Below are 144179 nucleotides of genomic sequence, written 5' to 3' on the forward strand. Positions count from 1 at the left end.
CCGATATCACCCGGGAGGTGTCGAATATTTTGCGTAACTCCCGGGTGAATGCTGTAGCGTCGGAGCACGCCGGCGACTGACTCTCCCACTCGGCCGTGGCCCAGGACAGGGCACGGCCCGTCAACAGGGTGATGATGTAGGCCACTCGGGAGTGCTCGGTGGGGAAGGACAGGGGCTGCAGGCTGAAGATCAGTGAACACTGAGTCAGGAACTCTCTGCAGCCCTCTGGACGTCCATCATAGCGTTCGGGAGGAGGTAGTCGGGGTTCCCGCGTGGTCACCGGCGGTAGAGGAGGCATAGCTGCTGCTGCTGCTGCCGCTGGTGGAGTGGGGTTGGCCTGAGCGGCCACCAGGCTAGTCACGGCGATGGTCAGCTTTTCGATCTCCGCAAACATCGCCAGCTGGTTCCGCTCCTGCTGGGCTACCATAGCCCCCTGGGTATTCAGCACCGTGCGAATCTGCTCTACATCTGCTGGGTCCATAATGGTCGGTTGTTCTGTTACGATGGGGTAATGTGTTTGGACCCAGGCGCAGAGTAGAACAGAGTGGACGGAAGCAGGAGTATAATAAATAATAACGGTACTCTTTATTTTGAGTAAACGGAACAAATAATAACCGCACAGTAAGCGAATAAACAAAAGAGGAGAAAACAAGTCTCCGATAAACGTTTTAAATAATAACAGGAACAAGGCAGAGCAATGTACTTACAATCGTCAACTATACTTATTTCCTAATCCGGCGAGGAACAATAAGGCTAAGAAGAATCGTATACATATAACAAACGCAACATGAAGTGAACAACCGACAACCAGAGGGGAAACAGAGGGATCTAAATAGCCACAGCCAAACAACACACACCAGGTACAAATCAGTTAATTAGGACAGACAAATGCATACATAAAACACCAGAGGGCGCCAAAGGGTCGCTCCACAATAAGGTCGCTTCCCCAACCCTTACACAATGACAATAAAGACCATTCATTACCTGCTAATATTATACTGTCTGGCCACACTCATACAGTAGAGTAAAGATAACACACTTCAGAGGGGTGATTACAATACGTGAGCTTAGAATTATAAGGTTCTATCTCCGTTTAGGGTAGTTCAGAGATATTAAGCGTCAAAGTTTTGACATTCCATTATGTTTTGTGAGATAGAACCTTTGTATTTTATGAATTACTAACTAAAACATTTCAACATTTAAAAAAATATTTATGTAAAAAACTAAATTTTGACAAAAATGGAGATAGAACCTTATAATTCTAACGTCACGAATACCTGCCAACCTAAGAGTTTGAGGTTGTTGGCTCTGAGGTAACTTGACTCTTATTTAAAATGCATGACAGTGGGCGTAATGCAAGATCTACCAGGACTCGACATTAACAGTTTGTTAATCCTAGAACATTCTGGGAACTTCCCACTGAAAACATTTTCAAGAACATTAGGGCATAATGTTCTAGCAATGTTGTCACTTAACATTTTAAGAAGGTTATCACACAACATTTTAAAAATGTTTTTAGAGAACATTATCCTAAAACATTCTGGGAACTTCCCACTGAAAACGTTTTCAAGAACATTAGGGCATAATGTTCTAGCAATGTTGTCACTTAACATTCTAAGAAGGTTATCACACAACATTTAAAAAATGTTTTTAGAGAACATTATCCTAAAACATGCTGGGAACTTCCCACTGAAAACGTTTTCAAGAACATTAGGGCATAATGTTCTAGCAATGTTGTCACTTAACATTTTAAGAAGGTTATTGTTGTGTCCTGCCCTTTAAGACGGAATCACGTGTTAGACTAGGGAGGAAGTTGAAGTGTATGCTGGGTAGTTGGCTGCCATACGCATTCATGCTGAGAAGTTATGTTGAGTAGTTTGCTGCTATACTCATGCTGAAAAGAATAAAGCTGCGTTTGATGGACCACGTTCTCTATCGACTATTATTACTTACAAGTCCAGTCCGGACATCACAATTGGCGACGAGTAATCGGAGTTACTAGTTTTTACAATGGCTGTAAACGTGCCGTTTCCCTGTTTTTTCCTGCCTGCGCCTGGTGAGCCCACCATTCCATTCAAGACATGGCGGAAAATTTTTGAGAACTATTTGCTGGTCATCAATGCTAGCGGTAATGCTTGGCCTGCTGCACGGCGTAGAGCCGTCTTACTACACTGCCTGGGCACCGAGGGACAGCGTCTCTTCTACTCGCTCCCGAACACAGGTGCAGATTACGACACTGTACAGTTTTATATACTGTACATGGCTGGCCCAGTGTTGTTGTCTGTCCTTTATGTTGTGTTGTGTTGTTATGTGTGGTTTTTAGTGGAGTGGCGTGGCAAAATGAATTTCCCCACGGGGATAAATAAAGTATTTATCTATCTATCTATCTATCTATCTATCTATCTATCTACTGCAATGACTGCGTTGGAGGAGTACTTTGTGCCCAAGACAAACACTGTTGCTGAACGCCATGCTTTCCGTAAGAGAGTACAGATGCAGAATGAAACGGTCCTTCAGTATGTGATTGCACTACGTGAACTTGCAGCTACGTGCGACTATGGCGATCGTGCGGATGAGGCGATCCGTGATCAGCTAGTTGAACATCTACACAACCCGCGGATCCGTGAAAGACTTTTGATGGACAATAAACTTACACTGGAAAGGGCCATGACAACTGCTACACAGATTGAGGCTGCTACGGAGCAAGCTAAGGCCTTCTGTGAGCCGCGGGCTGCATCTGTGCAGGCGGTGCAGCACACTCCACAACAGTGGGGTAAGCGTACAAAGCCTAGGGAGGCTTCACAGCGGAAAACATGTTACCGCTGTGGATCAGATGGACATTTAGCTAATGCAACTAACTGCCCAGCTGCATCAGTTACATGCAGACAATGCAACAGAGTGGGTCACTTTGCCAAGGTGTGTCGCAGTACACAGACACACACCAAGGAGGTACGTGAGGTTGATCTCCCTGAATTTACAGTGTTATATACTGAACATTCTGCACGTAATAGTGATAAGATCACATGCACTGTGGAGATTATTTCAGAACACTCACAGTCCAGTAAAGTGGAATTGCTGGTTGACACTGGTTCATCTGTCTCTATACTGCCACAGAGCATCTACGCACAGTACTTTAAAAACATTCCACTTACTGAACCGACTGCCAGGCTGGTGTCTTACTCTAAAACCAGCATTCCAGTGCTGGGGTGCATGTCTGCTGATGTTTCTCTCCATGGCCGCACTGCTCCAGGTACCTTCTTCATTGTGGAGAGGGGGACCTCACTGATGGGGAGGGACCTAATGACTGTGTTAAGTGTGCATATTGCAAACAACAAAGTGGTGCCTCCTAATGACTCTGCATCTCTGCCTACTCCTGTGCTCCAGTGCACTACTGCATCTGCTCCCGCTGCTGTAGGGTGTGCAGAAAACTTTGTGCACCGCGTGAAGGTCGATTCCTCTGTCACACCGGTACGCCAAAAGCTGCGCCGGCTACCGCTGTCTGTCAGAGACGCAGTTTCTGATGAACTGAAGCGCTTACTCGCTGCTGGAGTGATCGAACCTGTCGACGCCTCTGCTTGGGTGTCCCCCATTGTCGTCATACAAAAGAAGACTGGAAAAATAAGGATGTGTGTCGACCTGCGTGAGCCCAATAAGGCGGTCATTATTGACGCCTTTCCACTGCCTCATATGGATGAGCTCCTTTCCAGCCTGAAAGGCTCCACCATCTTCTCATCCATTGACCTGGCTAACGCCTACTACCAGGTGCCTCTTGCTGAGGAGTCACGCGACCTAACGGCATTCATCACCCATGATGGACTGTATCGGTTCTGCCGTGTGCCATATGGACTGGCATCAGCGCCAGCTGCCTTTCAGAAGATGATGAGCATCATTCTCGCTGACCTGCCGGGTGTGGAGTACTACATTGATGATGTCATCATACATGGCAGTGACAGGCACACACATGACGAGGCTCTTAAAGTTACCCTGCAACGTCTGAAATCTGCTGGCTTGCAGCTTAATAACGACAAATGCCGTTTCCGTGAGCCCAGTCTACCATTCCTGGGTCACACTGTCTCTGCTGATGGTCTGCTTCCAGACACTGTACGCATACAGGCCATCGCTGAGGCTCCAGCACCCACTGACGCTACTACACTGCGTTCCTTCCTCGGCTTGCTCTCCTGGTACTCTAAGTTCCTGCCCAACCATGCCACTGTGGTGGAACCTATGCGAGCATGCCTGAGACAGACGGACAGTGCATTTCAGTGGACTGACGAAGCACAAGCCAGTTATGAAAGGGTCAAGCAACTGCTGGTAAAGAGCCAAGCCCTAGCATTGTTTGATCCTGCACTGCACACTATCATATCTACAGATGCATCTGACTACGGGTTGGGTGCTGTGATGTCACAAGTGGGCCCTGACAACGTTGAGAGAACTGTTGCGTTTGCATCTCGAACTCTCTCTGCTGCTGAGCGCAAATATGCTGTTGTGGAAAAGGAAGCCCTGGCCTGCGTCTGGGCTGTGGAGCGGTGGCGCACTTACTTGTAGGGACGCCGTTTCACTCTGAAGACGGACCACCAAGCGCTCACGACACTGATGACTATGATTATGTCGGTCGCGCTGGTCTACGTGTTGCAAGATGGTCTGCCCGTCTCATGTCCTACAACTACGATGTCACCTACCGTCCAGGCTCTGACAACGCACCTGCCGACTGCATGTCTCGCTTACCTCTGCCTGCTGCATCTGCTCCGGCTGACGACGACACGGAGTACGTTGCTCTTCTCACCTCTACTAGTGAGTCTCTCTCTGCTGCTGACCTGGACTCTGCCTGTGCCTCATGTCCCGAGCTCACAATGCTCCGCGTCATCATCTCAAGTGGTTGGCCTCCTTCCTCTAAAGGTCTCGACCCTGTCTTGCTACCATACTACCCACTCCGCCATGAACTGTCTGTGAAGGACAGCTTCATATTTCGAGGCTCCAGAGTGCTTGTCCCTGACGCTCTCCGCCCTGCACTGATCTCCATTGCTCACGAGTCCCACCAAGGAGTGGTGCGGACCAAACAGAGACTTCGTGAACTGTACTGGTGGCCTAAAATGGATGATCAGGTGCTCAGTGCTATCCGTGCCTGCCACTTGTGCCAGTCAAATGACAAGACAGCAAAGCCACGTCCAGGTCCACTGCAACCTGTACCACTTCCTGATGGGCCATGGCAAAAGGTTGCCATGGATATAGTCGGCCCATTCGAAACAGCTGCTCCAGACTGCAGATACGCTGTTACAATGACTGACTACTTTAGTAAATGGCCTGAGGTAGCCTTCACCCGAGACATCACTACTAACACTGTGCTTGCCTTTATGTCATCTGTGTTCAGCCGGCATGGGAACCCGCTGAACATTGTCACTGACAACGGTGTGCAGTTTACGTCTGCATCATTCACATCCTTCCTGAAAGACAGACAAATCTCACACAGCCGATCTTCTCTCTACTACCCTGCTGCTAATGGGGCCATAGAAAGGTTCAATCGGGTGCTGAAACAAACCATCCAGCTGGCCATTCAGCAACATCAGCCTTGGAAACCAGCTGTGGTAGACTTTCTCCAGGTCTACCGTGCCACTCCTCATGCCACTACTGGTTCATCTCCTTTTGAACTGCTCCACGGTCGGCCCATGCGAACCAAGCTGACTCTGTTACCTCCTGCTCCTGAGTGTACTCCGGCGACGATGAACATTCGCCACAGAGTCAGTGAACGACAGCGCAAGATGAAGGCCTACACTGATGCCAAACGTGGTGCACGTCCTCCTGCTTTTCAAAAAGGGGACAAAGTGCGGGTTAAGAATCCTCTGCATGTGATGAAAGGTCACAGAAGGTACAGTGATCCTCTCACCATAAGCAAGAAGGTGGGGGACAGCACATACATTCTGAGTGATGGAAAGACTTGGAATGCCTCTCATCTCACTGCTTTCCCAGACACTGCCGCAACCACAGACGGAGACACTGTAGAGCCTGTGGTTGATCATTCACCCAGGCCTAGACGTAATATCCAGAGGTCTGGATGGCTAAAGGACTATGTCTCTTGAATAGCCTAATAATGGGTCACTGACAGTTGTTGAATTGTATTCCTGTTGTATGGGGATTGTTGCACTTATACTGTTTGCACTACTTTGGTCTATTGTTATTGTATTAGACTGTCATTACCTAGATTAATAATATTTAAGTTTCCTTATGTGATATTGATTGGGTAATGTGATATTGTTTTGTTTATACATGCTGAATCTACCATTTCATTTTTTTGCTTGCCTTGTTGTTAGTACAAGTAACTCTTTTCCAGAAAGGGGGAAATGTTGTGTCCTGCCCTTTAAGACGGAATCACGTGTTAGACTAGGGAGGAAGTTGAAGTGTATGCTGGGTAGTTGGCTGCCATACGCATTCATGCTGAGAAGTTATGTTGAGTAGTTTGCTGCTATACTCATGCTGAAAAGAATAAAGCTGCGTTTGATGGACCACGTTCTCTATCGACTATTATTACTTACAAGTCCAGTCCGGACATCACAGTTATCACACATTTAAAAAATGTTTTTAGAGAACGTTATCCTAGAACATTCTGGGAACTTAAAGAAAACTTCCCGCTGAAAACATTACGAGAACATTCTAGATAACATTCTTTGAACATTTTTAGAACCAAAAATGGCTAGCTGGGAATGTTCTTCCTTTGTTATCGTGTAACATTGTGGGAACATTTTATAAAAGAACATTCTATAATCTGTTACCTAAACAATGTCCCCAAAACATCCTTGGAATGTTGCAGGTAAAACGTTCTTCCTTTGTTTACATATCACATTACAGGAACATTCTAGAAAAAACGTTTTGTGATCTGAGGCATCAATAACATCCTGAAAACATTATCGAATGTTGCTTTGAAAATGTCCTTCCTTTGTTATCATGTAACATTGTGGGAACATTTTATAAAATAACATTCTATAATCTGTTACCTAAACAATGTCCCCGAAACATCCTTGGAATGTTGCAGGTAAAACGTTCTTCCTTTGTTTACATATCACATTACAGGAACATTCTAGAAAAAACGTTTTGTGATCTGAGGCATCAATAACATCCTGAAAACATTATCCGAATGTTGCTTTGAAAATGTCCATTCTTTGTTATCATGTAACATTGTGGGAACATTTTATAAAAGAACATTCTATAATCTGTTACCTAAACAATGTCCCCAAAACATCCTCAGAATGTTGCACCTAAAACGTTCTTACTTTGTTAACATTTAACGTTATAGGAACATTATTTGAAATGGTAAACATCCTTAAAATGCTCTTTGAATATTAGATGAAAACGTTTTCTTTAAAACATTAGCAGAACTTGTAGGGAATGTTAGCCAATGTTGTGGGAACATTCCCTGCTAGCTGGGTTAAACCTTAGAATGTCTGGTTTGAACCTTAGAATGTCTGGTTTGAATCTTAGAATGTCTGGTTTAAACCTTAGAATGTCTGGTTTAAACCTTAGAATGTCTGGTTTAAATCTTAGAATGTCTGGTTTAAACCTTAGAATGTCTGGTTTAAACCTTAGAATGTCTGGTTTAAACCTTAGAATGTCTGGTTTGAACCTTAGAATGTCTGGTTTGAACATTAGAATGTCTGGTTTGAACCTTAGAATGTCTGGTTTAAACCTTAGAATGTCTGGTTTAAACCTTGGCATGTCTGGTTTAAACCTTAGAATGTCTGGTTTGAATCTTAGAATGTCTGGTTTGAACCTTAGAATGTCTGGTTTGAACCTTAGAATGTCTGGTTTGAATCTTAGAATGTCTGGTTTGAATCTTAGAATGTCTGGTTTGAATCTTAGAATGTCTGGTTTAAACCTTAGAATGTCTGGTTTAAATCTTTGAATGTCTGGTTTAAACCTTAGAATGTCTGGTTTGAACCTTAGAATGTCTGGTTTGAATCTTAGAATGTCTGGTTTAAACCTTAGAATGTCTGGTTTGAATCTTAGAATGTCTGGTTTAAACCTTAGAATGTCTGGTTTGAACATTAGAATGTCTGGTTTAAATCTTAGAATGTCTGGTTTGAATCTTAGAATGTCTGGTTTAAATCTTAGAATGTCTGGTTTGAATCTTAGAATGTCTGGTTTAAATCTTAGAATGTCTGGTTTAAACCTTAGAATGTCTGGTTTGAACCTTAGAATGTCTGGTTTGAACCTTAGAATGTCTGGTTTGAATCTTAGAATGTCTGGTTTAAACCTTAGAATGTCTGGTTTAAACCTTAGAATGTCTGGTTTAAATCTTAGAATGTCTGGTTTAAACCTTAGAATGTCTGGTTTGAACCTTAGAATGTCTGGTTTGAATCTTAGAATGTCTGGTTTAAACCTTAGAATGTCTGGTTTGAATCTTAGAATGTCTGGTTTAAACCTTAGAATGTCTGGTTTAAACCTTAGAATGTCTGGTTTAAACCTTAGAATGTCTGGTTTAAATCTTAGAATGTCTGGTTTAAACCTTAGAATGTCTGGTTTAAACCTTAGAATGTCTGGTTTAAACCTTAGAATGTCTGGTTTGAACCTTAGAATGTCTGGTTTGAACATTAGAATGTCTGGTTTGAACCTTAGAATGTCTGGTTTAAACCTTAGAATGTCTGGTTTAAACCTTAGAATGTCTGGTTTAAACCTTAGAATGTCTGGTTTGAATCTTAGAATGTCTGGTTTGAACCTTAGAATGTCTGGTTTGAACCTTAGAATGTCTGGTTTGAATCTTAGAATGTCTGGTTTGAATCTTAGAATGTCTGGTTTGAATCTTAGAATGTCTGGTTTAAACCTTAGAATGTCTGGTTTAAATCTTTGAATGTCTGGTTTAAACCTTAGAATGTCTGGTTTGAACCTTAGAATGTCTGGTTTGAATCTTAGAATGTCTGGTTTAAACCTTAGAATGTCTGGTTTGAATCTTAGAATGTCTGGTTTAAACCTTAGAATGTCTGGTTTGAACATTAGAATGTCTGGTTTAAATCTTAGAATGTCCTGTTTGAATCTTAGAATGTCTGGTTTAAATCTTAGAATGTCTGGTTTGAATCTTAGAATGTCTGGTTTAAATCTTAGAATGTCTGGTTTGAACCTTAGAATGTCTGGTTTGAATCTTAGAATGTCTGGTTTAAACCTTAGAATGTCTGGTTTGAATCTTAGAATGTCTGGTTTAAACCTTAGAATGTCTGGTTTAAACCTTAGAATGTCTGGTTTAAATCTTAGAATGTCTGGTTTAAACCTTAGAATGTCTGGTTTGAATCTTAGAATGTCTGGTTTAAACCTTAGAATGTCTGGTTTAAATCTTATAATGTCTGGTTTAAACCTTAGAATGTCTGGTTTAAATCTTAGAATGTCTGGTTTAAACCTTAGAATGTCTGGTTTAAACCTTAGAATGTCTGGTTTAAATCTTAAAATGTCTGGTTTAAACCTTAGAATGTCTGGTTTAAACCTTAGAATGTCTGGTTTAAATCTTAGAATGTCTGGTTTAAACCTTAGAATGTCTGGTTTAAATCTTAGAATGTCTGGTTTAAACCTTAGAATGTCTGGTTTAAACCTTAGAATGGCTGGTTTAAACCTTAGAATGTCTGGTTTAAACCTTAGAATGTCTGGTTTGAACATTAGAATGTCTGGTTTGAACCTTAGAATGTCTGGTTTAAATCTTAGAATGTCTGGTTTAAACCTTAGAATGTCTGGTTTAAACCATAGAATGTCTGGTTTAAATCTTAGAATGTCTGGTTTAAACCTTAGAATGTCTGGTTTAAACCTTAGAATGTCTGGTTTAAACCTTAGAATGTCTGGTTTGAACCTTAGAATGTCTGGTTTGAACCTTAGAATGTCTGGTTTAAATCTTAGAATGTCTGGTTTAAACCTTAGAATGTCTGGTTTAAACCTTAGAATGTCTGGTTTAAATCTTATAATGTCTGGTTTAAACCTTAGAATGTCTGGTTTAAACCTTAGAATGTCTGGTTTGAATCTTAGAATGTCTGGTTTAAACCTTAGAATGTCTGGTTTAAACCTTAGAATTTCTGGTTTAAATCTTAGAATGTCTGGTTTAAACCTTAGAATGTCTGGTTTGAACCTTAGAATGTCTGGTTTGAATCTTAGAATGTCTGGTTTAAACCTTAGAATGTCTGGTTTGAACCTTAGAATGTCTGGTTTAAACCTTAGAATGTCTGGTTTGAATCTTAGAATGTCTGGTTTAAATCTTAGAATGTCTGGTTTGAATCTTAGAATGTCTGGTTTAAATCTTAGAATGTCTGGTTTAAACCTTAGAATGTCTGGTTTAAATCTTAGAATGTCTGGTTTAAACCTTAGAATGTCTGGTTTAAACCTTAGAATGTCTGGTTTAAATCTTAGAATGTCTGGTTTAAACCTTAGAATGTCTGGTTTAAATCTTAGAATGTCTGGTTTAAACCTTAGAATGTCTGGTTTAAACCTTAGAATGTCTGGTTTGAATCTTAGAATGTCTGGTTTAAACCTTAGAATGTCTGGTTTAAACCTTAGAATGTCTGGTTTAAATCTTAGAATGTCTGGTTTAAACCTTAGAATGTCTGGTTTGAACCTTAGAATGTCTGGTTTGAATCTTAGAATGTCTGGTTTAAACCTTAGAATGTCTGGTTTGAATCTTAGAATGTCTGGTTTTAACCTTAGAATGTCTGGTTTAAACCTTAGAATGTCTGGTTTAAACCTTAGAATGTCTGGTTTAAACCTTAGAATGTCTGGTTTAAATCTTAGAATGTCTGGTTTAAATCTTAGAATGTCTGGTTCAAACCTTAGAATGTCTGGTTTAAACCTTAGAATGTCTGGTTTGAACCTTAGAATGTCTGGTTTAAACCTTATAATGTCTTGTTTAAATCTTAGAATGTCTGGTTTAAACCTTAGAATGTCTGGTTTAAACCTTAGAATGTCTGGTTTGAACCTTAGAATGTCTGGTTTGAACATTAGAATGTCTGGTTTAAATCTTAGAATGTCTGGTTTGAATCTTAGAATGTCTGGTTTAAATCTTAGAATGTCTGGTTTGAACCTTAGAATGTCTGGTTTAAATCTTAGAATGTCTGGTTTAAACCTTAGAATGTCTGGTTTGAACCTTAGAATGTCTGGTTTGAACCTTAGAATGTCTGGTTTGAATCTTAGAATGTCTGGTTTAAACCTTAGAATGTCTGGTTTGAATCTTAGAATGTCTGGTTTAAACCTTAGAATGTCTGGTTTAAACCTTAGAATGTCTGGTTTAAATCTTAGAATGTCTGGTTTAAACCTTAGAATGTCTGGTTTGAACCTTAGAATGTCTGGTTTGAATCTTAGAATGTCTGGTTTAAACCTTAGAATGTCTGGTTTGAATCTTAGAATGTCTGGTTTAAACCTTAGAATGTCTGGTTTAAACCTTAGAATGTCTGGTTTAAATCTTAGAATGTCTGGTTTAAACCTTAGAATGTCTGGTTTGAATCTTAGAATGTCTGGTTTAAACCTTAGAATGTCTGGTTTAAATCTTAGAATGTCTGGTTTAAACCTTAGAATGTCTGGTTTAAACCTTAGAATGTCTGGTTTAAATCTTAGAATGTCTGGTTTAAACCTTAGAATGTCTGGTTTAAATCTTAGAATGTCTGGTTTAAACCTTAGAATGTCTGGTTTAAACCTTAGAATGTCTGGTTTGAATCTTAGAATGTCTGGTTTAAACCTTAGAATGTCTGGTTTAAACCTTAGAATGTCTGGTTTAAATCTTAGAATGTCTGGTTTAAACCTTAGAATGTCTGGTTTGAACCTTAGAATGTCTGGTTTGAATCTTAGAATGTCTGGTTTAAACCTTAGAATGTCTGGTTTGAATCTTAGAATGTCTGGTTTAAACCTTAGAATGTCTGGTTTAAACCTTAGAATGTCTGGTTTAAATCTTAGAATGTCTGGTTTAAACCTTAGAATGTCTGGTTTAAATCTTAGAATGTCTGGTTTAAACCTTAGAATGTCTGCTTTAAACCTTAGAATGTCTGGTTTAAATCTTAGAATGTCTGGTTTAAACCTTAGAATGTCTGGTTTAAACCTTAGAATGTCTGGTTTAAATCTTAGAATGTCTGGTTTAAACCTTAGAATGTCTGGTTTAAATCTTAGAATGTCTGGTTTAAACCTTAGAATGTCTGGTTTAAACCTTAGAATGTCTGGTTTAAACCTTAGAATGTCTGGTTTGAACCTTAGAATGTCTGGTTTGAACATTAGAATGTCTGGTTTGAACCTTAGAATGTCTGGTTTAAATCTTAGAATGTCTGGTTTAAACCTTAGAATGTCTGGTTTAAACCTTAGAATGTCTGGTTTAAATCTTAGATTGTCTGGTTTAAACCTTAGAATGTCTGGTTTGAACCTTAGAATGTCTGGTTTGAATCTTAGAATGTCTGGTTTAAACCTTAGAATGTCTGGTTTGAACCTTAGAATGTCTGGTTTAAACCTTAGAATGTCTGGTTTAAATCTTAGAATGTCTGGTTTAAACCTTAGAATGTCTGGTTTAAACCTTAGAATGTCTGGTTTGAACCTTAGAATGTCTGGTTTAAATCTTAGAATGTCTGGTTTAAATCTTAGAATGTCTGGTTTGAATCTTAGAATGTCTGGTTTAAATCTTAGAATGTCTGGTTTAAACCTTAGAATGTCTGGTTTTAATCTTAGAATGTCTGGTTTAAACCTTAGAATGTCTGGTTTGAACATTAGAATGTCTGGTTTAAATCTTAGAATGTCTGGTTTGAATCTTAGAATGTCTGGTTTGAATCTTAGAATGTCTGGTTTAAACCTTAGAATGTCTGGTTTAAACCTTAGAATGTCTGGTTTAAACCTTAGAATGTCTGGTTTAAACCTTAGAATGTCTGGTTTAAATCTTAGAATGTCTGGTTTAAACCTTAGAATGTCTGGTTTAAACCTTAGAATGTCTGGTTTGAACCTTAGAATGTCTGGTTTAAACCTTATAATGTCTTGTTTAAATCTTAGAATGTCTGGTTTAAACCTTAGAATGTCTGGTTTAAACCTTAGAATGTCTGGTTTGAATCTTAGAATGTCTGGTTTGAACCTTAGAATGTCTGGTTTGAACCTTAGAATGTCTGGTTTGAATCTTAGAATGTCTGGTTTGAATCTTAGAATGTCTGGTTTGAATCTTAGAATGTCTGGTTTAAACCTTAGAATGTCTGGTTTAAATCTTAGAATGTCTGTTTTAAACCTTAGAATGTCTGGTTTGAACCTTAGAATGTCTGGTTTGAATCTTAGAATGTCTGGTTTAAACCTTAGAATGTCTGGTTTGAATCTTAGAATGTCTGGTTTAAACCTTAGAATGTCTGGTTTGAATCTTAGATTGTCTGGTTTAAATCTTAGAATGTCTGGTTTGAACCTTAGAATGTCTGGTTTAAACCTTAGAATGTCTGGTTTAAATCTTAGAATGTCTGGTTTAAACCTTAGAATGTCTGGGTTAAACCTTAGAATGTCTGGTTTAAATCTTAGAATGTCTGGTTTAAACCTTAGAATGTCTGGTTTGAATCTTAGAATGTCTGGTTTAAACCTTAGAATGTCTTGTTTAAATCTTAGAATGTCTGGTTTAAACCTTAGAATGTCTGGTTTAAACCTTAGAATGTCTGGTTTAAATCTTAGAATGTCTGGTTTAAACCTTAGAATGTCTGGTTTAAATCTTAGAATGTCTGGTTTAAACCTTAGAATGTCTGGTTTAAACCTTAGAATGTCTGGTTTGAATCTTAGAATGTCTGGTTTAAACCTTAGAATGTCTGGTTTAAACCTTAGAATGTCTGGTTTAAATCTTAGAATGTCTGGTTTAAACCTTAGAATGTCTGGTTTGAACCTTAGAATGTCTGGTTTGAATCTTAGAATGTCTGGTTTAAACCTTAGTGTTATGAAGGCCCACAATTTAGAGCCAGTTAGTTTCCCCAAATCAGCCCTATTTTTGCCCCTGTTATTTCCTTAATTATTTTCCATACTATTCATGTACGTTTTCATGAAGGTGTATGTATTGTTATTGTAATTGTATAAGTTCTGTCTTGGATTTGTTCAGTGTTGTGCAAGCGCCAGATTAGTGGGCGTGGTTTTGATTGGCGTACGTGACTTGATGTATGTCCGGTTGGTATATATAGCTACGGAAGTGGTCTGTGCGTTAGAGTGACATGAGAAGGAGAAGGAGAAGGAGCCCGAGGTGGAGATAGAGTACATCACAGAGGAACCAGAGATCTTCGACCCCAACTTCATCTTCTTCAAGAGGATCTTCGAGGCCTTCAAGCTGACAGACGACGTGAAGAAGAGTTCGGAGTTTTTAGTGAGTTAACAGCGCTAGCCCAGTTTAGCTGTGTCACCGTTAGCCAGCCTTGCTAGCCGCCGGCTGCTAACGTTGGCGCATAGCGAGACCCAAGCCGGACAGAGCCGTCGCCTCCGAGGTGGATTGCGACCGACCGCTGACACCACCGGAGCTGACCGTGGACCACCGGACCTGAGCCATCCACACCTCGTCGTTTGCTACGAAGACGCCCCTTTCCCTTCAAATTGCAACGTCACTCCCCCCCCCTTGTCTGCTGCCTTCCTCGAGTCACATGCGAGCTCCAACCAGGCCTCAACGCGCTCATTTCAGTCCGGGACTCTAAGCCTTTTCAGGCCAGGTACTGTGTGTGAGTGAGTGAGTGAGTGTGTGTGTGGCCGGCGGGGAGGGAGTATATTGGGATGTATATATAATTTGTATAAATAAATGTGTTTGTTCATATTCGATACATTGCTGTGTGTTTAGTTGTCTGTTAGCTAATGCTAATGCTAATGCTAATGCTAATGCTAGTAATGCTAGTCTAAAGGGTTGCTGGCGCCCCCTGCCTCTATCCTCCTACACTGCCGATTTAGCTCAGAGTTAGTTAGATAACCAGCCCTTCCTAAAATTCTACAGTCCTTTAGCTACTCCCTGGTTACATTTGGTCCTTCGAGCCGGATAGGTTGTGTAGTGATAGCATGGCTGAGCGCAGCCAACCAGACAAGACAGTTACCCCCCCTTCTCCGCCCCCTGAGCCAGAGCCACGACCACAGAGAGTCCCGCGGTTGCCTCAGAGGTTACAAGAGTATGAGCTTGAGCTCGAAAGCTCACTGAGTGGTAGTGAGGAGCGCACTCCACGGGATACAGTGGTCGGAGAGGCCGAGGTGTCCGCCGGCGCGCGGGTGGCTAGCACCGAGACAGCCATCAAAGAGCACCAGCCTGAGGATGAGATGGCAGAACAGCAGGGTTTTGCCGTAGAAACGGAAGAGCAGGAAGGAGAGGCCCGGTCTGACAGCGCCTGCGGGCGGAAGAGGGAGGGCCTCAGCCTTAACGATCTGCCTCCCAGTACGGCGCGCTCGAGACCTAGCTCCTGCCGTTCAGTGGCTTCCTCCCGGTCCAGGGTTTCCGTGGGCAGTTCTGCCTCTGGGGCGGATAGCATGCACTCCAGAGGGAGTAGTGCCGCGCTGTTAGAATGTATGCGCCAACAGGCCGAGATGGCGTTAGAGCGGGAACGCCTCCAGTTCGAGCGTGAACGCCTCCAGATGGAAGGAGCGGAACGTGCGGCGGAGAGACAGCGCCAGGAGGCGTTAGAGAGGGAACGCATCCAGTTCGAGCGCGAGCGCCTCCAGATGGAGAGAGAGCAACTGCACGCGGAGAAGATGGAGGAAGTGATGCAGACCATGCGCGACGTGTGCATCAGCAGAGCTCCGTCGGCCCGTAGCTCCAGAGCATCATCCGCACGGCCCTCTCGAGTGCCATCTCCTGAACCCCCCGCCGATGGCTCCATGACCCCCGCCATGACTGTCCAACTACAGGCCCAGCTGACCACCTTGAAGGAAGAGGACCAGGGACCCGACCGCTACGCGGCCCAGAGGGAGCCAGCGTCGCTGCCCGGGAGGGGAGCCATTCCCCAAGAGCGTAGCACACCCCTAGGTCCTCCAGTGAACCAAAAGGACACCCAGACCGTCACTCCAGCCCCGATCATCCACTACAGGATGTTTCCCCAGGTGGAGGGACCCAAGTTCCCCTTCTTCAAGGACGAGGACAGGAGCCAGTATGTGGAACTACGCATCTGCCTAGACACGCTCTTGGACGACTCCTGCTCAGAGTCCTACAAATATGCGATTCTCCTTCAGCATGTGAGGAACCCCAGAGCCCACAATATGGTTCTGGCCCATGCATCCGCACCGACACCTTACACCAGAGCGCTCGCCGACTTGGATGCCCGCTACGGTCGTCCCTGGAACCACGCCCTTGCTGAACTGCAAGCCCTCGAACAGCAGGCCCCCATCAAGGATGAACGGGCGCTGGATGACTTCGCGCTCCGCGTGCACACCTTGGTTGGAATGCTGAAGACGCAGGGCCCAGCTGGCGCCAGCGAGATCAACAGCACCTCCAACGTAGAGCGGCTGCTCCGCAAGATCCCACGCTTCCGGCAGGAGAGGTTCCGGCGACAGCAGCGCGTTCGTAACCCCGGGAAGTTGGGTCTGAGCATGGCTGCCTTCGCGGAGTTCCTACTGGAGGAAGTGCATGACACCAACGTAGACGCCATGGGTTACGCTGAGCCGAAGAAGGAGAGGGAGAAGGGAGACCGCTGGGACAGGCCGAGCTCGACCAGAGGACGCCCAGTAGGAGTGCTGCACACGGAGGAGGAGCCTCGGAGAGAGAGGAAAGCCCGACCTGAGGGAAAGGATTCCTCTCAACCCCCTCAAAAGGGACGGAGAGGTCCACCGCCATGTCCGTACTGCACCAGCGAGCACTGGTTCAATGAGTGCAGTGACTTCAACAACCTGAGTACCGAGGCCAAGCAGAGGTGGCTCGAGGAGAACAAGAGGTGCTGGAACTGTGGGCGCGACCATCTGGCTAAGAACTGCACCTTGAGGAGAAAGTGCAACCGCTGTGAGGAGGTCCACCTCAACATCCTACACGAGGTCTCCCTCGCCAGGTCCACGGAGGGCACCAGAAGCCCTAGGTCCGGTAGCGCACCGGAAGAGGAAACACCTGTCTACTATCTAGACCCAACCCAGAGCAGCGGCTCCAAGGTCCTACTGAAGGTGGTGAAGGTCCGACTTCACCACAACAACGCTGTGTACGACACGTACGCCGTTCTAGACGACGGGTCGGAACGGACCATCCTTCTCCAGGAGGCAGTGCGCCAGTTGGGGCTCCAAGGGACTGAGGAGAAGCTGACTCTGCGCACGATACGTCGCGACCTTAAAGAGGTCACCGGGGCGAGAATCAACTTCTCTATCTCCCCGGCGGGGCGGCCGTCGGACAGATATCGGCTTCAGAATGTCTTCACCGCAGACCAGCTAGCGCTCTCCCGCTACGACTACCCCCTGGAGAGATTACGCGCAAGATATTCCCACCTACGGCGAGTAGACCTACATCCGATAGAAGGAGCGGAGCCAACCCTTCTCATCGGCTCGGACAACGCTGCACTGATCGTGTCGCTCCGTCCTCCGCTGAGAGGACCACGAGGCTGCCCGATGGCTGTTAAGACTGCGCTTGGGTGGGCCCTCCAAGGCGCTACCGAGTGGAGAGATAGAGACGGGAGAGCTACGTCATCCCTCCATGTCCGAACCGAAGAAGTGCAGACCATCAACTGCCTTCACACCAGTGTGGACTCCATGAATGCGGCGCTACTAGACAACGTCCAGAAGCTGTGGACGCTAGACGTTGCGCCCTACAAGAATGAGAAGCTCTACGTACGGTCAAAGGAGGACGTCTACGCCATAGACCTCCTTAAAGCAAAGACAGTGCGTATCGAAGTCCAGGGCGTGAAGAGATACGTCACACCACTACTCCGAAGAGAACCCATGCCAGAGTTTCGAGTATCCCCTCGAACCGTCCTACAGTGTCTGACCAGCACTGAGAAGCGTATGAGGAAGGACGAGGTCCTTGCTGCTTCTTACAGAGCGGAGATGAAGAAACTGACGGAGTCCGGTCTGGTGAAGAAGCTTGAGCCAGCCGAGGCGAACCAGAGTGCCGAGTCTTGGTACCTCCCGCACCACAATGTTCACCACAACGGGAAGAACCGAGTGGTCTTCAACTGTAGCTACCAGGTGGGGAAGCGCAACCTCAACCACTATCTTCTCCCTGGTCCAACCTTGACCCCAGCCCTCTTGGGAGTTCTGGTGCGATTCCGTCAGCAGCCGATCGCAGTCAGTGGTGACATTAAGCGAATGTTTCACCAGGTCAGGATGTTGGAGGAAGACAAGCCACTCATGAGGTTTCTCTGGAGAGAGGACCCGAGCGACCCCGACCCCTCTATCTACCAGTGGGAGGTGCTACCCTTCGGGACAACCTGCAGCCCCTGTTGCGCCACCTATGCGCTACAGACTCACGCCGCGCAGGAGACGGCACCTCCTGGAGTGTTTGACGCCGTCCATAAGAGCTTTTACGTGGACAACTGCCTCCACAGTTCGAAGACAGCCACGGAAGCCCGTCAGCTAGTCCAGGACCTGCGTGCTCATCTCCAGGAGGGTGGATTTGAGATCTGCCAGTGGGCCAGCAACGACCCGCAAGTCATCAGAGACCTCCCGAAGGAGGCCACCTCGACCAGCAGCGAGGCTTGGGTCTCTCACTCACCAGATGATGCTCAGGAGATGACGCTCGGACTTATCTGGCAGTTCCAGACCGACACTCTACGCTATCGCAATAAGCCTGCCAAGCCCCAACGCGTCACGATGAGAACGATATACAGCACTCTAGCGAGCCAGTACGACCCACTGGGATATATCGCTCCCTTCACGACGATGGCCAAGGTGCTTGTCCGGGAGCTGTGGGCCCAAGAACGAGGATGGGACGATCCTCTGCCTCGACACCTAGAAGAGAAGTGGAAGGCCTGGGAGCAGGAACTTCCCACTCTCCAGCACATCAAGCTGCAGCGGAGCTACTTCCCTCCCTCCACGGACCTAGAGAGGAGTGTCATCACGCTACATGTATTCTGCGACGCCTCGGAGATGGCGTACGGGTCCGTGGCATACGTCAGAGCGGCAGAGCTTGGAGGTGAAGTCCACGTCTCGTTTGTCCTGGCACGTTCCCGAGTGGCGCCGAAAAAGCAACAGTCCATCCCAAGACTGGAGCTGTGTGCTGCCCTGAACGGCGCGCAACTGGGAAGGTTCCTGCTCGACGAGCTCCAGCTACCTCTGATGAGCGTCACCATGTGGTCAGACTCAACTACCGTCCTCCAGTGGTTGAAGTCCAGCTCATGTCGGTATAAGGTGTTCGTGGGCACCCGAGTCGCAGAGATTCTGGAGTTGACTGAGGTGAACTGCTGGCGTTATGTAGACACCAAGAGGAACCCTGCTGACGTCATCACGAGAGGGGCAACTCTCCAGGATCTGGCTGAGCCCCACCTGTATCACACGGGACCAGACTTCCTACAGGAGCGGGAGTCAGAGTGGCCAGCCACGCCGGCGTTAGCAGAAGACAGAGAGGACAAAGAGCTGCGTAAGACGTTGTTCTGCGGAGCCACCCAGGTCGTAGACCCTGAGACTACTCCGGGAGAGGAGTGTGAGACGCTCGAAGAGCTGCAGAAGAGGATGTTCTGCTCCAAGGCCGGTCTACCCCTAGATACTACGCTCAGCGCCGAAGATTACACCGCGGCGGAGCTCCTGGTGCTGCAGAGTGCCCAACAGGATGCCTTCTCCCGAGAGCTGGAGTGTCTCGAGAAAGGGAAGCCGATCCCCTCGGACAGTAGACTCCGCGGCTTAGCTCCAGAGCTCGACGGTGTTCTCATTCGCGTGGGTGGCAGACTGCGCCGCGCTCAAGATCTAGACCTAGACACGAAGCATCCCATCGTGCTTCCCACTAAGCATCAGGTCACCAGATTGGTCATCAAGCACCATGATGACAAAGTGCAGCACGCGGGTGGAGAGCGTGTCTTCGCGGAGGTACGACGGAGATTCTGGATACTCCATGGACGGGAGGCGGTACGGAGATATCAAAGGTCCTGCTCGGACTGCCAGAGGTGGCGAGCCACGCCGCCGCAGCCCATGATGTCCGATCTGCCCGAGGACCGGCTGCGACTGAGACAGGCTCCGTTCCACTCTACTGGGGTCGACTGTTTCGGGCCACTCCTAGTCCGAAACCGGCGAGCCTCCGAAAAGCGGTGGGGCATCATCTACACGTGCCTGACGACGAGAGCAATGCACCTTGAAGTTCTGCACCAGCTCACAAGCGACAGCTTCCTCATGTCCTTCAAGAGGTTCACCTCCAGGCGAGGGACCCCTAAGACCCTCCGGTCGGACAGAGGCACCAACTTCGTCGGTGGTGAGGCCGAGCTGAGGGCGAGCTACGCTGCGATGACTGAGGAGGCCCGTGACAGACTCGCCTCCCAGCAAGTGAAGTTTGAGTTCAACCCCCCAAATGCTCCACACTTCGGGGGAGCCTGGGAGCGGGAGATTCGCTCAGTAAAGAACGTCCTACGTACCATTCTCGGACAGAAGGTGCCTACCGATGAGGTGCTCGAGACTGTACTAGCAGAGATTGAGGGCATCTTGAACTCCCGGCCCCTAGGCTATACCTCCAGTGATGTAGCAGATCTGGATCCCATTACGCCCAACTTCTTGCTGATGGGGCGGCGAGACTCTGCACTGCCTCAGGTAGTCTACGACCCTGCAGAGCTCACCGGAAGAAGATGGTGGAGGCACAGCCAGGTGCTCGCGGACCAGTTTTGGAGGCAGTTCATACTGCACTACCTGCCGACCCTGCAAGTCAGGCAGAAGTGGACGAGGGAGAGAGACAACTTGTCCGAAGGTGCCGTGGTACTGGTGATCGACCAGTCCCTTCCACGCGCCGCCTGGCAGACAGGCAGAGTGACCAAGGTCCTGCCGGGTCCGGATGGAAGGGTGCGGACGGCCATCGTGGACGTTGGTGGTCGCACGTACACCCGACCTGTGGCACGCCTGATTGAGCTCCCTCAAATTACAAAGGACACTATCACCTCATACCTCACGCTGCTAGAGCAGCCTAGCCAGTGTGCCTTCCATAGTTAAATGAAACCGAGGGTTTCATGGGGCGGCTGTTATGAAGGCCCACAATTTAGAGCCAGTTAGTTTCCCCAAATCAGCCCTATTTTTGCCCCTGTTATTTCCTTAATTATTTTCCATACTATTCATGTACGTTTTCATGAAGGTGTATGTATTGTTATTGTAATTGTATAAGTTCTGTCTTGGATTTGTTCAGTGTTGTGCAAGCGCCAGATTAGTGGGCGTGGTTTTGATTGGCGTACGTGACTTGATGTATGTCCGGTTGGTATATATAGCTACGGAAGTGGTCTGTGCGTTAGAGTGACATGAGAAGGAGAAGGAGAAGGAGCCCGAGGTGGAGATAGAGTACATCACAGAGGAACCAGAGATCTTCGACCCCAACTTCATCTTCTTCAAGAGGATCTTCGAGGCCTTCAAGCTGACAGACGACGTGAAGAAGAGTTCGGAGTTTTTAGTGAGTTAACAGCGCTAGCCCAGTTTAGCTGTGTCACCGTTAGCCAGCCTTGCTAGCCGCCGGCTGCTAACGTTGGCGCATAGCGAGACCCAAGCCGGACAGAGCCGTCGCCTCCGAGGTGGATTGCGACCGACCGCTGACACCACCGGAGCTGACCGTGGACCACCGGACCTGAGCCATCCACACCTCGTCGTTTGCTACGAAGACGCCCCTTTCCCTTCAAATTGCAACGTCACTCCCCCCCCCTTGTCTGCTGCCTTCCTCGAGTCACATGCGAGCTCCAACCAGGCCTCAACGCGCTCATTTCAGTCCGGGACTCTAAGCCTTTTCAGGCCAGGTACTGTGTGTGAGTGAGTGAGTGAGTGTGTGTGTGGCCGGCGGGGAGGGAGTATATTGGGATGTATATATAATTTGTATAAATAAATGTGTTTGTTCATATTCGATACATTGCTGTGTGTTTAGTTGTCTGTTAGCTAATGCTAATGCTAATGCTAATGCTAATGCTAGTAATGCTAGTCTAAAGGGTTGCTGGCGCCCCCTGCCTCTATCCTCCTACACTGCCGATTTAGCTCAGAGTTAGTTAGATAACCAGCCCTTCCTAAAATTCTACAGTCCTTTAGCTACTCCCTGGTTACACTTAGAATGTCTGGTTTGAATCTTAGAATGTCTGGTTTAAACCTTAGAATGTCTGGTTTAAACCTTAGAATGTCTGGTTTAAATCTTAGAATGTCTGGTTTAAACCTTAGAATGTCTGGTTTGAATCTTAGAATGTCTGGTTTAAACCTTAGAATGTCTGGTTTAAATCTTAGAATGTCTGGTTTAAACCTTAGAATGTCTGGTTTAAATCTTAGAATGTCTGGTTTAAACCTTAGAATGTCTGCTTTAAACCTTAGAATGTCTGGTTTAAATCTTAGAATGTCTGGTTTAAACCTTAGAATGTCTGGTTTAAACCTTAGAATGTCTGGTTTAAATCTTAGAATGTCTGGTTTAAACCTTAGAATGTCTGGTTTAAATCTTAGAATGTCTGGTTTAAACCTTAGAATGTCTGGTTTAAACCTTAGAATGTCTGGTTTAAACCTTAGAATGTCTGGTTTGAACCTTAGAATGTCTGGTTTGAACATTAGAATGTCTGGTTTGAACCTTAGAATGTCTGGTTTAAATCTTAGAATGTCTGGTTTAAACCTTAGAATGTCTGGTTTAAACCTTAGAATGTCTGGTTTAAATCTTAGATTGTCTGGTTTAAACCTTAGAATGTCTGGTTTGAACCTTAGAATGTCTGGTTTGAATCTTAGAATGTCTGGTTTAAACCTTAGAATGTCTGGTTTGAACCTTAGAATGTCTGGTTTAAATCTTAGAATGTCTGGTTTAAACCTTAGAATGTCTGGTTTAAACCTTAGAATGTCTGGTTTGAACCTTAGAATGTCTGGTTTGAACATTAGAATGTCTGGTTTAAATCTTAGAATGTCTGGTTTAAATCTTAGAATGTCTGGTTTGAATCTTAGAATGTCTGGTTTAAATCTTAGAATGTCTGGTTTAAACCTTAGAATGTCTGGTTTTAATCTTAGAATGTCTGGTTTAAACCTTAGAATGTCTGGTTTGAACATTAGAATGTCTGGTCTAAATCTTAGAATGTCTGGTTTGAATCTTAGAATGTCTGGTTTGAATCTTAGAATGTCTGGTTTAAACCTTAGAATGTCTGGTTTAAACCTTAGAATGTCTGGTTTAAACCTTAGAATGTCTGGTTTAAACCTTAGAATGTCTGGTTTAAATCTTAAAATGTCTGGTTTAAACCTTAGAATGTCTGGTTTAAACCTTAGAATGTCTGGTTTGAACCTTAGAATGTCTGGTTTAAACCTTAGAATGTCTGGTTTAAACCTTAGAATGTCTGGTTTGAATCTTAGAATGTCTGGTTTGAACCTTAGAATGTCTGGTTTGAACCTTAGAATGTCTGGTTTGAATCTTAGAATGTCTGGTTTGAATCTTAGAATGTCTGGTTTGAATCTTAGAATGTCTGGTTTAAACCTTAGAATGTCTGGTTTAAATCTTAGAATGTCTGTTTTAAACCTTAGAATGTCTGGTTTGAACCTTAGAATGTCTGGTTTGAATCTTAGAATGTCTGGTTTAAACCTTAGAATGTCTGGTTTGAATCTTAGAATGTCTGGTTTAAACCTTAGAATGTCTGGTTTGAATCTTAGATTGTCTGGTTTAAATCTTAGAATGTCTGGTTTGAACCTTAGAATGTCTGGTTTAAACCTTAGAATGTCTGGTTTAAATCTTAGAATGTCTGGTTTAAACCTTAGAATGTCTGGGTTAAACCTTAGAATGTCTGGTTTAAATCTTAGAATGTCTGGTTTAAACCTTAGAATGTCTGGTTTGAATCTTAGAATGTCTGGTTTAAACCTTGAACCTTAGAATGTCTGGTTTAAATCTTAGAATGTCTGGTTTAAACCTTAGAATGTCTGGTTTAAATCTTAGAATGTCTGGTTTAAACCTTAGAATGTCTGGTTTAAACCTTAGAATGTCTGGTTTAAACCTTAGAATGTCTGGTTTAAACCTTAGAATGTCTGGTGTGAATCTTAGAATGTCTGGTTTGAACCTTAGAATGTCTGGTTTGAACCTTAGAATGTCTGGTTTGAATCTTAGAATGTCTGGTTTGAATCTTAGAATGTCTGGTTTGAATCTTAGAATGTCTGGTTTGAATCTTAGAATGTCTGGTTTGAATCTTAGAATGTCTGGTTTAAACCTTAGAATGTCTGGTTTAAATCTTAGAATGTCTGTTTTAAACCTTAGAATGTCTGGTTTGAACCTTAGAATGTCTGGTTTGAACCTTAGAATGTCTGGTTTAAACCGTAGAATGTCTGGTTTAAATCTTAGAATGTCTGGTTTAAACCTTAGAATGTCTGGGTTAAACCATAGAATGTCTGGTTTAAATCTTAGAATGTCTGGTTTAAACCTTAGAATGTCTGGTTTGAATCTTAGAATGTCTGGTTTAAACCTTAGAATGTCTTGTTTAAATCTTAGAATGTCTGGTTTAAACCTTAGAATGTCTGGTTTAAATCTTAGAATGTCTGGTTTAAACCTTAGAATGTCTGGTTTAAACCTTAGAATGTCTGGTTTAAATCTTAGAATGTCTGGTTTAAACCTTAGAATGTCTGGTTTAAATCTTAGAATGTCTGGTTTAAACCTTAGAATGTCTGGTTTGAACCTTAGAATGTCTGGTTTGAACATTAGAATGTCTGGTTTGAACCTTAGAATGTCTGGTTTAAACCTTAGAATGTCTGGTTTAAACCTTAGAATGTCTGGTTTGAATCTTAGAATGTCTGGTTTGAACCTTAGAATGTCTGGTTTAAATCTTAGAATGTCTGGTTTAAACCTTAGAATGTCTGGTTTGAACCTTAGAATGTCTGGTTTGAATCTTAGAATGTCTGGTTTAAACCTTAGAATGTCTGGTTTGGACATTAGAATGTCTGGTTTGAACCTTAGAATGTCTGGTTTAAACCTTAGAATGTCTGGTTTAAACCTTAGAATGTCTGGTTTGAATCTTAGAATGTCTGGTTTGAACCTTAGAATGTCTGGTTTAAATCTTAGAATGTCTGGTTTAAACCTTAGAATGTCTGGTTTGAACCTTAGAATGTCTGGTTTGAATCTTAGAATGTCTGGTTTAAACCTTAGAATGTCTGGTTTGAACCTTAGAATGTCTGGTTTAAACCTTAGAATGTCTGGTTTAAATCTTAGAATGTCTGGTTTAAACCTTAGAATGTCTGGTTTAAACCTTAGAATGTCTGGTTTAAACCTTAGAATGTCTGGTTTGAACCTTAGAATGTCTGGTTTGAACATTAGAATGTCTGGTTTAAATCTTAGAATGTCTGGTTTGAATCTTAGAATGTCTGGTTTAAATCTTAGAATGTCTGGTTTGAATCTTAGAATGTCTGGTTTAAATCTTAGAATGTCTGGTTTAAACCTTAGAATGTCTGGTTTGAACCTTAGAATGTCTGGTTTGAACCTTAGAATGTCTGGTTTGAATCTTAGAATGTCTGGTTTAAACCTTAGAATGTCTGGTTTGAATCTTAGAATGTCTGGTTTAAACCTTAGAATGTCTGGTTTAAACCTTAGAATGTCTGGTTTAAATCTTAGAATGTCTGGTTTAAACCTTAGAATGTCTGGTTTGAATCTTAGAATGTCTGGTTTAAACCTTAGAATGTCTGGTTTAAATCTTAGAATATCTGGTTTAAACCTTAGAATGTCTGGTTTAAACCTTAGAATGTCTGGTTTAAACCTTAGAATGTCTGGTTTAAATCTTAGAATGTCTGGTTTAAACCTTAGAATGTCTGGTTTAAATCTTAGAATGTCTGGTTTAAACCTTAGAATGTCTGGTTTAAATCTTAGAATGTCTGGTTTAAACCTTAGAATGTCTGGTTTAAACCTTAGAATGTCTGGTTTGAATCTTAGAATGTCTGGTTTAAACCTTAGAATGTCTGGTTTAAACCTTAGAATGTCTGGTTTGAACCTTAGAATGTCTGGTTTGAACCTTAGAATGTCTGGTTTGAACATTAGAATGTCTGGTTTGAACCTTAGAATGTCTGGTTTAAACCTTAGAATGTCTGGTTTAAACCTTAGAATGTCTGGTTTGAATCTTAGAATGTCTGGTTTGAACCTTAGAATCTCTGGTTTGAATCTTAGAATGTCTGGTTTGAATCTTAGAATGTCTGGTTTGAATCTTAGAATGTCTGGTTTAAACCTTAGAATGTCTGGTTTAAATCTTCGAATGTCTGTTTTAAACCTTAGAATGTCTGGTTTGAACCTTAGAATGTCTGGTTTGAATCTTAGAATGTCTGGTTTAAACCTTAGAATGTCTGGTTTGAATCTTAGAATGTCTGGTTTAAACCTTAGAATGTCTGGTTTGAACCTTAGAATGTCTGGTTTGAATCTTAGAATGTCTGGTTTAAACCTTAGAATGTCTGGTTTAAATCTTAGAATGTCTGGTTTAAACCTTAGAATGTCTGGTTTGAACATTAGAATGTCTGGTTTAAATCTTAGAATGTCTGGTTTGAATCTTAGAATGTCTGGTTTAAATCTTAGAATGTCTGGTTTGAATCTTAGAATGTCTGGTTTAAATCTTAGAATGTCTGGTTTAAACCTTAGAATGTCTGGTTTGAACCTTAGAATGTCTGGTTTGAACCTTAGAATGTCTGGTTTGAATCTTAGAATGTCTGGTTTAAACCTTAGAATGTCTGGTTTGAATCTTAGAATGTCTGGTTTAAATCTTAGAATGTCTGGTTTAAACCTTAGAATGTCTGGTTTAAATCTTAGAATGTCTGGTGTAAACCTTAGAATGTCTGGTTTGAACCTTAGAATGTCTGGTTTGAATCTTAGAATGTCTGGTTTAAACCTTAGAATGTCTGGTTTGAATCTTAGAATGTCTGGTTTAAACCTTAGAATGTCTGGTTTAAACCTTAGAATGTCTGGTTTAAATCTTAGAATGTCTGGTTTAAACCTTAGAATGTCTGGTTTGAATCTTAGAATGTCTGGTTTAAACCTTAGAATGTCTGGTTTAAATCTTAGAATGTCTGGTTTAAACCTTAGAATGTCTGGTTTAAATCTTAGAATGTCTGGTTTAAACCTTAGAATGTCTGGTTTAAACCTTAGAATGTCTGGTTTAAACCTTAGAATGTCTGGTTTAAATCGTAGAATGTCTGGTTTAAACCTTAGAATGTCTGGTTTAAATCTTAGAATGTCTGGTTTAAACCTTAGAATGTCTGGTTTAAACCTTAGAATGTCTGGTTTAAACCTTAGAATGTCTGGTTTGAATCTTAGAATGTCTGGTTTAAACCTTAGAATGTCTGGTTTGAACATTAGAATGTCTGGTTTAAATCTTAGAATGTCTGGTTTGAATCTTAGAATGTCTGGTTTAAATCTTAGAATGTCTGGTTTAAACCTTAGAATGTCTGGTTTAAACCTTAGAATGTCTGGTTTGAATCTTAGAATGTCTGGTTTGAACCTTAGAATGTCTGGTTTAAATCTTAGAATGTCTGGTTTAAACCTTAGAATGTCTGGTTTAAACCTTAGAATGTCTGGTTTGAATCTTAGAATGTCTGGTTTGAACCTTAGAATCTCTGGTTTAAACCTTAGAATGTCTGGTTTAAATCTTAGAATGTCTGGTTTAAACCTTAGAATGTCTGGTTTAAATCTTAGAATGTCTGGTTTGAACATTAGAATGTCTGGTTTAAATCTTAGAATGTCTGGTTTGAACCTTAGAATGTCTAAGGTTCTAAGAGCAAGGTCAAATGGCATTTCAGCAGGATATTCAGGTGTTTCAGTAGGATATTCAGGTGTTTCAGGAGGATATTCAGGTGTTTTAGGTGTGCGAACAGTTTGTTCAACAGTACACTGCAGACACAGGTATCCCTTGGGAGATTTCAAGGATTTGAAATGATTTGGTGTTTTGAACTCGCTTAGACTTTAGACTAATTAGAACATAATGACGAAATCACAGAGCAGATCAGATTGAACCTAAAAGCCATTCCCTGATCCGTTCCACCAGTTATGTGTTTTACTTTCAAGATCACACCATGAGCCAGTTAGAAACCGTTAGCATGTCAAAGTTTCACCTACATCCTGCAGAAGAGAAAAACAAACCAAAAAAAAAAAAAAAAAAGATAGGAAATGAAAAAGAGAAGGAAAACAAAAAAAATAAGACTCAAAATTCAAGAATCATCAAATCATCTCATAGAAGGCACATCATAGGTAATACATGTGGAGAGGAATAGAAAGGAATGAGTGTAGAAAAGAGAATTAGAGAATGATTGTAAGAAGAAGTAGACTGATTGTGAGAAAAGAGAGGTGTTGTAGAAGGTAAGGTAAGGAGGTAAGGAGGAGTAGGAATGGAGGGATGGTAATAAAGGAGTGAAGGAGGAGTAAGGGTGTCTTACAACTGCCAGATACTGGACTTCTTCTTCTCGTTGAGGTTTGGGTTCTCCCTCGATGCTCTGAGGGAAGGAAAATAACAACAGTGATGAAACAATCAACAATTCTATTTGGATAAATATCCTTTTATAGGAAACCTGTCCCCTACCCTCCTCCCCTACCCCCCCCCCCCCCTCCCCTTCCTCAGGGTTTCCACACCTTCTGAAACATCAAATTCAAGCACCTTTCAAGCACCTTTCAAGCACCTTTCAAGGACTTTCAAGGACTTTCAAGACTCAATTCCCTCAAATTCAAGGACCCAACACAGCATAGTTTGAGACAGAACTAGTTGACAAGTAAAACATTTGTATTTATTTTTTTGAGAGAGAGAGAGAGAGAGGGGGGGGAATTCAAGCACTTTCAATGACCCATGTCTATTTTCAAAAACTTTTAAGACCTTGATTTCTTTTTCTCAAATTCACAAACGTTCAGGGATTTCAAGGACCCGTGGGAACCCTGCTTCCCCCTCCTCCTCTCCCCCTCCCCTACCCCCTCTCTCCCTCCTCCTCCCCCTCCCCCTCCTCACCGTATCATCTCTGTCCATCGTACGGCCTCCTCTAGCTCCATCAGTCTCTCCTTGTACTGGTTCCTCTCCATCAGGACCCGGGCCATCTCCACCCTGGTGAACCGCTTCCTCTGGGCCGTGGGCACGTCACTCTGTAACACACACACACACACACACCCACACACACACACACACACACACACACACTAGAGGTCAGCATGGCCCTTAGACACACGCACATAAACGCGCACACACTTTAACACATTACTCACATACACACACACATACACATACACTATAACACATTAGTCACATAGAGATAAACGTACAACACACACACACACACACACACACACATGCGCACGCACACACACACACACACACACACACACACACACACACACTCACGTCATCGTCCTCATTCTTGGGCCTCTGTTTGGCCTCCTCCAGCTCAGCCCGCATCCTAAAAGAAAACACACCTTTAGAGTCACCCTAAAGTCCACAGCTTGGAGTAAATAATTACATCAAAACAGGTGCACACACACACACACACACACACACAGCAGGACATCTGAACGGGCAGCTCAGGAACCGCTCTGTTCAAACACCTCACCGATAAGCGCTGGATGAATCAGTCTACTTCTTCTTACAATCATTCTCTAATTCAGACTCACTTCTTGAGCTCCTCCTCCAGCTCCTTGTTCTTCTCCTCCAGGCGGGTCTTGGCCTGGTTCACAGCGTCCAGCTCTCCCTGGAGCACCTCCTTCTCACAGGCCAGCTCATCCACACGCGCTATCAGGTCGTTCTTCACCACGTTCAATGCAAGGCAAGGCAAGGCAAGGCAAGTTTATTTGTATAGCACATTTCATACAACAGGGGCAATTCAAAGTGCTTTACATGCATTATTTAAAAATACAGCAAGAGGGGCATAGGAAAATAAAAATTACAATGAATAAAAGCAAATATAAGAAGTAAATAGATAAAACATTTAAAAAAGACAATAGTTAATGGAAAAAATACATTGATAGAAGTGTTTGTGTTTAATCATAACTGGTGCAAAACATGAAGGTTTTTAGCTTAGATTTAAATATTTTAAGGGTTTGGGCCTGTTTGATTTCTTCAGGGAGTTTGTTCCAGGAGCATGCAGCAGCGTGACTGAAAGCTGCTGCACCGTGTTTTGTTTTTACTCTTGGAATTATTAGCTGATTTGTCTCAGCTGACCTTAGGGACCTTGCGGGAATATAGGTATATATGTATTTTGGAATATAGGTATATATGTATTTTGGTCCAAGACCATTTTGTGATTTGTATGTAATTAGGAGGATTTTGAATTCAATTCTCTGAGAGACTGGTAGCCAGTGCAGGGATCTCAGGATTGGTGTAATGTGTTCAAATTTCGTTGTTTTTGTTAGGACCCTAGCAGTGGCGTTTTGGATGAGCTGCAATTTACGAACAGCTCCTTTAGATAGGCCTGTTAGTAGACCATTACAATAATCAAGTCTACTCGCATACTAAATGCATGGATGAGGTTTTTCAAGGTCTTGCTTGGACATGAAACCTCTCATTCTTGTTATGTTTTTCAGGTGATAGTAGGCTGATTTAGTTATCGAGTTTATGTGGCTGTTGAAGTTTAGATCGGAGTCTAGAATTACACCAAGATTTCTGACCTGTTTTTTAGTGTGAAGAGAGAGAGAATCAAGTTTTGCACTGACTTTCGATCTTTTGTCAGGTGCACCGAATACAATTATCTCTGTTTTGTCCTTGTTTAGTTGGAGGAAGTTTTGTGTCATCCAGGCGTTTATTTGCTCAATGCAATTACAGAGATTGTCAATGGGACTATAGTCGTTCGGTGAGAGGGCTATGTAGATTTGAGTGTCATCCGCATAGTTGTGGTAGGCAATTTTGTTCTTTTTTATGATGTGTCCCAATGGAAGCATGTAGAGATTGAATAGAAGGGGGCCAAGGATTGACCCTTGGGGAACCCCACATGTCATTTTAATTTGGTCAGATACAAAGTTGCCAATGGAGACATAGTAGCTTCTGTCCTGTAGGTAGGATCTAAACCAGTTTAGGGCAGTGCCCGAAAGTCCTCCCCAGGTTTTTAGTCTATCTATTAGAATGTCATGGTCTACAGCAGGGGTCCCCAAACTTTTTTCTGTGAGGGCCACATCATTTTTCCTTTCTGTGATGGGGGGCCTGGGTTGGTCTCTAACATAAAATAATATGGAACGGAGTGGAATGGAGGCGGTTGCGCAAAGCAATTGCGCGTAGGAGAGCACTGGTGGATGCAAACAAAGTCTAAACAGTTGAATTTGGATGGAATTTATACCTATAGTGATATGTCAATGAAATATAATCAGTTTTACAGTCTGATACTTGAGGGAGGACCCTCATCATACACGGGGGGACCCATGAAGCAGGGCTGTCTGGGGGTCCTTAAACGAGCATCAAACACTTAATTTCTTGCATTCTGGTGAATTTAGATGCAATTTGTGCTCTTTCTGCATCCATTTATGGTGGAAATTTATTTCCAATTATTTGCGAAACAGCGCCCCCGCCACCACGTCGGTGCAATGCCGCAATTGCAGTTAGAAATTACACGTTGTTCAAAGGGCCGGTCCAAGTGTGGGGGTGGGCCGTGTTCGACCCCTGCTGTAGAGGATAAAAGGGGCCGAGGGGGGGCTACACTAGGGGGCAGGGGCGCCGCTAGAGATTCTGGGCCCCATGACAGAATATCATTTTGGGCCCCCCCCCACCTAAACCACCCATCAACCTAAACCCAGTTGAAGTTGATGAACTATTGATGCACTGCAAGAAATCCAATGATGGACATCTTTTGTAAATGTAATTTAAAATTACAGTTAATACAGGAATCAACAATTCAGCAAAGAAATCTCAACATTCTTTAACTTATTAAATTAAGACTTGAACAACACAAGGACTAAAGTATAATTAAATGAAGATTTGAACCCAATTATAAAAGTATAAATCACACAAAAAGTAAAAAATATAATTTTAATGGGGTGGTGTCTAAGTAAATGTAGATCTTGTAAAGATCAGTTCGCCATAATACTGTCAGGATTAGATCAATGAAGAATTACAGCAGAGAGATATTTACTGACTCAGCATTGCTTGTTTCACACAAAGACAAACGTGTCTTATACAAGAGGGAGCAACACAGACATGGTGCCAGCGAAATTGAATAGTGAAATGGGAGAAATGTCATTTTTACACTGCGGCAGTACTGTGGAATAGTATACCTGGAGAGCTAAAAACTATATCTAGAGTAATGCACAACGATTCAAGATAGGAGTAAAGAGATCAAATCAAAGCTAAACGCTGGGCCTTCTTAGTAGCAAAATCTTTAATAAGATCCTTGAAATCTAGTGATAAAGCCAACTTGCTGTGCTGCTGTCATTGTCCTTTGTTACTTCTTGCCCTTCTTCTTCTGCCTCTTTACCTCTGCTCTCCTCTCTGGCTGCCTGGCTTGAAGAGGGCCCTGGCATGGAGTATCCATAGGTACATCATTCATAATATGTCCTATAATAGTATTAACATAGTAATACATACATTACACCAGATTAGCTAACTTAAATGTTATCTAGCTAGCTAACAATATTATTAAGATGCCAGTGGTCAATGTTATTGCAATTACTGGAAGAACTATTAACTAAATATGAATATTAGCTAAAGTTGTATTCAATGCTTGCATGGTAATGCAGCATACATTAAAATATTCAAAATCTTAATGTTAACCCCAAACTCCTACTGCTCACCTCCTTCTCCTTCAACTGGGAGGTGGGTTGAGGGAAGGAGTCCTGATCCTGAAGCTGCATCTGTGCATGACGTCATTAGCATGTAACATTATACTAGTTAGCTAGCTAGCTATAGCAAGAGTGCATAGCTGCTGGATACAAATTCACTGAGCTCTAATAACCAAAATGTTGGACCAAAATGGCCCTCATCTCATACATTTAACTGAAATTATACTGACAGTGCACGGTAAGTTAACTTTACTTGAAGTTAATGTTAATTAGCTATAGCGAGCTAACTAGATCATCCACGCAGTGATTAGATCACTAAACCCCTGTTGTCTAGATAGCCTACATGTTATGGGCCCCAAAAGAAGGTCTGTGAATGAATATCTTTCTTCTTTTTTTTTTTTTTACTTTGTGACTAGCTGTCGCCCTTTTCTGTCACTCTCCTCGTTCTTTACTTTTACTTTTCTCTTTTGAGACCCTGACCTGACTTTGGCTTCGCCTGTGACGTCATCGTCTCTCTCGCGGTAACGTTCCTCTAGTCTAGCATAGAGGGGTAAATAATAAGGCTCAATTTTGCTCAAACTCCAGTTTGTTTCTTTTGTGACTTTGTTTAATACATAGAATTATAATTTGAAGTCGGCTACATTAATTTATGGATAGGCTACCTATTCTATCTTGTATTTTGTTAACTGTTGCTGTGCAACACATTGTCTCTTAATTTAGTTATCTGAAAATAGCATCTATAGAGTCCATAATCAGCCTATTTACTGTGTCTTTGATGAGCGATGATCTGGTGGCGTCTTAATAAACTGGTTCAAGATCAGTTCGGTTGGTTGTTTGATTTGTGGTGGTTAGATTCATGCCTGAGGCAAGCCACCACTTACTCATCTCTCACACCTGCCACTGACTACGCAATTGACTCATTAAGTAGCACAGTCAAGTAGTTCCGAAACAGTTTACTGAAAAAAAAGAAAAAAAAATCAAATTATGAAGTTGAGCTAAAAGACACAGTAAATGATAGGCTCCTTATGGACTCCATAGCTGCTATTTTCAGATAAATATTCAGAGTCAATGTGTTGCACAGCAGTTAATAAAAATACAAGATATACCGGTAATATAGGTATCCATAAATTAAGGTGCATGTATATGGGCAAAACTTAAATGTTGTTGTAAACTGTTGAACTCTCTCACATTTTCAATGATAACAGAGTTTAATTGCGTGTTTTTTTCAGAAGGGCAAATTGCACGGGTCCTGTTTCCTCTCACGTGACTCCTTCCCGCCCTCCGGTCCTAGACACTCCAGGTCATAGACGTCAAGTCTTTCTTTTCTCTCCGACCATCAAGCTGTTCGCTGCTTACCGCCCAGACCGCCCAGACACCAGATTGCATCTGAGACATCTGCTCACCTTACCGCGGAAAGCCTTCCACAATGTATGGAAGACATTTTCATATCTTATCAATGGACATATTAATGTGTTAATATCTCACGTGCTGCAATTATGTTATTGAATTAATCTTGCTTTAAACGGTGTGTGCACTGTCATTGAACTAGCTGTGTTAGCGTTAGCATTTCGTTAGCTTAGTTGCTATTCATTAGAGCTTTCGTCATTGACGGCTGGTATACGGTCATTAAATATAGGTCATATATTACATATAGGTCATTAAACATAACTAGTTATGTATGTTATAGGTAAAACGGTTCGTCAAGTGGACTTATTCGGTAGTTGGACAATTCGGACTCTTTCCAATTAGATGCTAGCTTAGCTAAGGGTCAATCGTCCGCATTCGGAAAACGCGCTATAATTGATTGTAAGCTACCAAGCTATCAAATCTAGCTAGTTATGTATAAAATATATTCCAAATGCTGCACTATGACAATAATGTAGCCGTGAAACCAATCTACATTCTACAGCTATTCAACCCCCCTTGAACCCTGACCCCCAGGTGGGCTGTCCTGACATGGCCATTATCAGTACACGCGGTGGACACGTTTTGCGTAGGGGGGGAGGGGGGTTACAGTGATGAACTGTTAATCAGTATTTAAGCCTGTATGGTTATGTATGTGTGTGTGTATATATATATATATATAGGGTTCGACAATATCGATTTACTGTATATGCCGGTATGTTTTTCTGGCAGTTGCGCGTTGTAAAAACTCAAGCGTCAAACTCTGCTGTGTAGTATTCGACAGACGTAGATGACTCATGAAGATGTTATAGCTAGCTATCTACAATTTATCATCAAAATAATGAACAGCAAGCTAGATCCAAAACTAGTGCCGGTGGAGAAGGGCAAGTGTGACATTGGACAGACTACCAAAACAGAAAAGTATCTGGTTTTTCAAATGGCGTCTTTGGCAGTCAATGAGTTAACGTCCTTATGTAATATAATGTATTTTTAAAAAAGATTATCATGGGCCCCTGTCAGTGCTGGGCGCTTAGAATCGTCCTAACTTACCCCCCCCTAGCGGCGCCCTTGCTAGGGGGGGCTACACTAGGGTGGCCAATGGTCGGATCCCATTGATGTGTTTCAGGAGGCTGTGCAGCTGAAACCCAAGCTCAGTAACATGTCGGACTTTGTGAACTAAGAATTATTGGATGCTACTGAATAGGGATGCACGATATGCATTTTTTCCAAACGATACCGATACCGATATTTACCCGCTTCTCGTGGCCGATAACCGATACCGATACCGATATTATTATTATTATTTATTTATTTCTTTCCTAGCACCAGGGGAGCCCCCCCTCCCAAATGTCATTGTTTGGTACCTGTACTATATCAATGACAATAAAGACCATTCAGATATAATTTCACAGTTGATAACCTGTAGTTCATGCACACCTGAAGGTAAGAAAGGCTATGTAGTGAGCAAAGATTGATGATTTAATATTCCATAGTGATCTCACCAAATCTAACTTACATCACTATTGTTAACACAACAAAGAGAACACTTCTGAGTCTTCAAATGTTCATTTATTATTTCCTCTAACAAACAGAATCTGTTATAGACAGTGCACAATGCTTTTTTTAGCCAAAGTTCATAAAGATCTTATGTTAACCGTAGCTTTAGACAGTATACTGTATGTTTACATGTATATGTTAACCATAGCTTTAGACAGTATACTGTATGTTTACATGTACATGTTAACCATAGCTTTAGACAGTATACTGTATGTTTACATGTCATGTACATGTTAACCATAGCTTTAGACAGTATACTGTATGTTTACATGTATATGTTAACCATAGCTTTAGACAGTATACTGTATGTTTACATGTCATGTACATGTTAACCATAGCTTTAGACAGTATACTGTATGTTTACATGTACATGTTAACCATAGCTTTAGACAGTATACTGTATGTTTACATGTCATGTACATGTTAACCATAGCTTTAGACAGTATACTGTATGTTTACATGTCATGTACATGTTAACCATAGCTTTAGACAGTATACTGCATGTTTACATGTATATGTTAACCATAGCTTTAGACAGTATACTGTATGTTTACATGTATATTCATTACATGTAAGTTCATGAAATCCACAATGGCTTTTTTTTCGCGGCTAGGCTAACGTGTTCTGCTACAACGAGTGCTTGATATTCCTTCCATACAGCGTGCTTGCAATGGTGATTCTTCAGGTGACTTATTAGATTCGTTGTGTTGTAACTCGTAGACCTTTGCCCTCCTCTCCGAACTTTTGTTGAACATGTATTGCAAATTGCAAACGCAATATCTGCCTTAGAAATTGTGAAGAATGTCCACACCGGGGAAGGCATGTTTCGCTCGCGTCTCGTCAAAACAAACTGCGTGCCTGAGCGCGGAAACCGGAAGCAGAGCGCGGAAACCGGAAACCGGAAGCAGAAATATTTCCGGCTTCATATTATCGGCTAAATTTTATAATAAATACCGATACCGATAAACATTAATTCCTCAATATCGGGCCGATAAATATCGCTGCCGATAATATCGTGCATCCCTACTACTGAATAAACCAAACAGAATAGGAAACAGAATGGAAATGCATATATAGTATATTTTTAAAAATTGGATAGACATAGCTCTCAACTCGGCCAGGGGAAGCGGATGCTACTAGGGGCACCTAAAGTTCGGTCCGGGCCTGTTGAGAGGGTGTCCCACATTGTCCCACACAAACATACTCCTTGTCCCACATTTGGTTTGTTGGGACCTGGTCACCCTAGTGGTGTCCAGCAAAGGATTGCTGCTATCACAGTAGAAGGCACAGGTGAGCTGTTGTACCAGTATGGGAACAATGAAGCAAACCCATGACATAGCATCCTGTAAATGTAGAGAAGACTGTAGAGAACAGTGAGTCCGCTATTACAGACTAAAATACCAAGGTTGTAATTACATGATTTTAATATACTGTAATCGGTTGTGAACTAAAGTGGGCCGGTCTGAGGCATGAAACTCCAGAGCTGAAAATGAGTCCCACTCCGACCCTGTAAGAGTGTATCCTCTTTATATTTAGGGATCTATTTAGGGATCTTGAAAAACCCATTCTCAGCCAGGTAGAGAAAGTGTATGTATGCAACCACTAGGTGTCACTCGGGTGCAGGCAATTCAATTGTCAGTGTGTCTAAAGAGGATTATCGAAGATGTGACAGCAGACGTGTCGTTTGGACCAATCACGATGCAGAACGCAGTCTCTCCGGCAACCTTTCAGTTGTCTCCTGGTCACGCGCACAGCAGGATGCAAGCATAAATGTTTTGATTTAATTTGGCTCAAGATTAACTCCATATAAGGATGCAAGCTGCCGTTAAATTCAACAACAGAAGGTGAGCTTCCCCGCAACTCGACGGTTGGACCTCGCGTTTAGTGTGAATAAAGTGAGTAAAAGTAAAAAGAGTATATATATATGTATATATTTATAGAGTAAAAGGAGCAAACTAATAATATATATATATAATATAAACTAATAAGCCATGAATTCATACTTTGTTTGATGCCCGTCGAAGGGGAGAACCACCCGGTGTAGTCGGTGAAAGAAGGATTTTATTACACTGTCTTGACGGGGTCGTGTTTATTTCGATACAGGGCAAAGTGAATACTTCTCTGCCCAGAGCTGAACAGACGAGGATGCTCTCCGTCTAGCGTCCTGTTACCGTAGCCTGTAGGGCTCAGAGCAGAGACAGAGAGCTCATTATTACATTGCTAGCTAACTTCAACACAATGACTTCATGAATTTCATAATGTGCTTTTGTTTTCTGCATGCAACTGTTTGGCCTGTTACAGTGATAGGCTAGCTGTCATCATTCTGGCGATGGCCACCCACTGTGACCACGTATACATTTCAAAACAACTCTATTATTAGCTAGCTAGAGACATGTTTATCTTACTAAAGGCCCTTGCACACCAATGCGTTTTTTTCGGATGACGGATTTAAAAATATGCATGCGAAAACGCACGCATTGGTGTGTGCAAAGACCTTAACACGTTAGCTGCTTGCATCATTCTGAATGATCCTACATTCTGGAAAGTTCTGCTGCTTGCCTTTTTTTCTTCCGTAAACCCTCAATGTTTCAATAACATCTAATCTCTGTCTGTTGTGTTCATGCATTATCCTCAGATCGCTAACCTACAGATGAGATGGAGTCCAGTGAGGATGGGCTCAGTGTGGGGGGCTCAGTGGGAGATGAGAACTACTTCATGGGATATACCTTTACCGATCGCTCCCACTCCAGCCGGGTGGTGAAGAGCATCATGGACCTTTGCCTAGAGGACAGACTGTTTGCTGATGTCAACATCACAGTGGATGGCAAGGAGTTCAACCTGCATCGCCTGGTGCTCTCAGCCCAGAGCAGCGTCTTCCGCTCTATGTTCACCTCCAATCTGAAGGAGGCACACAACCGCTGCATTGTACTCAAGGATGTCAGTGCATCAGTCTTCCAGTTGCTAGTCGACTACATTTATCATGGAACCATCAAACTGAGGGTGGAAGACCTCCAGGACACGTATGAAATGTCAGACATGTACCACTTAACTGCCCTGTTTGAGGAATGCTCACGCTTCCTCTCACGCACAGTGGAGGTCAAGAATTGCCTGCAGGTGATTGGCTGGTAGCGATAGTTTACACATCGTGTCATACAACAAATCATTGCATTTGAATGAATGAGTTTACCATTATGCTCTATGCCTTTTCATGTAATTAACATAATTAACCTAGATGTGAAATCTGTCAAAGTGTGTTACCCTATCACCTGTCTGCCGTCTTGTTGTGGTATACATTCATCAGCACAGCTTGTGGTGTTCAGTTATTCAGTTGATCACTCTTTCCTCCCTCTCCAGGTGATGTGGCTGGCAGACAGACACAGTGACCAGGAGCTTTACACTGTTGCTAAGCATTGTGCTAAAATCCATCTGGTTCAGCTGCATCAGACTGAAGAATTCCTCAACCTGCCCCTCTGCCTGCTCTTGGACATTTTAAAAGGTTTGTGATTCATCCAATAGGCTTCTCCTCCCACCTCAGCTGCATGCATACCAACAGTGTGTTCTATATGTCGACTGCTTGTCTTAATACTTGTGATCCAGCAGAGTCATGCTGTGATGTGTTCAGAAGTATTTACTTTGCTTGTTGCAGATGGCGTCCCGACCTCTCAGAACCCAACCGTGTCCATTCAGTCCTGGATAAATCACAACAGGGTGGAGAGAGAGGAATTCGCTAGTGTTCTTCAGGAGAGCCTAAAGGTAAATTCTATATGTTTTTTTAGTAAACACACAGCTGGCCTTCTTCCTTTGTGGTACCATAGATTAAAGAGATGTTCAGTAGTATTTCCATTTAGTGATTATTTTCTTTTGTCTCTAAATCCTCTCCCCTGGGCCAATAGGAAATTGGTGAAAATGTCCACATCTACCTGATAGGGAAGGAAGAGACACACTCACTGGCTGTGTCACTCCACTGCGATGAGGATGATGCCATCAGTGTGAGTGGCCAGAACAGCTTGTGTCATCAGATCACTGCAGCCTGTAAGCATGGAGGGGACCTGTACGTGGTTGGTGGCCATCACCACCGTCGCATGTGGAAGTGCAACATGCATACCATGGACTGGGAGCGCTGTGCCCCGCTGCCCAGAGTCCCCTTCCTCACACCCCTTCATCACACCATGGTGTCAGTGTCCAACCAGGATACCATCTACTCCTTAGGGGGCAAACACTGTTATAAAACAACCCTGCCGGACACACTGTCCAACGCTGTCACATACTACACTGTCAAGGACAACATGTGGACAGTGACCAGCCAACTGGACACGGCTGTGTCTGGGGCGGCAGGGGTTAACCTGGGAGGGACAATCTACCTGCTGGGAGGGGAGGAACATGACATGGACTTCTTCATCAAACCCTCCCGCCTCATCCAGTGCTTTGACACAGCCACTCAGAAGTGCCAGATTAAGCCCTACATGCTGCCGTTTGCTGGCTGCATGCACGCTACGGCCCACATGGACCTGATCTTTGTAGTGGCTGAGGGGGACAACCTAGTGTGCTACAACCCTCTGCTGGAAAGCTTCACGCGCCTGCGCTTCCCTGAGGTGTGGAGCTGTGTGCCCTCTCTCTGGAAGGTGGCCAGCTGCAATGGCTGCATATACGTCTTCAGGGACGAGTGCAAAAAGGGCGATGCTAACACGCTAAAGTTCAACCCTGTCACCTCTGTCGTCACTGTCATCAGGGGGATAAAAATTCCCCTCACAAACTGGCAGTTCATATTGGCCTGAACATTTCACTCATTGTTGCTGATTTCCATATTTTCCCAAACAGATATAATTTTAGTTATCATTGTCGTGACAGTCATTGACAGTCATCTACATAAGAAAAACAATATTGTGATTAGCACATAGCATAAAGGTGTTGTAGCTTATTGTGTCTAAAGATTAATGTAAAATCCTGTTTGTGTTCATACACAGGACCAGTGGGGATTTTTTGTAACTTTATAACTTTCTATGACTAATTCCTAAAATTGTATTTTCTTGCTGTTCATGTACCGGTACATTAAATGTATCAATTATAGTGTCAAAGGCAGCACTAAGATCTACTAGTATCAAAATGGAGATTTTTCCGGAGTCTGTGTTTACGCGAATGTCATTAAGGACCTTAATAAGGGCCGTTTCAGTGCTATGTAGGGGGCGAAAGCCTGATTGAAAGTCATCAAAGAGATCATTTAGGGTCAAATAATTGCTAAGTTGTTCGTGGGCAACCATTTCAATAATTTTTCCTGTACAGGGAAGGTTTGATATGGGTCTGTAGTTGTTTAGTACAAATGGGTCTAGGCCGTTCTTTTTTAGTAGTGGCTTAATAACTGCAGTTTTCAGGGCTTCAGGGAAGATTCCTGATGAAAGGGAGGTGTTAATTATTTGTATTACTTCGCCTGCCATGCAGCTAAATATGTTTTTTAAAAAGCTTGTTGGCAGGACATCAAGGGCACAGGTGAATGCGTTTCTGAGATAGATAGATAGATCTTTATTTAGTCAGGACAGTGCACATTAATGAGTGGGGCAGTCCCACTCATATTTTTTCATTTTTATTGACAGATAAAGTGACGTTTTGACAGGAAGAATGGGTGAGAGAGAGAGGAGGGATGACATGCAGGATATGTCCCCGGCCGGAATCAAACCGGGGACCCTGCGGTTACATGGTCGACGCTTAACCCGCTACGCCACCTAAGCGCCCCTTCTTAATCTCTTTTAGTAAAGAGAAAAACATGTCCACTTTGGTGTATGCTTCTTTGCCTTGCTTTCTCACTTGAACTGCTTCTCAATTTCTTTTAAGACAGCTTTTTAAAAAAAAAGTTTAATAAAAAGTAATATAGTCATAAATACAGAGTCTATCCCATATAGATACAGTACACCAGTGTATATGTATGGTCTGGTTACCTTTTACATTGTTTCATTAGCTGTGACTGAGGTGAACGGCCGCATCATTGCCACCAAGCCTGTGCATGTGGCCCTGGCCCTACACAAGGAGAATTGCCAAGCACAGCGCGAGGAACTTATCACGAACCAGTACATGCAGAGGACGGCCAGCTTCCACACCGTGCCCAACCCAGTCATCAACCCCTACCAGCCTGGTCCAACATTCTGCATTCCACAGGCACCTGTGGAACCAGACCTGTGCTGCCTTCTACCTCACCCCCTGGGTGAGACCTGAGCACTTCCAGAACATGGCCAAAACCAGGCGTTCATTGGATCCTAGGCCTCAGACCTTCAATGCCGAGACCATCAACAAAACATTTATCATGAATATGCTTTTGATTATGAGTATCTAATAAAATAATATTGCAAAATAAAAAAGATATTTAAAAATATCATCCATTAGAAAATGTTGACGCTGCTATGTCGCTGCTATGTATTGACGCTGCTATGTCTGTAAAAGGGTAGGTTGGATGTCAATCAACGGTGTATAGCTGTGCATTTTGGAAAATTATTTTGGTTGAAAACCGCTTGTTCTTTAGAGACCAAAACAACATTCTGCTTATAGATCAAAACACTAACATTGCTTCTTTAGGGTCTTTGATGAAAACAGTGCTTTTGAGTACTGTATATACGTGGAAAATACTTTTTTCCTACGAATATCTATTCACTCCATAGTGTATGTGGTTCAGAGTGCACCAAATAAATCTCCTACTGAAGGTTTCCTGAACCCCTACATAGGTGAAAAACCCAAACTCTGTACAACATAATTTACACTGCTGGCTACAGTCCTTGAGGTAACAATGTCTAGAATAGTTCTATACATTCTTATATAGAAATGTTAATAGAACATCAAGGATGTGTGTGAGTGTGTGTGTTTATTTAACCAGTTACAGAGGGAGATAGACTTTTATCACACCTGGCATACTGTCATATGACATGTACAGAAAAAAATTAAAACAACTTTAATAAGGGCTAAATTTGTCACAGCGAACAATGTGATAAACGATTAACAATAAAAGAACACAATATCCTGTTACCGTGTGCGTTTGTGTAACTCCTGTTTGTGTGTGTGAGTGTTTGTGTAACCTGTGTTGATTGAATAAATAATTCGGGAGATATTCCACATGCATTTATTGAACATTTTTCAATATCATATAGCATTGTGTAAATGTGACGGAGTATGGTCTGCATGTTCTATGTGTTTGTGTGTACATAATGCATATGTGTGTGTGTGTGTGTGTGAGAGCACCTGAGGAGGGAGGGACACACATACACACACACACACACACACAGAGTAGTCTGTATTAGAGTCTCTGGTGAATCCCTTCCCTAGAATCTTCATTTTGTGTAGCTTTTTGCTTCACTTTGTGCTGCACACGCATGGCTATGACAATGACAATGACAATACTATGCTGGCTGCACATCCCTGATTAATGTGATCACATAGTAGCTCATAACTGTATATACCTCTAAACTAAAATGATGTTTACAATACCGTCTCTGCACATACTGTATATTATATAGTTACCTATCACTATCATTATTGTTTTATTTATATCATGTTCTTATATCACTATTTGCACTTTTGGTTGGATGCTAAACTGCCTTTTGTTGTATAGTACTTGTACTCTGCTATGACAATAAAGTTGAATCTAATCTAATCTATACAACATAATTTACACTGCTGGCTACATGACTAGTTAGAATGGTTGTATACATTGTCATTTAGAAACTTAAATAGAACATCAAGGAGTTTAATGGATACATGTCACAGTTGACAATGTGATGATGTAACAAACAAGGACCACACAACTGGGGTTCTGGAACCAGTTCTAAATGACATTAATTTCATTTACCTGCAATCCTCTGCATAGACCACACACGTTATTACTATCAAGAATATCCAAAGCTAAAATATTAGATTTCTTCTCAACTTCTCTTCAACTAAATATGGATATGGCCTCCTTGTATGTTGGAGATCTCCACCAGGATACCACTGAGACAATGTTGCATGAGAAATTCAGCTCTGCTGGTGCAATTATCTCCATCATAGTGTGCAGGGACAAGATCACCCAATGATCCCTTGGGTATGCCTATGTCAACTTTCAACAGCACGCTGACGCAGAGCTTGCCCTGGACACCATGAACTTCGATGACCTCAAAAGAAGACCTATGCGCATCATGTGGTTTCAGCCTGACCCTTCACTGAGGAAGAGTGGGGTAGGAAATGTTTTCATCAAGAACTTGGAGGAATCTATTGACAGCCAGGTCCTCTACGACACGTTTTCTACCTTTGGAAAGGTCCTTTCCTGTAAGGTTGTTTGTGATGAGAATGGCCAATCTAAAGGCCATGGCTATGTGCAGTTTGAGTGCCAGGAGGCTGCTGAGAGAGCCATTAAAAGGCTGAATGGCATGCTGTTCAATGAAAAATTAGTGTTTATTGGACACTTCAAATCTAGAAAAGAACGAGAGGCTGAACATGGAGCCAGGGCCAGAGAGTTCACCAATGTGTACATCAAAAACTTTGGAAAGGATATGGATGACCAAAAACTGAAGGAAAAGTTTGAAATATGTGGACCAACCCTGAGTGTCCGGGTCATGACTGATGACAATGGTCAGTCCCGGGGTTTCGGCTTTGTTAGCTTCAAAAGTCATGAGGATGCCCAGAAGGCCGTTGACGACATGAATGGTATGAAGATCAACGGGAGAAAGGTCTATGTGGGCCGTGCCCAGAAGAGAGGAGAGCGCCAGACTCTGCTGAAGCGCCAGTTTGAACACATGAAGCATGAGCGTATGACCAGATACCAGGTTTGTGGCTTCCAGTTCTCTGTTACTAACACAGAAGTTGATATTACTTATACATAATTATTGTTGATGTATTTGAGGTATGAAAAACATTTCACTAAACAGAGTTTCTCTCTACCAGGGTGTCAATCTGTACGTGAAGAACCTGGATGATGAGCGTCTGCACAAAGCGTTCTCCTTCTTTGGAACGATCACCAGTGCAAAGGTGATGATGGAAGGTCAACGCAGCAAGGGCTTTGGCTTTGTGTGCTTCTCCTCCCCTGAGGACGCCACCAAGGCTGTGACTGAGATGAACGGCCGCATTGTGGCCACCAAGCCGCTGTATGTGACCCTGGCTCAGCGCAGGGAGGATCGCCAAGCACAGCACCAGGCGTTTATCACAAACCAGTACAGTGTCTGCGCCATGCCCAACCTTGTCAACAACCCCTACCAGCCTGCTCCACCATCTGGATACGTCATGGCTCCCATTCCACAGGCCCAGACCTGTGCTGCCTACTACCTCCCCAACCAGCTGGCTCAGCTGAGACTTGCTCCTGGCTGGGCCACCCAGAGTGTGCAACCTCAATACTTCCAGAACATGCCCTACATCATGCCTCAGACTTTCAGTTCTATGAACCCCACACCGTCCCAGGATCCCTGTATGATTACCTCTCAGCAAATCGGTCAGTATATTTATTGAAGCAACCCTGCACATACAGTAGATGTGTGACTTAGACCAATATCAGAACATTTACAATGAATATACTTTTGATTCTTACGCACACAGCCACTCAGGCTTTGAGACAGCGTCCTGCCAGTGCAAATGCAGCTACAGCCAGGATGCGCACTGTGCCCCAGAACAAGCATGCAGCTGGTGACTACCCACAGCAGCACATGGCTCCCCAGACACAGGTCCCCATGCAGCAGCAGCCTGCTGTGCTGACTGCCTCCATGCTGGCTGCCACTCCTCCTGAGGAGCAGAAACAGCTGCTGGGTGAGTCTACTTGTTAGATCTTTAGATCCCCGTTAGCTATCCTGTATAATAACTGTTACTGATTGTTTGATTCTCCATCCCTCCAGGTGAGCATCTCTTCCAACTTATCCAGAAAACACACCCCAGTCTAGCTGCCAAGCTCACAGGGATGGTGCTGGAGATGGACAACTCTGAACTTCTCCACATGCTGGAGGCTCCAGACTCCCTGAGCTCCAAGGTGGATGAAGCGGTCGCTGCACTGCAGGCACACTGGGCTAAGGAGGCTGCACAGAACTCTGACCCCCTCTCAGCTTGAGTTCAAAGCGATTAAGACGAGGGATAGACAGAGAAAAGAAGAGTAGATAGACAGAAAAGAAGGGTAGATAGACAGAGAAAAGAAGAGTAGATAGACAGAGAAAAGAAGAGTAGATAGACAGAGAAAAGAAGAGTAGATAGACAGAAGAGAAGGGTAGATAGACTCGTGACGAGGGATGGAGATCCAGACATTAAAACCTACTCCTCCTACGACATTGAAAAACCTTTTCTAACATTGAACAACTTTACATTTTCAAAATATTATTAATAAATTAGTTCATTACCAAATGAACAAAATGTCTATTTTGCTATGCCTGAATGCCTTTTACTGTGTCAGTGATCAGAATATCAACAGTGTTGTACTGTACAAAGACTTGATAGTTATGCATTTTGCATTGTATATCTTGGAAAGTCATTTGAATGAAATACCGCTGGCTGTGATCAATTCTCAAACTGTCTTCAGAGGCCAAAACATCTCTGTGCTTATAGATCTGGGCCAAACCATAACATTTCTCTACAGAACATAATATGGAGTGATGATAGCTGTGGCACTGGTGCATGGAGGAGTATTAGGTTCTTTATGTTTCTGAGAGGCTCTAATCTACACCTACATACATCACCACCCACTCTCCAAGAAGTAGCAGATCCGGATTTGCAGTGGAATTGTATATCAATGCCTTACTTACAATGCCTAAGTTTCTTATTTTTTGTGAAGCCAATGGGGAATGTATCACAAAGGCCAGCTTCTACTTATCAACTGTACATGTCATAAAGATCAGCGAGTCACATTCTCTGCTTAAGCTGAGTTTACAAGATTTTTAATATTTATTTAATGTTTAAAGATTTACAAATGCCTTTGTAATTTTTTTTTTTACAGATGTATACATCTTTTTAATATACTGTATATGGATTACACATTTTACCCAGATTTAATTTATAAATCTGAGCCAAAAGCTCAATCTGAGCCAAGGTTAATAATACATAATACATGATTTAAGTCTTAAACATATGTTTTCAACTTAATATTTTCTAAGTGACAAAAATAAATATTTAAATCAAATCTAAATATTGCACTCATTAATGTGTTTTATTTCATTGAAATAATTTCTTACACATGGATGACCAGCCAAGTAGCCTATCACTGAACTATTATATCATACCTTGTACTAATCCAAATATATAATAATAATAATAATAATAATAATAATAATAATAACAATAATAATACATTAGACTTATATAGCGCTTTTCTAGACACTCAAAGACGCTTTACAAACTGAAAAGATCGAGTAGTAAAATATAGAGAAACCAATTCTGACAGTTCATCATTTTAAAGTCAGAGTAGTACTGTGGTCACATCAGGGAAACAATTGATATGTCTGAACCAACAAAATGGATGAATGCATACATGTACTATATGCTATTAGTCTCATTCCCGAATCTCCAGCTTTCCCTCTGTGATCCTCCAACTCCATAGTGGGCATCCGTCGGGGGCAGGGATGCAGCGAAGCCACGAGCCTGACTCCTCTATTTCCTGTTGGAAGGACACCAGCTTCCTGTCCAGAGTCTCCAGACTGAAGGCCTTGGCAGAAATCTTAATGTGAAACGTGAAACATAATGTAACAACATGCAGATAATCAGGTTTTTTTAAAGCCCACTCAGTGTATTTTATTTGACATATTTACTAATGGCATTACAATTGTCAAGTGAATCCTTCTTTAAATTGTATGACCAAAATATGATTTTGTTTTATTTAAGTTATACATTAATATATTAACAGATATTCATTTTAAGTAGTCATACTGAGAGTGAGGGTTTCTGTTCCCTACCACTTCCACCAGCATGACTAAATGCTAGCCCTGAGCCTAGCCAACGGACGCTCAAGAACGCAAATATGATTGATGCACCTCAGCAAGTCTCACATCCAAAAACCTGAACTATCCTTTCAGTGTAAAGCAAAAAGAGTCCCCTAAATAAAGAGAAATATTGTCAAGAAATGACATGATGGAAAGGACACACCTCTCCTCACCCATGAGCAAAATATTATTTTGCTAAAGTTGGTTGGCCTTAAACTGAGGACTGTGTGGTCTAATGAGATAAGAAATTGCAAAACATTAGATCATGAACCCTCAAGAACCAATATTTGATGATGACAAAATGATGTAATGCATTTTTAAATATTGCTGCTTCGGTTTGTACTTTAGGGTGACAAGAAACATCGAAAGTCTTTATTGGGTCTTAGTTGCCATAACACAGTGTTGGAACCACTCTATTAGGGAGATAGTCAGTAGATAGTCAAACAGAGGCACAGTGAAACCTTCCAGACCCATTTAACCCTTTAGAATGCCTGCTTGTTCAGTCATCAAAGATGGAAAAAGCAGAACAGACCCTGTCATCTATAATAACCTGGATTTAACTGACAGTGAAAGTAAAGATAGGTATTCATATTATTATTTGTTGAACTGCAATGCAGTTTGTGAACAAAATGCTTTCATGCAACCGCAGTCTTACCTGCTCACTGATCCCTATGGCAACGTGGCCCTCTTTCACCTGGCGGCGATCACGGATTCTCAGACATTCCCCGCCAATGTTCTCGATCCATATGTCAACACCTAGAATAAGCATTCACAGGACAGTGATTTTTTGACCAATCATACTTGACCTTAAATCCTTTGGATTAAGTAGCTACATACATGACACGTAAACCAGTCAAATACTTTGCTTGGGAGGAGCTGAAAAAAACTGAATTCTGTTTTTCCTTCAGGTTTCCTTAAATTTTCGTCAATGGTGCAAGCTAGCATAGGCAACAACTCTGCAAAATAGTACACCTGGTCAGATAATAATAATAACTTTTATTTGTATAGCACTTTTCCTGCAAACGTTCCAGCTCAAATGGTTGCTTGTTGTTATGTGCAGATGACGCACATAGCAACAAGCAACCATTCTACGGGCATATGGGGGGAGTGTTCTTGCAATGTAGCATCCAATGTAATTGCGAACAGATTCTCCAGCTCTGTCCAGTTCAACCCAAGCCAGAACAGCTAAAATAAAAAAATTAAAAATCCTCCAGACCTCCAAAAGAGTCGTGAGAACAGCATGATTTGGAGGTATGGCTATGCAAGACCAGGGATGACCAGCCGGTAGAAAAACATGTTATACCTCAGGAATAGAATGAAGTTGCCTATGAGGCTGCACTGATCTAGTTTGGGGATTTTCTCCTAATGGTTAGCAGGATTTGGGAGAGGGCAAACTGATCCTAGAGTGTAAACAGACGACCTCTATCTATCCAGAGAGCTCACTTACCCTCAAAGCAAAGGGATGGCGGCTGATTGGTGGAGGCCATCCATTCCAGGTTGAAGCTCTGTCCATCCGTCTGGCTGTTGTAGGAGGAGAAGACCCCGGAGCTGAGGTCATCAGACCCATGATCAGAGTCCTTTGGAGTAAACAGAGGTGTTGTTAAGTTTACATAATAGATACATTCTCAGATTCCTACCGATCACTTATCCCCCTATTTATATTTATATCCCCCCTATTTATGTCATTCTTGTTTTTTATTACAGTATCTTAGGACTGTGTTTGATTGTTAGCACCTAGGGGTTGCATTTAAATTTCGTTGTACATGTTACAATGACAATAAAGACCATTCATTACCTGCTAATATTATACTGTCTGGCCACACTCATACAGTAGAGTAAAGATAACACACTTCAGAGGGGTGATTACAATACGTGAGCTTAGAATTATAAGGTTCTATCTCCGTTTAGGGTAGTTCAGAGATATTAAGCGTCAAAGTTTTGACATTCCATTATGTTTTGTGAGATGGAACCTTTGTATTTTATGAATTACTAACTAAAACATTTCAACATTTTAAAAAATATTTATGTAAAAAACTAAATTTTGACAAAAATTGAGATAGAACCTTATAATTCTAACGTCACGAATACCTGCCCAGTGAGCAATAGACGTCTTTTCAACCTCGCGTCTAGAATATAAACCAATATAGACCAGCTATATTACGGCTATATTTTCTACTTATCTTAAATGCATGAAAACCGTTATTAAACCCCTCTAAACTGTCAGAATACGTCCCAGACGTCATGTAGTATGAGATTCCATGTAGTCTAGCATAGTTATTCATGCGGAAGTGGTGGTTTAAATTGCGTCTATACGTCGCTGTCCTTTAACCCAGATAAATGCGGTCTGTGTCTAAACCTGTTTTAGTCTAGCAGCACGTTGAGTTTAAATTAATACCCTAAACGCCTGTAGATTGCCAAAATATGTACCAGACCGTAATTTAGTCTGAGATTCCATGTAGTCTAGCATAGTTATTCATGCGGAAGTGGTGGTTTAAATTGCGTCTATACGTCGCTGTCCTTTAACCCAGATAGATGCTGTCTGTGTCTAAACCTGTTTTAGTCTAGCAGCACGTTGAGTTTAAATTAATACCCTAAACGCCTGTAGATTGTCAAAATATGTACCAGACCGTCATTTAGTCTGAGATTCCATGTAGTCTAGCATAGTTATTCATGCGGAAGTGGTGGTTTAAATTGCGTCTATACGTCGCTGTCCGGAGATAAATGCGGTCTGTGTCTAAACATATTTTCTACTTATCTCAAATGCATTAAAACCGTTATTAAACCCATTCTATTGTCCTTACGCTCTACTCTATGACTATGAGGCTGGGAAGACAAATCGGCAACACACTACATGAACTGAATTGAGATTATATAGAAAAATAGTCATAGTACCTGGTGTTGATGACTGCAGAGGAGAGTCTATCATTGTAGAGTCATCAGTGGCTTTTCAAACAAAGATCAAAGCACATGAACAACTTTAAACAGGAACAAGTAGCACAGAATGAGAGGAAAGACCAGTTATATTTTAAAAATACAAACGCATTGCTTACAGGCATATTCTTCTTTGTCCTTTTCTTTTAATTCAAAGAGGTCCATAGAAACTGATCGTTAAAAGGAAATATCGTTAAAATGTGCTTTCTTAAATACAAAAAACGTCACATAATAATCGCATTACGTTTTGCTACATGTAACCGGTTGGTTATTATTTCCAGTTTGCGGTTAATGTAATTTTGGTTAACAAATGCTTTCTTTCGCTACGATTGGAGACGGGTTACCACGTGACCATGGGACGTATTGAATTTCCCGGTTGGAACAGTGAAAAGTAGTATTTTTGGGATGTTTTGTACATTGGCACTACATTATTATTGTTAAAACACTATTCCGCTAATACCATTATTATTATATAGTGGAATGCCTATAGAAACTATTGTTGTGGTTAAACCGTGACCTACATTGACGTGCCAGAGAATGACTACCCTCCCTCGAAACCATCGCGGGTATCGCTTCTCGGCCTTTTGGCTAAGATCAAGTGTATCTGTTCTTATCAGTTTAATATCTGATACGTCCCCTACCCGGGGACGTTATATTAAATTGTTTTTTGGAGCAGGGCGATGGAATAGGGGCTTGCTCCGTCCACACCACCCATCGACCTGGTATTGCAGTACCTCCAGGAACATAATATTTCAACGGCATTTCAAGGTCTAAATATAGGCCAAATTGGAAATTGAAACAACGTCTATGTTTAGACGTTGAAATGCCGTTGAAACATAGACAGGGAAACAACGTCTATGTTTCAACGGCATTTCAACGTCTAAACATAGACGTTTTTTAAATTTCCAATTTGGCGGATATTTAGCCTCGATTTCGCCTAGACGTCTACGGGCCATTTAGACGTTGTTTAGACGTCTAATCAACGTAAAATTGCTCACTGGGTGCCAACCTAAGAGTTTGAGGTTGTTGGCTCTGAGGTAACTTGACTCTTATTTAAAATGCATGACAGTGGGCGTAATGCAAGATCTACCAGGACTCGACATTAACAGTTTGTTAATCCTAGAACATTCTGGGAACTTCCCACTGAAAACATTTTCAAGAACATTAGGGCATAATGTTCTAGCAATGTTGTCACTTAACATTTTAAGAAGGTTATCACACAACATTTTAAAAATGTTTTTAGAGAACATTATCCTAGAACATTCTGGGAACTTCCCACTGAAAACGTTTTCAAGAACATTAGGGCATAATGTTCTAGCAATGTTGTCACTTAACATTTTAAGAAGGTTATCACACAACATTGAAAAAATGTTTTTAGAGAACGTTATCCTAGAACATTCTGGGAACTTCCCGCTGAAAACATTACGAGAACATTCTAGGTAACATTCTTTGAACATTTTTAGAACCAAAAATTGCTAGCTGGGAATGTTCTTCCTTTGTTATCATGTAACATTGTGGGAACATTTTATAAAAGAACATTCTATAATCTGTTACCTAAACAATGTCCCCAAAACATCCTTGGAATGTTGCAGGTAAAACGTTCTTCCTTTGTTTACATATCACATTACAGGAACATTCTAGAAAAAACGTTTTGTGATCTGAGGCATCAATAACATCCTGAAAACATTATCGAATGTTGCTTTGAAAATGTCCTTCCTTTGTTATCATGTAACATTGTGGGAACATTTTATAAAATAACATTCTATAATCTGTTACCTAAACAATGTCCCCAAAACATCCTTGGAATGTTGCAGGTAAAACGTTCTTCCTTTGTTTACATATCACATTACAGGAACATTCTAGAAAAAACGTTTTGTGATCTGAGGCATCAATAACATCCTGAAAACATTATCCGAATGTTGCTTTGAAAATGTCCATTCTTTGTTATCATGTAACATTGTGGGAACATTTTATAAAAGAACATTCTATAATCTGTTACCTAAACAATGTCCCCAAAACATCCTCAGAATGTTGCACCTAAAACGTTCTTACTTTGTTAACATTTAACGTTATAGGAACATTATTTGAAATGGTAAACATCCTTAAAATGCTCTTTGAACATTAGATGAAAACGTTTTCTTTAAAACATTAGCAGAACTTGTAGGGAATGTTAGCCAATGTTGTGGGAACATTCCCTGCTAGCTGGGATATAAGTTGACAGTTTGTTGTTTTTGAGAAATGTGAATTGTACATTGAATTGAAAGTGAATATCTAATAGCTTGTTTTATTGAAAAAGAAAGTGATCACAAGTGTATGTCAGCAGATTTGTATATAAATAACCTTTCGCTTGATATCACCAGTCCTAGCCATCATTTCAGAAGGTAGACTGTGACTCGTAATGTTGTATGTATGTAATGTTAATAAATAATAGGCACAAACTGATTTTGCAAAAGGTCAAAACTATAGCTGCATTTACTTCCCTGTGTTTAAATGAGTCCTCTTGCTCTTCTATATTTGACCTACTCCACATATTCATAGCCTTATCGTAACATGTATTCTTACCACCAGCAGCAGCTAGTCAAAACCATATAATTTACTGCTTTTTATAAAGCAATAAAAGTAATATTGAGCAGAATTAAGTTCAGCCTACTGGTCCGGCCCTCCACAATAGTCCCGGTTTCTCATGTGGCCCATTGTGAAAATGTGTGTTGTGTTATACAGTAGAGCAATATTTGTGATTCATATACTCATATAATATTTGTTTCACTCCAACTGCAACCAAGACTGCTAAATACCAAAAATGTACAGATCTAGCATTTATGTTTTTGATAACTATTGTCATGAGTTAGAGTTGGGTGGACTTGAGTTTATCCACAGATCCAACATGGGCTAGCAGATGTTGTCCACTTGTACGTAATCCTGCAGAAGAGTCAGACACAAGCACAAGAAAGAAACTGCATTAAAGGTAGCATTCTCAGATTCCATCGTAAGAATGATTTAACCACAGAGGAGATGGTACCGTAGGTGGTGGGTGCACCATCAGAGGGTGTTTGAATTATAGCCACACTCACTTTGTCATCCTCCAGGGTGTTCTCCAGGACTCTGACAATGTCACTGAAGGAGGATCTCTGAGAGTAGGGCTCCATCCAGCAGTCACTTATCACCTGCCGCCTGGGAATAAGGAGATCCAGATATAGTACACACGCATGCAATAACATATACAAGCAATTAGATAGATAAGTGAAAATGAATGCTTGTACAGTACAGGTGCATCTAAAAAAAAATAGAATATCATGGAGTTAATTATTTAATTATTAGTCAAGTTAATTATTTTCCGTAATTTTATTCAAAAAGTGAAACTTTCATATATTCTAGATTCATTCAATTTGAAGTGAAATATTTCAAGCCTTTTTTGTTTTAATGTTGATGATTACGGCTTACAGCCCATGAAAATCTAAAATCCAGTATCCAATAATAGCTGAAGGCCGCTATCAAAGCAATCTTGGCTTCCCTAATACCTCAGCAGTGCCACAGGCTAATTGCCTCCATGCCACACCGCATTGATGCAGTAATTTGTGCAAAAGGAGCCCAGACCAAGTATTGAGTGCATAAATTAACATACTTTTTAGAAGGTCAACATTTCTGTTTTATAAATCCTTTTTTTGATTGGTCTTATGTCATATTCTAATATTTTGAGATACTGGATTTTTTTTTTTTACATTTTTCATGAGCTGTAAGCCATAATCATCAACACTGAAACAAAAAAGGCTTGAAATATTTCACTTTATGTGTAATACATCTAGAATAAAAGTTTTTGAATTAAATTACGGAAAAAATAATGAACTTTTCCATGATATACTATATATATATATATTTTAGATGCACCTGTATGTTTAAAGCTTTTCTGCTGCCTCTTGCATGGCTAAGGATTTTTTTTCGGATCCAAATAAACCTTCTACTCACATCTCTGGTCTACATGTCTCGGGAATTGAGTTCCTGTGTCCAGAGCAGACATGAGACCCCACCATGTCAGGAGTGGCCATGTTGGGATATGGTAAGGTCCCTAAACAGAGTTTTATCAAATCACTATTTACACAAATTTAATTTCAGGGATCTATTGAACATTGAGATTATCCTCCGTCTCACCAAACGTTTGCATCTCCCACAGCAGAATGCCAAAAGACCATACATCTCCTTTGAAACTATAGAAGCTGTTTCTGAAGTACTCTGGAGGATACCATCTCACAGGCACTCTTCCCTGTGTAAATAAAGAGGAGTCAGTATGAGACTCCTATGCAAAGCTCTTCTGTATATTAACCATGATGGTTATTTTATTCCTGTAAAGTGAGACTTGGGTAATGCACCTTAAATAGAGAACAATTTGATTCATACTATACTCTTCACAATAGTATGCCATTCTCTGTGTTTGGTGACAACATCCTTTTTCATTTTAATGACCGACATGGTACCTCATATCTTAGCATTTTGCTATTATAAGCTATGCACATAGCTATGTGACACAACAGGTGTCAGTGGTGGGAGTTAAGCCCACTGACTCTAAAAATAGTTATTACAACTCACCACAGAGACAGCAAAACAGATTATTTGTAACAAAGTATGTCAACAACATATTAGCATTTTGTGGACCTGTTAGGCTCTAACAGACTATTAGAACAAGTAGAGTTGTATAGGAATCCATGGGAACCAGTGAACCTCGGGGCCACTTAACTGTACATACTCTGCCTTTTGACAATAGAGGTCCATTGACTTACCAAGCGGTCACCTTTGTGGCTGCGGCGGCGGCTCTTTAGGTGGGTTTGGTTCTGGGCCAATCCAAACTCTGCCACCTTCACCTCTTGGGGGAACAGATTGACCATGATGTTCCGCAGGGCTAAGTCGCAGTGCACCACCTATAGGTCACACAGGGCCTAGTGAGTATTGATGGCAGCCTTATCATAACCTGTTTAGCTACTATACAGTGAAAACAACCAGTGGAAGTCTGGAGTCTACTTGAGTGTAGACATTGTACAATAAAACTGCTGCATTTGTAGTGGGGATCTATAGTGAAGTATTGAAATTGGACAAATTTGAAGATAGCGGATTATTGATTCCAATGTGGCTGTACCATTTTACGGTGCAGGTAACACATGGCATGGGCAATGTGGTATGCTGCTACAGTAAAGAGACTCTGCAGGTCTTTGTCCATGGACAGTCGGTCCTGATTGACTTGCAGGAAACTGCGCAACGTCCCATTGACCACAGACTCCAGAATCAAGACGTAAGGAGCTGGAGTCATGGAACATAAAGCACCACCACCACCACGGTCATCATCAACAACAACATCAGGGAGGGTATTAAATCATATGGTCACTGCAGGCCTGTAACAATAACAACAGGAAACCATTCATGTGACTCTCACCCTCAGTGATGTTCCAGTCCAGCAGTTGCAAGACATTCTTGTGGGTGTCCAACTTTCTCATTATGTTTACTTCTTTTGTTACCCTCTTGTGGCTAACCCCTGCAGAGCACAAACCACATTGGTCAACAGGCAGCACAGATTGCTAGATTATATTTGTAGATATGCCCCCTTTATGCATCTCAAACAGTGAACTCTGTGATTGATATCATGAATTAAACGGGCAATCTGTACTTGGTACATACATTGTTGGACTTAAATTAATGATATATAGCCATTGATTCTTAATTTAATAATAATTAATTAATAATAATTTTGCCATTTAGCAGACGCTTTTATCCAAAGCGACTTACAATTACAAATTACAGGGACATTCCCCCTGGAGTAACTGAGGGCTAAGTGCCTTACCCAAGGGCACACTAGTAGTGGTGTGGCTTCAGGCGGGATTTGAACTCACAACCTTGAACTCACAACCTTCCGATCCCAAGTCCAACTCACTATCCACTAGACCACCACTACCCCCATTTATAAACTAGATTCTTGAAGAATATAGTTTATAAATGCCTCATATATCTTAATTCAACTGTTTTACCCCATCCAAACCCAAAATATACACTTGTTTGGTAAACAATGCAATTGTAAACTCATTCTGTATAGCTTCAAAACATGGTTAGAACTAGAACTGTCTCATGGATGGTCAGTCCTTGCATCCATAGCTGTATATGAAATTGAGAGTGGTCATTTTCTCCCCCCCCCCCCATGCCTCACTTTGTTGTTTAAATTACAGACTGCACCTTTAAGGTATATGTTGCAGTGTTTGACTGGCACTGATCATGACTGTGTCAGAGCATCTGGTAGATGTGGCCTTACCCTCTTTGGTCATCTTGCAGGTGACAACAATGTGGCCCTTGCAGGTGCCATGCATCATCCTGGCCTTGTGGTACACTCCTTCCCTCCCTGCTTTGATGAGTTGCTCGAGACCCAGCCCAGACTTGTTGAAAGAGGGAGCCTGGGAAATGCAGTCTAGGCTGTTACCAAATAACATCTCAAAATTCTAAAAGGAAGAATATTCTGACACTATAGTACTACTGTAAAGTCCAGTAAAGTTCCAAAGTGAGTTTACCATTTGTACCCTCCAGAGGGACCCAGAGGCTGGTTTGGCTGTCTGTCTGTGCAGCAGAGAGGCTGAGCTGGTGTCTTGTGACTGTTGTCCCAGAGTGACAGGGACCAGTTCTAATGTGGGGCGAATTCTAACAAGCCGATCAGATGCAGGATCCCGGACTGATCGGCCCTCACCTTGCAGATCTCGAATGGTGTGAATCAAAGTGCGTTTTCTGCTCAGGGAATGTCGCATGTTAGCGATACAGCAAGGAATAATTGCACTAGTTTTAGATATAGTACTATAGGATAATAAGATACAAATTAACAGTTTGACAAGAGTACATTGGAAAAGCTTCTAGACTTACTTCCTCTCACATATAATTGCCAGTAAAGTAATCGTGGTGACAGACAATACTGAGAAACCGATTAGAATGTAGAATGTCTTGTTCAGTGTGCAACCATCTGTGAAAGAGTGTTTACCAGTCACACGATTAGACCTTGAGAGACAATCATCAATAAGCATTGTCATTCTTTATCATTGTCATTCTTTGTCATTGTCATTCTATTCCAACTCACCTATAGAGGATTTATTATAATCATTTGTTCCAGGTGAAGATAGGTTTCCTGTGTGGTTGCCTGTAGCATTCACATACGTCATTGTTGTGTTGAGAGTGACTATGATGAATAAAACAAAGTATCAAACTACATGGTAAAATGAAAGGAGTAGCTCAAAAGTACAAAACATTGAGCTAAATTGATAATGGAACTTCTTGGTTCTGTAAACTCAGTAGGCCTACATATAATTGTTAAACCATATACAGTACTGGACTTTACTAACAGTTTTATCTAATAAATATTATATATTAATAATATACGGTCATACGAAAGCCTGAAAAAGGGTATAGAAAGGACATCTTACCCAAGTCGCCCATGTTCATGCGATATCTATTTTACCACTGAGATGATGACCTACACCACACTTACTGCTAGTAACTTCCTGTGTCCCCCATTCTCAGGAAGCAAATTCGTCATCAGCAGTTTTAATTGCTGTAGCAATTGAGCAATGAAGTCATATTGCATTTACACAAATGTAAGGGTGACAATATAAGTTAATATGGCGTTTAACACTGGCAACTGAATGTTTCAAATTAAGCATCCTCAAGCCAATTTGATGAGATTAGGTCTGAGAATGGGTTGACAACCCACAGATATGTGCTGGAAAGGTGGGGGGTGAGGTGGTGGTAAGGTGTGTGGTTTCCTTTGTTGTTCCGAGAACTGAAACACATTCAGTCTGATAGTTATTTGATCTCTATTGTCAAAAGGCAGAGAACCCCGAGGTTCACTGGTTCCCACAGACTCCTATACAACTATACTTGTTTCTGTTCTGGCCAAAAGGGCCCTCAAAACACAGTTGTTGTTGTTGTAATATGTTGCCTTGACTATTCACACAAACCACATGTATGAATGTGGTTAAAATGAACATTTGTTCATAATAACCATCCATATATCAACTAATAAAAAAGCAACAATAGGCTGTATATTTAATTGGCTGCTTTAATAGTTACAGATCAACTAATTCACTCCATATACAAGACAGATCTTTACAGTTCATATTCCAATACATCCTTTTTCCAAAACTATTTATGTACATGTTCTTTTTCCTCAAAAGGTCAGTGCAAAGTAATTTTAGACTTTAAACAAATTTTTTACACAAGTACATTAAATAAATCAAAGAAATAATTAACCTTACAACTAAAAATGACAAAGGACATTAAACATTCAGTAGTAATCACCATATCAAGGTTTTCAAAAGGAACAATACTGAAAATATGACCACCGGAACAATCGGGAAAGGTTAAAAATGTTATAAAATGAAATCCATCTAAATACTTACCATTCTACCATCATAAGCCGGGTAGTGGAAAGGCTTCTGTTTAGCTGTGATAATCAATGATTCAGTCACCAAGAGTATATGTACATCACCAAGCCTTTGAAAGACTAAGCAGAAGATGAGCTATACTGTATATTCTACTGGATACACTGTAGCTCCAGGCCAAAACAGTTTCACCTCATTGAGAAAAGGTTTAACATACAGTATTATGTCCATGTAGTTAGCTACAGTAACTACAATGTCCCCTTCAGTGACTGAGGGAGAAGCTACCCACTCACCTGCCAAAATTAAGCAAACACTCGTAAGCTATAAGATGTAAAACTCTGCCAAAATCCCCCCCCAAAAATCATACTGATTTAATTCAGAAATATGCAACATTAGCCACAAATTACGGCCTTTTTGAGTGGAGATCTCTTGGCTTGCATAACGACTTATCGGGCGGTACAGTATGATGGATGGGTGGCACTATCCTAATGACACTCGACTGTTAATATGATGGGAGAAGGTACATCAATTGCTGTGATGGCACAAGCTGATATGCGGTTGGGATGGACCTGCAGATCGAGATGGCACAGGCAGATGCTACGTGAACCCTCTCTGACGGCTGAGAGGCTTTGTTCTAAGAAGGGCTGATGTGACACATAACACAATAGACGACAGGTACATTGCAAATACATGAATGTCGTTGAGTAACACTGAATATAACCCAGGCCTATCGGGGGTCTGGAGCCTCCAAATCAGTTCCATTTGAGGGGGACCAAGTCAAGCAAAAAAGAAAGAAAGAAAGGAAATATAAAACACGTGATCATTAGAGGAGGAATTAGGAGGAATTGTGGTGGCATTGAATTCAGACCACTGTTCAAAGCATGATATGAGGTAGTAAACATTTGCTTCTACTGCAATCATTTTTGTCATAATCCATGAGGGGAATTTTCATTTATATTATACCAATTGTATCATTACAACTTTATCTGCAGAGTACCAATCATAATGTGTCTACACATATTAATGGCAAATTGCAACTGGCATTTATTTATACACACACACACACGCACACACACACACACGCACACACAGCCTAAATATCACCCTCCAACACGGTGTTGGTGCTTAAACAAGCTGACGCATAGCCCACTATTTTATTTGGCATTGCTCGCAAGAATTAATGAGAGTACCATTGCCTGAAAAAAAATGTCCATCCAAGAGGTGGAGGAAAAACTGTTTGTTTACCACTTCAACCCCCCCCCCCCCTGCCCCAGGGATGATTTCTAAGCGTCAGTTCATCTCAACCTGAGAGATTTCAGTTACAAAACAGAAAAGGTGTTTCTCTAGCACAAGCATGTCAATGAAATCGGGCAGCATAGTGGAACGCATGGACACTAGGTTTACTGAAGAACACAGTACTTCTTATAGTCTGACTCAAAGTCCTCATCCATGCTGCTTGTGTCCGCCATCTTCTTGTCATCCGTTTTAGGCTTGAACAGGGAGTAGTCCACTCCCTGCTGCTCATAGAAAAGGATGTAGGCCGAGTCCGTGTCAATCTCCTCTGACCGCAACTCCTGAACACAGAGAACACAAAAACAGTCAGCCTCTTGTTTTTAAACTTTTCACACTTCAATGGCAATTGACATTGGGTGAATGATTGCAGTTCCTGTTTTGGGGGGGAAATAAGTGTGGTATATATAGGTCTAGGTTTAACTGGGAACTTACCTTACAGCTACTGTCATTGTAACAGTACCATTTGTCATTGGGGTTTTTGGCATACGTCACATAGTGGCCTCCTCCCAGGATCCCTGAGTGGCACTGCGATCACAAAAGGGATTGGTGTTTTTTTTACGAATATCTCACCGTGTTTCATGGTAAACAGACATAATAAGTGGCTCATCTTCGAGTGCCGTCCGTTTGAAAAGAGTACTAGTCATACAGGTCATAACGTAACGGCCCTGGTTCATACTTACTGATATTGCATACAAGTTGTACATGGGCTCCAGGCAGATTTTGTCTCTTTGGTCGTGGGAGGCCTCCAGGTCCATGCTGTCCTCGGTGAAGCCGTTGCTCTCCAGCTCGGACACCGACGTGGTGTTGTCGCAGTCCCTGGCCGTGTCCTCCCCCGAGGTGGAGTCGCTGAGGCCCTCGCCTCTGCTACCTGACACGCTGGCCTCCAGCTCCATAGGGCTCTCCCTGCCGCTGTCCAGACTCTCTTTACTGAGGGACAGCTGGTGGCGGCCTCCTCCTCCTCCTCCTCCTCCTCCTCCTCCTCCTCCGCCCATGGGGAACACCCGCCCGCGGCCCTGCCTCCTGCCCTCGCTCTTAGGGCTGCAGTTGGGGCTGGCGTCTCGGCTGAGGGGGGTGCTGGCCATCCTTCCTGGACACAGAGAGTCTGAAACACACACACACACACACACACACATACACGCACGCACACGCACGCACACGCACACGCACGCACACGCACACGCACAAAGACACGCACACACACACACGCAGACATGCACGCACGCACACAGACACACAGACACAGACACAGACACAGACACACACACACACACACACACACACACACACACACACACACAGATGAACACACTGGTAATGGAATGAGTGGGATCTGGCGGGTGAATGGGAAAGTAAAATCATCTTGACTGACCTTTCCCATTGTTGACGGTCAGGGTGGGGTTTGAGACGGCATCTCCACCCCCAGGCTTTGGCACACCACCGTCAGGGTCATGCAGCTCCTCCCCCAGCCCTTCCCTCCACCCCTGCTGGCCTGGGTCTGTGTCTCTCGGGGTCAGGAAAGCACTCGGATCAAACGTCTCCCTTGGGAACCTCACAATCTTCTGGGATTTGATCCACCGCCCATTCATGAATTGGAACCGTTTTAAATGGACTATCTGTGAAAAGAAAAAGGAAAGGACTTTCAGAAGAGAAGAGGTGGCTTGACGAATCGCAGTCGAAAGCGGAATGTGTTCGGAGTTAAATATTGTTCAACAGGGTCATCGGTGTCGGAAATATCAAGTGTATTATTATTTTTTAAAATTATACTGTGTCCCTTATGGCCACTTTGTCAGTCGAACAATTTGAGAATGCCATGTCTGAAATCTTTTGCAATCTTCAGACATGGCATTCTCAAATTGTTCGACTGACAAAGTGGCCATAAGGGACACATTATAATAAAAATAAAGAAAATACACTTGATATTTCTGACACCGATGACCCTGTTGAACAATATTTAACACATTCCACTTTCGACTGCGATTCGTCAAGCCGAGGTACTACACAAAGACAAACACACAGAGAGAAAGAGAGAGAGAGTGTGAGGCAGTTGAGACAGAGAGAGTGAGAGCTTCATGGTGGGTCTGACCAGGATGGGCGGCAGCCTCCACAGGTCCAGCTTCTTGGTGGCCAGGCGGTGGGTCTTGCACTTGGAGCAGTAGTAGAGCTCGTCCTCCCCCAGCTCCTCCTCGCTGGTGAAGGCCTGCAGGCAGCTGTCCAGGCTGATGGGCTCCGCCTGGGCCCGCCGACTCTGCTCCACACTCGGGTGCTCCTCCACGATCTACAACCAATCAATCAACCAATCAATCAACCAATCAATCAATCCATCCAATAATGACATAAAAATAAGCAACCACACAACAAATATACACACAGGATAAAAGCCAGTGAGTATATATATATATATATATACAATATATATATGGCATGATACATATGTCAGTCATTATGATAGGGTAGATAATGCAGCACGTGCTAAAGCGGCGTTGCCCCCCGCCACTCACACACACACACACACACACACACACACACACACACACACACCCTAGCGAACGGCAGGGTAGAGTAGCTCGCCCCAAGTGGGTATCGAACAACCTTTCCCTTGCCAACCCCCAGCCCAGAGAGAGAGAGAGAGAGAGAGCTAACTCCCTTGGCGGAGATGCTAACAGGCCTTATACTGTATAAAGGGGTCGTTCGTTACGACATGGTTGACAAAGCCATTGAGGGAGACCCCCCTCGTGTCTCTCACCCTCTCCTGAGAGGTCTGGTAGCGGAGGTGCAGGGCGGTGGGGTCCCAGTCTACAGCCATGAAGGCGTTCCCCACGGCCGCCCGGTCGTCGTTACACTCCACCGTGCAGCCTCTGCAGAACCTGAGAACCAGAGAGAGAAAACAAACACACCCACAGGGAACATCAGCCTATGGAAGGGCCTTCCTAGCCAGCTAAGGGCAGTACAGAGCCTAAAAACCTTTTTATTCAAAAAGGCCTTTGACTGTTGAACCTGTGTTCATTCTGTGTTTTTAGGCTTTTACAAATGTTTTACCCCCGAGATTCTTTTGAATGAAAAGTGCAATACAAATAAAATGCATTATTATAATTATTATTATTATTATTATTATTGGGAACATATAAGGACGTTAAGGACGGAGGCTGCAGCGTACCTGTACCACGGGCACCAGGCGCAGGAGTTGCCGTCCTTCTGCACCACGCGCAGGGTGAAGGGGTACTGGTAGCCCATGCTGTCATCGCTGTGTTTCCAGGGAGCCCCCAGAAGATAAAAGTGCACACAGGTAGGTAGACACACACACACACACACACACACACACACACATCAGCATCTCACACCTGTGTTGCTGAGGTAACTTTGGTCAACAGTGAGACTTGACAGTTATCATTCAATTCATGTTTGAAATGTTTAAGCTACAGTGAGGTTTTACTACCTCACCTGCATTTTTTATTTTTCTATTTCTTTATGTGTGCAAATAAACTAAAGTAACCCAACAACACAGAAAGCAGGCTGACCAGTCCTGGGCGTGGTTGCTGGCCTCCTGAGGGGGGAGGGGGCTGGCCAGACGGGACACCTGGGTCCACACGGCGTCGTACAGGTCCCTGGTCCTGGTGTGGACGGTGCACGGCACGATCAGAGGCATGCCGAACAGACTGGGCCTGTTCTTCTGAGAGGAGAGGAAGTATAACTCTGCCCGCATCTAGGTAACACAAAAACAACACACACATCCCCGTAAGAGCGGCAGTCTCACAAGTTCCCGGAAGCCACGTGACGTCCTCCCAGGAATCTCCTCCCAGGATCGCCGACTTGGGAAACATGAAGGGCGTTTTCTGAATGATATAGTATGTCTAGCCAAAACACGTTTCTCATGTCTCTATTTAAAGACAAAAATCAAACATTTTAAGCCAAAAAAATAACATGTCTTATCATACATTGCATCATAAGGTAGGCACACAATGATAAATTGCTTCATTAGGACTCAATTATCTATCTATCTACAGCCAGGGTTGCCAGATAGGATTGACAATTTCCAGCCTAACCACAGTCTAAAAAGCGCTAAATCCACCAAAAACCAGCCCAAAACCTATATTGTCAGAAAATCACTTATTACTATTGGGCAGGTGCCCATCTCCTGCCCCCTAAACTGTATGTCTGTTGCCAATGATGTTTGTAAAATAAAATAAAACCCTGCCCCATCTGGCAACCCTGTCTACAGCTTTAGCCCATGCTGCAGTTCTCACCATTTTCCTGTGGATAGCGATGATGTACCCTGTGAAGGGGCTGTCCAGGGGGGGCGCGGCCACGTGGCCGTTTGGGAGGCCGTTGGCAAGGCTGGCCTCGGTGCCGCAGGGCACCACGGTGCTGGGCATGTCCTTAGGGATCAGACCCAGGTTCAGGGAGTTACTCTCCCTTCCTACGGGGTGGTTCCCATTCGCCAGGGCTGGGGCTTCTACACAAACCAGAAAGGAACACACAGGTTCTCACGCTGTCAGTGAGAAGACACAAACATCAACTTGTTGTTGACAGCTTCTGTGAAACAATTATTATTTTCTTTCTTTCTTTTTTTAGACAGAGGCATCGAAAAGGAAAAGAAGAATATCTCTGACAAACAGAAGTAACCAATCGGTACTCTGGAGTCTGGACTAACGTGCGGCTCTTACCGTCACCCTCTGCTTCCGTGGGGGTGGAGGCAGACGTGGGCGGCCCTGGCACGGGGATCTCAAATGCGCAGAGGAAGCCGCTCACCGCCCGTCTCACTTTCTGGTTGTCCAGCGGAAAGTTCTAGAAAGGAAGGGTAGACAGAGAGAGACAGACAATATAATATGATGTCTAGTGCAGGCTGTGGATGGATGCAGGGTAGATGACAGTGGAAGCTGGTGGAGGTCGAAATCGGAGGACGGTCTCAATGTGATGCATGAACGCTTGACACTAATAGAACAGGGAACGGTATCAAACACAAAAACATCCTTTTGATACCATTCCTTACTCCGTTCCATGCATAATGAATGAGCCCGTCCTCCGATTTCGACCTCCACCAGCCTCCCGCTGGTAGAGGAGGGCTGTACCTTGATGTTGGAGGCGTGGACCTCCGCCAGGAGGATCTGCTCGGCCTTCAGACCGCAGAGTTCGCTCAGGAGTCTCTTCAGGCCTGTGTACTTCTCATCCGCGTTGAGGCGGAGCCCGTACCGGACCGGCACCGACCCGTCCAGCTTTATGACTAGACGACAACAGAACAAAGGTTGCAAAGGCACAGGACTCCGAAAAATACTTGAAAGACAATGCTCCGTTCAAGACAAAGTTCATGACCACCAGTAAAGCAGATAGCAGATAAAAGATATCTCTACCAACATGCGACGGTCTCCTCTTCTGGTCATCTAGCTGTAGTACGACTAGCATGACTTTATCACTTTATTACCTAATTCTACTTTATTATGACTTACTTTACTTTATTCTATTATTGTTGATTTGTATCCTGCTACAATGCCGAATGTCGAAGAACCTAAGCCTAAGAATTTTACTCTTGTGTAAAGCGGAGAAGAGAAGAGGCTCACCTATGATCTCTAGATGCATGGAGTTGTCCATGGGCAGGGGGAGGGAGAGAAAGTTGAAGGGGTCGAAACGCGCACTGACGTGGCCGCAGGTCTTGCACTTGACCTGTGACCTGAGCTGCCCGTGGAACAGGTCCACAACGATGGAGCGGTTCCTCCTCAGGTGGTTCTCCCAGGCCTGTGGGGACACACACACACACACACACACACCATTCAACTTCACACCAGGGTCAGATTTCAGAAGCAAGCCGTGAATGACGCTTGACTGTGGGCTCGGGTGACTGACCAGCCAAACACTACGGGAGGTACAGCAAACATCACTCACGTAGCGAAAAAGCAAAAATGAAATCGAATAAAATCTATGTCAATCTATGAACTCTGACCTCGGACGCCACCTCCCAGTCTGGCCGTCCGTCGCTGTCTTTCAGCTCCACGTAGGGCTTCTCGTGGACACGGTTCAGGTCTTCGTGAAGGCCGTCCAGCAGGAATGCCAGCAGCTCCTGGGAGTCCTGCTGCTGGAAGCCGTTAAAGCGTGGCGCGTACTTGGCTATCGTCCACTAAGGATGTTGGAAAACAAGGAAATAATCAACCACTTATTACCCTTTCTGTTTTAGGCTTCAAAACTGGCGTTTTATGGGGGTGGGGTAGGTTGGAGCGTTGTGGACGTACTCTGAGTTTCAGAGGGGCTACGTTCTTTTGCGTTCCGCTCCACAACTCCTGTACCAGATCGCCATAGCATTTGGCCATGTGACCGCGCATTCCAATGGGGTTGGTCCTGTGAGGAAGACAGAAAACGATTTGAAGTATTCAAATATGACTGTATGCAAACCATCGTCAGCTTGCATGTACATTATGAGCACGCACTCATGTACATAGACGCGCGCACACGCACACACACACACAAACACACACACACACACACACACACACACACACACACACCTGTTGAGCTCGTAGAGGTGGCTCCCCGAGGTGAAGTAGTCCGTCAGAGGCTTGGTGTTGCTCACACACTGGATACTGGAGTTCATGAAGCAGGTGTTCCCCAGGTTACTCAGTCCCGTTGCACCTTTCTCAGTGGGGACTGAAAACAACAGGGAGGAGGAGATTGTTCTGAGAACGCCATGAAGCCCTCGCCATCATCTACAGCCGTCAACATGACATCCTCAGGGCCTAGTCCTGGCCTAAATCACACTTCCTTTTTACATTTTAAAAAATTTGTTTTTAGGGCATTTCTGATTTATTGGGATAGAGACAGTAGAGATTGTCAGGAAGGATGTGTGAGAGAGAGGAGGGATGACATACAGGATGATGTTGACGGCCGGAATCGAACCGGGGACCCTGGTTACCCCCGATTATATGGCTGACGCCTTAGTGTGCTAGGCCACCAGGCGCCCCGACTACATCATGCTTTCAATGTAAAATAAACTGACACTGAGGGCTGGTTTCACTGACAAGGCTTAAGCCTAATCCTAGACTAAAAATTATAATCTTTAGTCTAGGATTAGGCTTAAGCTGTCAGTGAAACCACCGCTCAGTGTTTTTGTCACCGGTTAATATTATACTACAGTTACGTCGGTGTTGTGTGTCTACTGTGATGATGGTCTTACCATTGTGTCGGTTCATCCGGTTGCTGTTAGCGATGAAGGACATCTCCTCAGGCCAGCTCATGTCCTTGTTGCGTACTAATAAACAACAAGAAAGAAACCATCTGTATTTACTCATCATGACCAGACAATACTCTACATACAGCTTCCTGGTTGTTAGAAGAAGAAAAAAATGGCACACTCTGAAATAAAAAATTAATACCTTCTATCACCATGTACTGTTGATCTGGAATCTTCAAACCCTCCATCGTATGGTCCTCGTCATCAAGAAGAGTTAAATAATTCTGCAAAAAAATAATAGACGTTTTGGAAGACGTTGGAGATCATGGGCTAGCGGAAATTGAAGTTCAATGCGTTTATGTGCGTTTGTGCTTTTTCTTAGGTGTGGATGACGTGTGTGTGTGTGTGTGTGTGTGTGTGTATAGAGTACTGCAGATCTGCATGGCCGTGTCCACGAGGGCTGTGTCCGTCCCCACCTCGTTGTTGTACAGCCACAGGCGCATGTCCTCCTCCTTGATGCGGAGTCTCTGGGCGAGGTACTCATGGATGTCCTTGATGGTGCCCACCCTGCTGAAGCAGCCTGTGTACACCAGCACGCGCTTGAGAGGGGCACTAGGGGAGGGCACGTTACCTGGGGGGGGGGCAGGAAGGGGATACATATTCACAGTGTATTCACAGTATTCACACAGTATTCACAACAACAACAACAACAACAGCACCCCCTGCACTCCAATTGTGATTGAAATTGGCATAGATGATGTGTGCTGACAAAGGGGACCGCAGCTCTGAAAAGAAAGCCGACACAGAACTTTTAAGAGTCGCTGAGTTCAAACTCTGAAATGCCCCCAAGGCCAGGTAAAAGAATTCCCTGAATATTTTCGGGGGTCGAACCCACCGACCCCCGCCGCGGGTACGCGGTGAACACCCAGTCGGTGCTACATCTCCGCATCGCTGCATCGACGTTGTTCTCTCACATGACTAGGATTATTGGGTCACGAGGCTTGTGACATTTGTATCAACGCCACAGAAACCCATATCACAGGTGGTGGGAAGGAAGAAAGAAAGAAAGAAAAAGAAAAGATCAAGCTTTTCAAATGTTCTCACACCAAGCTCGATAAACTTCAAAAGACCGCCAGAATGTAATATTAGACTCACCCCGAAAACACCTTGAGAAAGTAATTGACTTTTTTCGAAACATGATTTAATCGGACACGCTTGGCGTCAGAGCGCCACGTTATCAGATTGACCTGATTAGATCAAGTTTCTTGGGATATAAAACGGTGTGGCGATCGACTGTGTACTCATACGGTGAACACTGGATCACAGTGTCCCTGTACGGTAAGTCACTGGGGGAACTGTGTTAACCTTAACCCCCCTCCTCCTGTGACAGTCCTTATGACCTGGAGAAAGGCCGGGGACGGGGGGGCGGGGACGGACAGAGATAGTACAGTATGCAGGCAGGCAGGCAGCTCTTACCCATGTTGACCCAGACGTTGGACTGGGGGGTGCGGGCCGGGAGCTGCTGCCTCAGGAAAAGCAGGTGCCGGGGGAAGAGCTCCAGCTCCGCACAGCCGTTCTTGCTGTTTCGGATCACCTGAAAAGTGACCACAGGAGGAGGAGGATGATGTGGAGGATGTCCGAAATATCAGGCTCAATATACCCAGGATGTCAATGGAAATCTTTAGTACAGTTCCACAGTACAGGGGCCTTGCTTTGCAGAGCTGTATGCAGTATCCTGTATATGTATACATACCGGCCTGGGGAGACTCAGGTTGGCCCCGTACCAGTGGAAGAGCGCCCTCCACACGGGTTCCGGGACCACCTCAAAGTCCCTGCCCAGATGGAGGGACGGGGAGCGCCTCAGGAGGCCCCCCTCCATGGTCAACGTGGGAGCCTGGGGTAAGGGGGGGGGGGAAGAAAAATACATTTCAAAACTGAAATAAACATCAAAATAACATCCGTTTGATGACTCAAGCAGTGTCATTGCAGTGCCAGTCTTGTTGTGTGGTGCCTAGTGTACATACCTTCAAGGTCTCTGAAGTGACCAGAGGCTGGTTGTCTATGGCCCCGGGTCTTAAAACCATCACGTTCCCGTCGGCCCCGAGGAAACACGGGTTCTCTGTGTCGGGGGTGTCGTGTTGCCGGGCGAAACAGATGTCGGTGGCGGTGGAGCTCAAGGGAAGGAGGCCTAGAACATCATCAGTGTAACGGAAGGCAGGAAAGAAGAAAAAACAAGAAAACAAAGTACAGTAGTGAGGATAGAAGTCGTTTGGGGGTTAAGGGTAAGCTACAGGAATAGCGAAGCGAACTAGCCGCTACAGGATTCGACTCGTCCCGACGCTAGACCCGACACAGTCGGCGTTCCCTTTGCCACTCACTGCCGCTGGTGCCGGTGGTCTCCGAGGCCTCTGACGCGCTGGAGATGTTGTCCGAGTACTTCTCCTCAGAGGAGCTGTGTGAGCTGGCCGTGCTCTCCCCTTCAGGCCCCTGCTCTGCCCCCCTGGCCCCGCCCCCCCTGGTCCCCACCGCACTCCTCCCCGGGCCAAACACCGACGGCTGCTCCACTACGATATGCTTGTTGTCCTGAAAACGAACACACACGCACACCACACACACACACACACACACCCACACGCACACACACACACACACACACGCGCACGCACGCACGCACACACACACACACACGCACGCACACACACACACACACACACACACACACACACACACGCACACACACGCACGCACACACGCACACGCCTGAATATCGCAATAATTGCAAACCATTCTCAAGAAAGAAACGATATTGTGGAGTCGAGCCTCTGTGTGGGGAAAAGCAGAAAGGAAAGGACCTCTGGCCCGTCTTACGTATTTGACGTAGTCCCTCCACTGCTGCCACCACAGCACCGCGATGAGGAACCAGTAGTCTCCTGGCTGGAGGCCGTGGCGGCTCTCCCTCTCAAGCCATCCCCTAGGGGGGAACAGGGGACACAGGTGGGTGGGGGTTGGTAAGTGGTTTGGTGAGCGGGTGATTGTGGGTGATTGTCACCTTGGAGGAGACAATGAGATAAATGTTGCCACACACCTGATGATCTGTCCCTCCTCTTCAGGGGAGGCAGGTCTCAGCCCCAGGACGATATGGCACACCTACGGTGGGGAACGGAAGGGGAGACTTGATCCTGACCCAACCGAGCAATAAACGCTTGTGCAACACAGACACACACACACACACACACACACACACACACGCACACACACCACAGACACCACAGACGCACACACGCACTCACGCACTCACACACTCACGCACTCTCACACTCACACACTCACACACTCACACACTCACACACTCACACACTCTCACACTCTCACACTCTCACACTCTCACACTCTCACACTCTCACACTCTCACACTCTCACACTCTCACACTCTCACACTCACACACTCACACACTCACACACTCTCACACTCTCACACTCTCACACTCTCACACTCTCACACTCTCATACTCTCTCAAACACACACACACACACACACACTCTCTAAGTAGGAACACTTCGATTGTGTTTCAGGCTCTCACCTGAAAGAGCAGGTTGAGGAACTCATTGGCAAGTGCACTCTTCACACTCCAGATCTGGTAGTCCTCCAGGGTCAAATGGCCTTGCTAGAGAACAAAACAAACAAGCAGAGCAGATTGGAGCATTCCTCTCACTCAAATGAAAGCGACGAGTACGATTGCAAAGTCAGGCAGGCAGTCAGCTAATACCTTAGTGGTGTCATGCTCCTTCAGAATGTCCTCCACAATTTCATGAACACTGCTGTGTGTTTCCTGAGAAAACAGAGGCATAAATCATCGAATTATGGAATACATTCGATGCTAATATGGTTTGCACCGAACGTACCAAAGTCTCTAGAAATTGGATCTTACAGTAGGGCTGTAATACGGTAGCATACTCAAAACTAACTAGAAGATAATGGAGTGGAGCACTATTGTATTGTCTCATATTGTGTTGGATGCAATGTGAGAAACATGATGTTGGAAGAAGAAACATTAGAGCAGTGTGAATTTAACGGAACTCACCGGGAGAGGGTCCGTGCGGTTGTCTTTCCACACCTCCAACAGCGCTGCGACCATCTCTCGGATTTCCTCTCGAGACAGAAGCCCGTCATGGTCAACATCAAACACTTTGAAACAGACTGGCGAGAAGAACATGGGGGGGGGGGGAGTCACAAACGGTCACTCTCAATGGCATTGATGAGGGACAACAGTACATTTAGTGCCAGTGGTTGGATGAGTCATGGATGCTTACACTTTTGTCTCTCTGCCAGGGGTCCCCTGCAGCAAGCAGAGAGTCCGCAAGAGATTTCCTTAAAGTCTATGTGATTGTCCCTGTTTTCATCGAAGGCGTGAAACAAACCTGGACAAAGGGAGGAGCACAGCTGAGGTCTGACCGCTGAAGACGCAACAGGCGGTTTAAACAGTGAGCACCTTATGTGTGTGTGAGTCAGCGTTCTCAATGCTGCTGCGTTGATATTCTTATCATGACAATCAGGCAGATCAGACGTCTTAATGTGACAAAAAAAGGGACCTTAGGAAAGGTTCCCCAACAAAGCGCGAGAACAGACATGCTTAACACATCGCTATGGAGCCCCGGAGGTAACCATGGAATTCAAAAGACGCGTCGTCACCTAAATTGCGTCTTCTCTTACCTTCACTTAGGGATGCGTGAATAGGAGGAGAAACTAAAGGGAGAAAGGTTTCCAGGTCAAAGCGTCCTGTCCGTGACTGAGCCTTCAGTAGCCAGTATCGCTTCTCCAGGTCGATGATATCCGACTCCTCTACTACAGGACAGGGAATAAAAAAAAAAGAAAGAAAAAAAAGTTAATTTGAAAATAAATTGTTATGGAAAATGTTTAAGTTGTTGGATTACGGACAAATGTTTAAGTTGTTGACTTGGCTCCGGGGGATAATTCACGAAACAGGTGCAAAACGCTTAGTGAATCGGTCCCTCTGTGTGTGAGGGGTAGGAAACATCTGCTCCTTATGCTGTAGGTTAATTCAATTCATGGCTGGCCTGTACATTGAACGGTTCTGGAAACTAAATATGAAGGTCTCCAGTGCCTTTCATTTACGCCTACATAAGCACCAGCTGAGACAAGAGAATCCATACTTGTCACCCTAAATGATCACTGTGTCATGCTCCCTGAGCAAGAATTTAGGCATATATACATACTACACCATCATACCCGTGAAACATAACAATTAACCTGCAGTTGGCTTTTCAAAAAAAGCGGGTACATTTCTACCACTCTTGTTTGGTAGAAATCCTAAAGGAGCAGGATGGTAGCCTGTGTTTCTCACTCACAGTGTGTGACTCCGGCAAGGGTCTGGTAGAAGGTGGGAGTGTCACTGTCGTCTGTCAGGGTGACACACACCCCGCTGGACAGGAGCCAGCGGGAGAACGTGAAGGCATCCTTATTCTGTAGGAGCCAGCTCTTAAACTTCTCATAATTGACCTTCTCGCCCTTGTGGAGACAAAAACAGAAGAGATCAACAGGGTGACCGCCACAGTCCAATGACAACACTCACTCGGGGCTTATACAAAAGGACAAACGCAGGCTGTGCAACGTCCCATTGGTGTCAAGTAGCATTAGCAGCCCTCCTAGACACCTGGTTACACAGATAACTCCGATGTGCTTAGTCCTGTCAGCAGCTTACAATTAGATTAGGCGCTAGTACGGGGACAAGCTTGTAGTGAACAGATGTTGCATGTAAAATAAAAGGTAATGAACTGGGTCTCTTACGGTAACAGTCGACTCCTGATAACAGTGTGTGCTCTGACAAGTGCAATTATCTGTTTGGGTGTAATTACATTTTTCAGTCCAAATTCAGATACCGTATCTCTTTTAAAATTGCTCCCGATAACGGTATGCTCCTCCAGGTTCGAGCACATTGTCATGTCCCAAGCCATTGCATGTATCAGGACTCGACTGCCGACTGGAATAGATTTGAACCAAGTATGGGTGGCCATACTTTATGTGAAAACATGGCTGCCATTTTCTTAACATGTCACACAATTCATTGACACCATTTTTGCACAAAAATAGAGCTTCGGATATAGCATATCAGCTGACCTCAGAAAAACACCTCCTAAGAGAAAGCGGGATCTCCCCATCCACCGCTTGGAGCATGCTTTCCATATCCTCTCGTGTAGCATGGTTGCCTGAATCACTGGCGAACAGACTGAAAATGTCTGAGAGAGAACCACAAAAGAAGATTAGGCTATACATACATGACATGTGATATACCAATGGCATTGTTCAACAACAGGGTGCAGTCATGAACTCCAAATTATGTCCAAATAATTTTGTGTAAAGACTTGGCTCTTCATATCTGCCATTTATGTGGTCATTACGACCTTCTATCGTGGCAATTGTTGTTGTTGTTGTTTCTTTGAGGTACTCACATTTAGCTTTTTCCTCATCACGCCCTCTAGTCAAGAGAACCAGCCCAACAATGAGGTTGTTGAAATGCAGGCCTTTTGTGGTGCCTCCGAAAGAGCTGTATATCACCTGGCAACAGAACAGGTTATACATTTAGGGAAACAATTAGTCCATTTACATCCACCTGTCTTTGAATTACTTTAGAATCATTCTTATTATACATGTGAAACGGGAGCAGGTTTTACATTTAGGGAAACAATTAGGCCTAGTCCATCCGCACACTGCATTATGATTAGTGTAGTGGCCCATGTCAATCAAAATAACGTTTCAGAGGCTGCATTCGTAAATTCGCTCTCAGAGCGCCGGAGAGCACACTGGGGCCGAAAATGTTGTAGTTTCATGTTGAGATAGGGCAAATGGAATACAAAAAAGCTAAGACCTAAGTAAAACAAAAAAATTAAACATTCATAGCCCACTCCTACTAACAAACAACAAAGCTTTGCACAGGGCCCTTTTCCTTTTTTATAATTTAAAAACTCTGAAAAATGAAAATAAAAAGAAACCTTGCTTTAAAATGTGCAGAAAGGCGTCATGTTTAACTTTGTAGCATTTAGTGTTCAGGTTTGCTTTCAATCACTTGGAGATTAATTGTAACAGACATTTAAACCAGGGGTGCCCAAATGTTTGCACCCCACTGTATGTTGGGTTTACAGATAGGGGAGCAGTGGGGTAAGATGAGCCAGTGGGTAAGTTGACCCACCCCCTGTATCTAGGCAACTGTACACATTTGTTGTCATGTGACCATAAATTCAGGAAGCACACATCACTTCTATCTAGCTGTGACAGTTTTCACAACAAACAGTTTTTTGCTTGTCAATGTACATTTTCTACATGTCAGGTTTAATGACTTATGTCAAAGCAAATTTATCCAGGTCTAAAAATATATATCATACACATTGGTGATTTGTCAACATATAAAACCATGTTAATCATTTAGCTACAGATTAGCCTGAATTGCTAAGCAGTTCTTTACAAACTGATTTTACATATTTTAAACAAGGAAGTACAAGAGAAAGGCTCAACACCCCTTGAGGAGATGGAGAGAGCAGCTAGTGATGTCAAGGGTGGAAAATCCACCAGAGCAGTGGCAAAAGACAGAAATATTGACAGGTCAACCCTATGTAGATACATAAAAAAGAAGGAGGAAAAATAAGTGAACATATTGCAGACCACATAAAAAAAATGGCAGACCAGTTTTATGGCCTTACAAGAAATGCTGTGAACCGGTACTTGAATTGGCAGACAGAAACAGCATCCCTGTCCCCAACAACTGGAAAGGGAAGGCTTTAACAGGTAGGGTGTGCAGGAGATCACATGATTCAGTAGGTCAGCTAAAGCTAACTGATCTTGTGTAGCTAAATGCAGTATCTTCATAGAATTAATTATATTCTTTTAGGTCAAAGATTGGTTCAACAATTTTAAGGCACGCTACCATCTCTCCTGCCGTAAGCCTGACGTAAAGAAAGTAAATTGGTCAATTTACCCCCAAATGGCTCAATTTACCCCTTGACTTGGATCAATTTACCCCTAAGCTGGGGCAAGTTGAGCCACAAGAGAACTCCCCCCCCCCCCCCCCCCCTTTTTTTTAAGTCATATTTTCACAGCCCTTCGTCATAGATGCATTCTTATCATTTAGAGTGACAGGAGACATCCTGAAATAAAGGTAGATGTTTTCGTTTTACTTCTGTCTAATTTTTCCTTGCCTAGAGGGCAACACTTGTACAAATTGTCTCATCTTACCCCACTCTCCCCTAATCCATGTTTCTTTTGAAGTAGTATTTGTGATTTCAATTGGGTGAAAGGCAGACGTAGTAACTGCAGCTGTAAATGGTGTGTTGCTGCAACAGTTGGGCTGCATTGTTTACAGTAAACACGGTACATGTGCTTCGTGTCTTTATCATAGCTGTAACGGAGTGTATGCTTTAAGCTATTCAAGGCGAAACAGTGCAGTATAGCACTTAGGCTTTTAAAGCTGCAGCTGCCATTGGCTGCTCTACCTCTGGCTCGGAAAGTGTTGCTTGTGGCATTTCAGGCATGGGTGTAATGGGCACCATAGGCCTAACGTGTTAGTAGTCTTTCCGAAAAATGAGTTTATCGTACAGTTCATTTTGCAACGCTTGCTATGCTAGCTTCCTTTTCGCGTGGAAAATGTAAAGTCATCGTTACAACAGGAAGGGGAAGGAGAGAGGACTGGCTAACAGTCAAACACACACCCACACACACATAACTCACAAATTAGCCTACTGTTTGACCAAATCATGTTTTGGAGATAAAAAGGATTGCTGACAAAAATCTTTACTGGACAGATTATCGCAATATGAACAAATGTGTTGCACTTTGGACCCTTCTACTTGGGCAACAGACGTTGGGCATCATTATGACAGGTAGCCACATTTTGAGCTGACACTTGGGAATACACTGGGAATCCCATCCAATTATCACATGCTGTGACTTGAAGATCTGCATTCCTATTGCTGTTATAGGCCAATCAGGCACGGACAGCATCATGGCTAGTGTACGTCAGCATGTTCGTGCCATGGCTAGTGTACATCAAGAATTCAAAGTAGAATCGGACCGCGTCATCGGTCGTCACGTAACACTGAGGGCTGTCTGGCGAACTAGACTCACCTCAGCAACCTTGGGTGGTACGACATCTCCCAGCACCTCCCGCAGGAAGCACTGCTGGCTCATGTAATAGGCCAGACCACTGGTTCTTCGGAAAGCATCCTTCAGACGCTGGAGCTCTACATCAGTGACTGGGAGAGATATACAGAAAGAGTCAAACCTTTTCAGTACATTAAGCATTGAGTGTAAGGGGGGGGGAGAGATAATACATGGTCATTGCAGACTTATCTGATAGCTCCTTCCTCTTTCAACCCACACAGCAACAACAAGGAACGTGTTAATGTTATCACCATTGAATCAAATATGTCACCATTATAGCTAATCAAGGGTCACATACTGTACTAGTTTAGCAGGGCGAATTGACACACATTCACTGGCACCATTGACAACATGTCAACAAGAAAAACTGATTTAGCTAGCTACGTAACGTTAGCCATATAAGAGAGAAAAATGATGGTACGTTACTGGCTGGTACCATTCATGTACTTCTCGTTAACACGGCATGAACAGTAAGCTAGACTATGTATTTTGAGGTCCTTAGCCTCTCCCTGATCCTGAGAGGGCAATAGCCTATTTATGTCAACTAGCCTGCTAGCCTACTGAAGCAGGGTGGCTAGGGTGATCATGACTAGCCAGCTAGCTAGGGGTTGCCATCTAGTCCAGATCGGCTACTGCATAGGGTTAGCTTAGCTGACGGCAAACACATATATAACAAAACATTCCCCAGTGATCATCCAAACATGTACAATAGATGACTAACGCGCTAGATGACAAGCTAGCTAGGTAAAGGCAAGCTAGCTACACAAGCTAATGTTTACATTTAGCCCAGCTAACGTTGGCTAGCCTATGTTTACCTCTCTTGATGGCCTCGTCGTACGAGAGGAAACCGATCCTTGACTCTTTGGCACCCATGTTTTCCTCATTTCATTGCGTCAAACCAAACGAATATAACCGGCCAACTAGCACTTTGTTCGTTACTGCTGGCAGAGCCCCATGCAGTCAGACAGGTCGCTGGGTAGCAGAGTGTCTGTCAGAGCCCCATGCAGGCAGGTAGCTGGGTAGCAGAGTGGCTGTGTTCGGAATGGCATACTAGCATACTACTCATACTAGATATGACGTAGATTTTGAGTATGCAGTGCGTTCACACTGTAGAGTATGTGACATTTTTGTATGCAAGAAATGTATACTAGATTTTCGGTCGGCTGGTATTGGCATACTTATTATGAATTTAGTAAGCAGTATGCAGTATATACTAATTGAGTATGCTAGTATGCCATTTCGAACACAGCCAGAGTGTCTGGCCACAGCCTAGCTCGTTGACACAGCCGACGCCTCCACTCAAAGTCACGTGATCTCGGACCTGTCAAACTCCTCGAAATCAGGATCTGACTGCGTTTTCACGAATGCGAAATAATTCAACGCTTTATTCAATTCTTGTTTATGGGGATTATACAAAGAAATACAGACACGGATAGGTTTATAATGTTGTACAAAGAAGTTTAATTGGACTTTGCAGTGGCAGCCTGCAAAAAGCCAAAGAAAGTCTATCTATCCAAGAGCGCACTGTGTGGCATTGTCATGATGATGTCGAACTTCTGTGTCATCTAAGATCGTGGTCGTGTCAGTATTCCTTCCTTCGTCTTTTTTTTAGAACTTGAAGAGACCAATTTCCAAAGTAAAATGTTAGTGACAAATGTAGCAGTCAGTGTTCACATGAAACAAAACATCATTCCTCAAAGTCCTCTGATTTTCTTTTGTGTGTGCATTGCAAATCATCATGGCAACATTATCATGGCAGCACGATGAGCTGACCCACTGTTCCCCCTGTCAGAGTTTAGGAGTACTGCAGAAGGCATCACAATAAGGGAAATATTTACATGTTCACTCGAATTTGTGTGCATTTGCAAATCATGAAAACAATAGTATCATGACAGAATGATGAGCTGACCCACTGTTGCCCTCTGTCAGAGTTTAGGAGTACTGCAGAAGGCATCAGAATGCTTCAAAATAAGGGAAATATTTTTACATTTTACTCGAATTTCATTTTTGACATGGACATCATAGATAACCACTAAGGCCACTCTTAACTAGAGGATTGGGTCAAGACCTGACAATACAATACAATACTGTCAAAATATCACTTCATTGCACACATTTCCTCATCTGCTATATAGTTAATCTGCAAATACTACCAGGTACCTCTGTTGGGGTCATATTTAAACTAAACTTATGTCCACACTTATAACCTAGATGCAATGAAAGTGTAACCTAGAGGCACAGTCCTTATTCCCCTCTTTAAACACATATAGGGACAGTTTCACAGACTGAAATTAAAATAATTCAAGGGTTTGGCCAAATCTTTGTTAGATACTGGTACAATAAAATGTGAGTCTTAGTCATAGTCCTGGACTTTTAAAGCCGTATCTATGACACCAATATATCATCTTTATTAAAAGTGCACTTTCATCGAAGAGCAGGCTTAATCTTGGGTCTGTGAAACTTTCCCATAGTTATACTTCTAGGACAAGACAACCTTCTAGGTACAAGGGTTTCAGAACAAACAAATAATATCATTTTGTTAGTGTGTACATTAGTGTGCTGTACAAAACACTGAAGCCTTACAAATGCATGTGAGGTTATAGACAGCTAACTGCAATATTGAAAACAAAATATAAAAGCAACATGGGCTGTATTTGCTCTAATGGACATCCAGGGGGAAACTTGTCAATGAGTGTCCTGATACATCCTGATTTCAAAGAGAGACACCTTCTGTCCTTTATAAACATCTCAGAAACCCCCTCTTTCTGTTGCCAGGTGTACACAATCAAAACTCATGTGGATGAAAGGGTTAAACATGATGAGCTATACAATAATAACGATATATTGAAGTCTCTTTGCTTTACTTGTTCACTATAAATCTTTGTAGCTATGGACACAGATGCGCTCTCCCTCGACCTGCCTCAAATTGACCTCACTGTCACTCATCTCTGTCTCTGTTCATCTTAACAGAAGTCCTTGGTTGAATAGTTAATTACAAAGCTCTTTAGTAAAAGTTGGCTGCAAATGGTGCTGCTGGTCTTCATTCAGATAGAATAGTGAGTGTCACTGTTTAAAGGAAAACATGGCCGGTCTTAGCTTACAGACATGTCAGGTCTGACCTCGTCTCCAGGGGTGGGGGGTGGGGGTTTGGAGAGCAAGCAGCGAGTCCACTAAGAGCAAGAGCACCTTGGGCTGAGCGTCCTTTAAGGCTAAGGCTTGGACTTCAGTTGGAACATAACAGCACACGTGTAACATTACTGTAACATCCATAAGACATACATGCATTTTGTTCAAAAGCAAGGCAATAATTCAAATGGTCTTAGTCCGTACATAATGGGGTTCGTTATCACTGAACTTAAACCACTTAACCTTTTTTACTAGCACAGCTACGTTCACTGGACAAATAGTTTCTAAAGATGCAAACACACGGCCATAATATCGTTTTGTGGTGTGTTTGAGGGCCTAGGGCATACACTGAAGGAGACAGAGGGGGAGTCATCTGAATACCAGGTTAAGCTTGCTTGTTTTTGGTTTAGCTCTATGAAATTCTTCATAAACACGCCATTTTTAAATTCCACAACTCTAACGTACAGTTTAAATACACCATATGCAAGTGGTCCAACAACAAATCTATTCAGCAAAACGATGGTCCAATTCATTCAACATGCTGCCGGAGCATTTCAAATTAATCAAATTAAACCGGCATAGATATTGTGTACCAATATATTTTTTGAGTGACGCAGACACAGGTGTTATTCAAAATAAAAACTGAACACTTGGTCCATGGATGAAAACTCTTCTGTAAACTCCCTCATAAGATGAGATATTAAAATGAAAAATTCCACCCCCACCAAAAAAGTCAGTCTGGCTACATGCGTAACATTATAAAAGCAAAAACCATGAGGCGCTAAATTCAGGGCAAATCATAACAACGTTCGTTGCAGGGGAACATCTTATTAGTCAACATAGGGCAGACCAAAACCAGCAGAAAATAAAACCATTGACTATTCTATTGGACACATTGTATTGTCATAGTTTTCTTTTTTTTTCCCTTCTCTTGTCCTCCAGCAGAGTCTAGTCTCACTGAGGGTGATGATAGCTGTGGTACGTGATGCAAAGTGTTTGGCAAGAGATTCCTTCCGTCCATTGTTCCGTCTATGTCGGGTTTCGATCGCAGGAGAATTCACTCATGACTCGTGAGACAAAAGCACACTGGACCAGATGGGATTCCACAGGTGCATTTCTCTAAAACCAGGTGTCCCACTGCAAGGCCATCCCTGTAACTTCATGTGGAGAGGGGGGGGGGGGGTCTGTGGGTGTCTGTGTATGAGAACTGTGAACACCATAGTGTTTATAACTGCGTGTACTTTTAAACATGAGAGTGTGTGCGTGCGCATACTTCTGTGTGTGTGTGTGTGTGTACATGTGTGTGTGTATGTGTGTACGTGTATGTGTGTGTATGTGTGTACGTGTATGTGTGTGTGTGTGTGTACGTGTATGTGTGTGTGTGTGTGGTGCGTGTGGTTAGCCTAAGCAGGTGGCCCTGCCCCATGGTTCTGTGACAGTAGGAAAGACTGGACCACTTCCTCGGTGGCCTGGGGGCTGGTGTTCACATCCTCCAGGGCGTCGGCCACGGCAAACTGCCGGTCCCTCAGCCGGTTCCAATTGGATAAAACATTGTGGTACTCAAAGACTTTCTCATAGTTCCCCACAGAGTTGTACAGTTTAATGAGGCCCCTGTAGTCATATTCCAGTCCACTGTAGCCCTCTCCAAACAGCTTCTTACCTACGGGACCAGAAATCACACACACACACACATTTGTAAGACGATGGAATTTCTCTCTCACACACACACACAGCTGAGAAGCCTTGGTCCATGGACTTGTGACTGACCGATAGCGATGGAGCGCAGGTAGAGCCTCTCTGCGTCGTCGTACTGGGTCATGTCGTAGTTGTAGAGAGAGGCCAGGTGGCCCACAGACAGGGCCACCTCGTAGTCCTCCTGCCCCAGCAGCTGCTCCTTGATCTGGATGGCCTTGATGTGCATCTCCTCCGCCTCCTGGAGAGAGAAACACGCTAGGTAAGACCTCACATTACACAGCATTGTCCATGACTTCATCATCAGGCTTTCCTAATAGTAGTACTACCAATCCCACCACACACACACACACACACACACACACACACACACACACACACACACACACACACACACACACACACACACACACACACACACACACACACACACACACACACACACACACACACACACACACACACACACACACACACACACACACACACACACACACACACACACACACACACACACACACACACACACACACACACACACACACACACACACACACACACACACACACACACACACACACACACACACACACACACACACACACACACACACACACACACACACACACACACACACACACACACACACACACACACACACACACACACACACACACACACACACACACACACACATTTGTGACAGCAGCCGACCAAAATGTTCAGACTTTTATTCCGACATTTTTAAATAAACGTCAACGTTATTGAAAATCAATGACACACTCGCTTGTCTAGCCAACATTTTGCAGTGCAATGGATTCAGTGAGTAATCCCCACTACTACCTAGTTAGTGTAGAGTAGTGGGGATTACTCACAAATTTCAGCTTGACTAGCGAGTGTCATTGACTTTCAACGATAAAAGTCAGAACATGGTTGACGACTCATTCCCGCTTTCACCAGCTGCCGTCACATTTGTGCCTCCTTAGAGAAGGTCCACTCCCTGGAATCGGACGATTGATACACAGATGAACACAGATGGCAGTTGACCAGACATAGCATAAGATGATGAAAGTGGGTCACAGGGTTCTCTCTCATGTGTTCTACAGACGCTACTCCACTAAGGACAAACAAAAAAAGAGAGGCTGTCCTGACCTTGAACTTGCGCATAGATTGGTAGAGGCGGCCCAGGTTTCCGTAATGTTTCGCAGTCTGAACGTTGAACTCCCCAAAGGCTTTTTTGGCCAGCTGGAGGGAGGAGAGGTGGAGGTCGTGCGCCTCCTGAAGAAGCCTCTCTTCTGTCTCTTTGTTGTGGCAGTCAATAGCGATCTCCTCCAGGATCAGGGCTGAGAGAGAGCGCAGCACAGTCAGAGCCAGAGGAAGCACGGCAGGAACTCTTTTTTCACACCCCTGAGACCACACTAAAGCAACCTCTCTACAACATTGTCTTTGACCACAGTGTAATGCGTTCCATCCTCATAAGGCTCACAGAAAGAGGGGAATGTTAACAAATACCAAAGGGCGGTTTTACCTTTGACTCTTTTGGAAGAGGCTAGCAGCAGATGATCCTCAGGGAGAATGTGAGTGATGATGTCTATGGCACGCTCTGCATGGAATCTGGAGGGAGAAAGGCCAAGGGATGATATCCGAAAAGCACAAACATTTCCTAGGAAACTAAACAGTACAGTCTTGGAACAGTACGTTTGGATGGCTTTCATGAACCTCAAGAGGTCAACAGAATGTGGGCCTCTATGGCTCAGTTGGTAGAGCATGGCACGAATAACTCTTAGATTGGGGGTTCGATTCCCGCTGGGACCATATATACTGAAAAATGTATGCACTCACTGCAATGTAAGTCACTTTGGATTAAAGTGTCAGCTAAATGGCATATTACACTAGCCAAAAATATAAAACAACACTTTGCTCCAATTTTTCATAATTTGAAATCAAAGATCTAATAAGTTGTCTATGTAGACAAAAGGCCTATTGCTCTCAAATAGTTTTCACAAATTTGTTTAAATCTTTGCGTTTATATTTTTGTTCAGTGTATATATAATATATAATATTATTGTATACATAATTGGAAGCTATGTAGCTTGAGGCTTAGGCCTCAGTGTACTTTTAGGTTCTTTAGTAGCATATTTTAAGCAGAGTTAGAAGACTGCTACTACTACTATATTGTTAATGTTGTAAAGAATTGATTACTCACAGTGCGTTGTCAAATTTGCCAGAGCTATACAGATGCACATAGGAGGAGTAGGCCAGGTCCTCGTGTGCTGTGGCCACATGGATGTTCTTCCCCCCGAAAACCGACTGCCGGATATCTAAAGCTGTCTGGAAAAATCAACATAGCTTTTAAGATCAGGCAAAAACATGACGCACCTCTTCCCCGATCTTTCGCAAAGTAACTCTCCCACTCACCTGGTATATTGCGACGGATTGGCAGATGTTATCCACATTAAGCAAATAAAACCCATAGTCCAGGAGTGTGTCTGAATATTTGGGATGCTTGTGTCCAAAATGCTCACTTAAAGGAAGGAAAAATAGCAACAAAACAGAAATGAGTGAAAGAGACCTATGAGGCAACCTATGAGGCAACACACAAAAGAGTAAACACAACACACACACACAAAAAAAACTCACCGTGCCAGGAGAACAGCGTGCTTTATCAGTTGCTCTGCCTTTCTGAACTCCCTCTTTACCACACAGGCCTGACGGTGCAAAGGAAGTAAGGTGAGAAACCACTGTGTCAACCAGGCATATAATAGGCTTGTCTATTCAAACTAGCACAGCAGTATCACTCCCGTGACGATAATGTTAAACAGTATGGAGACACTGCAAAAGAGTTCCTTTGAAACATACATAGAGATAAACTCAAAAGTACCTTGGAGGCCTGCCTTAGGACATCTACCACAACTTTAACAGGCAAGCCCGCTGTGATCTCTTTCATTGCTTCTATGCACCACCGATAGGCCTGCAAAAGACATGGTGAGATGAAAAACACCCACTCAGTTAAGTTAATTTCATCTCAAACATTCAATCCTATTTTGACTATTGACTATTTTGGCTAAAGCTCTGCCCAGGCAACATACCTCATCATAGTGGCTCTTTGCAAAGAGAAGAGCACATAGCTCTCCATACAGTGCAGCTTTGTTGGCCTGATGACCGTGTTTGGCCAGTTTGTCCATGTACGACTGGGCCAGTTTGACAGTCTCTTCACCAAGATGGTATTTGCAGTTGCCATTCCGGACATGAAGCAACCTAGGTAGGGGAGCAGGCCCAACACTCAATTTACAGAACAGCTTCCATCACAGAATGTTACTGCTTTGGGTGACAAACCCTGGTGTGCTTGTGTGCGAATATATAGGCTAGGGCTCAGAAACACCAGCCAACAGAGCTACAATAGCCTATAACTAATCCAAATTGTCTGTATGACAATTATAACTCATCCAAATTGACCAACTCACCTCACACAGCACTCCACAGCACGGTACCAGTGCAAAACCTCGTCGTGCAGTGTGCAGAGCTGCAGACATGACAGAAACACCTTCTCTGCATCACCATACCAGCCTGCGTCCGAAAGAAAGCCTCCTACAGAACACCGTGAACATCAGTCAAACCAGCCGCCAACGGTTTTCCACTCATACCCAGATGGCCCACCATCAATAACAGAGAAGTCTTAGGTCATAGCTCTATCTGCAATTTCCATTAGAGTTGTGTCATGGAACAATCGAGTTACTGCAGACGAGCCACTTCCAAAATAATCTGCCATAAAATTGTGTAAAGATTTCATTAAAGGGATTTCATTAATCTAACACTGCTTAAAGGCTTAACCAATGTCGTCCTCTCTTTCATTTAGATTCAAACATTGCTGTTTAAGCCAGCTGAAGGGGGGGCCCACCTAAAACAAAGCCGAACTGAATGGCCTTCTCTTTGACATGGGCGTCTGATTCCGCAATGTACGAGCATCTGCGGCTGAAGGAGTTGGCCAGGACGGAGGCCACTTTCACCCCATGATCCATGAGGGCCTGGAAGCAGTGGTGCAGGAGATGCCTGCAGGCACACACACACACAGTAAAAAGTGATGAGCTTTCTGTTTTGGTGATGTGATAAAAGCAGACTTAAGAAAGCTGAGGCAAATACACCTATATGTCACATTGTGGCAAGTACATGTGTAGTTTATGCAAAACTGCTAAAGGATATCTGATGTCAAATCCCTTGAAGTTCACATGACAATGAGTACGCCTGGGGTCAAATCTCCATAAAGAACCCTCTGAAGTACCTTTTGTCAGAGGCCCGGAGAACTTTGGCAAAAACCTCCAGCTCACAGAACTCCCCTCCCAGCTGGCAGAGGCGACCCTGCTGGTAAAGCTTGGAGGACACAAGGACAAGCACAGGAGGCAAGAACAGGGAACAGTGTTGTCAGAATAATAAGAGACATTATACGATTTCAGAAATGGGCTTGAGATGGCAATGTTTTGACAATTCAGATCGTGCGTGGGGTGACTCACCGTGGTGCGGGTGACTTAAACACGCAGACACAACACGTTAAGTGAGTTAGTCACTGTGAACGTGGTGATTTAGCTAGCTTTAGATACACACAACATTCAAATAGATTGAATCGACTTGTTGAGAACACATCGATCGACCCGTAATCTGGGTTGAGCATAGGGTATATTATCAAGCGAGAATATTTTTCATCCTATAATAATATGACATAAAACACAGATGTCGTATGAGTAAGCCACACAGCAAATAACAATAAGCGAAGCATGCACATGGTTAACCTTCCCCAGAGTAGCATACTGCTGGTACTAGTAGCAGGGCTCTCAAGTCTCACGCATTGGGCGTGAGACACACGGGTTGAAAATGAAATGCGGCGTGTGAACGGGTTGAAATGCGTGTGTCTCACGCCCAATGCGTGAGACTTGAGCCCTGTAGTAGCGTTTAGCTGACTGGCAGGTTTGACAGCTCACCTCGAAGCTTGACAGCAAAACAAACGAGTTCTCGTTAAGCAGTAAGTTCAATGACGGTTAGCTTAGATAAGGAGATTACCTTGTAGTACACATCGAATTGAATATTCTCAGGCAGGGAACGGATATCTCTCCTCGATCGACTGTAGTTGTCCACCACCGCGGAGATAGCCGTGTTGTACAGTGTGTCTGGGATCCATTCGAGCTCCAAGGCCGCCATGTTGTTTTCCTTCTCGCAGGCCACAGCAACACCCCCCTGGCTTGATCGACGGTAGCTTAGCCAGCCACCTCGCCAAGTTTGAATTCCTTTTTCGGACACCTTATCATGTAGCGAACACTGTTTTCACAGATTCACACGGTTTCTCAGACATTCGCTATGTCCTATCTTCGATATTCGCACTAATAGTCAGCTCGGTGTTGCCCAAAGGTCTGTCTTGTCAGCCTCCCTCCACCCTGTTTTTCAGTCGCTGATTTGCTGGAGTCCGGCGTACGGCGCTGCGCATCCCGTGGACAGCATTGGGTGGCGTTCGGTAGGGCACACTGATTGGAACGTGTGTGTGCGAATCAGGTCCCCCCAAAAAATTCTGCAGCAAGCTTCAAAAATAAATCAGGTTTACTATGTATCAATACCGACACAATTGGATGTGTTGTATTGAAAATATAGTAGGGTTAGGATACCCACTCAATCCGTTGACCGTGTTAAGTGTTCTCAACAGATCATTTTCCTCCACGCAACTTTCTTTCCTGGATGGTAGAGGGACATTTGACTGATAGAAGCCATCAAGCCAAGGATTGTTTGGTGTGTCAGTAAACTAAGAGTAAATCATTAACCATCCTCTCCTAGCATGCATGATTTGAAGAGAAATTACAAATGTTCGCCACAGTGCTCAGAGAAGTGTGCAACAAGGTGCAAAAAGAAATCAGCATAATGCATATTCAAAGGAAAAATAATTAATATCCACAACGCTAAATGCGAATCTTGCCCAAGCCCCACACGGGGCGCCGGGTGAAGGAAATCGAGTGCACCCACTGCAACATTGTTGCCAGGCAGCATTGACCGAGCAGGCTGATTGGTGGGGGAGTACACTAGAACGCTTGCGATTCTTTTGCCAACGCAATAACTTCCAACAACTTCAGGTTTTGTTTTTGCAACACTTCAAAATAAAAGCGCGTGGTAAGAGATGAATGGAAAGTTATGTGATTACAATATTCTCTTACCTTTGCTGAAATAAGACAATATTACCAAACAGAAAGTATACAATTTCGAATTTCAAGTAATTTTGACCGTTATATTTTACATATTGCAACATATGCAACACTTCTCAAATATGGATGAATTAAGTTTGAACCATAAGCTGTAGTGATGCACGGGTCGGCTCGTCCTAGATCTGTACTAAAGACTAGCTGCAATTGCCAATGTCTGAAACATATTTTTGTACAGTCTATAATTCTTGGGCACTTATTATTCATCAGGGTAGATGAACGATCTCCAGTGACCCGACCCACCCTGGGTACGAACACTTTACCAGGCTGCCCTCGAAAAGGCGGTTCAGGACCCTGGCCGCAAGGACAAACAGACTGAAGAACAGCTTCTACCAGACCTAAGTTCTGGGCCCTGGACAGTCTGGACGGATTGATGGCAGCTGCTGGCCTGAAAAAATCAGGTGTAGTGCTGAGGCACAAACATGTACATTTCAAGCCTGCAAACTGACACTTTAAATAAATGTGAAAAAATACTATTGTGCAATATGACAACCCTAGTCGTCTATCTGTACAGTATAGTACAGTGGATAGTGTACATAGCCTTTATTTATGTAAACCAGCTCCTTCCCTTCTTGTGATTTTTAAAACGTTTTTTTTTTCTTCCCTTTCCTAACACCAGGGGAGCCACCCCTCCTAAATGTCGTTGTTTGGTACCTGTACTGTAGCAATGACAATAAAGTCCATTCATTCATTCATTCATTCATTCATAATTAAGATATTAGAAGAATTACAAACCGTTAAAAATAACAATACATTAATAGGATTACATGTTTATTTCCAGGTGTACGTTGAATATATTACTATTTACTACTGGTTCCTGCTGCTAGCGTTCATTCATTGAGTGCCATGAAAGGCGCCTTATAAAATAAATGTATTATTATTCAAGTTTAACGCGGGCACTTTTATTTAAATACATACACCGGAAATAGGTGAGTGGAGTTCCACTAAAGTTGTTCACGGAACGAAGCTCTTGCGACCTGCCGTAGGAAATAAACAACAAGGAAGGAGCGTTTCGATCTGTGTTGTCGCGGTAGATTTGGGTTCAGCCTTATGTATCAAACGCCCTGGCGTCTCTTCGCTAGAGTATTTAATTATTGTACAGCTACGATTTCTTGAGTTTTCACAACCATGAACGACGCGTTAACTTTTCGAATGAGCGCGTTCTCCGAACGAGGAGAAAGGAGATACATGGAGGATATTATCGAGATTAAAATAGAGAACGAACCGAAAGAGACTGGACAACAAGAGGAGCCAAAAGTGGACCACAGGGAGAACGATCTCACCGAGCAGGACATAAACAATGTTCCTGATCAACTTCGAGAACCTGTGCCCGTTGCTACAACATGGACAGAAAGCATAACGAGCGAGAAGCGTGAGAATATCCCCTCGACTGTATCAGAAGTATCAGAGGAACAGCAGGCAGAGAACGCGTTGGTCGACACTCGAAAGTGTGTGGCTTTCTTTGCTGTGTTTGACGGCCACGGAGGTCGAGAAGCAGCGGAATATGCACAACATAATCTATGGGACATTTTGAAAATGCAAAAGGGGTTTTGGTCTGAAGATCACGAAGAAGTGTGTGCGGCGATTCGCAAAGGGTTCGTCGCCTGTCATCATGCGATGTGGAAAAGGCTACGTAAGTAACGTAACTATTCACTTTGGCCAGATATGGTGGAAAAACTGCTTTTATTGTACGAACAACTTCTTTAGGTAGCATTTGCTCCCTGGGTTACTGTAGAGAACATGAAGACGGTCACGTGCTCACGGTGCATAGCTGACGACACCGTATTCGTTGGTACAGTAGCGCTCATTTCATGGTTGTGTTGCGCGTAATCCGGTCAATCTGCGCAGCACAAAAGCTGTGCAGAAATCGGCCAATGTGTTATCCATCGTCTCAAAGCCAAGTGAGAACGTATTTGGAAGTGTTTATAATGAAAGCAACAGTAAGATTGAGGGTTTACATCTTAATGTTTTGCTTTTTTTCCTACAGCTGAATGGCCTAAGAGCCACACTGGCCTTCCCAGTACATCAGGCACCACTGCCAGTGTGGTGATGATCCGAGGTGTCCACATGTTCGTGGCCCATGTAGGAGACTCAGCAGTGGTGGTTGGGATGCGAGACAATCCCCCCGAGAAGACAGTCCGGGCCCTGGAAGTCACACAAGACCACAAACCTGAACTCCCCAAAGAGAGAGAGCGCATTGAGAGACTGGGCGGCAGGTGAGCATGCACGAGGACACTGTTATGGCGCTTTTCCACTATTATCCTTTTTCCACTGCCAAAAGTACCCGTGCCATTTCTGGTACCCGTGCCGAACAAGAACTAAAATAGTTCTTGTTCGGGATGGGTAGCGAAAGGTACTTTTTTGCCAGGCTGCGTGTGACGTGTGACGCTGCACACCGTTGATTGGTCAATGGAAATCGTCATCCCATGTTCATAGATTTCTTCGCTAACCGCCATCTTTAAATACCACAACAGATTTCGCTCTAGGAAAATGTCACTTACTGTTTCTGTAATAACTTATTAATAAAGATTAGAAAAATGATGCTAACCATCGTATTATCTTAGTTTAATGTCATTTCAATGCATCATAGAACTTTTATTTACAACAAGCATAACAAAAAAATCGCTATTATGGCGATGTCCTGTGCCTATGCTGTTCCTCAGTCCAGCGGCAGTCAAATGCCGGTATATTCGCGTCTTGCTCCCTGTAACACATGTCGGCGTTTCCCTGGTTGCGAGATCTAAACTAGGGCTGCACGATTAATCGATTTTAAATCGAAATCGCGATTTGAGATGATGCGATTAGCAAATCGCAAAGCCTGCGATTTGGGATACATTATACAGCGCGTCGGATTCAACGTCAATGAACGCACACGCCCAAGAACAACAACATTGCACGTGAAACGCCCATGTGTGAATCTGTGCAGACGTTTCAGTAGCTAGCAACATTAACAGTGTGGATAAATCGCTTCAAAAACAACATCTCTGTTGTAGGGAAGTATTTCGGGTTTAGGACGACAGATGTGCAACAACAGCAGGTGTTGCGCACAACCTGTCGTGGAACAGTCGCTCCATCCAGAGGCACGGAGAGTTAAGTGAAAGTCCCGTAGCCCAGTCTAACGTTAAGCAAACTAGTGTTTTAGAGTCGTTTGCGGCTGTTACTCCGTATGAAAAGGGCTCACGAAGGCACCGTGAAATAACCAATTCCATCACGCACTACCTCGCTTTATAAAGACATGGTGTCTATTAACACTGTGAGCAACGAAGGGTTTAAACAAACTCATCCAAACGCTGGATAAAAGATATGCGGTTCCCTCCCGCATGTACTTTAGTCATGTGGCCATCCCAGAAACGTATGCGGAATGTAGGAAGATACTTGAGACGGAGCTGAAAAATGTCGAGTACTATGCAACAACAACAACCGATCTGTCGGGCAGGACGACCGAGCCGTGTCTCAGTCTCACCGTGCTTCATACATTACGACGACGAGTTGAAGAGTTGCCTGGCCCTGCAAACTGTATACTGTCCTGCTTTGTCTATTTCAATGTTTACAGAAAGGACCTATTATTCTTTACTGGACATTTTTATTATCACTTTATTTAACTTGATTGCAGTATGTGCAATATTTAGATGCTGCTCCTGAGCCATAATTGAGTAACCTTGTTTGTAGAAAGGTCCTATTTTATTTTCATATTGGAATTGTTAAAACATTTGGACACTTGTTGAGAGAAACAAAATCACAGCTGTTTAAAAAAAAACATAAAATAAATATGTTGTTCCAATTCATATCTTTTAAGTTCTCATCCTTGCATTAGAATTAGAGCAGTTAACAGTTTGATGGTATCATGTATGCTCTCTGAAATTAGTCCATGATAGAAGGTGATAGACAGATTCATCCAATGCAAAGTATTTTTGAAAGTACCTGCCCTTTTCCAAACAGCTTCCAATGAAGCTTTCCTAGATGGTTGTGTGAAACAAACCATTTGAGTCAGGTTAGTAATGCTCCATCACATCTATTACACAGTGAATCTTAAACTGAAGCTTGACTTTAAAGCAACCCAACGTAAGTTTCATGTAAGTTTAGTTCTTTCACTCGTAACTCGGGCTGTGGGGCTGCTAGAGACGGGAGCCAATTTGGGCTCCTAAATCCCCCGAAGACGTACACACAAACTCACGTTGATACGACCTTCCTAGCCGGAGATATGGCCGCACTTTACAAAAACTTCTTTAAAAAAATAATAATCGCAAATTAAATCGCAATCGCAATATCTGTCAGAATAATCGCAATTCGATTTTTTTGCCCAAATCGTGCAGCCCTAATCTAAACTATTAGAACTGAAAGCGGCAGGTAACAGGCATGTAACATCCATATGCTGTATATATAAATAAATACATTTGACTACCAGCAAGACACCGGAGCACTCGTATCTATAACGTATCTATAACAAACAAATAGATTTTCTGTTCAATGGAGGAAGCATGATACTCGCTCAGAGTTCATCTCGCTTTCCCCCCCGTTGATGTATTAAACAATCTAAGCAATCTAATCAGAGCAGTTGTTATTATGTAATATTATTGATGGATGTGCCCTTTTTGATGGAGAGCAGTGAGCGGATGACTGGATGTGAGCATGTATTTGACTAATGCCGATAGATTCGTGTCTTGCTCCGAAACCGGAGCTGTTGGTGCAGACAGGATTTTACTGCGTTACTTCAAACTATCGTAATTCATGAACTATATGCACAATCTAAAAAATTCAAACAGTTTCTGAAAGCAGAGAAGTTGCACTTTTTGAACAGTTGCACTTTTTTAGGCTTATTGCGGTAGTTCACCAACAAAAAAAGCACAGTGCTCAACGTGTCAGGAGAAATAAAAATAGAATCGTTTCGGCATTTCATGTCGACATTTCCCTGGTTGCGAGATCTAAACTAGTCTACTAGAACTGAAAGCGGCAAGTAACAGGCACTTAACGTTACATGTTGTAAGGCTGATCTGTGCACGATAGTGCTGCATTTTGACATAATTCTTATCGCATTTCCCCCCGCTGATCTGTATAGCGGGGGGAATCTTATCTAGGGCTGTCCCAAACGACTATTTTTCTAACGATTAATCTAGCGATTATTTTTTCGATTAATTTATCGCTTAGTCTAACGATATTTTTTTTCACTGTTCGAAAAAAAAAACATTTCTTATCATGTGTAGGCCCCTTAATTTCCACCTCACTGCTATGTTTAGCCAACTTGAATGCCAACATGGCCATTTAGAAGTCTGTCCATCACCACAACACATAGCTAGCTAGTAGCTACATAGCTAGCTAACGTTACTCTCGCTGCTATGTTATGATTAGCTAAATTGATGCTAACGTAGCATGCGAGCTACGAGCTAGATAACGTACAGTAGGTGCGAGCACCACAATGACAATAGGCTACCGTAGCTAGCCAGCTACATAGCTAACGTTACTAACACCAGAAGACAAGACATACAAACTGTGGTGAGCTACATTGCTTGTGTAACATTAGCTAGTAGCTATCCATTTTTCACTCATACACGGCCGGAAAAGTGAACAGAAATACAACGGTGACTTACGGTGCTATCTTGCGGCTGTCTTCACAAAGAGCTCCAGGATGCTTTCGCTTGAGGTGCTCGTTCATTGCAGATGTACTGCTGTGATAGGCCATTTCATTTCTGCACAGTTTACAGACCACCACAATGTTTTCTTTTTTTGTAAAGTACTCCCACACTTTGGACGATCGTGGGCGAAGTCTTTTAGCTGCTCTTCCTCCTCCATGTTTGCACTGGTCGCAGCCATGTTGTTTATTTACGACGCACCGACGCACATTACGCAAGTCGACGTATTGACGTAGTCGATTACGTCGACGCGTCGTCCCAGCCCTACTTATGACACGTAACTCCTCCTACAGTCCCGGGTCGTTCCTGTATAGTGGAAAACGTCTCGTACCCAGAACTGTTCAAAAGCGTGCCGAAGCGAGCCGTGCCAAGCCGTGCCGTGCCGTGCCGGTCAATGGAAAAGCGCCATTAGGGATTTCACACCGCCAAGGAACTGTTCCCATTCTGGAACCTCAGAACCTTGGTGCTGACTGGCGAACCAGCCTGCGTTCATACTAGTCTAACCGGAACCATCAGCGTCATCAATGTTGGGTGACGAAGGGGCGGGATAAACGGAAATGTCAATGTAAACAAGATGGCAGCGACTTTACTGGAAACGAGGATAATAGCTTTCACTACAGTATCTGAAATAAACACTATTTTCTATGAAAAAAACAAGACACTTTCTAAACACCTTCTCTTACTAGCCAGCTGCTCCGTTACTGGAATAGAAATGGCTTACGAAGTTCGCGCGTGTGCGTGTGTGTGTTTGCATGTGAGGAAGATAGAGAGAATGATGAAACTTTAGATTTTTTTAATCACTAATGATAAGATTTAGATTGGATTTGTCTCCTTCCTTCTTGCTAGTCTTCGCAGCCTAGAATATGACACACCCACTGACGACGTCCAGGTTCTAGTTTTTGGTTGTGTGGTTGAAAACAAGGGCTAGCCATAATGTAGGCCTAAGCCATTTAGCTTTGTGTGGTGCAACTGAGTTTTAAGATGGTAGGATCAAATTGGTCAGCCCAAATTGATGTTCACTTTTACTATCCTAATATTTTGATCAAACCCTTTTTCCTGTTCCACTTGTGTCCTTTCAGTGTAGTTAAGAAGTCAGGGGTGAACCGTGTGGTGTGGAAGAGGCCCAGGCTGACCCACAACGGCCCTGTGAGGAGGAGCACCGTCATAGACCAGATACCTTTCCTGGCTGTGGCCCGAGCCTTGGGTAAACCCCCTACATACCTCCAACTGTTTCCTGTCTCGTATTGTAATACGACGAAACTGCTGTCGCAATACATGCATATCAACTGGCCGTAGTTTATATGGCATTCAATAACAAGACACATCAATATTATCTGTTAAAAGGTGATCTGTGGAGCTATGATTTCTACAGCGGGGAGTTTATAGTTTCGCCGGAGCCGGACGTCACCGTGGTGACCCTTGACCCAAAGCTCCACCGGTACATCATCCTGGGCAGCGATGGACTGTGGAACATGATGCCGCCTGACGACGCTGTTAAAATGTGCAAGAGCCACGACGAGATGATAGTATGTGATCGATTATTTCAAATTGAAGTTGAAGCCACCCTTCTGTCCAAAAATGTGTATCATTCCACGAATACTGGTTTATGGTCTCTCTCTCTTTCTCTCTTCCTGATCCTAAGGGGCCGCTGGGAATGTCTTGCGCCCGCCGTTTAGGCTGCACAGCCCTCCTGTTTTGGCGTCAACGCATGCTCCGTGCCGACAACACAACGGTCATAGTTCTGGCCCTGCAGGAGCCCGGAGGACCACCGCTGGCCATGCATTGCGATGAGATGATTGTGGATATGGGTCTGGGGATCGATCACATCCCCCGACCTGGATCACTTTTAAACACCTGCAAAACACAGGTCAGTGCCACCGGAAAGGGTACACAAGAACCCCCACTTGTGCATAGTTTCTCAGTTTATATATTTGTTTATTTGTTAGGGACCATACTGTACGACATGTCATTGCACCAGATTTTGCTACATGACTAATAGTCCCTGGCCAAGTCTCAGTAATATTACCACATTTCTTTTGTTTTTGATTGACCATATTTTGGACAGAGAAGTCATAGAGAACAATTGATCTTTTTTAGTAATCATTTAGTTAGTATAAAGGTGAACTATTAAAGATCAAATTACATTCCCGAAAAGATACAGCACAGTTCCCAGGGTGACCTAGGACCCAGACGTGTCTGTGGAGTGACTGACGGTCGCTCCGGTCATTTCTAGCGGGATGACGGTTTACCATGGTTGCTCTTTGTTTCTCGGGACAGAAAATGCTGGAGGAGGATCCCTTGTTGTATGAAGAAGAAGAGTTTCTATATGAAGAAGATGTGCGATGGACAAACCTGGCGTGTTAGTGAGGTGACTGTCCAATCGGTGACTGATTTAGTAAATGGTGGGGGAAACGTTTGTGGTAAAGTGCAGGCAGGACATTCAAAGGAGTAAACTAACCTAATTCAGATTGTTGAAAGCCAATTGACGTCTGATGAGAAACCCTAAAGGTAACATATGTCTTAGAGGTGTAGATGTACGTGTGAGTGTAGAAATAGACATTCACACAGCCTGTGTGACACAGGTGAGTCGTCAAATCATTTCGGTGTCGTTAACCTTTTTTTCCCTGCAGATAACAGCTAATTGGTTTTTGTGTTCCGACAAAGAAACTTTAGTACTCTTGCTTCCCTCATGCTATTTTTGCTCAGTGAGTGAGCTCTATTGATAGTGAGTGGGCCGCTATTTTTGTAATCGCAAATATTAGCAGAATCACAGTGCACCTAGGCCTCGTTTGTGTACCTTTGGACCATTAAAAGCAGCAGCTGTGGTGTCCGGTGAGAGGAAAAACGAATGTTTTGTTAGTCCTTTTAAAAGTCCAATAAGTCACTTTTAAACCAAATAGGTACAATGTGTGTGTAGCTTGTGGGGAATGAAATATCATGAAATACTTTACTATATAAATAAATATTTAAGGTTAAAATATTCTCCCTCTTTCATCCTTTTCATCCTTTCAATCATCCTCTTTTGTTTTCGCTTTCATTGTTTCCTTCTTCTTCCGCATTTGTTTGGTCAGAAGATGTGTCGGTCTGGGAAGTAAATTCTGTACCAAGTCCATGCAAGAGATGTATGATCTCTATTCTTCCTTTCACTGTGCTCAGAATACGAGCTAGGTAGGCTTAGGTACAAAAAAATCATTTTATGAATCTCATATATCTGTGTTTGTATTCGCTCTTCATTATGCATTGAATCAATGAAAAAATCTTGACGCGCTCCTAGAGAGCTGGAAGGTGTGTTTGGCTGTGGCAGTTGGAAGGCATGTTATGTTCTCATTCGTATTGCATTAACTCTTAATTTCTAGGTGCTGCTTCATGTCAAGAAAGATAGACAGAATAATCGTTGTTGCTCTTCTGCTGCAGACCCCAGAGGTGAATGTGCCCTCTCCTCTGAGCGAGTGTCTACCTGCTCCGGAGCAGAGGGACAGACAGGTGTCTGAGGATGCTGTCTGCCCACCATCAGAGGTCAACTCTCGGAAGGCCTTCACGCCAGACAGAGTCTTGAACATTTGTGCAAATGAGGGCTCATGGACGCCAAGGGACTCTGCCCATTCCACCCCTCCGTTAAAGAGATCTCGTCGCAGCCTGAGGTGTTGTCCACACAGTCCCCTGTCTCCCAGTACCCCCCGCCACAGCCCTGGGCAGTCCCCTCACAGTCTCCTGTCCCCCAGAACATATCGCCACAGACACAGCTATGGGACCACACTGAGGCGTGGTAGAAGGAGACAGAAACGCCCTCTACCTACGGTTACCCTCCCACAGCACCGCAAATCTGCCCTGTGTGTGTGCTGAACCCCAGACTGACACAGTACAGTGTGCATGACAGAATGCATAACGACATACAGAGTTTGTGATAGGTAGATTAAAGAGAAGCTGCAGGATATCGCAACTCTTGCTGTATTTACATTTTATTTTTATTTTTATTGAATCACTGTTTTACCTCATTCTAACATGGTATTCCTAGGTTAACAGCGCCAGCTTTTGAAGCAGTAGTACTGTTGCGCATATGCACCACACTGCGGGCACAGTGACGGACGCGATTCTGCTTATTAAGACTACGTTTGGAACTGTATGCTGAAATTATACAAATTGTCCCGTAGCATCACATTAAGTATACTTCAGTCAGTCTGGTTCCATCTCTGCTTTTTGTACAGATTTGAATGTTCAAATGTTTCGTGTATACGCCTACTTTTAGAGCTCAGATGTTTTTATGTCATCTTCTTGAAACAGTGGAAATAGTGTCAGAGTGGAAATATTTATCTGATGTATATTTTTGGTCCTGTTTCCTCCCTACAAGTGAAAAGGACAAAAGATTTCACAGAGGAATATAAAAACTGTGCAATATATTTTCATACTTATAGGTATATATTCATAAATACTTGGGTGTTTTATTTTCATGTTCCTAAGTGACCATGTTGTGAATTACAATCGGAGTACCAACATTTAGTTCTCAAGTTTGGGTTTGATCTAGAGCGAATGTTGTTCAGATCTTACTGATGGTTTTACATTGTGCAAGGGTCTTTTTATTTCTCTATATAGCTGCACATTTCCTGGATTCCCAAATCCAGAGGGAGGATTATAATGCAGCCCTATCTCAACCCCTTGCCCCCGTTTGTGTAGATTTGAAATCATTTTTAAAAAGCTACAGTGAAAATCCCACTTAGCCAAATCTGTGCAAATACCAGGGGGGTTGGGAGCGAGGGATTGATTTGGGATTAGGCAGCACCTTTATGCAACTACATTCAATCCATTCTGTGCTTTTCTTATTTCATAGGAAATCTTGTTCTCCAAGTCCTCTATTTTCCTGTTTTCTCTGGCCCATGTCCATAACTGAGTTAGACTGTCACTTCAAAACAACCATTGAAGAATCCTAGTTGTAATTACTTTGCAATACACTTTCATATCATGCCCAATTGCCCATTGTGAATATGTCGTTAGATTGGGTTGGGTTCTTCAATGTGCATTTTGAATTGACTTTCAATGATAGTGGAGAAAATTCACTCAGACATGTGCTGCTGGTTCCTCATGTCATACTGCCTGCAAGCAACCAATGGAGGGCACCCACTACCAATATTACTGTGGTATATACTATGTGGTTGATTATACACATGATCAAATACCACAGGGAGTCATAGTCAAGTCTATTTGAAACGATGATAATCATGTCCAATTGTATATTGACCTCTTTGGTTTCTGACTAGTTAGTTATTGGTGTTAACTGCATCTTATAACAATCAGGACATTGCATGAGTTTACCCAGCTGTGTGTTTTACCTTGTTTGTGGGAAAAGTATTATATTTGGAGTTGTTATAATATCTTTTTTTTCTCCATTGAAATACAGTGTGTTGGCAGCTACCCAAATGTGAATGAGTGAAAGGTAATTTGTTCACTAAGTTGCATTTTATTAATTTTAATTAATTAATTTTTAATACATTTTTAATTTTATGAACTTTGTTCTCTTAATATGAAATATGCTGCAGTATTAAGTGTGCCTATGGCACATTAATTGTGCTTTACATAATTATTGTACCATTGACACTAGCAGTAGTGTTGAAAATATTGTAACTGTTGTTGTATATGCATAGGTTTAATAAATGATTAATGGGGGTTATTTCTAATGATTTTTATTCATTAAAAAAAAAAATATATATACATGTTGTTACGCAAAAATAGGCACTGGGTTTTCCAGGAAAGTGGCATGTTCAGTTCTACTATTGTAAAGCAAATGTCTTTATAAGTAATGACTTGATTGAAATGATTCATTTGCTACATGTCAATCTCTGGCTTCAGATCCTTCAAAGTCAACATCATTGTATGCCCAGTCTTGATGTCAAACTGCAGTACCTCCCTTCAATGTGACTGTATATCAGTGTCTTGAATAAACAATGTTTTTGTTTCAAATGTAATAGCTTTTTCTTCCATAAGATGTGTTTTACAAGCTCAAGAGGAGTGTTCTGCACTTGTCTATCCATAGGGCAGCATGTGTAAGCACTCACACTACAATGGGAGCAAGATTGAGGTGCCTCCAACTGAATTTGACAGTAAAAAAAAGACACTTGAAAACAGCCACAGCTCATTTTTTGAAGATAAATAGGTTAAAACTATTGGGATATTATCCAAACCCCTTGGTAGTTGCTTCATGTATAAATTATGGGAAAAACAGTGAGCTCACTAATTTACCCACTTTCAATTCTAACCAATTAAAATGTTTTTAACTCACCAGTGTGTTGGTCCTCTGTAGCTGGATGGTCAGTGCCCATCCCAGACTCAAAAGTCCTTAAAGATTTTTTTTTTTTAATTCTGTGGCCTATCCTCTTTGTCACCATCACAGAAGCAGGTCATTATATATATATATATTATATATTTCAAGTTTTAAGTATAAACTCCAAGCTGAATACCCACTTAACTTCAACTTTTTACATGATAAAAAATAACGCATGGGGGAACAAAACACAACTTTATTAATTAGCAGAGAACGGTAAAAACAAAATGTGTGTTGAATGAGTGGGTTCACTCGTCCCCTTCCTCAGCTTCTCCCTCCACAGAGTCGACTCCCACCTCCTCATAGTCCTTCTCCAGGGCTGCCAGATCCTCTCTGGCCTCTGAGAACTCTCCCTCCTCCATGCCCTCGCCCACATACCAGTGCACAAAAGCACGCTTGGCGTACATCAGGTCAAACTTGTGATCAAGGCGTGCCCAAGCTTCAGCGATGGCCGTGGTGTTGCTAAGCATGCACACCGCCCTCTGGACCTTGGCCAGGTCTCCCCCTGGCACCACAGTGGGTGGCTGGTAGTTGATGCCCACCTGCAGGAAGGACACAAGCAGTTGAGAAACCAACAATCATACTTACAAATTCAGGTGATGGTTAAAAGACAGATCAACTGCAGTAGTTAAATATACCAACATTATTTGTTTTATTTCAAGTGGGCATCATGATTAATTTGCACACAAAACACATTTTGGGAGAATAAAAATCAGTGTGCAGGAATCATGAGCTTCAAATGGGTGTTTACCTTGAAGCCTGTAGGACACCAGTCTACAAACTGAATAGTGCGTTTGGTCTTGATGGTAGCAATGGCGGCGTTGACATCCTTGGGCACCACATCCCCACGGTACAGCATGCAACAGGCCATGTACTTCCCATGGCGCGGGTCACACTTCACCATCTGGTTGGCGGGCTCAAAGCAGGCGTTGGTGATCTCTGCCACAGAGAGCTGCTCATGGTAGGCCTTCTCAGCTGAGATTACAGGCGCGTAGGTGACCAGCGGGAAGTGGATGCGGGGGTAAGGCACCAGGTTGGTCTGGAACTCGGTCAGGTCCACATTGAGCGCTCCATCAAAGCGGAGTGAGGCAGTGATGTAGGAGACGATCTGGCCGATAAGGCGGTTGAGGTTGGTGTAGGTCGGCCGCTCAATGTCCAGGTTGCGGCAGCAGATGTCGTAGATGGCTTCATTGTCGACCATGAAAGCACAGTCCGAGTGCTCCAGTGTAGTGTGGGTGGTCAGGATAGAGTTGTAGGGCTCCACCACTGCTGTGGACACCTGAACACATACAAAGGGAGTAGAGAAAATTACTTTTAGAGAGATACTCCCCCCAAAAATGTAACGTACGGATCATGATAAATTCATTTCAGGAAATACAAATAAATTATAAATGACTGCAATTTATCAAATAATCTACTGAAATGGTGATCCCAAAGCACTGCAATACCTGAGGAGCAGGGTAAATGGCAAACTCCAGCTTTTTTTTTTTTTTGCCATAGTCAACTGACAGCCTCTGCATGAGCAGAGAGGCAAAGCCTGAGCCAGTTCCACCGCCAAAGCTGTGGAAGATGAGGAAGCCCTGCAGCCCAGTGCACTGATCCGACTGGGGACAGTAAAATCACAGGGCAGGGGGTTTGTGAATCAGGGCCTTTAACAGGTTTAAAGCGCAATACCACAATCAATTGTTAACAAACCATGACAACACTAACCAGCTTGCGAACTCTGTCCAGCACCAGGTCCACGATCTCTTTACCGATGGTGTAGTGGCCTCGGGCGTAGTTGTTAGCGGCATCCTCCTTCCCGGTGATCAGCTGCTCTCTTTTACCATTGGACCATGAAGTGGAAAAAAAAAAAAAAAAAAAAAAACTAACGGCTGTTACTCGGTTGTCTTGTTTTGATTGGACCAATCTACTTGTTTTTCCTTCGAAATTAAATAATACATGTATTTGGCTGGAAACAGCCTGAATCTTTTACATAAAAGGGCTTTGTTCAGCTTCAGGCAGAGATTTTCAATATCAATATTGAGAAAGAGGCTCTGCTCCCAAGTCCCCCAGCCAAACCAGCTACAGTATAAATCAATTGTGCAATCACATAATTATTATTATTATTATTATTATTATTATTATTATTATTATTATTATTATTATATTAGAATAATCAGTCCTGGACTAGTACTCATTCCTTATTGCACACATTAATATTCTGACACTTAATTCTGCTTTAGCTTCAGTTCTAGCAGTTCACTTCACCATGAAAACAATACGAATTACTCATTGAACACAATAAAGTTTTCCTATTCATGTCTCATGTATTGTTTTTGAACTCCAATCAGGCGCATTTAGGTCACCGTCAGATGGCGTCACTGATGTATGGCACTCTCTGCAGTGTAAAATAGGGCTTCAAATCATATGATCTTTGGGGACATCTTGTGGTTATACATGTTATGGCTATTTTTGTTGCGATCTTAACAGTCAACTTCAGTACACTGTGCCCTTGTTCCAAACTGAAAATGCTTATGTTCTACCTAGATAATAACTGTAATGTAACATAGAGTTGGTTTTAACTTTGAGCTTAACACAGATCCAATAATGCATCAGCAGGGGTCCATTTGTGAAATTGAAATTGCAGTGAAATGTACAGTATGCTGCATATAACATATCATGTTATGTTCCCATGACATAGGGTTGATTACCTTTCAGTAAGTTGTTTAAAAATGGACTCAAATCTAAGTGGGGAAAATAAATCAACATTGCACATGATCATTTAGATTTGACAGCTAGATGGGACTGGGAAAATATAACCCTTCTCAAATTCATGCAGCACTCTAAATGCAAGGATTGACAGACAACAATATTATGTTAAACATAATGTATCTAATTGTTTGTTTGCATTGTTGTGCTTGTAAAATAAATACAATTTAATAGTCTGGGGTTATTATGTGGGTGAAACAGTGGCTGAGGGAATTTGCAAGATATTTCCTTTGAGAAGGAATGTACCATGAATGTAAATTACCATTCGAACAAATGACCATATTATGCACCTAAAGTGCATAGTGTAGAAGATTTACAATAAGTGAACAATATTTTAATAAAATGTCATGGACGCAAATAAACATGACATGCTATACTGTATTTATTTCTTTAATAACAGATTTAGTTCAGAGGTTAGTATCAAAGAAAATACTAAATATCATTGAGAGGGTGCCACCACCTCCTATTATATTATTATTATATTATATAGTCTTATTATAGATTCTCAAAAGTTGCTGAGCCTTTACACAAGAAAGAAATCAATCTTTCGTAAATGAAAGAATAAACTCTAGTAGTCTTAATAGTAAATAGACTACTGGAGTTTATTCTTTTATTTACAAAATAATGATGGCAGATTGACAATTACGTCATGTTTTCATAGAGGTTGATATGCAACTGTAACCTCAGGTATTGGTGAGTGGACTTGCTCTTGGCAGCTGCATTATCATGATCTGTCCACTAGATGTCAATAAAGACAAGGGATTGGAGTCATGAGATGGTCGGTCGAAAGGATGGATGCAACGTTCAAAGCGAAGTGCGCACACCAAACTCAGAGACGTTCACAACAAACGAGCGACATGTGGTGACAAGGGGACATTTTCAACCACAATCATCTCCATATGGCATGAAACTCATATCTGACATAAATAAAAATCGAATTATGAAAGGATTCTGTCCTACAAATCCACAAATCATTGCTAACCAGAGGGCGCTTTTGAAGACGCTTTAATTTCACTCGACTTGTTTCAACTTTCAACCCATGTTCATCGTGATGATGTGTTTTCCCTCCATTGGAAAGTGTTGAAAGCTGCACAATCTCCAGTCATGAGTGATTGTGAAGTGTTCATGACAGCCCCTAAGCAGACACCCTCGGTAATGGCGACGAATTGACAAGGAAACACCTCTCCCCCCACTGCTCTGCTGGAGTGTGTGCCTTTATTTACCCTGAGTGTGTGTGCATTAACATCTGCAGGGAGAGAGATCTTTGACTGCGGAGGTGTTGGGCTCTCAGTGGGAGATAGGTGGGTGGATTTGCAGGGCTAATTGAAAACGTGTTGGGATGAAGAGGTGTTGGTGGCAATGACCTCCTAGGACAAGAGGTGAGGTGTCAGTGATGGTATTCTAACAGACGCCTGTAGGAGCATAGAGCAAGAAGAAAATGGAGGGGAAGAGTAGCCCACATCTATCTTCAATCCAATTGGTTTATAAAACATGTCTAACAAAAAAAAACTATGAGCTCTAGATGTTGCATGTGGTACAAGATCTGCTGGTACCATGAGAATGGAAAAAGGATTACCCTAAACAAAACACACAAAAAACAGCTCACAGCATTCTCAGAAGATCATGGTTGTAAATTGCAGGGAGATGACATACCTTCTTCTTTGTCCATTCGTTTCCATAAAGTACAGGACATGCATCACTATATCCATCTTGTGTTTGTTGCTACATTCATTGGTGACATTAATGAAATCTGGCAGGATGACTCAAAGACAGTGAAACCCATGAATAGCAGTAGAGGTTTGTGCATGACTCAGTAGACCAAAAGCAAAATGTTCTATCTAAATGACCACGATTTAGCCAGCATGATTATGGTTTACTAAAGCTGTTTAGGCTTTGGCTGGATTGGCTTTGGGAACTGTCTGGGGATCACTTTTCTTTCTTTGGTTCCTGCTGGCTTTCATTTACAGAAAATCCCTGTTCCCCCAACATAACTCATTGTTCTATCAAAAGACTGACTAAGCTTTCAAGGTTTTCCTCTCTTTACCATCCTCTGGAAACTAAGGGCTTCAGATCAACAAAGTCCTGTGCCTGTTCACTGTCTCCTCTCAGTGGGTTCGCATGCTGCCCTTTTAATTTCAAATCCTTTTTGCATAATCATGTGGTCAGGAAAGACACATTTAAATCAGAGGCTATTCTTGACAGGAAAGGGAAGGACGGTACAAATTTATTTGAACCATATTTTTTTTTATGACATCCTACAGCCTAATCTGATCACAAAGCCACTGTTGTGGTAATACAGTCACACTTCCTGCCGTCTGCTCAAATTCAGTAGGCGGACACTACAGACAAGGGACTTCTCAAGGCTTTGAAAGCAGAATACCCCCTTTGTTTAGGCTTATAGATTTTCCTGTGCCCTTCACATGTTCTCTGGATCCAGCAGCTTGGTATCGACAAGACCACCCTGTAGGTGACACCACTTCCTGCAATGAGTGACGAAACACAGTCCCTAAACCCAATTTCTCTGCAGAGTTTTACATTTTAAAAAAGTCTCTGTATAAGTCGATCCTCTGATAAAGAAAACTCTCTCTCTCTCTCTCTTTCTCTTTCTCTCTCTCTCTCACACACACATCCTGAAAGAACCGCTATACGAATTAGCTATTTTGAAGGAAACCACATCTGATGCTTTGGTGCTTCCAAGCATAGCCATGTCTTCAGAGCAGGCCTTGGAATAACCAGAGCCAGTGCCATCTTAACAGAAGAGTTCGGAAAAAAGCACTCACAGGGATTTCCAGAGGGATCCTTTCTAATCATAAACCAGCTCATAAACTGGTCCTCACACAATCTAGTGTATAATCATTTGTAAATCATGGTTTTTGTTGACCACCTAAAAAGATGCAGTCTTGACACATGGACAGAAAACAGATGACTGTGTGGGCCAATATGACTGTTGGGTTTAGAGACTGATTCGTTCATCTTTGGGTTAGATTATAAAATCAATGAAAAAAATATATAATTTTCATCAATGCTTATGAATGAATACACATTATTTTATTGGTAAATGGAAAACCATGCAAATCTGTGATCATAGGCTTTGGGAATAATATTGTTTAGGGGCGGGGGAGCTGTTTAATGAGGGTCATAGAGTCCATGTCACTAATCTAGGCATATGTTGCTCCATGTTACCCAGTTTGCTGACATATTATGTATGATAAACTCTGATCCTACGAAGTATGAATAGTTGAGTTTGTGTTCTGTTTGTTCCCTGTGTTTCTCCCTGGTGATTGTCCTTCCTCCCTGCCTATTGCCATGGTGACGGCCTGATTGGGCACACCTGTGCTCAATCCTCAACCGAGGGTGGAGGTGGAGGATAAAAGGCTGGGAGAGACACTCAGATGGTGCCAGTGGGCCGTTCCACAACTTGAGAGGTGTGTGTGGGGGGTTAAACGTTTAGTCTGTTACTGTGGGTTCTGCTATAGTATATATTTCTGTGTGTTTGTTGCTAGTTAGCATAAGTTACCGCCATAGTGTGTTACAGGGCTCGACATGGCTTGTCTGCTTGTCCGGGACAAGTACATTTTATGTTTGGACAAGTGGACTTCCTCCTGCAGTTGTCCGATGGACAAGTCAAAACAAAAAAAGAAATCAATATGTATTAATATCTGCAAACATGAATTCCTCCTTCCGATCTGAATAGTAAAAAAAAAACTCGCCTCATTCTCGCTGCGAGTTTACGAACGCAGCCATAGTGTTGTGGGTCTCCTCCTGTCACTAGTGCCATTCACGTGAACATGCGCATATTCGCTTCTTCTCAATGCCGCTTATTTTCATGTAGTTCGATGCGATCGTATATTTTAGGTTTGAAGTTTTAAGACCAGCACATCGCAATACGAACTTCAGAATGACACTAATTATAGATTTCTCAATTTGAATATAGGATACTATCCAAAAGCTAGCAAATAAGATTGCTTCCATTGGGGAGAGACTATTACAAACATGTTTTGTAAATATTCCTAGATATTCATCCCTTTTGTGGCCAATCTTAATTTAAAAGGGTTAGGGTTAGGGGTTTTAAATAATTACAACATATTGAATACATTAGAAAATTAAGGATACATCATTATCAAATCAATAGTAGTCAAATGTGTTATTTGCATAAACATACACTCACTGGCCACTTCATTCGGCACACCTTGGGGTTGGACCCCCTCTTTTGCCTTCAGAACTGCCTTAATTCTTTGTGGCATAGATTCAACAAGGTGCTGGAAACATTCCTCAGAGATTTTGGTCCATATTGACACTATAATATCACGCAACAGCCCGTCTGGCACCAACAACCATGCCAGGTTCAAAGTCACTAAATCACCTTTATTTCCCATTCTGATGCTGGTTTGAACTTCAGCAGATCGTCTTGACCATGTCTACATGCCTACATGCATTGAGTTGCTGCCACATGATTGGCTGATTAGATATTTGCGTTAACAAGCAGTTGAAAAGGTGTACCTAATGAAGTGGCCGGTGAGAGTATAATATATTATTATTCATATTATTGCTTTTTCAAAATCTTTGGATTTGGACAAGTAACTTGAGCTCTCGGACAAGTAAAAGATAAGTTCACTTGTCCGAAGGACAAGTACCTGAAAAAGCTTAATGTCAAGCCCAGTGCAGCTTGCTTGTTAGCTTAAGCTACTGGTTGGTTTAGTGTGTTGCTACTACCTGTAGTGTGTGTATGATTTTGACTCCTCCTTGCAGAGGGAGTGTGAATGTTAGTCTTGTGTTTTGAATCACTTTAAGTTAAATGTTTCACTCTTGTTTCATAACACTGCAAAACGGATTATAACAGTCATGTATTTTGTTACAGCCAGCACCCTGGTATAATCAAACGATCTGTCCTCTGATGGTCTTCTTTTATACCAATAAGTCAAATGGCAATGAGATTCATTGTAAATGATACATTAATGTAATGCAACCAGTAGGATGCTCTCAGATGCATCTCACTGTTCTGAGTCTGACCTTCAGGCAGTATTCATAATAGACCCATAAGCTTTTGTTTTTTCAGTTTGAGAAAAAAAAACCTTCAAACAATAAATTGAAGATTCAACCAATTTGAGAGAGAACAGAATCAGAAAAAAGGCATCTTTGTTTCCCTTTCTGTCTCTGACCATAAACTATTTAGATCTTTCGTGAAAAAACACGGTGAGCTCAAAGTTCTCCGTTCAGCATCAGGTGCGCCAATAAACAGGTTTATCAAACATTGCAAGCACTGATATCAGACCTCTCTGTTAGGGCTTTCACACCGGCAAAGAACAGTTCCGGTTCGCGTTCGGGAACCAGCCCGCGTTCATACCAGTGTAACCAGAACCATCCGTGTCATCGAAGGGGCAGGATAAACAAAAATGTCAACTAGATGCCAGCTACTTCACTGGAAATGAGAATAATATTTTCTACTACAGTATCTGAAAGAAACACTATTTTCTATTAAACAAAAGAAAAGACACCTTCTACACGCGTTCTCTTACTAACCAGCTGCTCCATTGCTGGAAGAGAAATGGCTTATTAGATTATTGAGAGTCTCAACCCTCCGATTCCTGGGGGTGCACATACAGGATGACCTGTCCTGGAAGAACAACACAGCAGCCACCATCAAGAAGGCACAACAACTCTACTTCCTGAGAGTCCTCAGGAAGGAACACAACAAGCAGGAGATACTGGTGGCCTTCTACCGCTGCGCAGTGGAGAGCATCCTCACCTACTGCATCTGCAACTGGTTCTCCAGCTGCACAACCGCAGAGAGAAATGCGGTACAGAGAGTCGTGAGAACAGCCCAGAAGAGCTGTACAACACACGCTGCCTCAGGAAGGCCTCCAAGATCTCCAGAGACCCATCCCACCCTGGGTACGAACACTTTGCCCGGCTGCCCTCGAAAAGGCGGTACAGGACCATGGCCGCAAGGACAAACAGACTGAAGCTCAGCTTCTACCCCAGGGCCATCCAGGCCCTGAACACAGCAAAGACCTAGGTTCTGGGCCCTGGACAGTCTGGACGGATTGATGGCAGCTGCTGGATTGAAAAAATCAAGTGTAGTGCTGAGGCACAAATGTGTACATTTCAAGCCTGCAAACTGCGACACTTTAAATGAATGTGCAATAACACTATGTGCAATATGACAACCCTAGTCGTTTTATCTGTACAGTATAGTATAGTGGATAGTGTACATAGCCTTTATTTATGTAAACCAGCTCCTTTCCCTTCTTTTTTTTTTTCTTTTTTTTTTTTTCTTTCCTAGCACCAGGGGAGCCACCCCTCCCAAATTTCGTTGTTTGGTACCTGTACTATAGCAATGACAAATAAAGACCATTCATTCATTTATTCATTCATTTTGTCTCCTTCCTTCTTGCTGGTTTTTGCTGCCTAGAATATGATACACCCACTGACGACGTGACTGTTCTACGTTTTGGTTCCCGCTTGAGAACCGCAATTGTTTGATTCCGGCTGCGAACCAACTTTTCAGTCTCCGAACCAATTGAGTTTCGGTCTGAACACGCCGGCCCGTTCCAGACTTGGTTCGAGAATGTGAACCGGAACGGTTCTTTGCCGTTGTGAAACCCTATCTGAAAAGGAACAACGGCAGGTTTTTGCACGTTTTTCTTTTATATTTCATTAGCCTACACACCAACATAATCTGCGCTGCAGGGTGGGGAAGGAGTCCCACATGTTACATCTTGTTCCCGCTCATATGGTGGTGGGCACACCTTGACATGATTTATTAGCTGTGGATCGACACTTTTATCATTTTGGCTTGTGGAAGAGGTCTTTTGTCATAAATCATCGTTATCAAACGATGTAAACAGACTATCGTCATGTTTTACTATTCCCTGTAAACAGTGTGTGCGTGTGTGTTTGTGTGTGTGTGCATGTCTGATGATGTGTAGCGAGTTGGAGAGCTCCCTGCTCAGTCAGTGCAGTGGGATAGTCAGATTGATCGCTCATGACAGTGGTCCCCCCCCCTTTCCCCCCAGGGCTTAGAGAGGTCAGAAGGGTCAATATGTCTGCCAGTTAATCAGCACAGGAGCCATCCTCCAGCCACTGGGTAACATGACTGCCACTTAAGTCACATAATAGGTTTAGATGGACATACTTATTTTAATGGCTACTGCACTAATTGTCCCCAGGATACACTATGAAAGCTCTCTGTCTCGCCCCAAACCTGGTATAATAATACAGTATCTATTGATGACCTAGTTGAACTAAAAGGCTTTCTATGTGAACTGTTCCTGTCTCTGTTCACTTTCTTCCGAGGTCCGCGGTTATCAGGTAGTGGGGCTCAGTGCATGATGATATCACACTGTACATATATCTGTCCACACTTTTATGGCTTTTGCACTATGCACTATTGCAGTATCTGGCTAGATGCAGAAGATTACATTGAATCTGAATCTGAATCTGATTGACGATGATGGTCTGTGCCTAGCTGCTACACAGTTTCCGTGTCTTAAAAGAGAATCCCAATCTTGACAACCTTCCAGCGGTCACAATGACAGCTCGCTCCACATCCTAGCCTCTGATTACAGGTATGACTCACTAACCCCTGGAGTAAAGGGGTGTGTGTGTGTGAGGGTGGGTGTGTATGGGTGGGTGCAGATTAGAGGTCACCACTCTCCCTTTTCACCATGAGATGATTGGAGTCACTCCTCCTTCCCTCCTCGTCATGACCCCCCCCAATAGATCAGATCAGAGCACATCGTCTTCCTCCGCAGATTCGCACATCTAAATATCCCAATACAGGAGGCTTACCCCCCCGAGACCTCTGTGGGTAGAACGTCATTCTACCTGACCTTTTAATATCCCGCTCTTCATAAGGGCCCTGGGACAGCAGTGTCCTGTAACGGGCAAAATCTGCAGATTTAAACTCTTAAACTCTAAGTCTTGTGTTGATGAATCAGCATCACTCAGCCTCCCATATGGTTTCAGTCTTCTCTCGGCCTCTGGAGCATTATCAATGATTTATTAAGGCTGCGTCTGTATCCCCCCCCCCCGCCACCCCCACGGCCCCCCCTAACGAGCTCCCAACAGCTTGTGCGAGACAAGGGCCATTAGCCTTAATGGTGGCGGAGATCAAAGGGGGTGCGCCGGGCTGGAGGTGAACGGAGCAAACGAAGTTAGAGGGACTAAGCGTGCAGACTGCCCGTCTGCAGTGCACTGCCGTAATTCATAACGATGCCCCCGAGGTTCAGCCGCCCTCCTCTCTCTCCCTCTCCCTCTCTCTCTCTCTCTCTCTCTCTCTCTCTCTCTCTCTCTCTCTCTCTCCTCTCTCTCTCTCTCTCTCTCCCTCTCTCCCTCTCTCTCCCTCTCTCTCTCCTCTCCCTGCTCTCCTGTGAGTCTCTTAGCCCAACCATGCAGCAAGACAGCCCAGGAGCAGGCTGACCACTCTGAATAGTGACGGGAGCCCAACACCCAAAGCTGTAGTAGTCACACTACTAAACATGATTGGAGATTTGTACTGTATTTCCTCATCGAGAAGTGACCAATTCAAAGTACTGAATCAGGAGACCACTTGGTTCTTCCGGATGGTTCACGAAACCATCAATAAAGCATGGCGCCTGTGTTTGTTGGGCTTTGGCAGTCTCCACCCTGTACAGCCTCTAACCACACTGTTTGTAAATCGTCCGTCATCCATTATTCAGAGAAGCATTAAACCCCCAGGATTGATCAACTGTAGTGAGTTTTCTAATCACTGCACCTGAGAGTGTTTTTTTAAAATCAGACCAGTCAGTATTGATGAGCTGAACTGTGGCGCGGGGGGGGCGTTCGCCTGGGGCTGGGAGTGGTGGTACTCGTCATCCATCACTCTCAATCACTGGTGCTCTGGGCCCGGCGTAACCACGAGACGCTCCTCCTCGTCTCCTCTCCACCTCCTTTTTCTCCTCTTCTCATCTAGATATATAGATACTGTTGGAGCTCTGTTCTCTGACCAGTATTACCATTATCTTCTGTCAGCCTGCCAGGTGAATGTCTTTTCAGATATGGTGTATATCTAAAGAAATGATTCATGTGATACATTTTGTTCCATACTGTATTCAGGTTACAAACATTACGTTTAGCTGACAGCAATGCACTCTTGGTCGGTCGCATACCTCCGTGATAATGACGTTGTGACCATTTGTAGACACTTTATGTTTTCGGTCCAGTTAGTTGTCAGTTTGCACCTTGTATTAAATCTCACATTTCCTCCTACTCAATGAAGATTGCATCTTGTTGAGTTTTCACCATGTGGTGTCATCAAGTTGTCATGAGGAGGCTCTGCCAGTGTTACATGTAAACACACACTGTACATAGTCTTTCGTCATCTCAGCAATGGCTGCCAATCTCCTCCTGATATTATCATGCATATCAGCTCTCTGTATGTTATGAGTAAATGCAGTCAATGCAGTCAAGATTGCAGAAGATTAGACATGTTCAGATAGACTAATTATTCTGTTTGGTCTGCCACAGTAACAGTGCTAAATATCTTGCCGTGTTGCTCACTCGACATTCTTACTTGACAGCCCAGAGGATGTGGTCTAGTGTATTGGACAATCACCATTGATGCTACAAGTTTCCTCGAAATCTCTCTCCACAAAACGTCTCTTTCTCACATTATGTCACACTCAAAGGAAAATGACCTCTTGTGTAACAGAGTTCTGGTTTTTACTGTTTTCTGTTTGCAGTGTTCACACATACTTAATTGAGTAAGAACAGAGCCTTTATACCCCAGGAAAGCAGACCTTCTGGTCCGAGGCTTGTAAAAAGCTGGTGTGAGCTGAGCTTTTTATTTGCTCTGGAGAATTGAGTTATACCCCTAATGCAAACACCACCAGACCACACAGACCTCGCACCAGTAGAAAAGCACTATTTACAATTTCTCACAAAGTAACTATGATGAATGCTTCGCGAAAATAAAACAGGAATCGGAATTACTAACATTCCGTTTCAGCAGAAGTACACATTAGTAGTGATTGTGACCTCATTCTTTTTTTTCTTTTTTCGACGTACATTTTTGAAAGTGTGGCCAGTTCCTGTGTTGGTGCAGCAGGAGTAGATCCTGTTGGCTTGTCTGTATCTCTGGCGGCGGTGGTGGCGTTGGAGGATGTCTGTGCTGTCTCTACCTACCTCAGGGTGGACCTCGGCCCTTCAGACACCCCGTCTCAGGCATGCCACTTGTGCCAGCACTCACAAAACTTGTTGGAAGCACATTCCTGTGGTCGTCCGAGCTCTTGGGCCCTACGCTCTTGTCAAGGTGCGGGTCTGCATTCTGTCAGGGACAAAACCTTGTTGTTGAGGAGGGAGAGAGACGAGAGGCGGGTGGCGGGTGGCGGGAGGGGGCCTCAGGTCACCTCAACAGTGCCTTCTCCCAGGCCTCTTAGCGCCGTTCCATGCCCCATTGTCCCCACAGGGGCGGCGTCTGCAGAGTACTGACCCTCTGATTGAGCGCAGTGAGCCCCCTGTCTCCTGTGTAATAGGATTACCTCACAGACGTGGGCCGCCTCTAATTCCCTTTCAAAGGGGACGACAGGATTCCCGGCAGGATGACATTCTCTTACCATCCGTACTAAAGGGATCTGTTTTCATCTGGAATAAATGTCTTTTACGTTTTGGTGTTTTACTGTTATTTGTGCTGCATCCTATCCTAAGTAGTTTGGACCTTAATTGCAATGCGCTCCTAGATTGATCACCTGCTCTTCTCAGATTGTGGAGGCCAGGGTTTAGCTGCTATGGATCACATTTTCAAAGAGTATTGAAGTACGATAATGTATTTTCCTAATACTGTAGTTTTATTGTATAGATCCTGTGCCAATCCTTTGTAGATCTCCCAGAACAGAAACTGTGAGAACTGCAGGGAAACACCCAAAACACAACAAAAGCAGTTCCATGAACAACATCATGGAACAACCACGGAACAGGCGTTTCATCTCATCCACACCTATAGTCCCTGGGATTTCTGTCTTAAAGAGGCAGCTCTTTGGTGCACTTAAGGCTAAGTACACCTCTCCCACACATCAACGTGGGCTCCTTAAGTGGAGCTGTGTCTGCTCTGAGCCGTTAGCCCTTAGACGGGGTGTCCATTAGGAGCAGACAGAGACGGCTCCTCGCTCCTGTCGGGGGGTGGGGATGGGAGGGGGGGGGGGTTATCTCTCCCCGAGCGTGGCCCTCTCCACTGTGTCTGGAAGGCAAGAGGTGGCCACGCTTCGATGGTTCTGCCGGGCAGGCGGACAGACAGACAGACACAGAGACAGACAGTCAGAGGTGTTGGGCTTGTAGCCGCGAGGCTGAGACACAGATCTGATTGGTAAAGGGTGAGAAGATGGCAGAGTGCGGTTTGATGTGGCGGACAGGCCTCTGCAGGTGTGAGGTTGTGTGCTGAGTGTTTGTAGGGATGTTGTCATGAAAGAAAGGATGAGGCTGGTGGGGGGGGGAGGGGTGAGGCTGGGGTCACCTGGTACAGCAGCTGCTGCTGTAGGCAAGTACTGTAGAGCTATGTATGGTACGCCAAAACGCTTGAGGCCTTAACATACTTGAGCAGTTACCTTTTTCGACCAAAAAAGGTTCATATTGCAACTGATAATTTGTACAGGATACTCAATCATCCGTATTAGACAATGTTTCATCATATAATGGGGCAACAATGTGAATGTAGTTTTGGCTTCTTGGGCAGTCTGTATATGAGTTGAGTTGTGAATGAACTCTGACCCCTTTTCCCCAAGAGCCCTAGCCTCTGTAGAGAGAAGAACTCATATTGCAGCGTTCCTGTGTTGTTGGGATTCGTACAGCTTCTGCTTTTTTATTTTATTTTTTTTATTTAGCCTTTATTTAACCAGGGTCAGTCCCATTGAGATACAATGATCTCTTTTTCTATTTTCCTGATCGCCTCCTTCAGGAAAAGATGGGCCTGCAGACAATGTATCATTGTATATGCACAGGGCTGGCCCGCCAAAAGGGCCTGCTGAGAATATGTACGGCAAAATGTCTATAACTAAATCAATGTAGTTGTTTTTTCTCACCGTACTAGCAGTTGATGTGTGTTATGATTGGCCCGGCAATTGCTGATGGATATTTTGGGGGATTTCCGAGATGATTTAAAACTAGCCTCACTTCTTGTTTTGAATTGTGTTATTGCATGCTTTATCACTGCAACCTTTCAATGTCAAAGCTATTGAGGAGTGCAGACAAACCTCCAGAGGTTCGTTTCTGTTGAACCTGTCGGCCTTGTTCTCCTCCAGCACTCAGATGCAGCACAGGATATGAACCCTGTTGTAGAGAAACCACCGTCTCTTTCACTGAAACGACCTTGGGTCTTAATTGGTCCTCTCTATACTGTCAGACAGGAAGTCTCATAAGCGGGATATGAGAATCTGACAAGGAGCAAAGCAGAAAGGGATTAACTATGGCCTGCAGCCATTGTTTAGTGATGACGGTGTTGTTCATGCTAAAAGAAAGGTCATGCCATAATGCTGCACTGCTGACTATGAATTTAATTTGAGATGGTGCCGGCTTTGTGTCTTATCATTACTGCATAAGATGCCCTTATACCAGCTTACAAATCAGCACAGCAGCTGCTACAATAAAAGCTATTGTTATTGGTTCAAAGCACTGCTTCTGCTCCAGCATGGAGGGACAGGTGAGAAGAGGACAGAGTGATAGTTGCACAGACAAACAAGGACTAGGGTCTGGAGAGACCCCTGCCACAGGCGGCGTAATGCTGTCTCCAGGGGGCGCTGCTGGTCAACCTTTGGTCCCTCCAAAGGATACTACATAGTACAACGATCTCTCTTTTAGCCATCACCACCCACCACAACCGGAAACCATTCCAATCCATATAATTGATAAATAGGCGAATAGTACATGGTTATATTATGCACAACTATTTACATTCTTTCCACAATTTAAAAAAAAAAAACATTCCAACGGTCCAATTGAAACATTTGAGCTCTCCAACTTTTCACCATTTAAATTATTACACACAGCCCCAGGTAGTTTTTTTTTTCTTCTTCTGGCACCAGGTTTTATTTACAGTGGCAAGCACTTTCCCGACTTACCTTTCTCAACTTAGTTAATCTCTCCGAAAGGCCCCAAAAAACAGTGGGGTAAGCTGAGTGCCGCCAACACAGATGCCCCATGGTGAGAGGTCTGCAGGCGGCTAGTTTCAGATAACAGCAGGACTCGGAGGACTTCAAACGCTCCCGCCCTCCACTGTCAGCTCTGATTAGAAATAATGAGACATGTCTGTTATCACCTCATTTGCTTCAGCGTAAATCTAAAAACCCTCCCAATAATTGTTTTGAGTTATGAAATTGTTTGGCACCGAAAGAACAAAGGAAAGAAGAGGGGCCAGACACGAGTTATACCTGCGTTATGGAGCCTAACAAGGCCGCGGAGGATGCAAATTGACATGCATGCCATGCATGATGTGGTATGGTTTAGCTAACCCACCTTCTTAATGCTTAAGCTATGATCAAACAGGTCTCGTCGGAGGAGTGGCTGAGGAGAAGGGGAAAAGCCTGAATTGAATTAGCTGGAAATCCATGTAACCTCTGAAGGGTGGTGGAGGTGGAGGGGGGAGAGGGTGGGGGGGGGGAGGGCAGCAGCAGTAGTGTGGACAGACTCTCACTGCCCAGGAGGCTCTGACACCATAATTCCCCTCAATTACCTCTCTGATAAGAATCAAGGAATTTGCTCCTCCACAGAAGAGTAGTCAGAGGGAGACTGGCTCGCTTTTTTGGACTCTGTGTTTGACTATGGGCTCTTAAAAGAAAAATAGGTGCTTTTCATTCAACTTTTTCAGAGACTTCCACTCTCCTACGGCCTTGATGTTAATGTCCTTTTTACAATGTTATAGCACCCCACCCCTTAAGTAGAATTTTATGGGGCTCCCATTAGGACAGTAAAAGTGTTGTCTTTAGATCCCACTTTCGTCACGTTAAGCTGCATGCTTTGACACATAATCACTCCCGCAGAAGAAAAAAGAACAGGGTGTTTTACCAGTTGAACTTCCTCACCAACTACTCTCTCACTGTGGTTGTTTTGAATTGTTTATCCTTGAGCAGTGGAGTATTTTGTCTGTGGTTGCATCCTTGGCGACAGTTTCTTTCTACAACAGGATTTCTTAGCACACTCTCTGTCACTTGCCTCGCTGTGTGTTTTACCAGAGCTGTTTAACACATCCTGATACTGTATGTCATCCAAACAACTGAAGTACTATGGAAACTATGCAGTGTTTCCAAAAACACAAGTTTACAGTGAATCTAATCTCCACCAAATCCAATTAAATCGGCAACAAGAGAATGTTGAGGACTGTGAAATCTTCCCTCTGTGTTGTACATGCCTGCGAGGATTAATTAGTTAACCTAACACTCGGGTATACAAAAGGGAGAGTTTAGATGTAAAGAGATTACTGGGGACTGACCTGATTGTTTGGGACCAGGATTACTCTTCTCAGATCTTTTGATCTAATCTGGGATATTGAGGTTTATGGGTTTGGATCTGTGTGAAGTGAAAGGTTACGCACTCTAAACCTTATTAGCTTTTTGAATTTGTGTCCTTTTTTCTAAAGTGTTGTCACGTTGGTTTTTGGAGCTGGGAATAAACAAGTGACAGACGCGTTGTGGGAACATGGGGAGAGTGCAGATTTGAGAGAGAAAAAACAAATTAACAGTGGAAAAACACTGGCGCTCTTAAAGTAAGCATAAAAAAAGAAAATTGTGCAATTTTTGCGATTTCTTTTGTCCTCAAAGTATGGAATTGATGGTGTGATATTCGTGAATGGTAGGGTAGTTGGTGTCTCAGTGGTGAGGATGTACCATGGCACTCAGTATCCACTGAGCCATGCTTAAACTCAAACAATGCTGCAGCTCCCCATGACTCTCCCTGCCGTGCTGTGGGCCAGACTAGCTCTCCACAGAGACTCACTACTCTAAACCAACCGTGAGATCTCAGGGGTGGTGGGAGTGTGTGCGTGCATGTGTGGGTGTGTGTGAGTGTGTGTGTGTGTGTGTGTGTGTGTGTGTGTGTCTGTGCGTTTGTGTGTTCGTCTGTGTGTGTGTGTGTGTGTGTGTGTGTGTGTGTGTGTGTGTGTGTGTGTGTGTGTGTGCGTGTGTGTGTGTGTGCTTGTGTGTGTATGTGTGTGTGTGTGTGTGTGTTTGCGTGTTCGCGTGAGTATGTGTGTGTGTGCGTTTGCGTGTTCGCGTGTTCGCGTGAGTATGTGTGTGTGTGTGTGTGTGTTTATGCGTATGTGTGTGCCACCATACTGTATCATACATACTGTTCCTCTGGTTCCCACTATCCATTTAGACTGCAGCCACAAGCATGTGAAGGTCCAGTCATTGAGTACTGGCTCCCTGTGAGTCACTGAGGAGTCACTGAGAGAGAGAAAGAGAGTGTTGTTGCATCTGTGAATTATTGCTGGGAAAGGATTCGTTAAAAGACTGACAAACAAACAAACAGTGAAGCAGGATGCAGCTTTTTTAGTTGGATAATGATGTGAACAAGTATTGCAAGTGTGACTCACATGTGTTGGGAAACCATTAATAGCTATCCAACAGGGGAGGCTGGGGGCTGGTGCAGGTAGAAATCAGCGGACGGTGGTCATTGTAATGTAATGCATGGCATGGAATGAGGAATGGTCCAGCCTTCCCTGCTATCCAACCATACTCTATGATGACTGTCTGAGACTCTAGACGTGGCTGGCCATGTGGGAAGATGGGGTTTTCGATAAGGTGTGTGTGAGTCACTATTAACACTGACTCATCTCCCATCCTGTGTGCTTTCCCTCCAGGTCTTGTTGGGGGTCATGCTCACACTGTGTGTTCTCCTCTAGGAGTCACTGAGCGGACACACTCCGCAGAGTCACCACTATGTTGACCTGAGCCGCAGAACACATGGTGAACCCCACAAATGTGCTTGCTCTGACCGCAAAGGGACCGCAACAAAAAAAATAATGCTGACGATTCTGTCAGCGGTCAAACATGAATATGAAAGGCTGTTGCTGGCCCAAACAGAGGTTGCTGTTTCAGCTGCTGTTTCTAATCTCATTTGTCCAGGAGAGGGAGAGAGAGAGGGAGTGAGAGGGAGAGAGAGAGAGAGAGAGATACTCTGGCAACTCACTTCCGTATTATGAAACATCCTGCAACTATTTATTGGATTCGGCAAATGTTTCGCATTTAGAATATTACAACCATGTGACAAAGAAGGGACTGTGTAACAAATCATGGTAATGAATATTATTTTCCCTCAACTTTGCGAAAACGTGACTCACTTTTGCACTGGCACATTTGAACACGCGTGTGCTGACTCTGATCTACTCTTCCTGTTGTCCGTTTGTCTTCTCTATCAATATGAATATGAATTATACATTTTTTCATTTAAAAAAACACCACTTCAGGATCCAGGAAATAATCGGTGAGCGACACCAACCAGTGCAGGGAAACCTACTAACGTCACTGAGGTGCGTTAGTCAGAGGTTCTGTAGTATTTCCATTCCATTTCACAGTAACAGAAACACTATGTGGTAGTGGTGGGTCTGTGTGTAAGAGGCGATTCTCTTGGAGACATGCTAAGAATGTGCACTCTAAGCGCAGACTGGTTAACGGTGACTGGGTAAAGGGGAAATGTTCCACTGCAGGCTTTCTGTGTTTAGGTTGTGGCAGGGCCACCCAGCATTGTAGTGTTTACTGTGGCTCGGTGTGTCTCAACGATAACTGGAAATCAGCATTCACCCCGACGCCTTTCATCCACCCCTGTATCTATCCATGTTTTCTAAATACTGTCAAGAGACATGACTCCCAGACACACTTGAGAATCACTGTATCTGGAGAGCAGAAGAAACCTCAAACACATACACACGCGTAGGCGACATACACACGCGTAGGCGATACACACACGCGTAGGTACACACACACACACACACACACACACACACACACACACACACACACACACACACACCCACGCACACATGCACACAGGCTCAATGCCCAGGTGGCGAACAGTGTTGTTTAACAAGCTCATGATGGACTGCCATGAAAACATCCATAGAGAGGAAAACAATCCGAAATGTATTTCTCCTTTTATCTGTAAATAAAGACTTAAATGGATTTATGGGAGTCATTATTTCGACCAAGACTTATTACATGAAATGTTAGTGTGAAGCCCAAATTTCTTTCAGCTGTGGACTTGCAGTGCGATAGGAAATTAAATCATTGCCATCTAAAGCAAACATGTTTCAAAGCTGAGACAATTAGTGAGATGAATAGAATTGCTGATAAGCGGGCGATTGGTCTGTAAGTCAGTCAGTCAGTCAACCTCAGAGCCTCTCCTCTCCAGGCCCTCTCCTTCTATTGTGCTTTCATAGCTCAAAGACAATATTAATAATAATAATAATAATAAATGTTTATTTGTATAGCGCTTTTCCTGCAAACGTTGCAGCTCAAAGTGCTCAATATATAGAGAATTGTGTGGCATTCGGTTGTTTCACTGCCTTAAACTACTAATAAATCAAGCTCAATTTATTAGTAGCTGCATTCTGCTTCTCTCTTACTTTTAGACTTAGTCTTTTTTTCCTCACTCAGCTAGATAGACTTAACCTCCCACCTTTATACGGGGGCCATAGATTTAGCACATTCACGCCTGTGTGTTCGCCGCTGTGGTGAATCCTCCCTCTGTCCCTCAGTGGCCTGTAAGCAACACTGTAGCCAAGACATCAGCCTCTCCTTCCACTTGGACACAGTCAGGCTGTCACCGGTGCTCGCCACCAAAAAGAAGTGGCCGTACACGGCCGGTGAGGTGACAGGAAGAGGCAGGCGGGCGGACAGGTGAGATTCCCCAGGTGACGGTGTGAGAGAGATAGGAGGACCTGGGGCCGCGGTGTGACTGAGTCCAGCTCTGAGATAAGGAGAGGATTCCCCACTGTCTAGACTGACCTTCTGAGATACACACTCGCACGCAGGCGCGTAAGCGCACGCACGCACACACACACACACACACACATTCATACACGCAGGTACACACACATACACACAGGCATGCACACGCGCATGCACGCACACAGACACACAGACAGAGACACACACACACATACACACACACACACACACACACACACACAGACACAGACACACAGAGGCACACACACACACACGCACACACTCACACACACACACACACACACACACACACACACACACACTTCAAGTTATATTTCTCACGGCTCAGTCAGCGATCAGAGAATGACTGGTGATGGTTTAAAAGCAATATGCAACTTCTGCGTATGTTTGGTCATGTTTTTTGGTTGTTGCTTTATTGTATTCAATTATAGGAGCCTACACATTGTTTTGGCTCTAACCTTAACTATAACATATCTTAACTGATGGTTTCTCAAAATGGTAACCAAATGTCCTACTTTGTCCAAATGTCCAAATGTCCACTCAATATTGTGATATATTTTCTATCTCTGACTTTTTAAAACAACATATTTTGTGTGTGAATTGGGTGTGTAAATATAGTTGACCATCTCTCTGTAGGAAGTGAATGGTAAATAGGAGGACTTCTTCATTGTCCTATGAACAATTGGCCCTCCGAAATGTTTGTTTGGGGAGAGGACCTTGGCGATGATGTTTAGATGTGGACAGAGAGAGGTGGTACCCACAGACGCGGTTCTCAAACAAAAGTATCTCGATCTCATCGTGACATTGCAGAAATGCAAATGCGATTTTGTCATCTTACAGCCTCAACCTAACACTATGAAACCTGTCTGTGTCATTCGGTCTGTGTCATTAGCTGTAGGTGTACATACATACAGTGTACTTTCATCGTGATCTATTGAATGGCAGAAAGTATTTGTAACCTGTGAGGTTCTGTTTGACTCAGCAGAACTAATATTTACCCCCAAAGGGCCATGGACCTTTGTATGGTAGTATAGTGTTATAAACACACACACACACACACACACACACACACACACACACACACACACACACACAGACACACACACACACACACACACACACACACACACACACACGCACACTCACACACTCTCTCTCTCACACACACACACACACACACACACACACACACACAGTCAGATTTTCCAGTGTAGTCTCTCTATGTCTGTGAGCTGAGGGAGTGGGCAACAGTTGCACTTGCCCTCACTGGAGGCCTTTTATGCTGGGCCACAGAGAGTGAGGCACAGTGAGAGTTTGTGTGTGTGTGTGTGTGTGTGTGTGTGTGTGTGTATGTGTGTGTGTGTGTGTGGGTGGGCTGTCCACATCGCTGCAGGCTCATGCCACAAAGCTCGCGCCTCTGCTGGTCACAGCAACTTTACGACCCTCCTGTAGTTTACAACCTGGTGTAGTGCGGGCTGTCATTAGCCAGGAGTAATTACTGTGTAAAACACCTTCGGGCTCCGTTAGGGAGCTGGACGGCTTCAGTAAAAGCCCTAGGAGAGAATGGTAGGGGCCGGCCAGGAGGAGATCCCAGTCCAGATGAGTGCCAGGTTATTTGTCAATGACTAAACGCTGTAGTTTTTTTTTTTTTTTTGCGGCTCGCTCATGCGTCAGGCTTTGATCCTGGGGGCCCAGTAAACAGTCCGAACACACACGGCCGAGAGAAAGCGTCCTGAGAGCCGCGTTATCTCTCCCAAAGCAAACTGATAATGGTGGTCCGGCGGACGGCTGGGACCCTGCCTTATCTCGCCGGCGGCCTGACTCTGCTTGTTCTTTCTCAGAGAGGGGCTCTCAGGAATGACCCCGGCGGGTGGGTGGGGGGGGGGGGGGGGGGGGCAGTGGGGGTGGGGGGGAGGACAGGCCTGCTGACTACTGGAGAGAGGGGTGGTGGTGGTGGTGGTGTGGGGGGGGGTGTGTCTCTGTGTAAACCTGTTTACAATGCTGTACACTTACCAAGCGGGGCAGGCCAGGGGTCTCCATGTTTCACTCTCCCTGGGAGACCCCTGGAATGATGTTTCCGTGGAGGAGAAGTGTCCCAACAATCCTTTAATGTGCAATCCAGTGAGTGGTATCCCTTTTAATAGGCGAAGCTCAAAGCTCTGATAGTCGGTATAATCAAACTTTAGAACGAAATTCAAACAGCATTCCTTAATACTCACACAGTTCTTGGAACAAGTACGGTATCATGTATCACCCCTGTCCAAGATCATCAAGTCAGTGATGGGGGAGACTGTTAGGAATGAAACGGAGGGGCCGTCCAATGAAGACTGCTCAGTGTAGCACTGGGTTATGTTGGCATGAGGCCTTTGCTGTGACCTTCCATTGAAAAGCCAATGCAGGGCCAGGGCTTTAATCACAGCCGTCCGATGTAGCAGCTTTTAAACTGAGAAAGGCAATCCTGCTGGAATGTGATTGTGGAGGGGTGCAGGGGGAGCAGGGCAGGGGAGGGGGGAGGGCGCGGGGGGTGATGGGTAGGCGATACAGCCATTATCTGTCACTGCCCCGGCAATTATTCCCTCAGTGTCTGAGGCCCCCCCGCCATAGATGAAAAGTGCAGGTACACATATGACTTTGTCTGGAGAGGGCCGGGGCTCCACGGAGACCACTGAAGCCACCCATTCCAGGGATCAAAAATGTGACAAAGACGTCCCTATTTTACGCTGCGCTGTCTGAAATTGTCTCGACGGTAACCCCCCTCCACCCCTTCTCGCCTTTGTCTCTGCTGCATGTCTGGAATATTTGGAGAGATTTTATCTCATGCGTTTTGTTAGTTGAGGAGTCCGGCTGTCCCTGTAGACAGTCAGAAGGCCGTTGAGTGGCAGCCTGGGCAGCCATTGCAAACAGTGGATTATAGAGGTCAGAGACATACCTAGCTGTCCATAATGTTTCTTTCACCATGATACTTCTATAGAGAAGTTGACAGTTAAAGAAAAGTATATGTATATAGTATATTGTATATCCATGGAATGTGTGGCTTCAGTTGTGTATGTCCATAAAATATATATAATTATATATATATATATGTATTTTGGTTGTGTTTGGTGGCTGTTGGTGTTTCCATGATCTGCTATCCTGTTCAGTTCAGCGTAAGGACAGCCTAATGTGTCATGTAATGAATCACAATGTACTGCCACGCTGCAGTTCTTTCACTTGAAATATGATGGAATGAAAGAACAAAAATTAAGATGACCATAATGTGGGTAATTCCTCATTCAATTAAATTCAATGTCCCCAGTTAAACAATAGAAAACAATATACTTTATTATCAAATCATGTCATCCTGTTGCTGTAAAGAACACACAATATGTGCATAGCTAAAATTATAGCACTCCATTATTCAGACAGCATAATCGTGTGTGGCCACGTACTGTATCATTATAGAGGTAGGGCTTGTCAAATTGTTACAGAACAGATGAACAGAAGACAGATGCAGAATGCACCCGGCAACAACAACATCTCCCATCTCTCCTCTGGTTTCCCCAACACCAGTGAATGACCAGCGTGGACGTTAGCATGTGGAATGGGCCTGAGTGACATCATGGCCGTGGAACGCTCCCTGTCTCCTAGCAGCGGTCTGTGGCAGTGTGTGTTGTAAATCAGACCGGGTTTCAAAGACATGCCGTAAGGTCCACCTGTCAACAACGGAAAAATGGAGGAGCCTCTGTGTTGACACTCACTTCTCTCCCCCCCCCCCCCCATATGTCTCACTATACCAACGAGCAGAGGAACACTTTGTAACAGTTAGAATTGATCAATAACTGGATAGAAGTAATATGGGTAGCCTTTTCTGCTGCTTGTGTGTTTTAGATTAGAGCTACAGTCAATAGTATTTGAATTGCGTATTGGTTTCATTCTCTATTCCAAAGTGTTTAATGTCGAAGGCTCAGTTGATAGCTCGTTACCATGTTGTTCCTCTCTAATACGTAACAGGAACATTGGCATTAAACACATTTTCGTTAAGGAACAGCTTTTTCAGAGCATTACTGTAAGAACAGAAGTACTGGCAATACATGTGAACATGGCATTTGTGCTGCATTTCTTTTATAAACACCACATGAATAGAAGAATATTTTTAGGTTTGAAAGAAAATATCTTCCTCTATCCACCAGCCTGTAGGAGAGGATGTGATGGTTAGATAATTCAAACATTCCCTGCACTTGTTTATTTATTCATTACTTTCCAAAATAAAACTTGACACTTCTCACAAATCACCAGCCAAGATGTTGAGTTTGCGTGAGTGTCAGGTTAGATGAAAATAAGGACGGTTTAACTTTCCTATGACGCACACAATCTGCTCCAGTTTTGGAGTTAAAGCTCTGAATAGTAATAGTTTTATATGGTCTTAAAACCCAGAAAACAACATTTGGATTTACTTGAGTGTCCCAGCTCTCTCTTCCTTTGCTTCAATCAATACTGTGTGTTTGTGTGTGTGTGTGTGTGTGTGTGTGTGTGTGTGTGTGTGTGTGTGTGTGTGTGTGTGTGTGCGTGCGCGTGGGTAGGTGTGCGTGTCACAAACTAGCATTACACAGAACATCTGACTAAATGATCCCAGAAAAAATCTGGACCACTGTAACATTTGATTCAAGCTGCCACCAATAGCATGAGAGCCCAGGATTTGTGTTCATTTATTTGTAGAATATGTTTGGTGAACCTCTCAGAAATGATAATGCATATCTGTGTTGATTGAGTACAATTATTTGTTTTTCTTATTGTGCTGCTGTGCAGATATTCTCTTGATCAGTGTATTTCAGTTGAGTTATTTAGTTTTAGTTTTAGCTTAATTCGTCTCAAATATTTGTACTTACATATTTCTATAAGGGGCCCTAAAAGTGCTATAACTGTATTTTAATCCATTGTCATATCACGTCCTACATAATAACATTTCAGACACACAGACTGTTTTTACTGTAACTTTTGTTCGGATAGAGATAGACAACAGAAAGCCTCATGCACTACTCATGTTGTCCCCTACGGGGAGCTGTAGATTTACCCAGCAGAGAGTAGAGAGGAATAGATGTCACTATTAGCTATAGATGGTTCTGCCTCCACCTCATCTGAAGGTAGCAGAAAAGGCTTGAGAGGTTTCCATAGTACCGTTAAGTTCTGCTTGATACAAATCTAATCCAGCAGCTGCGATAACCTTCACTGTAATTGATAGTGGGGTTTTATCAGTGGTTTTCTTCAAGCCTGAACTCTTCTGTGGTTTTTAGATTAGAAGCACACTTTCATTTACTTTCTTAGATAGGAAATTAGGATATGTACTATATATGTGATATAATGTTTGAACCTAGATTTCCCCCTCTTAATTGTTGCAGTGTATGAAAAAAATGTAGATATTTTCTAATATTGTATAATATTGTGTAATATTTTTAAATATTTGCTTCATACACATTGCTTCCTCCATTTAGAAGTCATAGTTGATCAAAAGAACAGCGTACATTTTGTAAAGGTTCTATTTTCTCAGTTAACAATCCAGAAATGTTTTTAACAATGCATTTTGTAATGCACCTCACTTGCTTAACTAATATGTGTTGTCATTTGTGTGTGTGTGTGTGTGTGTGTGTGTGTGTGTTTTAAAATGGTATAAAACACATCATCTTTTGCCTAATGCAAAGAAATGCATTTCTTACACTTCTCATGACCTGAGTGGGAAATGCTACACTCTCACCACGGTAAGAGCAAAGAAGATCTGTAATGCATTCTCACTAAATTATTTCGCTGCAGTATAATCTGTTTTAATATCAAATAGAGCCGTGATGACAGATTAATTATTAGTTAATGGTCTGGGATACTATAGAGGCATTCAAATTCTACTGTAAATGCACATCTCTCAGGCAAGTCACTTTGAATGCTCTAGAAAGGAAGTTGTGACTCTTTACCAAGGGCTTTGCGTCAGTCCAAAGGGAGAAGGCTCCTTCTATGAAGTTCTGCAAATTTATGAGTTTTAGAAACCTGTGTTTTTTTTCGGCGCTGACACAAATGTAAGTGAATGTGGCCTGTCAGGCACTTTACATGGGAATAGTTGTGGTTAAGTGAAGTAGTCCTCACTATCAGCAGACTCTCATTAGATACAACTAGAGGATGTGGAAATGGCTTCCTTTTATTGCTCTCCATTAATGGGGTCCATGGCATTGAGTGGAGAAACTTTATCCTGAGTTATGTAAATACTGTCTACTCATTCTTGCCGTTTGAAGTCTGCTTTGTATAAATTGAGCCAATTTCGCTATCATGAAACTGTTTAAACAGCTGCTTGTCTCTGTAAGGGATGTCCTGGAGTTTTTCTCCATTTTTTTTGTCTTCTTTTTCTTCTCTTCTGGAATACCTTTCTTGTAATCATTAAAGTAGATTACGGCTCCATGTTCGACCCCGAGTCTGTAACACTCTGGTCTATATGGTCCAGTGTCATTTGGTTCCTGTCCTCTGCCTCTCCTAAGATATCCTAAACAGGTAATTTGATAAGATTGTTTGAATGCAAGCAGCTGGTTATTAACTTGTGCTTGTTTGTGAGAATGATTGTTACAGGTTGTCCTTTATAATTGACACATCTTTATTTTGGTTTGTATTGTCTTGACTACTGTAGGATGGAGAGGTCTGTCCCAGTGTCCACCCCCTCTTTCCCAGTCCTCTGGGCTGCTCCCAGTAGGAGAAGTCCCATATCCTCCTGTCTTGTCCTGCCACTGTTCTCCAAGGCCCAGAGGACTCTCTGCAGACCCTGCTCTGCTCTATACGGTCTCAGCACTGCCAGGGGAAAGAGGAGGAGGCCCCCCCGAATGAAGTGGCATAGCTACAATCCCCTGTGTAGACAGCCTTCCTCATTAGAACCTCTTTGATAATTGAATTGTGGAGAAAATGTACTCAGTCCCCCCCCCTCTCTTTTTTTCATGGTTTTTCTGGAAGTCGAAAAAATGCTTCATGACTTTAGTAATCAGTAGGGTTACCACGTTTTGCCTAAGTCAGTTGACGTGATCAGATTACCGTCTCTTGATCAGAGCCACATGCTGAGCTGCATTGATTATGTCTCTGCATGCATTTGTGTTTGCGAGCGTGCTCAGTGGAGCCGTGACTGGATCCCTGGGCCAGTGAGGCGATGAGTCGATTCCACTGGCCGTATTATACCCACTTGGCCACATCCGTCACAACTTGACACACTAATAATGTACACAGGCATAGTAACCTATAATGTCGTATGTGTTTATTGTATATTTACGATGAAATATCTGTTCTTGTGTACGGATATAGTTACTGTGGATGATATCTCATGGTATAATCAAGTGTCATTACTTGACTCATGTTGTGTTTACCCCGTACGAGTTTTTTGGAGAAACCGAATCTCTGTAATGTAGTTGTGGTGCCTGGCTGTGTTAGAAGAGTGGCCTGACTCCAGTCAGAGTTTGATAAAGAACACAACTTGCGACAGAGGGAAGTGGAGATCTCACTCTCTGGTATTACCTGTCACTGTTAATGTCTTTAGCACAGATAGGCCAGGTCCTCAGAAACACGGTAAATCTTGCAAAGCTTATTTTCTTTGCTGCATCTGCGTTTTATAATGGCCCTTTTAATTTGTTTTCACTGTGTCTGTGGGGAACCGCTCGCCTTTTTTTCCCCTTCTTTTTTCTTCCTTTTTCGTAATGGTGATTGTGGGAATTCACATGAGTCAGCATGACATGATAGTGATTTCCCCATGGCAACGCAGTGGTTCCAACCGCTCTTTCCGCCCCCCTCTCGTGTCAAGAGCCCTTCCTCTGCACCCTAAACCCCTCCCACTGGATGGTGTCGCCCTCCGTTCTGTAAGGTTAAGAAATAAAGCTCCAGAAACACGCTGTGCTTCTCTCACAGTCTGCACATACTCACTCTCTCCCAGTCCTTAATGCTTAACGTCTTCAGTCACTTCAGAGTCAATGCAGTTTGGTATGCGTGTCTTTTCTGGTCTGTATGTTTCTGCAGTGCATTTTGAGTGTATTTTATTAGATGCAAGAGTGAGAGAGAGGGGGGGGTGGGGAAGAGAGAGAAACAGAGAGAGAGGGAAGGTTGGAGGGCCAGAGGGGGCAGAGTGGTACGTGCAGACAGAGGTGCCACTACAGATAATGCCACAGAGGGTGGGACCGGCTCAGCCCCCCCCGAAGGATCAGGTGACAACAGTGTGACTTGCCAGTCACACTGGTGACAGAGCCAGCTGCAAAAACCTGCATGTCACGCACAAGGCATTCATTCAATGGCGGTCCCTAGGACTCTTGTTCGGGGACCCTATTTCACTGCTGAGTGCATTTCTCCTCTCGTGATTTGATTCCCATGGTTTATAAGCTTTATTCAGCTGTAGAATTAATGCTGTGAAATTTGTGAATTACAGAATATGAAAGGCCAATGCTATATGGAGGGTAAATAAACCTGTTATTTCAGTTGACATGCCATAGAGTTATAAGGGCCTAGCAAGAGCGGTTGGCTGTGTGACCGGCCTGGCCTGTGTGTTCGGCGGAGTTGGCAGTGTTGTGTGCTGCTGGCCTGGGACCGGGCTGGGTGAGAGGGGGTTAAGGCCTCGCGCTGAAAGGAGGGTGAAGTGTCTTTTCAGAGAGGATGCTATATTCATTAAGATTTTTCCTTTCCTCCCTTCTTACTTTCTGTCCATCTGCGGCACCGTTATGGCTTTTCAGTCTGCTTCCTGTTCGGATTCCTTTCTCTGTTCCCCTTCCATACAAAAGGTGGCTCCGCCGAGGCATGGGTGGGATGGAGGGGCGTGTGTGTGTGTGTGTGTGTGTGTGTTAGAGAGAGAGAGACAGAGAGCGAGAGAGAGAGAGAAAGAGAGAGAGAATGCAGGGGTTCTAAATGGGCACTCTATTAAAGAACAAAGCTGGCATTTCTCTGAGGCCAGTGCAGAGTTTGTGATTTGAACCTTCTCCATTCCGGGGGCCTTGGAGCTCTCATTGTTTTCATGACCACATAAACAGAACACTTGCCTGTATCATACATGTGTCACGTTGCCATGTCTTTTCCCCCCTCTCTCTGTAGTTTGCGCCGTTCTTTTATCCTTTTGAAACAGTAAAAACTGTAAAAAAGGTTTATTATGTGTGTAGTATTCTAATATGCTGCAATGTTACACAGGATTTGGAGGTGTCATTGATTTTTCCAGCCCCAGACAAGTGTTGTTTAGTAGTAGAAGTCTCTGTCTATGTGTCACAGGCTTCCGGCGTCTTCTACCAGGAATCTCCCTCTCTCTCTCTGTCTTCTACCAGCAATCTCTGCTGCCTAGGCAACAACAGACACCTATAATTCCCCTCATTCAGTCCTAATATTTTACATGTCAGGATGTTTTCCTTGGAGCGATTTATGGTAATTGGCCCTGACAGCCCCTCTCTCATAGAATCATTCTAATGGTTTAAGTAAGAGCACAATGATATGGAGGGGGAAGCGGGAAGCACATACAAAGAGCCTCGTTGTGAGCCACGGCGGAGCGGGACTAGAGCGGTTCCCATGATGCCATTAGAATGCCATTAGAATGTGTTTTCACACCAAACAGGTGACACTCAGCATGGCCTGTTAAAATGTGTCATGAGAATATATCAGTTAGTAAACATTCCGTTTTTTTTATTATTTGGTTTCCCCTTCTCCACAACAGAGTACAATACAGTCTTTTTAAAATGGTGCCTTCTTTCCAGCATTGCTCCCTGTTGAGATGTATGTAATCTTAAGCTTGTTGCTGTGGTCTCTTTCACTCAGCTTTAGTATCGTGAAGGACACAGTTTGGGAGATTGTATTTTCCTCAGGTTGACGGTAACAGCCAGGGGTCTGGCTTTCTACAAACCACAGAGGAAACCTGAACTTTATTTCTCTGTTCATTGGCGCAGGTGCGTGCCAATGCAATAACGCCAAAGCAAATCGCAGGAAAAGGGTGGGCACCCAGCCCTGTGGCCCCCAAGCCTCACACTGGGATGATTGCATTATCCTAGAGCCGTTCAAAAAAAACGGGTGAAATCACGACGTGGTAAATCCCGAATAGTGTCGTCATTCTTGGCCTCTAACCATCTGGAGACCGTTGTTTTCCTAATGTGAACTGCTGTTGCTTGTTTGTGTGTTTTCCGTTGATTTATACGGCATTGTGCAGAGCTGGCAGTTTGTGCCCCGTCCGTGCCTGCCTCTTCCCATCATAATGTCATGTCATTCTGCCGCCACCGTTCTGTTGGCCTTGCACTTGCATCAGTCTGACAGTGCTCGTGGATTTAAAGGGGCTGACACAGTTTTATGCAGCTAATGCAGATCCTATAGTCTGTCCATTGATGTCAGATTGCAGATGTTATTTTATTTAGAATCCACAATATGAACACACACACACGCACGCACACGCACGCAAGCACGCACACACGCACGCAAGCACGCACACACGCACGCACGCACGCACGCACACACACACATACACACACACACACACACACACACACACACTGTGGACTGTGGATATTGGCAATGCATAACGCATAACGCTCTGTGATGATTACAGTGGCTCACAGAGTGATTGTGAAGTTGGATACGTGCATTATTTAGGCAACAGTGTGATTCTGAGTGTGGAGGGCCATTTCAACAGAATATAAGGCAACATCCAGCTGCTAACCCCCTCTGAGGTGACAGCCAGATCCTCCAAGGCTCCATGTGGCTCTCTGTGGACATGGTGGAGAGCATTCCCCCCCCCCCCCCCCATCCTCCTTCTCCCATCTTGCGTTGATAGCCCTGCTCCGGATGATACTCCTCCTGGCCGTTCGGATGTTTAATAATCAGGGCTTTGACATGCTTACTTCCTGCTCACACATCAGGGCCTGTGTAACACTTCCAGAAGCATTCCCCTGGCGGACCGGAGAAGAAGCAGAGCTGATGGAATGTGTACAACCCCCCCCCCCCCACACACACACACACATACACACACCAGCCCCAACCCCCTGTAGCCCCCCAGCCGCGCTCTGGCTCATCCCCAAGGTTAAAGCCTCACACTATCCCCCCCCCCCCCCGATCCCTCTCTCTCTCTCAACTGCTATGGCTGAGTCCAGCACATCTGGAGTCAGGCTCAGTCTCACAGCCATGGCAGTGCTGAGCTGAGATGAGCAGGGCGAGGCAGAGAGAGGGGAGGAGAGGGGAGGGGAGGCGAAGGCCTGGGTCGGGGATGGGGTGGGGTGGTGCGGGAGGCGCCGTGTTGAGCCATCTGCTCCGCTGGATGTGTCTGCCTCAGCTCATCTCATCAGCATCCCTACAGCCGGCTCACAGCACTCAGAGCGGCCCTTGCGCTGCGCTGTGCATTTATTCGAGTACTGCTGAATCCGGGACGGTTAGGGACGCCGGTCTGGAGGGGGCCCGCGTCAAGAGCGAGACGTCCAGCATACTGACTGGCTGCCTCTGCTGATCTGTACCCAGTGGGAGATGACGGAAGCGTAGGGCACTCTGAGAAAATGGACAGCTATGGCTTTCTCGAAGCCTCTCCGAGTATGATATCATGTGTACTTTCACTTTAGGCTCTATAAGATTGTGAGGTGCCATCTGTGTGTGTGTGTGTGTGTGTGTGTGTGTGTGTGTGTGTGTGTGTGAATGCATGTTTGTGTGTGTGTACACTTACGTGTGTGCAACTGGAGCATCAGACACACAGGCATGTGTTTCAACCTGTTTAAGCAGATCCAGGGAGGCAGGAGAGCAGCTGCCACACACTGCAGCCTGTCACGATGTGTGTGGTGTATGTGCCTGTTTGTGTGTGTGTGTGTGTGTGTGTGTGTGTGTGTGTGTGTGTGTGTGTGCGTTTGTGTATGTGTGTGTATATGTGTGTGTGTGTGCGTGTGTGTGTGTGTGTGTGTGTGTGTGTGTGGGTGGGGGGGTGGGTGTATGTGTGTGCCTGCATGGTGCCAAGGTCCAACAGAATCAAGCACTGTGTGTAAAGCGTACTAGATAACAGATTCTAAAACAAAAAAAGAAAAACACTCCAATGACATATTCAGGACACAAAATAGATACACAGAGATATGTGCTGGCAGCATAGGGCAATCTCTTTGACCTCACAGATGTGCACAGATTATTATAATACAGGAAGCCATGATCTTTTAAGCCATGACCATTGTATCATGTATCATAAGTGGTTCAAAAATCCAGGGCAGCAAAAAGGAGAGGGGATAGAGCTTGTATTTCTATTGTATAGGCTTGTTTGTGTGTGTGTGTGCGTGTGTGTGTGTGTATGTGTGTGTGTGTGTGTGTGTGTGTGTGCGTGTGTGTGTGTGTGTGTGTGTGCGCGTGTGCATGTGCGTGTGTGCGTATGTGTGTGTGTGCGTGTGTGCGCGTGTGTGTGTATATATCTATGCCTAGAGATTGGAAAAGTTAAGCCTAATGGCTTCATAAGAGCAAATGAGTTTGTCGATGCTCTCTGCCGAATTGGATCGTTCGGCGTACGTACGTACAAGCGTTCATACATTTACTTAAAGAGATGAGAGGAGCTGATGATCACCCTGAAATTAAAGTGACATGTAATTCATATGATCACATGGTGATAGATGTATGTTGAATTGTACCAGTATTTCCCTAAGTCCCTGGAATCCTACACCAAGGTCCCACCAACACATGAAGCCTCATTGTCCTGAGGACATATTAATCATAGAGGGATAACCCTTACCTTGGGGATCCTCTTTCATTACTTATGTTGGGCGTGCTGCCTGCCTGCCTGCCTTTTTAAATGGATGGATATGGCTTTTAGAAGTAATGCCCATGATGATGACTGTATCACTTATGTATAAATGATGTAGCGTCTCTTGTAGATGAACTTTTCCACCCATCCCTCCGCTCGCGTTGCCACATTCAAAATGAATCACATGTGCTCCCTGCTGTGGGGAGGGGATCCAAGTCTCGAGCTTCTTCTGGATGTTGTGTCAAAGCTTTTTTTCCTTGACACATGTGGTTGCCTTTTTTTGCAGCTCAAAAACCTGAGTCGGAGCAAGGGTAATTAGATTTTGCAATTGCCAAACCACTTAGTGACACAACATTTATAACGTTCGGTTTTCCCTATCATGAATAACGTACAAGCGTCACCCATGTTATCTAGAAGGATGTTTGTGTAGGAGGGTTAGGGTGGTGTGTGGGACTGGTTGTGGTAGCTGAGGGTGAGCTGAGAGCCCAGACTCAGAGGAGTATTCAATGATAAGAAATCTGATGTCAGAGCTGAGAACTGGTTGCTAGCTAGCTAGCGACTGAGTTGAGGCTCGCTGCACCTCCTCTATGCTAAGCCTACGGAGTCCCCTTTCCCTCATAGTGTTTTAATAGGTCTTGTTATAGTCTTAAGTGGTTCTGAATACTAGTTTGTATTTGGACTTACTTTATGTATTCCATAAAATAGAACATTTAAACTATATTGTTTCTGGATTTATTCCTTTAGGAGCTCAGTCCAAAAACAACAAAGGACTTGGAGGAAAACATCTTTTTACACCGCTCGGATTGCTGCCTATGGTTCCATGTCAGTGCAAGACATTATTGAGACTAATGCTGACCCATTCTGGTATAATCATCTCTCCCTATTATTGAAAACAGCCCACCACAAGCTTGTGTGGGTAAATATCATAAAGCTGGTTTCCATCAGTAATTTAAAGATTGAATCAAACCCCTCAAAATGGCCTCCGTTTGACCCACCCTGAGTAGAGCTGGTAATCTCATTCAATTTCCCTGAAGCCTCAGCCTTGCAGAGGGAGCAGGGAAGTTTTATAGTCCATCTTGAATCCCGAGACTTTCTCTTCTTTTTTTTTTTCCTTCTTCTATTTTTTATCCTTGCGGGCTGGTGGGGGAGTTTATTATTCAAAGAGTGATTTCCTCACATCAAGGATACTCAGGACCCCCTATCTGCTCTATATCTGCAGTGCTTTGATATGAGAATGTAATTTTAGGAAATTGGAAGAGAGGAGGAAGCAGCAGTGCTGCACTTTGTGAACCCTCCACATCCTGTTACAGGCCCGAGTGTTTGATTAGTATCTCCAGCTGGAGGAGACTGGATGGAAGCTAACGCTAATGCTAACACTAATGCTACAGTAACACACCCTCTTTCAGTCCAATGCTAATAAATGCAACTGGCCTCTTAATTTTGCACTCTGGCTTTTCACTTAAGCCATGAAGGCAGGAGGAGTGTGTGGAGGAGGTAATTTGTGACTCGCTGACAGGTTAAAGGGACATGGCAGTGTGAGTGTTCGTGGCAGCGACAGGTCAGACAGCTTGTGTCGAGCCTGGATGCAGACAGTCCAGATTGTGGACTACTGGCTAGCATGCTGTGGCTCCTAGTCAGGTGAATCATGTTCTCAGTAGGCCATGTGTAATATTGTTTTAGTTTCAGAGCATGGCCATTGGTCAGAACACAAGGCTACCTCTCTGGAGAGAATTGATAAGTCATAACACATTTGGAAATGTAGCCTTCATGGCAGAAATGGGATTTTTTTCCCCCTTCTTCCCGGGTTGAACATGAACTCCATAATGCTACTGTTCTGTGATCAGTTCCATATGGAGCCCTATCACATCAGAGAATCATTTCCATATCTAGTTTCACAAGAAACGATTTTGGCGTGCATAATAATACAACATCATGTCGTAATTTTTGAGGAGAGGGGGAAAAAAGAGTAGATCAGAAGAGAGCTTTTCTGGTAAACCAGGGTAGGTTTTTGGTTGGAAAAACGTAGCATTGCCACCAGGGCCGATCTGTCAGATAAACCTCTGCCTGGCACTGGATATGAAAGCAAGGCCGTCTCCAAGTCCTAGCTGTGGATAGCTGATTATGTTCTGGTGCAAGCTCAGATCTCTTACAGTGTATATACTGTAATGCAGCATGGTCCTCTCATTGGTATTTGCAGAAAAGGTTCAGCATGTCGTTTTGCATGCTGCTGCCCCCGCTGGTCACACTGAAAATTAGAACATCATTTTTTGTGTGAAATCCTCGTAAATAAACCAAAATGTGAAATAGGCAGATAAAGGCCAGTGCCCGAGCCAATACCAGATTTTTAAAAACACGTTGTTTGGTCTAATATAGCACGCCACCTGGATGACTACAGGTTTATCATGGCCATTTAGGACTATATTAAAGCTCAAATCTACACACTGAACCTTTAACTAATTGCGCTCCTTCAAAAAAGGAGTCTCTCAGTCTTCAACCTCTCCCACTTCTAGAGATGTTTACCATAGCAGGTTTGATTAGCTGCCAACAACAGCATTATAGTATTCTCTGCTTCCCAATGAGGCTCTCAGCAAGGTCTTTATCCTCTAGTTGACACAGTGTAATGCTGAATTAACTCGGCTTTCAATTGTTGCTCATTAGTGTAGCTCTGCCATGGTGTAATGTAAAGAGAGGAGGAGGAGGAGGAGGAGGAGGAGGAGAGGGCCCTGGGGTTGCCAGCTGAGTGAGGGGGGTGAGGGATAGGCACGGCAGGCCAGGCCTGCTCTGCTCACGGATGGAGAGATCTGGAAGGAAGTCTTAAGTAAGTAAGCGTGCACGTTTGCATTCAATCTCTGATGGTAAACACGAATGTGTGATAGCTCCTCCAGCCCCTGCAGGCGAGATAGTGTGTGTTCTCCTCCTCTGCCAGGCCCCAGCTGCTCAAGGCCTAACGGGGGAAGGATACTCCAGTGAATTAGCCATAATGGCCCCTCTGAGTGTCAGATCTGTGAAGTCTCTCGCAGTGATGGGAGGCAGCTGTATGCACAGAGTAAACATGTTAATAAAGCCAATCAAATGAGCACGCAGAGTGGCCAAATTTGGGTTTAGGAAGGACCTGTGAAGCATCATGACTGTGTTTGGATGCCCATTAGTGCCATGGTGGACACATCATGGGGAAAATGAGCTGGTTATAGAGCTGTTATTTCCAGAGCTGACCATCTTACAGTTGCTGTGTAAGCTCTGTTGCTAGTTCACGGCGTCAGTTTGCAGACGCTTCAGATGGAACATCACTTTTAAGTGTCTTGTTGTTTGTACTGCATGTCCGACAGGGACGGTAGGACAGGATGATCGTCGGAGCAGACATCGCTACGCCATCCTGGTCCGGACATGATGGGGCCAGGTAATGGAAATGCCTTTTAACACCGGTGTAAAGTGATCCTCAAGGCCACTGACCATAACAGAGATCTCAATTATTCATCAGTGGAGAAACTGTTGAGGTCCAAGGTCATATTGACTGTAATAAGTAGTAACAAGGACAGACTCGGCTCCACTATATTAGGGAACACATGAGAAATCAAAGGCTCCTTCGCCTACACCCACCTACACTATAATTAACCTTGATCACGGCTGCTGCTCTCCGTTTTCTTCTAATATGAATGGGTACTCTACCGGTTACCATGACTACAAAATGGGAAGCACCTCAACTGGCTTTAAGTGGGACTATACACCTGCTCCGGGTTCTCCATTTCTCGTCCTCCGACTTTCGGTGTGCGGTTGAACGGTTGTGTAACTGCCGACGGTGAATCTGAATCAGCTACAGTACATGAGGTATAGCATCGGGGAAATGGGATTATCCTTGTCCTGTGGGTTTGATAATTTTTTAAAGTGGGTTGTGCGTAATTGTATTAGCATTAAATCACTTTGCAGAGACTTGGCCGGTGGTTCTCAATCTTGTAATGACAGTACTGTACAATACAGGCTTTACACGCAGTAGCTGGAGCTATTCAATGGACTGTTCCCTGGATGTGATGGTGACACTAGCTCATTGGCTTTTGTTTCTTCAACAGCCTCATGGTAAATCTGTTCTGAGAACAGAGTGAATAATGTGGCATTCCCCCTAAAACTTCAAAACTTCAGGGAGCTTGTTTTGTTTTTAATAGAATCTTCTGTCTTGACTTGGACATCATATCTTTTGTTTTTATATGGGGAGGGCATATTGTGTAAAGAGCCATCCCATGCCCTACATAGGGAGGCCTCACTGACATCATGTTCAGTGTACTGTAAGCAGTCAGGATGGTGCAATATGTCACCATACAACCGGATGGGAGAGCGGAGGGGACGGCCTGCCAACATCTGGCCCCAGAGCCACGGTGACAAAAACAGCAATGACATCTGTTTATCTGCAGGGCGATGTGACACTGATGGTGTTAATGGAGAAAAATACACATAAGTCCCTCTCTCTCTCTCTCTCTTTCTCTCTCTCTCGCTCTCTCTCTCTCTCTCTCTCTCTCGCTCTCTCTCTCTCTCTCTCTCTTTCTCTCTCTCTCTCTCTCTCTCTCTCTCTCTCTCTCTGTCTCTCTCTCTTCCCCTCTCCCTCTGGCCTAATTTGCACATCTGCTGAGGACACATACAAAATACAAACTCAGAAATCCTTAAGCTGCATCCTGATTTCTGATCTAATCGCTGCAGAGACATAAAAGCCTGTGGAAAAAAACTAGAAATAAATAAGCTAAATTATTTGATACTACGTTTCTTTTCTGACAATCTGTGATGCACTCAGAGTATGTGTTAGTGTGCGTATGTGTTAGTGTGTATGTGTGTGTGTGTGTGTGTGTGTGTGTGTGTGTGTGTTGATGCTCACATCTAGCATTTCTCAGAATGACAGTAGAAATGCCTCAGGCCTCTCATACACACTGCGTTCTCTCACAGGTCAAATCCCTACTATCAAAGGGATCACTGGGCGTCTGTTTACAGCACAACAACATAATCTTCTCATGTCATGTTGAACACATCTATGGATCTATGGATGGCCTATTTAATCTGAGCTGATGATTTGTCAATTCTGGCTTCTTGCATGTGTGCCATGAATAATTCTGCATGGCAAAGCGAAGCATACCTAAAGTTTATGATGGGGGTGGGGGGGGGGGCATGGGTGTCAATGGTGTTTAGCAATGGGATCTCCTGTGTTTCCAGGTTACGGCCACGGACAGATGCCCCTGAAACGCACAGTCATCACGTCTATTTTCCTAAAGTAGGCTGTAAACATTTATTACCTGTCTTAAAACGGAGGCCCACCCCCCCCCCCCCTCCCCCCTCCCCTGAAGGCCTCCCGTTCCATTCCACCTAGATTAGGAGCAGCCCCAGTGGATCCTCTGCTGCCTTTTATGGCTGTTATCAGTCCTGGTGTGATTACTCATCGGCTCAGAGCTCCAACCAGCATGGCGCCGCCTCTTATCACAAGACCATCGCGCCGTCTTACCTTCCAGACGGGGGCACGCGCACATGTTTGTCCTGGGGATTGGAATGGTGGCTCTCGCCGTGCCTTTTTACAGCCCACTTCCTGTCGGGGTCGAGCCAGCTGGTGTGGTGGCCGCTGCCGCGGCGACGCCGACAAAGGCAGACGAGTTGAGATTACAGATCAACTCTGATCTCATTGTCTAAAGTGAAGTCACATTGCTCTGGGTTTTGATTTGATTTTGTTTCGAGCTATAGGGGAGCCTTACAGTATTATCTGCCGCATACAGATAACACTCAAGAAGAATAATGCTCTGCACAGTACACACAACACACGCCGTGCTTTTTCTCTCTGTCTGTCTGAAGGAAGCTTTGTTTCTATGCGGGCCGTAAGGAATCAGATATTCCCAAAGTTCAGGAACCAGACTGAGGTTACAGTATGACTGGGAAGTGTCTCTACTGCAGTGGAGTTGACACCACAGTGTGGGTGGAGGGACGGCCTGTGGTTCAGTTTCAGCACATATCAGTGCTGTAACTGAATTGTTTTTTAATTGTATTTTATTTATGTTTCTAGGATTGAAGATAGTCCATTATTATCAACTATGACAATGGTGTATCTTTTCTTTTCTCAGCACGGAGAAGTTTCACAGAGTACAACATTTCCCTGAGTAATTATTTTGTCATTTTAAAGGGTCAGTTAAGGCTTACTTTCAAACACACCGGTAACTTGAATTATCTTTTTGGAATTCCCTCCAAAATCCTCAATTTAAAGAGGGTGGAAGTGATGTGGACAATGGCCCATTCATGTTATATAAGCAAGTGTTTGTGTCCCTCACATACCAGGGATAAATATTGGCCAACGGGCATGACCATCATCGTGGATTGTCTCGCCCCTCAATGCAGAGGCGCTCAGCTATTGATCAAAGAGTGAGCGTGGCTCAAATGACTGGATGAGGGGCACTGTGAAGGAGAGGGGGGAGGGGCGGGGGTGGCGGGGGGGTACGGACGATGACAAAGCGGCCAGTGTGTGTGAGACGTGAGGTGTAAAGGTGTGTGTGTGGCTCCTTCAGCTGGCTCATTGTGGCCCTGTCAGGTAGCCATGCCTCGAGGGCAGCCGGTGACTGGGGCTTCCTCTTCCCAGCGTCGCCCTGCCCTCTCTCCACATGGCTGGCCGCGGGGCTCTGGGGTGGCGGGGGGCTGGCCGGCCGCTGGCAGAGGCAAGGGTAATGAATACGCTCGGAGCAGCCTGACCTGAGGCCTGTAATTACCTGGCCGCGCATAAAGGTGGCTTGTTGTTGCAGATAGTGGTCACATTCAGGCCCACAGGACTCCCATTCACAAGAAAGGGATTTTTATCAACACTGATATGAGCCTAATCCTGTGACCCCTGCACCTCTCTCTCCCGGTGAACAGACACAGCCCCACCTGGCCTGGCTCCCCCCACCCCCCCCCCCTCCGCCAGCTCCTTTGCTCTGCCACACTGTCTCTTTCTTCTCCCGGTGGCCCCGGGCGCTCCAGCCTGGAATGAAAAGGTGCGATTCAGGTGCTCATTTAAAAGATTCTTTTCGTGCTTTCCGCTCCCCTGCATCCTCAGTGATACTGGACCATGAAAGGCAGTCATTCTTGTGCGTTGGCTGCTGGGTTTTGGGGAGGGTCACATCGCTGGGTTTTCTATCTCCTGTAGGAGCCATCTCCCGGGGTCCTCTTGCCTTTAGATGACGGTCAATGCGTTCTGCACGTCTTGGCAGCCGCCTAGATTTATTGTTTCTCTCTGGTCTTTATGTTTTCACAGCACCTCTGGGAGGAAGACACTAAATGGCTTCAACACATGTAATGATTCATAGAGACCATGGCACGCATGAAATCGGTCCAAATGATCACAGATGATCAGGCAGGATGTGCCGTGCCTTTTTTACTGGTCAAAAGTTACTTGATGTCATGTTCCTCAAGAGACGGGAGGCATTCTTTGACATTATTATTTCGTTAATATCTATTCTATCAGTTCGTCAGCGGAGGGGAGATTCGAGGGGCTGCACGAAACGGCTTGTCAATGGATATTTTCCGTCGTGTTTGTTTTCCGAAGTGTTTACTCCTGAAAGGCTTCCTGTTATTGTTCATCTCCATACAGTTAGGCATTCCAGTTCTACACAATGATAACAAGGTCGCCTGATTGTTATTGGTCAGAAGATGAATATGGAGTGGAGGGGGAAGGGTGTGTCATCACTCAATTCAGTGTACATTATCTGAGAATACACGTTCGAGCCAGCACGTTTTAGCCACAGTACATTTCAGCAACCTCTTCATGGATATACAACAAGTCTTGCATGACACCCCTTCTTTCCGTGAATCCCCCCAGATGTGAGAAGATAGTGGAGCTATTCCCGGACCCCCACCCCTGCCCTATCACACAGCAGGTTGAGAGCCCTGGCAGGTCATTTCCTGTGTGCGTTTATTTGTGCAGATGGGTTTCGGGTTTGGGAAGCCGATATCAGCTCACCTGGCTGTGAGAGGGACAGAGCAGCCCTTTGTTTATTCATTCAACAGGCAGATTGACCCTAACGAACGCACCCCTGCCGGCACCCAGCCTGGACAACAATGGGGAGGTGAGGAGAGGGGACCCCAGGGTATGGGGAGCCCCCCCCCCCCCCCCCCCTACTCTGTCCTCACCATGAGCTGTCCCACTGCACTGTACTGGGAATCGATCCAGATTCCGACCCCTTTCCCCTCGGTCGTGTATTTCAAAATGATGTCTTCATGGACAGTTTGATGACACATGTAATGTCAATGTTTGTGCTCTATGAAAACAACGCCTGTCACACCACTCCCCAACTACGTCAGTTATGAATTATTAATTTGATTGTAATAATCAGGATTTGAATAGGGCGCAGCGACATCCACAGCCGTGAGACGAGAGATAATGACCTCTGATACGGTCATGACTATTTTGAGATGTTTTCCTGTTGCTTTTTGTTTGCACCTCCTCGTCTCAGGCTCCGCTGTAAACCGATGCGGAGGCTGAATTTCTCCCCGGGTGAAAGGGGCTGACAGCCAATTACAACAGAGCTCTCGAATCACTGTGTATATAACCCTGAAATAAGCAAGGGCCGGGAAATGTGTTTATAATAAACTAACAGGATGCACACATGTAGGAATGCTGAAAGACTAATGCCTTGTTGATGGAAGCTCAGATCCTAACACATTTTCATGTTTATAGGGCTTCAAAAAATGCCTTCTCTCAGTGTTGTGCTATGGCTAGTCTGCCAACGCTCCGTTACTCTCATTCACCACTGTTTACTAAGGGAAGTGGCACTTGGAGTGAGTTGGCCTTATGTAAAGGCTGGGGGGGGGGAAATAAACCATGAGAGAACATGTGTTTTTGATAAAGCATGTACAGTATGTGTCAGGGCAGCAGCAGCCTCACTATTGCAGCTAATTCATTCAGCCGAACATGGAGTCTTGTTATTGTTTCTACAGTACGTGTCCTGTAAAGGATTGGGAGCGGGGCGAGGGATGGAGGAGGTGGGTTTGTGGGTAGTCGTGAGGGATGGAGGAGGTGGGGTTGGGGGGTGTAGGAGTGAGGGAGGGAGGGGCTCTGTTCCTGACCGTGCCAGGTCTTGTTTTGTCATCTCAGAAGGGAAATGGTGGCTTTTATCAGTCAACAGAGGACTATTCCAGGCTCTGCTCCTCAGGAGTCAACACCTGATCTGGTCTGGAGGAGGAACAACGTTAAAGACAGCGTTCTACGCGGGGCTCGATGCTAGCTCCAGTATTGAATTATGTATTGAACTCCTGGTGTGTCTGACTATCTTTACGAGCATGATTCATTTAATCCAACTCAGAGTGGAGAAGAGACAATAGAGTGTTCCATGAACAGCACTGCGGGACATTTTCGTTGAAAAAAAAGAGGTCATCAACTAAAAGTGCTAATATTGCTCGGCGATGCTTGATGCTGAAGGCCTGGCATTTACAGTGTATGACATTTGTAGAGTGTGTCGTCTTCCCTCCAGTGCCTCACAGCACTGCCTGGACCTACCTCCCTAATTGCCCCCCCCCCCCCTTCTATAATGAAGGCCCCTGTCTGAGTGTAGGGGACACTGGGGGAGGCAAGGAGAGGCTCAGATATAACAAGCACCAGCCCCCCTAAGGAACCCCGAGGCTCCCCCCCCCCACACACACACCCCACTCCTCTGCCCCCCTAACCAGACAAGACGCCCCGTCAGTCACACTGGTCAGCAGGACATAATCCACTAAATTAGTGACAAACACAAACAAGCCTGCCTCCGAACCTGCCCCGTACACCCCTAGCAGCAGTTTCTTGTTCAAAGACATTTTATGATAGTTTCCCTTTGGGCTCAGCCTAGGCTCGCAACGGCCATTTTCCCGTTCGAGAGGAGTCGCCGCAGAGCGGTAGTCAAAACCAGATTTATCCATTTAATTGATGCCTATTGCCACATGTATTTTCAATTAAAACCATGATGTCGCACGGTTGCCCATTGTTGACTGGAGATGAAAGAAAATGTTTGTGTAATTCCATACAATCGAAACGAAATGTATTTCCGCTACCTTTGAGACACACCGGGAATGGAAGGTATGCTTTTTTTTTTGAAGAAGGAGTTTCATTAATGCACGTGGAATCTAATAAACATGCAGCAAATATCCTTGAGACTGAAAGGCCATTTAGTATCATTGTGATAGATCAGAAACACATGTTCTTCTCCTCCCTTTTAGTCTGCAGGAACGTTGTAAATAATCTAGAGTCGTTTCAGTCTATGACACTCGGCGGTGACTGCTCCTCCTGTTTTCTCTCAGTCTCTCTTTAATCGCCTTTTCTCTCCTTCACTGTTTCGTGCTCTCCCAAAAAGATCCTGAAACATTGTTCATAAGCCTTTCGTGAGTGAGGCCACACAGGGATTAGGTCTCCCCTCTTAAAGATGTGTTTACACAGTCATCGGGTGAAAGATTGCAGAGTGCTTACCACCAGTTTTGAAAATGAAGCCAGAGCAGGAAAATCAGGATACAATTTGGCACTTAGGAGGCTAAATGATTTCCTCCTAGCTGCTGATTTCTACTGGGAAATCTACCCTTGGCCTGAAAATTACATCCGGAAAAATGTTTATCTAGTGTTCTTTTTTTTTTGCCTCTTGAATGAATGATTATTCTCCTGACCTTTAACACACGCACACACACACACACACACACACACACACACACAAACACACACAAACACACGTGCGCACACGCACACACACACACGCACACACACACACACACACACACACATGCGCGCGCACACCCACCCACACACACACACACACACACACACACACACACACACACACACACACACACACACACACACACACACACACACACACACACACACACACTCTTTGTTCTTGCTCCCATTAAGACCCCACTTCATAGATGAGACTGTATTGGGTGTTATTTTAAGGCCATGGATGCCTTTTGAAGGGAACATAGCCTCCCAGTCTGCTTTGTTAACACCATTGTCCGGTGTGTCTCAGAAGGCATTATTTGTTGTTGTTCTATTTTTCTTCCACTTTAACAATGAAACATGTTGGTTGGAAGATGTTATTGATGTTCATGTTTTTAGAAGATTCAATGCATTAAAGCAGAGCCATTTTTTATTATTATTATTATTATTATTATTATTATTATTATTATTATTACATTTATTGTATGGGGTATTCTTGATCGTTGACGATCTGAATAACAAAATCAGTCCAAAACATATAATATTGTTCACAAATAAACAAGTATTATTATCAATACTTTCAAAGCCTTGTGCATGAAGACATAACCCTATGACTGAGAGTGCGGTTGACAGTTTTCCAGGGTGGACCAAACAGGATGATAGATGGTGTCTTAGTGTGAGAGGGTGT

The 144179-nt window shown here is 43.8% G+C and overlaps 5 protein-coding genes and 1 pseudogene across 6 annotated transcripts; 3 read left to right on the top strand and 3 right to left on the bottom strand.

Annotated features, from left to right (window-relative positions):
* Nucleotides 1–38290: 38290 nt before the first annotated feature.
* Nucleotides 38291–40410, top strand: LOC308156675 (kelch repeat and BTB domain-containing protein 4-like; the record flags this gene model as incomplete). Its single annotated transcript, XM_080530076.1, has 4 exons — nt 38291–38749; nt 38990–39131; nt 39282–39388; nt 39529–40410. 4 exons carry the CDS (start codon nt 38291–38293, stop codon nt 40408–40410), a joined length of 1590 nt encoding a protein of 529 aa, XP_080386202.1.
* Nucleotides 40411–43560: 3150 nt separating this feature from the next.
* On the top strand, nt 43561–45677 carry LOC308155862 (polyadenylate-binding protein 1A-like; annotated as a pseudogene). Its single transcript has 4 exons — nt 43561–44412; nt 44531–45071; nt 45176–45382; nt 45469–45677. The product of its transcript is annotated as a polyadenylate-binding protein 1A-like (transcript).
* Nucleotides 45678–58533: 12856 nt separating this feature from the next.
* On the bottom strand, nt 58534–77406 carry LOC308155591 (ubiquitin carboxyl-terminal hydrolase 32-like). The gene is made up of 34 exons (XM_080528954.1): nt 77287–77406; nt 76436–76563; nt 73771–73876; nt 73439–73557; nt 72670–72829; nt 72014–72145; nt 71614–71721; nt 71385–71500; nt 71070–71132; nt 70884–70967; nt 70388–70449; nt 70171–70273; nt 69681–69885; nt 69327–69490; nt 69056–69196; nt 68779–68896; nt 67779–67933; nt 67505–67586; nt 67306–67380; nt 66641–66779; nt 66368–66473; nt 66082–66255; nt 65702–65876; nt 65216–65367; nt 64811–64931; nt 64391–64599; nt 63665–63849; nt 63304–63390; nt 62893–63013; nt 62233–62424; nt 61519–61762; nt 60830–61251; nt 60582–60674; nt 58534–60430 (listed from the first exon to the last, which is right to left on the bottom strand). The coding sequence occupies exons 1-34, from the start codon at nt 77342–77344 to the stop codon at nt 60257–60259; spliced, it is 4773 nt and encodes a 1590-aa protein (XP_080385080.1). The 5' UTR covers nt 77345–77406; the 3' UTR covers nt 58534–60256.
* A 509-nt stretch (nt 77407–77915) lies between these two features.
* Nucleotides 77916–86700, bottom strand: LOC308155269 (amyloid protein-binding protein 2). The gene is made up of 13 exons (XM_080528554.1): nt 86342–86700; nt 85569–85657; nt 85188–85339; nt 84754–84877; nt 84379–84547; nt 84171–84260; nt 83930–83997; nt 83708–83813; nt 83496–83620; nt 82818–82903; nt 82442–82632; nt 81365–81530; nt 77916–81257 (listed from the first exon to the last, which is right to left on the bottom strand). Exons 1-13 carry the CDS (start codon nt 86477–86479, stop codon nt 81001–81003), a joined length of 1761 nt encoding a protein of 586 aa, XP_080384680.1. The 5' UTR covers nt 86480–86700; the 3' UTR covers nt 77916–81000.
* A 1950-nt stretch (nt 86701–88650) lies between these two features.
* ppm1db (protein phosphatase, Mg2+/Mn2+ dependent, 1Db) lies at nt 88651–98128 on the top strand (the record flags this gene model as incomplete). Its single annotated transcript, XM_080529230.1, has 7 exons — nt 88651–89155; nt 89510–89738; nt 94229–94353; nt 94494–94675; nt 94792–95016; nt 95427–95517; nt 96564–98128. The coding sequence occupies 6 exons, from the start codon at nt 88651–88653 to the stop codon at nt 95511–95513; spliced, it is 1353 nt and encodes a 450-aa protein (XP_080385356.1). The 3' UTR covers nt 95514–95517; nt 96564–98128.
* Nucleotides 98129–99710: 1582 nt separating this feature from the next.
* Nucleotides 99711–111055, bottom strand: LOC308155864 (tubulin alpha chain, testis-specific-like; the record flags this gene model as incomplete). Its single annotated transcript, XM_080529231.1, has 5 exons — nt 99711–100004; nt 100214–100741; nt 100911–101066; nt 101173–101281; nt 111000–111055. The coding sequence occupies 5 exons, from the start codon at nt 111053–111055 to the stop codon at nt 99711–99713; spliced, it is 1143 nt and encodes a 380-aa protein (XP_080385357.1).
* Between the last annotated feature and the right edge of the window lie 33124 nt (nt 111056–144179).

The sequence above is a fragment of the Nansenia antarctica genome, assembly GCF_963989245.1.
Source record: "Nansenia antarctica genome assembly, chromosome: 4".
NCBI lineage: Eukaryota > Metazoa > Chordata > Actinopteri > Argentiniformes > Microstomatidae > Nansenia > Nansenia antarctica.

Coding starts and splice junctions, on each gene's coding strand:
- LOC308155269 (XM_080528554.1), bottom strand. CDS start 86,479: ATGGCGGCCTTGGAGCTCGAATGGATCCCAGACACACTGTACAACACG. Junction 84,548..84,753: donor GCTGTGGAGTGCTGTGTGAG/GTGAGTTGGTCA, acceptor TCCCCTACCTAG/GTTGCTTCATGTCCGGAATG. Junction 83,814..83,929: donor CACGCTGTTCTCCTGGCACG/GTGAGTTTTTTT, acceptor CCTTCCTTTAAG/TGAGCATTTTGGACACAAGC.
- LOC308155591 (XM_080528954.1), bottom strand. CDS start 77,344: ATGGGTGCCAAAGAGTCAAGGATCGGTTTCCTCTCGTACGACGAGGCC. Junction 70,968..71,069: donor AGGAGCATGACACCACTAAG/GTATTAGCTGAC, acceptor TTTGTTCTCTAG/CAAGGCCATTTGACCCTGGA. Junction 69,886..70,170: donor GGAGGGACTACGTCAAATAC/GTAAGACGGGCC, acceptor GTTCGTTTTCAG/GACAACAAGCATATCGTAGT.